Raw genomic sequence first — 144,179 nt, 5'->3', positions numbered from 1 at the left:
CCATTGGAACTGCTTATGTATGTAAGGTTATTCAGTTGTGTGTTTGTAGTACTAGTCCCCCAAAATTATGAGTAAGGTCAAGTGCAAAGATATGAATATATTCAAATAAATCCATTCTTTGCCGGGCAAAGCAAAAGATTCCCATACCAAAGCAAGGTACTATACCTTATGTGTTATTCTGCCTAAGTTCATTCTCATCATATGTTACTGCAGTTTCCATCATAACCAAACAAAAGCCAACAAACAGCCCATCTTCCCAAATGGCCACAAGCTGCACTATGACCCAAAGCTTGTGTATTTAGGTGTGACACCATAATATTCAAGGAACACCTTACAAAGTCCTTGCTGAAAATAAAGACAAAAAACAACCTGATCAGCAAACTAGCTGATTCAACCTGGGAGAGCCAATGTGCTGACCCTAAGAAGCTCTGGGCTTGCCTTGCATTATTCCATAGTAGAGTATTCCTCCCCAGTGTGACTTAGTTCCTCTCACAAAGAACTAGTGGAAACTCAGTTGAATGAAGCTATGTATAAAATAATTGGTAGCATGAGTCCAACCTACCTGGCCTGGCTGCCAGTACTGTCCCACATAGCCCCTTCTAACATCAGGCAACAAGTCATCTTGCAGAATCTGTTTCCTAAGGTGCAAGACATATAACATCTACCCCTCCTTAAAGAGTGTCTAATCCACCAATCTACCATTTTAGCTCAATGCTTCTATTTGGACAATTCCTTTAAAGAACTTCAATGTCCTCTTCAGATGGTGTACTAAGTGGCAAGAACAAACTTCAAACATAGAATCATAGAATCATAGAATATAAGGGTTGGAAGGGACCCCAGAAGGTCATCTAGTCCAACCCCCTGCTCGAAGCAGGACCAATTCCCAGTTAAATCATCCCAGCCAGGGCTTTGTCAAGCCTGACCTTAAAAACCTCTAAGGAAGGAGATTCTACCACCTCCCTAGGTAACGCATTCCAGTGTTTCACCACCCTCTTAGTGAAAAAGCTTTTCCTAATATCCAATCTAAACCTCCCCCACTGCAGCTTGAGACCATTACTCCTCGTTCTGTCATCTGATACCATTGAGAACAGTCTAGAGCCATCCTCTTTGGAACCCCCTTTCAGGTAGTTGAAAGCAGCTATCAAATCCCCCCTCATTCTTCTCTTCTGCAGGCTAAACAATCCCAGCTCCCTCAGCCTCTCCTCATAACTCATGTGTTCCAGACCCCTAATCATTTTTGTTGCCCTTCGCTGGACTCTCTCCAATTTATCCACATCCTTCTTGAAGTGTGGGGCCCAAAACTGGACACAGTACTCCAGATGAGGCCTCACCAATGTCGAATAGAGGGGGACAATCACGTCCCTCGATCTGCTCGCTATACCCCTACTTATACATCCCAAAATGCCATTGGCCTTCTTGGCAACAAGGGCACACTGCTGACTCATATCCAGCTTCTCGTCCACTGTCACCCCTAGGTCCTTTTCCGCAGAACTGCTGCCAAGCCATTCGGTCCCTAGTCTGTAGCTGTGCATTGGGTTCTTCCGTCCTAAGTGCAGGACCCTGCACTTATCCTTATTGAACCTCATCAGATTTCTTTTGGCCCAATCCTCCAATTTGTCTAGGTCCCTCTGTATCCTATCCCTGCCCTCCAACGTATCTACCACTCCTCCCAGTTTAGTATCATCCGCAAATTTGCTGAGAGTGCAATCCACACCATCCTCCAGATCATTTATGAAGATATTGAACAAAACCGGCCCCAGGACCGACCCTTGGGGCACTCCACTTGATACCGGCTGCCAACTAGACATGGAGCCATTGATAACTACCCGTTGAGCCCGACAATCTAGCCAGCTTTCTACCCACCTTGTAGTGCATTCATCCAGCCCATACTTCCTTAACTTGCTGACAAGAATACTGTGGGAGACCGTGTCAAAAGCTTTGCTAAAGTCAAGAAACAATACATCCACTGCTTTCCCTTCATCCACAGAACCAGTAATCTCATCATAGAAGGCGATTAGATTAGTCAGGCATGACCTTCCCTTGGTGAATCCATGCTGGCTGTTCCTGATCACTTTCCTCTCATGCAAGTGCTTCAGGATTGATTCTTTGAGGACCTGCTCCATGATTTTTCCAGGGACTGAAGTGAGGCTGACTGGCCTGTAGTTCCCAGGATCCTCCTTCTTCCCTTTTTTAAAGATTGGCACTACATTAGCCTTTTTCCAGTCATCCGGGACTTCCCCAGTTCGCCACGAGTTTTCAAAGATAATGGCCAATGGCTCTGCAATCACAGCCGCCAGTTCCTTCAGCACTCTCGGGTGCAACTCGTCCGGCCCCATGGACTTGTGCACGTCCAGCTTTTCTAAATAGTCCCTAACCACCTCTATCTCCACAGAGGGCTGTCCATCTCTTCCCCATTTTGTGATGCCCAGCGTAGCGTAGCCAATGCCTACCTTGCAACACATCCAACAGTCCAACAACCTTCCACACCATCCGTGGGCAAAGCTCAGTCACTTCAAATATACAATGATCAGATGTGCTGCAAATGACTATAGGTTGGGCCTTTGTAAATCTCCCCTTTGCTTCTGTGGCCAGCTAGAAGATGCATATCACATACTTACAGGATACATCCATCTGCAAGGGGTGCCTTGTTCTTCATGGGCTTGCACAATGCTGTTCAATTTGCCACTGAACTCCCTGGGGGAGAATTGAATGTCCCCTGTTCTGTTTTACCCACATTCTGCCATATATTTCATGTTATAGCTGTCTCAGATGATGACCCAGCACATGTTGTTCAGCTATTGAATGGTTAAGACATTGAGACTAACATGCTTGACTTGAATGTTTATGTAAATGCAATCACAATAATAAAAGTTTTCACTGGTTAGCTAATTAAAATAATGTTGTTTTATATGGATTTTCCATAGCTATGAACAGTTTGAAAACAGCAAATTACCAAATCCAGGTTTTATTTGCACCCATGCAACCATTCTGATATGAATGAGGCACAGTGGCTATAACTGAGAGTAGAATTTGGCTTCATCACCATAGCCTCTCTCCCCCATTCTCAAGCAGAGATGGACCCAAACCTGAGGCTGCTCTAAGTTAAATTGAGACCCAAGACAGACCCCAGCTGGCTGCAGAATTGGGGAGCTGTAGAGGTGGTTTAAAATTGCCTTCATCCTCCACAGCTGTAAAGCGCATTTCTCAGCTGAGGATCGAGAGAGTGAGCTCAGTTCAGTCTCTTTATATGCATCATTAGAATTGGTACTAAGTTCCAATCAGTTATACCTGTGCAAACCCATTGAAGGCAATGGAGTTGCACCAATATCACTGAGGTTATCTGAAGTCAGGGTTGCACAGGTGTAACTGTGGGCTGAATTTAGCCTACAGAACCTTTATTTATGGTGGTAATACAATAGAACCTCAGAGTTACGAACACCAGAGTTACAAACTGACCAGTCAACCAACCACCTCATTTGGAACCAGAAGTACGCAATCAGGCAGCAGCAGAGACCAAAAAATTATAATAATTGCAAATACAGTACAGTACTGTGACAGTGTTAAATGTAAACTACTTAAAAAAAAGGAAAAGCAGCATTTTTCTTCTGCATAGTAAAGTTTCAAAGCTGTACTAAGTCAATGTTCGGTTGTAAACTTTTGAAAGAACCACCATAATGTTTTGTTCAGAGTTATGAACATTTCAGTTACGAACAATCTCCATGCCCCAGGAGTTCTTAACTGTGAGGATCTACTGTATGCAAAACCGAATTTATCCATTTTACACTTGAATTGTTGGTTTAGTTTGCAGGACTGGTGGTAAATTTTGCTTCCAAACTGAGCAAATTTAATATGGAGTCATTGGACACGGAGTGGAAAAGTGAGGTTTAAAAACAGAATTATTTTCAGAAAAGTGACTGTGTACAAATGGCATCTACTAATTCAGTGGATCTGCAAAGTACATAGTTATATCTGCTTACTTTAGTGGTAAAAAGTTTGTTTTGACTTCTTTTGACTCCTTTCAGTATTGCAGGCCCAACATAGCTTTGGGAGAGCAGGTTATTCTGGCTCACTTATCATACACAGTGTGACTAAATTCCAATTGTGGGGTCAAATTCTGTCTTCCCTCAAACTCTTTGATCTGTGATGACAATGGAGTTGCAAGATGCACTGCTATTATTGAGGCCTGCAGAAACTTCACTAGCCAGTGATGCTGAATAAGGCTGAAGTAGACTAGCCTGACTCTCAGAGCCCACTGATCAGTTTACAGGACTGGTAAATAGAAAAAATATATCTGAGCAAATTTGATATGGAGTCATGATTAGACACAATAAGCAGGAAACCACATTCTAGCATTTTATGGTGACTTTTCAGAGTACAACTGTGCTTTCAATTTAACTGAATATCACATACAAATCCAGCTGAAATCAGGGAGGTTACACTGGTGCATGAGAGAGCAGAGATTGGCCCTATGTCTTTTAAGAAGTGATTGAGGCTGCTATGGTACTTTGTTAACCTTCATGAGCAAAAACACCACGAAGAGAGAAATAAACCTGGAGCTGTTTACATTTCATTACTGGGTCCATCCACCCTATTTTCAAGCGCAATTGACAAGTTCAAAAAATACAGACCAAAAGAAAAAGCTCTAGTTCTGTAAAGTATAAAATAGGCAAATTTTACAAAAACAATATCCTAAGGGAGAGAGAACATTTCACTGGCATTCTGTCAACTGTCAATCATACACTTATTATCCTTGTCTAGCCTCTATGATTTGCCCTCTGTGTGATTTATTAAAGAAACTTAACTCTCTTTACTTCCTTTTTTGGCTTGTGAAACAGGGAAATCTCATTACAAGCTCCATACAGCTGACTAGCTATATTTTACTGAAAGGTGCAACAACAGCAGCACATAATACAATGGCACAGAGGGAAACAACCCACAAAGTAAAATGACCAGCAACCCCATCTCAAACACAAATGTATTGTAAGCATTCATAAATATCTTGTGCTGCTTCTGTACTTAATTCCCTAGCAGCCCAATAACCCTCTTCCGTTCTGGAGAACACCTAATAGAAAGCAAGAAAGATACTTTAGAATGGCAACCTGTGATATCTCTGCTAATAGTGGCTTTCAAATTACACCTTCCAGTTGACCTAGTCTGTTGGATACTGGAAACTGTTGGATTTGAGATACTGTGAACCTTGGGTAGAATTTTCAGAAGTGTTTGGGGTATGTCTACACTGCAAAATATATTCCGCAATAGAGTCTCAGAGCCTGGGTCAACTGACTCAGGCTCACACAACAGGGCTAAAAATAGCAGAGTAGCTTTTCCTGCTGTGACAGGAGCCTAGGCTCTTAGACCCTCCCTCCTCTCCAGGTCTCAGAGGCCAGGCTGCAGCCAAGCCCAAATCTCTACACTGCTATTTTTAGCCCCATAGTAGGACTCACTGCTGCAGGTTTGGGGTGTTTTTTTTTTTTTTGTTCGGCTGGTGTATAGATATACCCAATTTTTTTTGGTGTCTAGATATACGCAAGTCCTATTTTCAGAAGTGACTTAGGCACTGAGGCACCTAAGTCTCATTGAAAGTCAGTGGGGTTTAAGCTCTGAAGAGACAGGATTTTAAAGGTGTTTGTTACCTAAAGATTCAGATAAGTGCCTTGTGCCAGGTGCTTTTAAAAATACCATTAGGTACCTATCTGCATCTTTAGGCACCTAAATATCTTTTAAAATCTGGACCTAAGTCCCTAGGTTGCATTTGAAATTGGGACTTAGGACCTTTGGAAAACTTTACCCAAGTTATTTTTGCCATTGTGGGAGGCAATTTTTTGCAACACATCAGCATCATTACATTTCAGCTTCATGACCAAACTCCAGCTCCAGCCATCTTCTTAGCTACTCTAAAAATGGTGGAAGAGCTTTGGTTGTCACTGTGTCAGGATGACTGCCCGTCTATCCCCTCCATGGTCCACTCCAAGAGTGCCTTCTCAGGTATCCAGTCATCACCTGTCTCTGGGCAGGGATCTTAGTCCCATTTCCTTCTGATCAAGGGTTTAAAGGCTGCATAGCCCCCTGCCTTACTACGATATTGCCAGAAAGCTAGTCTGCCCAATGGCCAGCACCTGTGTGTTGCTTTCTCTCTGAGGACTATGAACTATGCATTGCCAACAGTTACAAGTTACCACACAGCTCTTTTTAGCAAGCACATTTACTCTTAAGATAAAAGCATTGCAGTGAAAACATAAAAACAATAAAAGTTCCTATACACACACTAAAACTTTACCAATGATTCCTCATCAGTCTTATGGGGCCCTAGTAGGCCAAAGTCTTTCCAACCCTTCCGCTAGGGTTGGGGCCCCCTTGTACAGGAAGCCCTATGTGTTTGCTGGATCAGAAAGAAGGCCCTGAGTCAGTTTAAACCCAGACATTTTATATCAATTCTATATTCATTGTCTGTTGGTCTCAGAAAACTAGGTTTGAACCAGTATATTGAAGCCTTCCCAAGGGCTAGTACCTCTCTGGAGATGTTTACAACCTAAATAATTCAGCTCCTACTGTTTTTGGTTCCTGAAGGAGCTGTGATAACTCTCCCCACTGAAGTACATACAATCCCTGGCCCACAGTGATATACAAACTTAATACAATATAGTCCCCAAAGATATTGCACGTGGTTGCAATATCTGTCACAAATGGCTCCTCCACATTCACTCTTCTTGCATTTAACCACTTCTAAGCCTCAAAGGAACAAGTCATTCAAACAAAGAACAAGACTTGTCCATCCTCTTCACCAAGGGCTGAAATTTCCCCTCCATACATGTATTATACAATGTCACAGGGTCTACTCACCACAGTGGCATCTCCTGCTGGCCATCCTCAGGATTAGCTCTGCTAGTTGTGGTGCCTCTCCCATCATCCTCTTGACCTGTGAGCCTGCCTCACTCCAGGAACCTCAGCATCCTCTTCATATCTCATCCCTCCAGCCAGGTCACCATCTGTGTTTCCCCTTCTGGGGTTACCCAAATTATTTTTATGCCAACTGTTACAGGCAGTTTTCTCCTGTGCTGCCCTGATGGTGTCTCTTCCCCAGTGGCCAGTAGGGGAATCCAGGCCTGCCCTCTATTCTGGGTTCCAGTCCGGGGACTCTCAGCTCGGCAATTCTGGGCCTACCCTCTCAGCTCTCACTGCTTCTTCCCTGGACTGCTTCCTGCTCTTCCCTATCTCTTCCCTTCTCTGGAAGTACCTGTTCCAAACCAATTCCCTGCTCTCTCTTTTCTCTTCCCAGGGAGTAACTTCCCTTGTCCCCAGCAGCACTGTCTGTTCCTGGCCCTGCCTATTCCTGCCCAGCTGAGACTCCTTTAATCTACTTTCTACTCCCTGGCTACTCCTCCAGGTGCAATCTGGGCAGCTAATTGACCTACCTGGCCACCTTAATCCCCTCTAATCCTGTGTGGGGTGAACACCTCATCACACACACAAAAAAACTAAATTAAAAGATTATTATTAAGGATAACAGCCAAGAAGCAAACGTTAGGAAATGCCAGATTTACGTTGCCTGTGCAACCTTAATGGGGCCCCCTTGTGCATATGCATTATGACAATCTTTGCATGATCACATACTATGTTTTTCACAGGACCCCAGGATGGATGATGCTCAATTAATGAGCAGATATTCAAAATGTAACAATTTTATTAATGATCTGGAAAAAAATATAAAATCTCTATGGATAAAATTTACAGATAACACAAAGATTGGGGGAATAGTAAATAAAAAGAGGACAGATAACGGATAGAGAGAAATCTGGATCACTTGATAACCTGGGCACAAGCAAACAATATGTGTTTTAATATGACCAAAAATAAAGTCATACATCTAGGAACCAAGAATGTAGGCCACACTTACAAGACGGGGAACTCTATCCTTGAAAGCAGCTACTCTGAAGAGGATTCAGGGAACATAATGAATAATCAGCTGAAGATGAGCTCCAAATGAGACCAAAATATGATCCCTGGATGCATAAACGGGAATCTCAAGTAGGAGTAGTTAAGTTATATTCTCTCTTTATTTTGCACTGGTGCGACCACTTCTGGAATACTGTGTTCACTTCTGGTGTCCACAATTCAAGAAGGCTATTGATACATTGGAGAGAGTTCAGAAAAGAGCCACAAGAATGATTAAAGGATTGGAAAATGTGCAGTTTACCAAAGATAAGGTTAATGGGTTACTTGACCACAGTCTATAAATATCTGTATTTGAAGCTAGGGGAAAAATAAGGCACATGTGTTTAACAGTGAGGGTAATTAACTGTTGGAACAATTTACCAAGGCATGTGGTGGATTCTCCATCACTGGCAATTTTAAAATCAAGATTCAGTGTTTTTCTGAACGATATATTCTATTTTATTATTCTAGTTAAAACAGGAATTAATTCAGGGAAATCCTGTGCCCTGCGTTGTACAGGAAGTTAGATCTATATGATCACAATGGTCCTTTCTGACCTTAGAAGTTTTCTACTCATTGTGCAATGCGTGGCCCCATGCCTTATTTACTGCATGCTTTTCAAACCCTGCTTGAAGTCAGAAATATTAAGTTGTGTTAAGTGATAGAATTATATGCTATTGCATATCACAGGTTTTCCTTACTCCTGTTATGCAGGAAACTTCCATCCATTACTCCCCAAACTCTCTTCAGAAACTCATATGCTCATTCTTGACATATTCTATATTGCTTTCCCATTGCTTTACTGGTTGTCATTATGGCGCCATGTTTTGAGGCAAATTGTTTCCCACTGAATACTATCCTTTTAGTGGAGATCGATTCATATAATTTAATAGGGGTCTAAGCTTTTCTTGAACAGATTCTGAGGCCTGAATGGCTTTATTAATGGCTTTTAGGATGTTAGAACAGTGTTTGGAAATAAGTTCATTTTAAAAGATATTAAGAATATGCATGAATAAGTTCATAATTCCATTTGCTCATGTGGGCAGTGGTCTTGGACAATGCCAGCTACATTATATCTAGAAGCAAAATCTTGTTAAACCTGGAACTGTTTACCTGAGCTACATGGGTGATGGGTTGGAAATGAATAGTATGGTTTTGATAACCTTTTCAATGACTAGCCTAGCATTGCTGAATGTTTTCTATCCGTGGAGAGGGACACAGCATCATCTGAAGACAGCTTCGTGTCAAAGGTTTTGTGTATATTTAGAACATGCAAAATCAATGGATATGCACAATGAAAATCCTTCTGCAAAATAATTTGCACGCCAAAGTCATTTGTCAAGGTTTAAAATATAATTATTAAAGTTTTAATCATTTTTAATATGTCAAAAGTGATTAAACGCTGGATTGCTTTTTGGCAATTTTTTTTAAAATAGCCCAATTTTTGTGTTGGGGGCAGATCACCTCTAGAGACCTAAAATCCCATGTTTGAATACTGTTAGAAATGAATTCAATAGGCTATTCCTCATTTGTCTGCACTGCAAAATCATCACACAGACCAGAACAACATGAAATCTGTGTTTAAGAGAAGTACACAAGTGAAAGTTCAGAGGTGTTACTACATGTTACAATTGACAAGCCAGGTACATTGTCAGAATTACAGATGAGAGGTTGCAGAACATCTGCTCACACTTTGTATAGCTCAAGCCTGTGCTATTAGTCTTTCTTTTTAATGAGCCCTGAATTTACCCAGTAAAAAAGTGCAAAGAGTAGCAATTATACCTCAAGGGAACTGAAAACAGAATTGCTTTACTGGATTCCACAATGAATTCGGAAATATTATTCCCCACTTAACAATGAATCATCTCAAGTTCCTTCTTTTTAATGATCACTTCATCTCCACATTGCCCCCTACTACTGAGCCCTTCTGAGTATTCCAGTCTGTCAATGTCTGTGATTTCTTTGATGTTTTTTAGCTCTCCCCGTCCTCCCTTGGGAGTGGGCTAACGACCCTCTCCTGTAAAAAAAGCAAAGCCATAACAGAAACCTGTGCTATTGCTCAGCTTTGCAGCAAGATACTGCCAAAAGTGGAAGGCCGTGGTGAAGATTCTAGGTTCCACAGGGAATAGAGATGCATAAGTCAAGTAAGGCTATGTCTACACTACAGCTTATGTTGGCATAACTTATGTCACTCGGGGTGTGAATAAACCACTCCCTGAGTGACGCAAGTTACACCAACATAAGCGCTCATGTGCACAGCACTATGGCGGGAGAGCTTCTGCCATTTGCGAAGGTGGTTTTCTTATGCTGGTGGGAGAGGTCTCTGCTGTCTGCTCTGCATAGAGCGTCTTCACTAGATGTGCTGAAGCAGCACAGCTAAATTGGTACAGCTGTGTCACTGCAGCACTGTATGGGTAGACATGCCCTCAGTAAGTCAGCCTCACTGCTCTCTTCTATGCTTGCTGTAGTAGAATCCCTTCATTCCTCTCTCCTCCACCCTGCGCTTTTTTGACTCTTTTTTCCTCGGCAAATTCCATTCCTTCAGCCCTCATCTGCTGGGACTATTGGCTGTTTCCACATCTGTCTCTTCCACCTCTTCCCTTGAGCCACTGAGCACCTCTGGAGAAAATCCCACAACCTTTGTCCTCTACAAGTTTAGACTTTCCTCTCCTGTTCTGCTATATTCACTTCCTTCAAATGAAGCTGTATCCAGATCTTGTCACGGCTTCCTCTATAAGAAGATTTCTAAGATCTACCTTTTGATTTCTGTCCAGGCAGCTAAAACGCCCATCCAACCCCTCAGCATGTCCTGCCTTGATTACCGTAATCTTATTCTCTCAAGACTAGACCTGGGCAAAATTATTTGGCCAAAACTTTTTTTCCACCAAAAAGCAGGAACATTCAGGTCGATCAAAATATTTTGTGAATTCACAGCAGATGTGCCAAATTATTTAAGCAGAAAACAAACAAAACAACCTTTTCATTTAAACTTTTTGCTTTAATTTTATTTTTTTTTAAAAAGGTTAAAAAATTCCTTGAAAATTAAACAAAGCATTTTGTTTGACCAAAACCAAAACATTCAGTCTAACCTGAAATATGTATTATATTTTATTTACCTTTGCATTTCAGGTTGACTTGAAACTTCCTCCACCCCCTCCAGCCCCCATTGTTTTGGTTCAGGCACTGGTCTGTAAAACTGGTTATTCATACAGTTGTACACAAAACCTACGTAACCCTCTCCAGTCTATAGAAAACATAGCTGTTATATCACCTCCCTTGCTTATTGCTCTGACATCATCCACCTCTGTGAATCCCTTTCTTAGCAGCAAATTTAAACTTCTTATCTTCATCTTCAAGGCCTTCTATAACTGTGCCTCTATCTAATTAGCCACTTGTCTCTAATCATGTTAACCCCTCCAAATCCTCCAATCCGCCAAGGATACCATCCTACCACATCCATTTGTCAGCTGCTCATGCCATCACCTCTGTACCTTCCACTTGGCTTCTTACACATGAAGGGCTTGTCTTCACTGCAGGATAAATCAGTGGCACTGCAATCGATGCAATGACGTCGATTTAGCGGCTCTGTTGAAGATGTGATAAGTCAATAGGAGAGCACTCTCCCGTCGACTTCAATACTCCACCTCTGTGAGTGATGGTAGCTATGTCGGTGGGAGAGCGTCTCTTGTATGTCACTTATCTATATGACTGTAAGTCCTCGGTGCAGGGACTGACTCCTACCATATATCTGTATAGCATTCATCACTCTCTGGCCTCACTGGGACCTCCAGGAGCTGCTGCAACATAAATGTTAAATGATAACAATAGTTATAATAATAATAGCCAAATTACATTGCCCAGTTTACAGCATCATCATTTCCCCTGTGGAACAAATCAATGAAGCAATATCCCAAGGCCTGCCTCATCTTTATTCAAAGTGAAATTAATTCTGAAAGCTGCAAAAGTGGATTAAAATGAACGCAACCTTAAATTACATCTCTTCATAAGCACACGCTGCTCAGAACCAATATTAAGGCTGTAAGCACTTGCAGTATAATGGAATATCTCCTGCCAGATGTATGTGTTCTTTACCTCATCTAGCTTTCCACTTTTTTTCTTTTTACAAGCCATCCATATGGCAGGACCATTAAACATGTCATAAAAAGACTGCTCAAGTGGCAGTCTTGTTACCCTAATGAAATTACATGTTTTTTAAATCCTTGCCATTCCTACCACCATATGGTATGAAAACACAGGCCTACTGGGATGCCATTTCATGTAAAGTTTAAGTGTCCCACTAGTGAATACATTTAACTGTAATAGCTCTTTTGTTAACTTTTGTTACTTATGCAACCAAACCAAAGCTAGAATGCAAGTGTGAGGAATCTGGTAAGCAGGAAACTATTATTCCCATCAACACCCTCATTGCGGACCTATCACCCTCCAGAGTGGACACGTAGGCACATCCCTAGCCAATAGGGAGAGGGGGCAGAAACTCTATGTTGACACAGGAAATAATCTTTATCTGTAGGAAAGGCAGTGGCCAGGTGGCAAACTGGGAGCAAAGCAGGGAAGCTAACTACAGGTGGAGCTGCTGAGGGATCCAGTGAATTGGGCTGCAGCAGAGTATGTGTGGAGTAGGCCAGTGCCTCTGAAACTTTCTGGACTACTCTACCCCTTTCAGGAGGCTGCTTTGTCTTGCGTATCCCAAGTTTCACCTCACTTAAACTACTTGCTTACAAAATCCAGACATAAAAATGCAAGTGTCACAGCACACTAATACTGAAACATGGCTGACTTTCTCATTTTTACCGTATAATTATACAATAAGTAATTTGGAATATAAATATTGGACTTACATTTCCGTGTACAGTATATAGAGCCGTATAAACAAGTCATTCTCTGTATGAAAGTTCAGTTTGTACTGACTTTGCTAGTGCTTTTTACGTAGCTTGTTGTAAAACAAAGCAAATAGCTAGATGAGTTGGGGTACCTCTGGTTGAGAACCACTGGAGTAGACAGTAACTGGCATACATTGCAACCAGATTCAGGTCTGTGCAGTACTTGTGGGAAACAGATCTAATGTATGGGTATAGGCTCCAGTATGCAATTCTCCACATGTGCTTTCCCCAAACAAATGTTTCAACCATGTTCCTATTACAATAATATTAAGAAAACATTACCTAGGTAATCAGTAGTCACCTTTGAAAATCATAACCCAAACGCACTGGGGGTTTTATGGTCAGGGGAATTGCCAATGAACTTCATGTTCTCCAGGTCTGCACTGGGTCAACAGCTACTCGGAAAAAAAACACTTATTCTTTAGTGCCTCAATGATACCAGTATTAATGACATCAGTGGGTAATTTATGTGTTTATTTGACAGAACGCACCTCTGTATTCACAGCCTACACACTATTTTAATAATCTTTGTACAAAATATGCCTTGTAAGGCATCATTTGAAAACTAATAACTCACTGGTCAATAATATCTTGATGAAATGTATGTAACAATATTACAAGTAAAGTTATGAACATAAGCCAAAATCATGACTGAAGTGTGTTTACCAGACAAGTTTGGGAAGCGGGTAAACCTGTTTCTCAGAGACAAAGGACAAGTTGATGTCTGGCCAATGCCCTCAAAGTGAATAGGCCATCCCCTATGAAGTGGCCGTTCTTTGGCAAGGAAAGGGAATAGGAACAAACAGATCTGAATAAACAACTTAGCAAACTTCCCCCCACACCAGACTCCCTATCACCTTGCTCTCATTTGGAAAGAACTTTATCTAGGGGTCCCTCTCAGGGAGATTCATTTCAAAAAGTGACTGAACTATAAAAGTGAGGAGCAAAAACCGCTCAAGTTATATCTTTCCCTGTCCATCTCCCTCTTTGCACCTAAGATAAAAGATACAGCTGTTGGACTTTGGGGGAGGGGTCCTGACCAGAAAAGTTTAGAGGGATTGGGTAAGTACTTTACTTTGAATTAAGTATAGTTTGTTAAGTTAGGTACTAGGAAGCATTTTATCTTTATTTTTCTTGTAACTATTTCTAACTTTTATGCCTCATTACTTGTACTCACTTAAAATCTCTCTTTGTATTTAAATGTGTTTTATTCTTCAATTGAAACTAATACAGTACATTAAGTTAAACTGACTGGGTAACTCCATTTAAGGTGGCAAGTTATTGTGTATTATTCCCTTAAAGGGACAACAGACCTAATATCTCTGGACTGTCCAGGAGAGGGCTGGACAGAACAGAATTTTTTGAAGGGAAATCTGGGACTGGGAGTGTCTTGGGGTCACTCAGACACTCAGGGGCACCTGCATGCTGATGGCTGCTTGTGAGCGATCCATGTTGGGAGCTCAGTATGTCACAGCCCAGTATGTCATATATACACAATTTCTTTCCGTTTTTTTTCCAATGCCTGCAAGCTCCTTCTTGAAACTTCACGTTAAGTTGAATACTACTGACCACATGGCTCTTGATTCAGTCCATAAAAATGCATTGCAGTGAGCTCAATCTTCTTGCTGTTAGGCGTAAGGTTTGTTTTTATTAAGAGAGAGAGAGAGAGAGAGATTTTATTGATAAAAGTTGCTTTTCATGTCTGGTTAACATTTTTTGAAAAATATGAAAGGTTATATGTGAAATGTTTAACCTCCTAGCTCTTTCTCTAGTGATGGGGGGGAATCTTGATCTAAGTGATTTCAAGTCAAAATTGAAAAGATTTTTTATATCAATATTCAATGATGTTTCAAAGACTTAATTCAGTGGAGTTGTTGTAGCTGTGTTGGTCCCAGGATATTAGAGAGATACGGTGGGTGAGGTATTATCTTTTTTGGGTCAGTTTCTATTGGTGAGAAAGACAAGCTTTTAAGCGACGCAGAGCCGAGCAAGAGCTCTCAACAACAGAAGTTAGTCCAATAAAAGACATTACCTCACCCACCTTGTCTCCATAATTAAGTGGAGAAAGTTCTAGTATCAATAGAATTGAAGTAGAAGGAACAAATTTAGCTGGTCATTACTCCTCCGTAAATTAGGCCTTACACTGTGTGATCAACGCACATTTAAATGAACAGTTAATTCATTTTATTGATTCAAGCCCCAGTTGAGTAAACAAGAGTAGTCCTATTGACTACAATAGCCCTACTCATGTATTTAAATTTATGCACTGGCTTAATCACAGAATCATAGAAATGTAGGTCTGGAAGGGACCTCAAGATGTCATCTAGTCCATCCTGCCGCATTTAGGCAGGATTAAGAATACCTAGATCATCCCTTATCACTGTTGTCTAACCGGATCTTAAAAACCTCCAAGGATGGGGATTCCACAACCTCCCTAGGTAATCTTTTCCAGTGCTTAACTATCCTTGGAGTTAGAAACATTTCCCTACTATCCAACTTGAAGTCTTTGCTGAAAAATAACGTGATTCAGAGCCACAATGCATGAGACAATGAAAATGGCTGAAGTTGGTGCGAAACTTTTGGAGACTATTTTATTACATATAGTCTGATTCTGCAACGCTTATTAAAGCTCAGCACCTACCCAAGAACAAGCCAACTCAAGATCCAATGGCTGGAAGCTAAAGCTAGATTCTGACTAGAAATGAGACACACATTTCTTTTCACTGGGAGGGTAGTTAACCACTGGAACAACTAACCTGGGGATATGGTAGCTTCTACATCACTTGAAGACTTTAAATCAAGATTGTATGTCTTTATAAAAGATATGTTGTAGCTCATCCAAAAGCTATGTGCTTGATGCCGGAAACCACTTGGTGAAATTATATGGCCTGTGCTATATAGGAGGTCTCACTAGATAATCACAATGGTCTCTTCTGGCCTTGGAATCTATAAATACTGAACAGAGGCTATTATATTAATTGAACTATGATGTCGCTGCACACAATATTTATGAACCAACCAAAGTCACTTAAAAGGAGATTTTCAGTAGGACCTGTAGCTGGGAGGGGAGGGGACTTCCTTGTTTTGTCTATGCTTTGTAGAACTCCCCAATGCATCGCAAAATCTTGTCCCAAAGTTGTTGCAATCATATGAGTAACTTTATTTATGTGAGTGTACCTATCGAAGTCAATAGACCACTTGATTTAGGTGAGCAAGGTTACTTCCATGCACAAGTGTTTGCAGGGTCAGGCCTGAAAAACAAAGGCAAGACAAGGCATGGGATAACTGTTCAGGAAAATGAGGGTATAGGGAATATTAGTAAGGGGAGCAGCATTGCAAATATTCCTGGAAGAACAGGGTTTGAAGGAGGGATTTTTAGGAGAGCTGCTCTTGATTAGAGGTAAGAATAGGGAGCTAGTTACAAGCATACAGAAGCAGGGAGGGGATTAATTTAAGGTACAAACCTGAGAATGAGAGAGGGACATGAAAGGTTCAGTGAGTGGAGAGGATTAGGAAGAAAGTGGAGGCATGGGGAGAAGCGAAAGCAGAGGTGTAATTGAGGGCAATTTTAGGGAAAGGGCACATACTTTGTGATGGCACAAAAGAGGGAATCCAACTTATTAGATTCTTGACTAGAGCAGGACAAATAATTGAATTTTTTGTTTGGTTGTTAAACTGAAAAATTAGGGGGGGAAATACAGGTTGACCCAAAATTAAATTTTTTTGGTGTTTCTCACCGAAACAAAAAACTGGACAAAATTGAAAAATAAGGAGGTCATTAGAAGACCCCAACAGCCTTCAGGATATTCCTTTAAAAACTTAAATAAAAAGCATCTGTCCTCTCATTCAAGCTCTAGAGGTAGGTCTGCACAAAAATCCCAGAACCAAAGAAACCCTATATTATGAGATGTTTGAAATCTTTGGCATTTGAAACGTATCTGATTTTACATATGATTGCTGTGTTTATAGTGGTCAGAACCAAAACCATGGATCTAACCAAATCTAAAATTTGATATGTTTAAAACCCAAATCCTGCTATTAATTTTGTGGCATGAAACCATCTTTCACAAGGTTCCCAGCTTCTTTTTGCTTTACAAGTCACTGCAAATGAAGGGGCTGATCCTGCTCCCATGGAAACCAAGGATAAACCTCCCACTGAATTCAATGGGAATGGGATCAGTCTCTAAGACTGCTTTTGTCTTTACCTGTTTATAAACTGAAAGACAAGATTGTCATGAAGTCCAAGCTGCAATCACTACACTCTTCATTTATTTACATTTATTTTAGATTTTTCTAGCCCACTTTGCATACCCAGAAAATATGTGATAGTGAAGAATCCACATAATATCCTATTCAACAATAATAGTTAAAACTGTATGTGTCACTTCTCAAGTCACAGAAATATCTTACTGGTATATGACTAAACCATAGTCAATTGCCAGGCAGGATGTCAGAAGAAGGGAAAAGATAAGAAGATAAAGGAAAAAGGAGAAAGCTAACAAGGAAGGAAGGAAGCGGGAAGCAGGGTGGAGATGAAAGTTTCATTTTAAAGAAAAAGAGAAGACAATATTTTGAAGGAAATTAATGTGCTACAATTGTTCCTGAAAAATAGTGTCAAAATCTGTGCAGTGTCACATGCTGTGAGCCCAGTATACTGTGACTGCATCTTCACGATGTCATAGACATTCTTGCTCATTCTTGCCTTTGTTCTTTGATGGAAAAATGATTTACAGTAACCATAAGTGGATATAGACAAACTTACATCATATGGTACTGGGAAACATATGTTTAGTGCTGTGGTGCACTGGTTGCTAACTTCCACCCAAAAGGTGGATTAAGTGGTAAGGAGCAATGAAGTTTCAGTTATGGATAAAATGATTCCTTACGTATCTTTCAGTTTTGAGTCAAATTTATGTAAGTCTATAAAGGTCTCTGGGAATATTCTGAATGAAGATTATAAATGTAAGTTATAATAGGGATGTGTGACAAATTAATAATGAACTCAAAATCTAAGTTCAAGGTATTTTTTCATTTCATTGTAAACTCAAAGTGGACTTTGCTTTTTCTAGAAAATTTTGGTAAGGTACATGAATATTTCATGTAAAAATTAGCCGACTTTCCAGTGAAAATATGATGGCGTGTAGCCAAAAAAATGACTATTTCTGAGTAAACATTGGCCATTTTTAGAATGATTTTTTTCTCTTGAACTAAAGAACTCTGAACATTTCTAGTTTTGAAAAAAAAAATTGGGGGGGGGGGGAAGCTCTTTAGGAAGATAGGAATGGCCAGATGGATCAGACCCCAGGTCCACCTGTCTCTGACCGTGGCTAGCACTAGATGTTTCAGTGAAAGGTGTAAGAACCCACGCTAGGTAGATGTGGGCTAATCTGCCCCCCATATAGGTTTTATCCTGATCTCTGATAGTTCGAGATGGTGTAAGCCCTGAAACACAAGGTGGAATATCCCCTTCCACAATTTTTGTTGACATTAATTATAATTTTGGATGGTCTTCAAAATTATGGATGAAATTATGTAAAATTGTATCCTTTTGATATTATTATATAGGTACAGGGCCACCCTCACTTAGATTTAGGTGAAACAAAAGGAAAACATTATGTATATGTATATTTTTGTAATATTTAGACAGAGACCAAGGCTTATTATGCTGACCAGTGTTGTCTCATTGTTTCCTTGTATTCCCCCATCTGTCTGTCTGCATCCATTTGTTATCTCTTGTCTTATCATTACATTGTAAGCTCTGTGGGGCAGAGACTGTCTTTTTGATCTGTGTTTGTGCAGCACCTAGCACAATGGGGTCCTGGTCCGTAGCTAGGGAAATAATAATAAATAATTTACAATCAAATGTTGTTAAAAAGTATGACCTTTTCATGCAAAGTTCTGTGAAACTGTTTTTTTAAACTTCTTCTAACTCTAGTTATTACTTTCAAAGAATGCACAAAAAACCCGCAGATCAAGGAGAAGAAATATGGCACTCACAAAATAGTTATCTTTGCATATTATTCTCTCCACATTTAGCTTAAGTAACTTTTTAATTGATCAAAATCCTAACCCTTAGTTAAAAGAACTGCCTAGTTATATATATAATGTGTAACAAATTGCAGTTGCACATTTTGCAGCATGTACTCAGTATAAGACACAGTGATTAGAATCGTGAAAAGGAAAACAGTGTTACAGGGCCAACAGTTAAGCAATTAAAATAACACCTATGTTATGCAAATGGAAATATTTTACATATGAATGCTCTGATTGGGATAACAAGCTTCCTGAGTAAAGTTCTGTGGTACCCTATTGTATCTTAGATACAAAAAGCTGCTTGACGCAGCAGATAAATGGTACATTGCTGCCACTGAAATAGCAAACTGAACACAATCAATGAAATCAAATGAAGCATTAACCACTATGGCCTACCTGCAAGTGGCCTGATACTAATGTGATATGGCAGCTGAGAGCAGCTTCATACAACTTTCTCAGCCTCCCTAAGTAATTGGTAACCTCTGACCTCATCTCACATGAGTAGCTGGGGGAGAACTACTCCCAGTTCAGCAGACAGGTCAAGCCGAAGCCTGATTGTCTGAACTTTCAAACATGTGACCCTCTTCCTCAAAACTTTCTTTCTCACACCTAAAGATCATGTCACTGGCCCCTGGTACTGCCCTTTGATCACTGCTTGGAGTCCTTTGTTTACCTTATATATTAGCCCAGTCAAATGTGCCTGAACTGTACAATATCAGTTTTTCCCTGGTCCTTTAAGTTTGTGTAAAGAGAAACGAGCCTGATCTTAGCAAACTTCTATCTTGTTTAGCACTGGTCTTGGATATATGCAAAACTGACAGCGTTACTAATATAATCCTGATTTTGGCATGTGCAGCTTTAACACTTGGAGGATCTGAATGTAGTTTAACTGAAGTGATTCACTGAACTTTGGGTACCAGTGAAGAAAGGATTGCTCAGATTTGGGAAGCAGATTAGGTACAGTGATTTGCTTAGCATATTCAACCTCCAGATGGAATATGGCAGAATGTATCAATCATGTACTAGTTCTGTGAAAGCAGAATTGTAGTCTAACTGGCCAGTATTAGTAAAGCAGAATTGTAGTCTAACTGGCCAGTATTAGTTAGTACACATCATAAAAGCATGTTCCCACTGAAGTTTTGCAACTGACTTCAATGAAAGCAGGAGCAGGCCTTGGAATTCTAAAGGTGAGCACAAAGGGCACATCTACACTGCGTCTGGGAGCATGCCTCCCAGCAAAGGTAGACAGAAGTGCACTAGCTCTGCTCCAGTTAGCACTAAAAATAGCCGTGTGGCCACAGCAGCACTGACAGCTGCTCAGGTTAGCTGCCCAAGTACATACCCAGGGCTCAGATGGGTTAATACTCTGGTGGCTGGCCGGAGCTGCCGCCCATGCAGCTGCAGCCAGTGTGCTAACTCAAGTAGAACTAGCTAATATTTGTCTCCCTTGAATGGGAAGCAGGTTCCCAGTAGCAGTGTAGACTTATCCCAAGGTTTTGAAAGAAGCCAAGGAAAATTAGGTGCTCAACTACTATACAGTTCCAAAGGCTCTGGGTATCTTTAGCCTCCTTTGCAAATCCCATCCAAAATATCTAGAATTGATGCAAGAAAGTTTGGCATCTCCTCCTCCTTTACAACATCCCACCCTACTTGTGGATAAGTGCTACACTGGAATACTTTGTGTAGATATGATTTAGTCTCTGCTCATGTATCTGCATTTAAAATAAGCTTTAGCTCTGTGGTTTTCTAATGCACAAACCTTCTCGTCACACAGAATCCTCTTCTGTGGCTCATGTTAAATAACTAATTTTCTTTAATAATTGAGCAGACATTTTGAAAGTAATTATTTATATTTGCTTCAACCCATTAGGAGAAATATTTGTCTGCTCTGCCATAATTTATTTTTTCTTTTTTGTTTTTTCCTTTTTATAAATAGCTCTCAAAGCAGGCCAGTAATAAATAAACGAGGCTGTTTGCTATGTTGTTGTTAATCATTTCTGTTGTTACACAATGGTGAATTTCACATAGGCAATCAGTTGGTGGGATTTATCCTCCTATGTCACACACTGCTCCAGTTTAGCACAAATACTATCATCCTGATTTTACCAGTAAATATGAAACTCCAGGACTCCAAAAATGTAGTACTCACTTAAACTAGTCAAATCCTTTCATAGTTTAGAAAGCCAGCAGCCTTGCAGTGACCGTCAATTTTATTGTACGAATCAATTTGTCTCCACTGACAGAAAATAATTGCAAAGCAAACAAATTATCCATGGTACATTGAACTCCATTCACTCCAGGGACTCTGAGCTTCCAGCTTTAGAAGATTTTTCTCTGCATCTCTCAAAAAATGACCCCTCTCTTAAAAAAAAAATCAAGACTCTTACTTCTGGTAGAGATCTTCAAGATTTTTATCCCTGCGTAATTTTACAATATTTGGCCAGGCACAAAGATACCACCCAAAACAACTAATCTGGATACATTAAGTCCCAAATCTGCGACTTTGTGTGGTAGAAGTTTAGTAAAAGCAAAGAAAACTGTAGCTGGAAATGAAGAATACACATGGAGGGTGAATGTTTGAAAGGCCAAACTCAACCTTATGTATAAATACAATCCACAGGCTACATATAATAGTACCTAACCTTGACTGTTATAGGAGCACAAATATGGGTTTAGGTACCTAAATTTCTGGGCCTGGGTCTGAACATTTTGGCCTTATAACCTGTCTTTGATTGCTGAGAAGCACCACTGCAGGGTTCTCAGGGCACTCCAGTTTCCAGCATGAAGTCTTTAGCTCCACCACTCAGATTTCAATTGGTGGAGGTGAACTCATTCCTGGCTGCATGACCAGGTCACTTCCTGATATCAGCTGTGGGAGTCTATTTACATCTAACCAACACCAAATGGAGGGGTAGAGGGAAACATATGGCATGTAGGGTGCTCTCTGACATTAGTTAATTAGAAGAGAACGTTAAAGGGGCAGAGCCTTAAAATGTATTTCAGAAAAGAAAAAATGCAAACACTGTCTCATTTCCATTATTCGCAGTATTTCAGGCCCAGTTCTGCCATCCCTTTATAACAGCAGCAGTCTCTACTATCTACTGTGACACTTCTCCCATGTGTAAGGACTACTCAATTCAGAGTTATAGCAAAGCCTTCCCTTTGGTACTTAAAACTGAATTTTTGGGTGCAGCTTACTTTGACCATCAGCGCTTTTTTTAAAAAAGTGACTCTGTAAGCATCTTTAACCAGCTGTGTATTTAAAGTGACAAAGTACCAGTATTTGTTACTGTTTCCCCTTTTATTGGAGGAAATGTGATCTAGCGGTTAGAGCATGAGCTTGGGAGCCAGGACTTCTAGACAGACTTCTATGGGAATGGGAGCCAGGGCCTGGATTCTATTACAGACTCTGTCACTGACTCTTGGTGTGACCTTAGGCAATTCACTCTGGAAAATGGATACAATAATACCGGTATAATAATAATCATTAATACTTACCTACTTTGCTCTGTGTTGTCTTATTTAGGGCCAATTAATTAGGGACACATTTTGTTCTTGCATTCATCAATGTGAATTCAGTATAATTCCATTGAAATCAGTAGAGCTACTCTGGATTTAGACTTATGTAATTTACAAGAGAAACAAAGTAGGTGATAAGAAAAGGAGTACTTGTGGAACCTTAGAGACTAACAAATTTATTTGAGCATAAGCTTTCGTGAGCTACATCCGATGAAGTGAGCTGTAGCTCATGAAAGCTTATGCTCAAATAAATTTGTTAGTCTCTAAGGTGCCACAAGTACTCCTTTTCTTTTTGTGGATACAGAATAACACGGCTGCTACTCTAAAAGTAGATAATGTAATATCTTTTACTGGACCAACTTATAAAAGATATTACCTCACCTACCTTGTTTCTCTTATATCCTGGGACCAACATAGCTACAATAACACTGCAAATAAATTACAAGAGAACTTGGCTCTTAATGTTTATAAAGTTCTTTCAGCTACTGAATTGGAAAATCCTCTAGAAATACAAAATATTAATAAACATCCTATTTCCAATCATTCCCTAAATGACATGCAATATTGCTATAAACCTTTATAATATACACTTACATTATACAATATATTATATTATATACTATATACTATATACTTACTCCTTATTTACGTGATAACATTTAAGGTAATGGGAATTTATTAGAAATTGGTAACTGGCATACAAGAGCGGGTGGACAAATAGGTAGCCTGAAGTCATTCATTTTCTCTAGTCCATAATTCCAGGAGAGGCCATTCACTGGTTGTAAATTTATGGTTTGTAAATTGATAATACTAAATATAGATATATAGGTTTAAGGATATTTTAAAATGTACTGGAATTAATTCTGATCTGTTCTGGGCACTTCAAAGAATTAATGGTCATATATTAAATTATTAGGCATTTTTTATCCATCTTCCACCATTCAAATCAGCTGATAAACACAGAAACATGAATTGTGTGGTGGTCATCACAAGTACCCTGATTCATTATCTAAAGGAACCAAAAGGTGTCTGCTTCTAAAGTCAGATATGTATAAAGTGAATAAACCACAAACTGGCAGACGGTACATTAGGGACTGATTCTCCTCTATGTAATCATTTACTGCTTTAAACCTATGCTTTGCCAATGTCACTGGCTTAACTAAATCAGTTTAAAGTGGCACCTTCATTTAAACAGCTAAGACTCTGCATGGTGATTAGAAAAGGAGTACTTGTGGCACCTTAGAGACTAACCAATTTATTTGAGCATGAGCTTTCGTGAGCTACAGCTCACTTCATCAGATGTTTACCGTGGAAACTGCAGCAGACTTTATATACACACAGAGAATATGAAACAATACCTCCTCCCACCCCACTGTCCTGCTGGTAATAGCTTATCTAAAGTGATCAACAGGTGGGCCATTTCCAGCACAAATCCAGGTTTTCTCACCCTCCACCCCCCACACAAATTCACTCTCCTGCTGGTGCTAGCCCATCCAAAGTGACAACTCTTTACATAATCAAGTAGGGCTATTTCCTGCATAGATCAAGGTTTTCTCACATCCCCCCCACCCCCATACACACACAAACTCACTCTCCTGCTGGTAATAGCTCATCTAAACTGACCACTCTCCAAGTTTAAATCCAAGTTAAACTAGAACATCTGGGGGGGGGGGTAGGAAAAAACAAGAAGAAACAGGCTACCTTGCATAATGACTTAGCCACTCCCAGTCTCTATTTAAGCCTAAATTAATAGTATCCAATTTGCAAATGAATTCCAATTCAGCAGTTTCTCGCTGGAGTCTGGATTTGAAGTTTTTTTGTTTTAAGATAGCGACCTTCATGTCTGTGATTGCGTGACCAGAGAGATTGAAGTGTTCTCCGACTGGTTTATGAATGTTATAATTCTTGACATCTGATTTGTGTCCATTTATTCTTTTACGTAGAGACTGTCCAGTTTGACCAATGTACATGGCAGAGGGGCATTGCTGGCACATGATGGCATATATCACATTGGTGGATGTGCAGGTGAACGAGCCTCTGATAGTGTGGCTGATGTTATTAGGCCCTGTGATGGTGTCCCCTGAATAGATATGTGGGCACAATTGGCAACGGGCTTTGTTGCAAGGATAAGTTCCTGGGTTAGTGGTTCTGTTGTGTGGTATGTGGTTGTTGGTGAGTATTTGCTTCAGGTTGCGGGGCTGTCTGTAGGCAAGGACTGGCCTGTCTCCCAAGACTTGTGAGAGTGTTGGGTCATCCTTTAGGATAGGTTGTAGATCCTTAATAATGCGTTGGAGGGGTTTTAGTTGGGGGCTGAAGGTGACCGCTAGTGGCGTTCTGTTGTTTTCTTTGTTAGGCCTGTCCTGTAGTAGGTAACTTCTGGGAACTCTTCTGGCTCTATCAATCTGTTTCTTTACTTCTGCAGGTGGGTATTGTAGTTGTAAGAAAGCTTGACAGAGATCTTGTAGGTGTTTGTCTCTGTCTGAGGGGTTGGAGCAAATGCGGTTGTATCGCAGAGCTTGGCTGTAGACGATGGATCGTGTGGTGTGGTCAGGGTGAAAGCTGGAGGCATGCAGGTAGGAATAGCGGTCAGTAGGTTTCCGGTATAGGGTGGTGTTTATGTGGCCATTGTTTATTAGCACTGTAGTGTCCAGGAAGTGGATCTCTTGTGTGGACTGGACCAGGCTGAGGTTGGTGGTGGGATGGAAATTGTTGAAATCGTGGTGGAATTCCTCAAGGGCTTCTTTTCCATGGGTCCAGATGATGAAGATGTCATCAATATAGCGTAAGTAGAGTAGGGGCTTTAGGGGACGAGACGTTATCCCCGATAACGTCACGGCTAACCTGGTGGCTGAACTTTGTGACCTTGTCCTTACCCATAACTATTTCACATTTGGGGACAATGTATACCTTCAGATCAGCGGCACTGCTATGGGTACCCGCATGGCCCCACAGTATGCCAACATTTTTATGGCTGATTTAGAACAACGCTTCCTCAGCTCTCGTCCCCTAAAGCCCCTACTCTACTTGCGCTATATTGATGACATCTTCATCATCTGGACCCATGGAAAAGAAGCCCTTGAGGAATTCCACCACGATTTCAACAATTTCCATCCCACCACCAACCTCAGCCTGGTCCAGTCCACACAAGAGATCCACTTCCTGGACACTACAGTGCTAATAAACAATGGCCACATAAACACCACCCTATACCGGAAACCTACTGACCGCTATTCCTACCTGCATGCCTCCAGCTTTCACCCTGACCACACCACACGATCCATCGTCTACAGCCAAGCTCTGCGATACAACCGCATTTGCTCCAACCCCTCAGACAGAGACAAACACCTACAAGATCTCTGTCAAGCTTTCTTACAACTACAATACCCACCTGCAGAAGTAAAGAAACAGATTGATAGAGCCAGAAGAGTTCCCAGAAGTTACCTACTACAGGACAGGCCTAACAAAGAAAACAACAGAACGCCACTAGCGGTCACCTTCAGCCCCCAACTAAAACCCCTCCAACGCATTATTAAGGATCTACAACCTATCCTAAAGGATGACCCAACACTCTCACAAGTCTTGGGAGACAGGCCAGTCCTTGCCTACAGACAGCCCCGCAACCTGAAGCAAATACTCACCAACAACCACATACCACACAACAGAACCACTAACCCAGGAACTTATCCTTGCAACAAAGCCCGTTGCCAATTGTGCCCACATATCTATTCAGGGGACACCATCACAGGGCCTAATAACATCAGCCACACTATCAGAGGCTCGTTCACCTGCACATCCACCAATGTGATATATGCCATCATGTGCCAGCAATGCCCCTCTGCCATGTACATTGGTCAAACTGGACAGTCTCTACGTAAAAGAATAAATGGACACAAATCAGATGTCAAGAATTATAACATTCATAAACCAGTCGGAGAACACTTCAATCTCTCTGGTCACGCAATCACAGACATGAAGGTCGCTATCTTAAAACAAAAAAACTTCAAATCCAGACTCCAGCGAGAAACTGCTGAATTGGAATTCATTTGCAAATTGGATACTATTAATTTAGGCTTAAATAGAGACTGGGAGTGGATAAGTCATTATGCAAGGTAGCCTGTTTCTTCTTGTTTTTTCCTACCCCCCCCCCCCAGATGTTCCAGTTTAACTTGGATTTAAACTTGGAGAGTGGTCAGTTTAGATGAGCTATTACCAGCAGGAGAGTGAGTTTGTGTGTGTATGGGGGTGGGGGGGGATGTGAGAAAACCTTGATCTATGCAGGAAATAGCCCTACTTGATTATGTAAAGAGTTGTCACTTTGGATGGGCTAGCACCAGCAGGAGAGTGAATTTGTGTGGGGGGTGGAGGGTGAGAAAACCTGGATTTGTGCTGGAAATGGCCCACCTGTTGATCACTTTAGATAAGCTATTACCAGCAGGACAGTGGGGTGGGAGGAGGTATTGTTTCATATTCTCTGTGTGTATATAAAGTCTGCTGCAGTTTCCACGGTAAACATCTGATGAAGTGAGCTGTAGCTCACGAAAGCTCATGCTCAAATAAATTGGTTAGTCTCTAAGGTGCCACAAGTACTCCTTTTCTTTTTGCGAATACAGACTAACACGGCTGTTCCTCTGAAACCTGCATGGTGATTGTCCTGCTTATCAGTCTATCCTAAAAATATTCTGGGCCTGATTATCGACGGATTTACAGCAGTTTAACATCAGCATAGCTCTATTAACTGTAGTGTATTGTAGTTACTCCTGATTTACACCTACAAGAGTGAATGGATAATGAAGACCATTGTGCTCATTTCAAATTCATATTTATTTTATGGAGTTTTAAAAAAATCATTTCAGGGAAAACACTTTACTAAGGTAATTTTGACTCATTTATGAGCATAAAATGAACAAGAGGCCAAACAATTACAAAGTTAGTGATAGAAAACACCAATTAATGGCTCTTTAACTATTGTGAATAGACTATAGACAACTCCAGGAATGAAATTTAAACAGACTTTTCCATTGTTTAGAGTCATTGGTTTCCCTCACATCGGTTTTTTCCCCTGGCACTCATCATAATTAATTGGGTGTGCCATTTATCATGGAGTAATTAAGTGGCTTCTACTGTATTTGTCATTGCGAGCAAAGGAAAAGAGCTCATTTCAGCTTAAATTTTTATCATGGGCAAGCAATTTAAAACAAATAGCTTCACAATTTCCAGAAAAAAGACATGTTAACTCCCAGCAACAAGCCCTGCCCATAGAAGAGTGGTGACAGCTCATTCCGATGGTCTGCATCTGAGTTATTTGCATTGCAAACTCATTTTTACAGTGTCACAACTTTCTGCAGCAGCAGGATTCACTCTGATGGTGCTGCTGTGGGAATTTTTCCCTGAATGCTCTGGTGTCTCGTTGTGGCAAAGTTACAGGAGGAGATAATAATCACTACAAGAGAAATCTGTACAGGTGGCCCAGACCCAGGCCTTGCAGCCATATCGCTTAAAGTCGTGGCAGGCTAGTGGTAACTGCTGTTACTTCTGATACTCCTTTTGTAGTCATGACAAGGCAGTGTTGTTTCTAAGGGCTTGTCTACACTAGAAAGTTTTACCCACAAAAGTTCTGCCGGCATATTGCTGTCAACATGGCTATTTCACATTTGGCTGCCTTTGACTGTGCAGTGTGTACGTTCTCATAGCATCAGGTTGGATCAGCAAAAGATGTTTGACACTGTGAGTAGGCATCCCAGTGTCCCCGCTACACCATCCGGTGCACTACCTTTTGGGAAATTTTTGCGGTGTATTGTGGGATAGTGTCACTTCTCTCAGGAAACTGCGGTAGACTGGAGTCAAAATTCCCACAATTCTCTCTGCTTGCACTGTTTTTAAAAAATTCCCACAATTCCTTCCCATAATCCACTCTTTTTTTTTTCTATTTTCTGCCAAAGCTAGGGATGCTGCCCAGATTAGAGGAGCTCTCTTGTCTATTTTAAGGCTCCGCCAAATGATTTTTCTTTTCAGAACCACAGCACCTACGACAGCAGCCATTCAGGCAGCTGGACTACTGAGGAGGAGTGGATGATAAAGACAGTGAATGAAACTGACCGGCTGCGGATGGTGGAACAATGGTTTTGGGCCCATGAAACAAGCACTGAGTGGTAGGGCTGGATCGTGATGGAAACCTGGGGTGACCAGTAGTAGCTGCAGAATTTTCGGATGGGGGAGACTATATTCTTAGAGACGTTTGCTGAGCTCTGCAGAGCAGAGACACCAAAAGGAAAGCTGCTCTGACAGTGGAGAAATGGGTAGCAAGCGCTCTTTGGAAGCTTGCAATACTGGAATGGGCAATCAGTTTGCTATTGGAAAATCTATGGTGGGGCTGTTGTCATCCAGTTGTGCAAGGCCATGAAGCATCTGCTGCACAGGATTTTGACTGTGGGCAACATGCAGGAAATACAATATGGTTTCAATGCAAAGGGCTTCCCTAATTGTGCACCCTTCCATAACTTGCCTCTGAGTACATATGTTGAAAGGTTTCAGAGTGGTAGCCGTGTTACTCTAGCAGCAAAAACAATAAGGAGTTCTTGTGGCACCTTAGAGATTAACAAATTTATTTGGGTATAAGCTTTCGTGGGCTAAAACCCACTTCATCAGATGCATGGAGTGGAAAATACAGTAGGCAGGTATAAATACACAGCACATGGAAAGATGGGAGTTGCCTTACCAAGTGGGGGGTCAGTGTTAATGAGCCAATTCAAACTAAGTTACACTACTTCAGTTACATAAGTTAGGTAACAGACGTTGACATAACTTAGGTCGACTTACAGCAGTGTCTACACTGTGTTTCCACCTCTCGGGGAGGTGGAATATAGACGTCAACCAGAGAGTGCCCTGCCATCTACTTTAGTGGGTCACCAGACCCACTAAATAGACACCTCTGCATCGATCGCAGCAGTGCCGATTTAGCAGGAAGTGTAGACAAGTCCTCAGTATAAAGATGACCTATACTGGAATGCTAGTCCTCTTCCGGAATGAGAATAGCTATACTGGTATAAAATGCCTTTGCACTGATAGAACTGCCTCCAAACAAGGGGGCGTGTATGGCTTTAATTATACTGGTATAGTTAAAGTGGCAAAAAATTCTAGTATAGACAAGGCCTCAGTCACAGTATCTTCAGTTCTCCTGTACGGTACAATTTATTTAGGGCTAGATTGGGTATCCTTTACGCACCTTGGACTACTTGAGAGTGTAAGTGTTCTCCATGGTGAGTAATGGCTGCATGATCTAGTCCTTTAATAATTAACTCATGATTTTAAAAAGACTTTTTTTCCTCCATTACATTCATATACTATATGTGCCACCTGCGTTTCCTTCTTTGTGTGTGTTCAGTTCTATTTATTAGCAATTTACTCCTGCAATAGATTGAAGGTTTCACCTTTACAGTCAGATTTTATGGATTTTTCGTCAACTGGGTTTTGAATGTGTGAGGCAAGAGGTGATTGAACCAACCAGAATGTGACTTAAGAACATTCATTTGAATACAGGACACTTTAAAATCAAATAAACATTTTGCTGTAATATCTTTGCAGCTACCTTCTATCAGCATAACATAGTGCCTGGTCTTTGTTTTAGCTGGTGGTACTTGAGGTTTGCTATTTACTGTGCAAATTTGATTGTGATTTTTGTCTATGCAGTTTTATCTTCTGCTGACAAAAGTTATCTTTATTTTCAGTTAAAGATGAATAAAGCAAACAGAGAGTACTGAAGTCATTTTTTATTACTCTAACTTATGTAGATATTATCAGTCATGTCCTCATTAACCATATATTATTGGTGTCATCTGCAGTCACTGTTATATGTTTAGTTGGAATATAAATCATCATTTTTATATGGCCTTAAATGTAATTAGTATTATTGGACGTAAATTTAATATTGTTTAGAACATTTGGGCAACAGCCAGCAGTAAGAATTGATTGCACCTGGCTAATTACATCTTTTCTCTATGAAGCAGAATGGAGATAAGCAGAAGGGTAACTATGGGGCTGTGTTAGCTAACGAATCAGTTATCAGTTGGTTACTGATTAGACATTGAAGCAATGATCCTCCTGCACCAACTTCACTGCGCTGGGCATTGTGTGTGGATGCCAGACTCTTGCCTACCAAACAAGTCCTCTACTCTGAGCTCACCCATGGTCAGAGATCCCGTGGTGGTCAGAGGCCACAAAGTGCCTTCCCCTCAAAGCTGAAAAGAGAGGAGGAAGGAAAAAGAAATAATTTTCTCCCAACAAGCCGCTGGTCTGCCACAAAATGTCTGTACCTACTGCAGGCAGATTTGCGGTTCCAGGATCGGGCTCCTGAGTCATCTCAGGACCCATATGTAAATCCATGGTAGAGGTCATCCTCGAATCGAGGGATCAACAATCACTGATTAGACAAAATCATTGATGGACATAAGTAATGGATGAAATCCTGGGTGTTTCGCCATTTACTTCAATGGGGGCAAGGATTTTATCCAGTAAGTTAGAATAGAAACTCAGACTTCATATAGTGGACTGAGCATGGTAATAGAATCCAGAAGCTCCCAAATTCTAATCTGGGCTCTAACACTTACTTCCTATATATGGCTTCAAACAAGTCATCTAAACTTGTCATTGGACAATTCATTGGAAGGATTTCCGCAAATCAGTGGGAGTAGTTTCAGTGTGTGACACTGGCAGGCCAGCTGCCATCTCAGTATTGAGGTCCCCATGTCTCAAATGAACACTGACAACTACATAGCTGGAATTAATCTAGCTCACTTGTGTGTTCATAGTGTTAAATAGATATTAGAATTAGAAGAATGTGTTTACTGTTTAAACTCTACTGAATGTTTGTGAGTATCTGCATGCATTAATCCCACTTACATAACACCTATATCCCTTATTGCAAGATAATATATGAGCGGTTGTATAGTTAACCTCTCTGACTGTGTAAATCACGAGACAGGAGAGAGACATAGAATCATAGACTATAAGGTCAGAGGGGATCATTATGATCGTTTAGTCTGACCTCCTGCACAACACAGGCCACAGAATCTCACCCACCAACTCCAGTAACAAACCCTTAACTTAGGTCTGAGCTATGAAGATATTAGTGTGAAGGGCCAATTTTTAACAGAAAGTTTTATGCCTTTCCGAAAAGGAAATGTCCTTCAATACCAGCTGGACTACTGTGGGAATGTTACAACTGGAATATCCTAAATACTGTCAACAGGAGGACAAAAGCGTTTTTTTATTTTGCCCTCCTTCCTGTGAAGGTGAGTCATGCATGTGGACTCTTCCTATCACCTGAGCTTGCAGCTCAGAGCACATGGCAGGAGCGGAATAAAACCCCTAACAAGAAGGAACTGATTATCTCTGCTGATTGGACTTGAGGGCAAAATGTTTCTAGGCATAAGAAAGAGATCCCCAGCTGCTTAACCTGGGTTAGTCCCCTAAAGGACATATAGAGCTTGCTTATTATACAAGATTCTGTTACCTTTTGAAACATAAAACTGTAAATCATGTGTGTGTGTGTAACCTGCTTTAATCTTATAAATAACTAACTTTTTTTTTAGTGTTGTCTTTGGTATAGAATCTAAGGTGCAAATTGACCTGGGGTAAGTGACTGATCCTTTGGGACTGGTAGTAACCTGAATATTGCTGTGTCTCTTGGTGTAATGGACCACCTATCACAAACGTGCACTCACCTGCGTGGTTCGGTAGAGCAGAGTACCCACGGGGACTGTCTGTGACTCCATGTTGAGACTGTTATAATGCCTGAGGCATTTCCACTTGGTAATTCATTTGGTGAACTCTAAGTATAGAACTCACAACCAATTTGGGATTTGTGCCCTGGTTCCTAGCAGTCTGCCTTGAGGCAGGTATTCATGGTTTTGAGTCACTGGAGGTAGTACTGCACACGGCCTTAACCTCTCTGAGTTAAATACATATATCAAATACATATATGTTGATTAAGACTTCCCTTCTTTTGAAGTTAAAGCCCATATACATAATTACAATTGCCTTTCAAATATATACTATAGTTATGTTACATCTCCATCAATAATTCATCTTTTCAGTCACATACTGCAGTGATGAGTATCCATGAGTAATATCAATAATGTACCAAATTTTCTTTATTTCAAAATGTTGTTTCCCTGTTCAAATACTTTGGCATACATTTCTAATAACTGGCCTTTTGTACTACTAAAAGTTAAAGAAAAAGTTAGAATTGGAGGGGAAAGTGGTGATGTTCTCCCAAGCTCTGCCCACAAACCAATTTGGCTCACTCAGGACATCAAAATGTGACACCAATTCATGGTATACTGTGCAGATCTTAATAATATGATCATCCTTCTTCTTTCATGCATGCAACAGTGAAAGAGTTAATGGTGACATTTAGAGCATCACAAGCTTCTGGGGTTAACCCACTGAGATGAATAAGGAGAATGCCCACCTCTCAGAGATATTATTTCAGTCTGTTGCAGCCACCATTGGATCAGTTTACGTTCTGTTCATATTGTGAAGGCTGTCATCACTGCCCTTTAAAGCAATTGTTTAAAAAAAATTAAACTAAGATCCTAGCAAACGTTTGCTTCTAGGAAAAGGGACTGGCTTGCTGAGCTGCTAAAAACCTGTCCACTTCAACAGCTACTTCATAGGACTTTATCAGCATGCAAATGGAGATGTCATTTGAAAGCAGCCTAGTTCACCTGTGTGATGGAAGCATAGTATATAGGTGTGAAAATCAGGAGAGTTATGCAAATATAAACATTATATATTATATTCAAAGAGAAATGGTCAATCAAAAGTGACTAATGATTTTGGGTGCCTCCATTTTTGGATGCCCAGCTTGAGAAATCTTCTCCTCCTTCCCTCTTTGGAAAAGCAAGAGAATTCTTCAGGGGACTGCAGGGATCATAACTCTGGCCACCTCCTGCACAGGGGGGACAAAAGAAGGCATTTCTGCCTGCCTTCCCCCATCACATTGGTGCAAGGGACAAATATAATCTGACTCGGAGTTTCTTTAGAATAATAGGAGTTTTCACAATTCTTGTGAAGTGTAAATTAATTTTCCTTTTCCCTTGGCATTTTTGCTTATTCTAAATTATCTCTACTGTATAATTAAAAGAGCAACTTCAAATATAACATTAGCAAACACTTCTCCCTGTTCTTCACCTTCTTAAAGGCTATTAATTACATCTGTATACTGTGAATCCATTGAGGAGTTTCTGCACTGGCATATTAATGATGAAGCTCTCTGAAGAGTGTTCCCTAGACCTTTAGCAGTTCCAAATGCCTGTTAATGAAAAAAGCTTTGTGGATGGCATCCTGCTTGAATGAACAAAGGTAACAATGGAGACTGGGAAATTAATTATTAAGGCGGATGCTACAAAAACATAGGTCAATAATGTTCAATATGTGGTTGGAAGGGAATTGAAAAAAACATAGGCTTTGACTTAGAAGGAGAGGGAGTCTCACTAGCATGTGCTGTAATTCACATATAAGATAAGCTATTTTTGGGTGTGGAGTTTAGACTGATATTATAGTCCCTCTGGGGGACATGTCACACTGCAAAGTAGTTCTGACATTCTGAAAAAGAGACTAGCCAAGTCGAAATGGAGGCTGTCAGGTAACTTTCATTGCTCTTAATTTCTTTTCTGTGTTCCTAAACCTTAGTGCTGCATGAGGCCCCAATTCATGAAAGCGCTTAAACAGCTGTGTAAATCCACTCCTCTTCAGAAAAGCAGATAAGCATGTATTTAACTTTAATTCCCATTCCACTGGGAATTTAGCATGCGCTTAAAGTTAAACACACATATAAGGGCTTTCCTGAATCAGGTCATGAGGTTGTTTTTCATAGTGTCCATTCTCATGCATTTATTATAGTAGTGCCTAGAGATGCCCCAAATGCTGAGCACTACATACACATAGGCCAGGTCTACACTACAAGCTAGGGATGTGATTCCCCTTCTCGTGTACACATACTTGACTAGCTCTCATCAAGCTAGCATGAGTATAAATAGCAGCATAGCCACAGTAGCTCGGGTTGTGGCAGCAGAAACATGGCTGAGGTGTGCCAAATACAAACCCACCTGAAAATTGGTGGATATGTATTCAGGAATCATACCCCTAGCTCACAGTGTAGACACAGTCATAATAAGAGACACTCCCTGCCCCACAGAGTTTACACGCTAAATAGATAAGACAGATACGGGTGGGAAATATCACTACTCCCACTTTAGAGATGAGATTAAGATCCCAGTTCTAGGGACTACAATCATTTAACATCTAACTGGTAATGCTCTGAACCAAGTCGTCGGCTTGCTCAATAAGTGAGTTTGATATCCCCTCATCACTACATTTAAGTCTACTACATACAATATGTCCACTTGTAACTGTCAGGAAAAAATAGCCCTTCACAGATTTTAGGTTTATTGAATATTCTCATTATTTGTGGTCCTAAAAGAAAATCCTTTTTTTGGTTGGTTTATTTAATGTGGAAGTTATTGCATTCTCAACAAGGCACGTCTATTCTTCTTGATTTTAAAAAATACTTAAAAAAAATTGAAAATTATTTTTTTCCCCATAAAATTGTTGCAACTGAAAAATGAACTGTGTATCTTCCGGAGAGTGAAATAACTCAGGAATTCAGGGAGGTTGAGGTTCCTTCTCCAAAGATTCTACCTGTTGTTTCCTACTGGTGTGCCATAACCCAACCCCTGTATCTGGATTACCATTCATGAAACCCAGCAGAACTTCAGTCCAACTTAAAACTCCTGATTGTGGCCTGGACAGACATAGCACAGGGAAGGTTATCCTCGCTCTATTTCACACCTAGTTCTAATTAGGAAACACTTGAAATCTCACTCACAAAAAAAGCTTCTTTTCAATATGCTGAATCCAGACGCTCTTCTACAATTAAGCCATTAATTACCCTGGTATGGCATATGTCACATTTTAACCTAGTTCCCTCATGAATTAGGCCATTTATTCTTCACCTCCTAGTACTTTTTAATAACAAATGTTTTCAGAAATACAAGCATACCTTTAGTATTAAAACTCTAGTAGGGTCAAATACTCTTACTCCCATGAATAGTACCATACTCTCCAAGTATTCCCATTTACTTCAGTTGTTTACTCCTGATGTAAGGCACTAAGCAACACATGGGAGGATATCACAATCTGGCCTTTATCACGTTTCCCTTTATTTTATAAAATTGTATGGGTCCCTTTCAAGCATTACCAGATGGAAACTGAATGAGAATTTCTCAAATAGAATTTGGGAAAATGTGACTTTGTTCAATATGTTTCTTAAAAAGAACTGACTCTTTCACTAGTAGCTCATCCTACTGTAAATGTTCCTAATTCAGAAACACAGATTTCTTCTTTCCACATTTCTCCTTTCTAGTGAGTCTTTTCTGAAAATTAATGCTGAGATCAAATGAAGGGTTTTTTTTCCTCTAAAATAATTTTAATCTATGCTGGAAGATTTAATGTACTAAACTTAATATGCAGAAATAATGTATAAAGAAGAAAAGGCTTTTCCAAATTTTCCTAAAGGTTGTTTTCAGTTTGCAATAATTAATGTGATAAGACATGTTTGAAAATGCATTAAAAGATCAGGAAGATTCCTCTGCAGGTACTTTAGAATCTAATAAATAATAAATCTGATGATTAACTGCATGGGCATAAGGAAAGCACATTACTAGGAAACTGAATAGAACCTGGCCTTTGAACAAATGTGTACTATTTTTTTAATATATAAAAGTACTTGAATATAGTCAATTCTGTGAAAAGAGGGAAAAAAAAGAATTACAGAAAGTGATATTGAGTTAACACTGTATTTCCAAATTAAAGAGATTTAAATATTGCCATTAGCAATCAGGGTATTAGGATTTTGATGGAACAGTGTCATAAGAAGGTGAGCAAAACAATTATCTGGCTTAACGCTGTTTGAGCAGCCACACTGGTTTATGCTGGCCTAGAGAGCTGAAGTAAGACCACCACCAAGGCTTCTCATTGTGCCGTGTAGGCTGCCCTCTTTCTTCTCTTGGTTCAGACTGTGCATGTTGGGCATGAGGATCAAAATATTCCAGTGGGTCGTATCGCTCATATATGTCTTCCACTGGCCCCCAGAGGAAATTTTTAGGCCTTGTATCTAGAGATCGAAGGGCAAAATCTACCCTCCCCGCTCTTTTCATCTTGGCAGGCAGAGTGACCCTTTTCATCACCTTGCTGTATCCGATAGCATGAGCACTGATTATGTATCTTCCCGGAGGTAGGAGTCTCCAGTAGTCTCCATCAGCAGCTAAAGAAAACAGGTATCTCAGTCCTTTGTTCAGTAGCATAAATGCGTACACACATCTATACACAGATAAGCATTGGACATTATAAGGGCAGATTTTGAAAAAGAGCTCAGCACACTGGGTGTTCCCCTCTTTTAAAAATCAGGTTGCAGGTGTCACAGTGGGAGCTGCTGAGAGTTGAGCACTTTTGAAAATCTGGCCCGTAGTAAATAATTATATTTCTGAACTTGTAAATTGTATTAATATCAGGATAGATGCAGTGTATGTATTACACAGAAGTACACCATGGCAAACAAAAATGGTGCCTGATTCTGTTTTTACTTGCAATGGTATGAATAAGAAGTAGCTCCAGTGAAGTCAATGGATTTATACCTTTCTGTAGCTGATGTAAGTGAAAGAAGAATCAACCCCAATATAGAGGTATATTGTATGTCCGAGGGCATAAGAAATTCCTATTTGTAATATATAATACACATGAGACATGGGGCCAGATCATCAGCTGGTGTAAATAGTTTGTCTCTGATGCTGAGGTGAAAATGTCCAATTAAATGACTACCTTGAAATCCTACATGTTGGTGGCTCATTGACTTCAGTGGAACTATAGCAGTTTCCTCCAGCTGAGGATCAGGCCTGTATTTTAACGCATATGCAGAAGGAGGCAGTGCAAACAATGAGCATTTATGCATAACTTTATGTTTGCTGGATTTTTAAAGTTTATCAGCACAGCAAACATTGTATTAATGCTATTTTTCATAGAATTTCAATGTCTATCTGTTGGGTTTTTTTTAAGATGAAAATAAAGGAAGAAGAGGGGAAAAAGAAAGGAAAAAATCAGAGGTATTCAGCTCCTGGCAATCATAATTTCCTTCATTCATAGGTCCTGGAACTAGAGGTGCTGGGGGTGCTGCAGAAGCTCCTGGCTTGATGTAGTTTCCATTATTTACAGAGTTATTATTGTCTGGTTCAATGGCTTTCAGCACCCACAATCTACAAATTGTTCCAGCACCCCTGCCATCATTTTGAATATTTTGGCTTTGCAACTGTTGGGCATAGTCTATCTTAGCTAAAGCCTGGTCACCATGAAATTTCTGAACTACAAACTCTTGTCCATTCTGAAATGAAACTTAACACTCCTTTTTCCTTCACAAGGGCACAATATTTTTGGTTAATTCTTTACGGGCCTTATTCATAGCCCATTGATGTTAATGGGAAGTCATTGTCTACAATGAGGTTTGGAACAGGCCCTAAATCAAGCCCCAATTTCAGCTTCAAAAATTTGCACCATCTCCCAGTTTTGTATCCACTCTAATTTTATAGGTTTCAGAGGAACAGCCGTGTTAGTCTCTAAGGTGCCACAAGTACTCCTTTTCTAATTTTATAGGTTTACTCAAAGTACTGTCGTGCAATATCCACTACATTTATAAGCCACTCTGGCTTTCCACACTAACATAACAGCCACTACGAGAGCAAAATTTTACCACACATGTGACATAATGTACTACTGGGGTCTAATCCTATTCCCATTGAAATCAATAGCAAAATTCCCATTGATTTCAGTGGGAGCAAGACTGAGCCCTAAATGCTCAGAGCTTTACAACTGCTGAAAATTAACAGTTATGTATGTTATTGATTGGTTAATGCAATGTACATAGTATGTAACTCAGTATTCCACTCTTTTTGCCTCTGATTGACTGTATGTAGATCATTCATATATATTTATAACATACTATTCACCTGTGCACAGAGACCAAAATATTGCTCTATCTGAAGAAAATTTCAGTTTACTTAGCCTAACAAGAAATTTAACATGAAATTAGAGAGAGTCTTCAAAAAATTCTGGGAAAAATTTTGCACTCAGTTACACTCATGCAATTTCACTGGCACTGATAATAGTGCGGGGGGGGGAAGCCGGTAAATTTTGACCTACGTTTTTTCACATAATTCTAGAAGTAAACTCACACAGCCAAATCCTGCAATTCTCTTCAGGCAAAATGTCCATTGAATGTAATAGGACTTTTGGCTTAGTGAGGACTACAGTTTTTCGCTCATAGTGCATACCATCATTATCATATGAGAAAGATCCAACCAAAATAACATTACCTGTGATAACATCATGTCGGATCCCTTTTACTGAAATTCGGGCATTTTTTATTGGGTTACCAAATTTATCAGACACAATTCCCTTTATCCCACGGTGTACCTAACAAAGAAAGGACACGTTACACCAAATGGTAATATTTTTGTGCCTGCTCATCTTTTCCTGCAAGAAAGCCTATAGGAAGAGGAAGTGTAAGAATCTGTAGAGGGTACTGAGTTGCTGCCACCTCAACACCAACACAAAGGCATAGGCTAGGCTCTTGCAGGAGGACCTTGTGAGGCTGGGCTTAGCAGGAAGCACCGCCCAGCAGGACCTGAGTGGCAGCTCCTCACAGCCCACTGATTGGTTGGCACCAGTACTTAAGCCAGGAAGCCATGACAGGAAGCTGTCTGAGCAACAATACAGACTGCCTGCCTGCCTGCCTCTGCTTCAGACCCTGTGTGCAAGAGACCCCAGATTCTGCCTTCTGATTCTGCCTGTCTCCTAGGTCTGACTCTTGGTTTGCCCTCTGGCCTGTCTTGGACTCTGGGCTTCTAGTACCTGACCTGGCCTGACTCCTGCTCTGACCATTAGGTCTGACTGCCCATGTTCTGGTTGTGACAAGAAGCAATCCTCATGAGATTCTCCTCAAAATGAGTCACCCATCCTTCTCATTGAGAAGGGTAGTTTGCCTTCTAGGGCAACAACTTAGAGGCCTGTGCACAATCTCAGATCATTCTCCACACTCATGAATCGCCAACCTACGAGCAACTCTCTCTGAGGTCTGGGGGCAAAGGGAGATGTGGAAGCAAATCATCCCCCTTTGATGATGGTGGAATGTGATCTATGCATGGAGGGTCCCACCTGTATATAGATCATGGGTGCATGACCATATAACCATTATATTCAACTAATATTTTAAAATGTATGACTTAAATTCAACACAGAAAATAAATTTAGAGTTAAAGTTTTGAAAAATGACCTGATACTCCCTATGTAAAGGAAAAACACACTTTCATAAACTATGGAGTAAATGAGGCCAATTTACACAAGGAACTGACCCTCTAATCTACTAACTGCATTTACTACAAGGAAAAATGCAGCATTAAAGGATATATAGAATAACTAAATAACTAACAGTCAAACAGCATGCTGACATCTTGACAGTGCAACCAATTAATGCAGCTCACTGCTATGAATAATATTTGCATAAGAAAATCAGAGGCATTAAAACTTGTTGAAATAATAATAAACAAACAAATATTTTTCAGTTATGTAGTACCTCATATTCAAGATCTCAAAGTGTAAACTGTAAACTGTGAGCTAATTAACTGAACCCATCAGCAATCTTATGAGGCAGGCATGCATTATTACTATGCGAAAATCTCTCCCTGTCAGAAAGAACAGTGATGGAAATACTAGAACAATGACAGACATTAATAAAAAAAGACCCCTGATGTGAATATTTGAGAGAGAAAAAGAGAGAGAGAGAGAGACACTAGAGCAGCAAACTTGGACTTCAGGGTTGTTATTGTGTTGCACAACATGGCCATTCAGAATGTCATGATAATAGTGAGTATAGGACTCTGAGAGCTTGTCTCCACTTACTGTTGATTGACACTGTGGCGACTGATCCATCGGGGGTCAATTTAGTGGGTCTAATGAAGACCCGCTAAATTGACCACAGATTGCTCTCCTGTCGACTCCGTTACTCCATCGGAACAAGAAGAGTAAGGGGAATCGATGGGAGAGCATCTCACGTCAACATAGCGTAGTGTGGACCCCACGATAAGTAGATCTAAGCTACATTGACTTGAGTTACGCTACTAACGTACTCAAATTGCGTAGCTTAGATAGACTTTCCCCCGTAGTGTAGCCCTGCCCTGCACAGGATCCTATTGCTTGAGCTAAAGGGAAATACCCTATCTGCTAGCAAGACAAAGCTGGTGACACACAGCAGACCAGTTTTAATTCCATGCACAAGATGCCAAACATGCCGATACAAAATTGCCAGTTCATAACAATCCGAGCTGGTGAAAAAGTGGGGAGAAAATCATTTTTTTAGAATTTTAGTCATTTTTTTCTTCAGGCTTCACAAATGGACAGGTATTTATTTATTCAAAATTTTTACAAATATTTATTAAAAAATTCAATTTCAAAATTCTTTTTCTGATTTTTTTTCATTTTTTTGGGTTTTCTGTTTTGTAGGTTTCCTCTTTTCTCCTCCTTTTTCTCCTCTTTTCCCTTTCCCCTTCATTGTTTCTTCTTTTCTCTTCTTTTTTCCCCTTTTTTTGCCCCAGGAAAACAGGAAAACAAATAAACAATGAAAAAAAGATTAAATTTTGTTTTCCAATGGAATTAAAAAAATGGAAATTTTAAAAAATTATTAACATATCCAATTTTTTTAAAAGGCCATTTTTTTGGATGAAAAGTTTTGTAATCTAAAAATGTTGACCTGTTCTAATTACAGCACACACTTATTAATGACCAGATTCTGCTGCTCCTACTCATGTTGAGCACTACCTTACTCTTTACATAGTTTAACTTATTTGAATGGGACTACTCAAGGTGTGAGGTACTACTGAACAGAAGGAACCAGAAAGGGACAGAATTATTATAGCAGGTTGGTGCAGTTTTCTTTCCAGTCATCCTGCAGCATGAAAGTATGGAAAATCTTAAATTAGCATGAGGTGTTAAAAATAGTGGGCCTTTCTCTCCACTAATTTGCACCCTCATCATTAACACTCTTGTAAAGTGAATGAAAAACACTTCCAAATCAGGACAGAATTTCACTTTCTGAAGAGCTGTAAATTCTCTATCCAGGGTACAAGGAAGAAGAGAATCTGTCCCATAATTCAGCAATTCTATTTCAACTTTGCTTTGCTGGATTTAGGTCAGAATCTGTTTTAAGTCCCATTTCTGACATCTTTTTCTGACATGACTTCAATAATTACTAGGCAGTGCAGGTAAGAGTGACAGAATTGGGCCCTTAATTACTTTATTGTTATTGGGTTTATTTTGCTGCCATGAATACAGCCCTGATCATGTATCCTTACAGTCAATGGGAGTTTTGTAACTGCTTTCAATAGGAGATGTATTAGCACATAGAAATCTATGTATAACTTTTGCTAGTTAAACTAAGTAGATTTATGCACACACGAAATAATCTGGTAAATATCAGAATGAGAAAAGTTTGAATTGGTTATGGCAGACTTAATCCTTATCAGGAGTAATTCAGTCAATCTTATCTAGAGAGTTTTCGCTTACTGTTCTGCATTTGCTCAAAAGGCTTTTCCAGCATAGACTTCTACAGTATCTCACACTATAAAAATCTTTACATCTTGAAGGCTTCAAGTGCAATATACATGGATTTAATCCAGTCCCATTTGGACTCACTAAAACTCATTTTCATCAGACAGCTGTAAAATGAAATGAGTTTGGTGGTCTGGATTGTAGTCTTTATCGAATGATGATACTTACCACAAGTAGCAAGAGGTTGCTTAAAAAGGCCATAAAAAAAAAGCTAACACACTCCTAACAACTTTAAATTACTACATAGTCTATCAATATAAGGCATGACAGAAAGCTGATCTGCTAATGGCTGAGAGAAAGATGTCTGCCTTGGGTCTCTGTGATCAGTTACCTATTATGAGCGGGGCAATTGTTATTGCCGAGTGAACCCACATAAATTTGGTTCGGTTGCTCCTCCACAAATTCAGGGGCCAGACTTTTATTCTAACAGCTTTTGTCCAGAAACTGAGCTGAAATATTACAGGAACAGGATTTCCAATGAATGTTTCAGTATTTCTTTGTTCCAGCTGGGGCAAAAACAAAACTTAAAAGGTCTCTGTTACAGAATAGTGGAACTTGAGACCAAAACCATGGAATTGGAGAAGAATGTAAAAGTGAAAAATTACCTAAACTTTATGGAAATTTAAACTAAGTTTGGTTTAGTTCTTTGAGAGAGAGGTTGAGTCTTATTTTTCTGAATGAGTTGGTCTGTCTCTAGTATTGGATTTTGAAGAGTTGATTCATAAACCCACCCAAACTATTTGCAGACATTCCTACGGTCCTATTTTGTGTTGTACTTAAGCTCATCTCAACCTTCAACCCAGCCACATGTGAGTTAGGGAAATAATATCCACATTCTTAGACAGCCAAACTGAGGGATAGAGACTGGTGTGGAAATATCTGAAGATCAAATGCTGTCATAAGCATCCTCAATGGGACAAAAAAAATAACAATGGAATCCCACAAAAGAATGGACATGAAAAGCCACAAGTACTAAAGGAATGTAAATAAAAGTAGGGCTCTACCATTTCCATAAAAGTCAGAAGGGCTTCTTTGTTTTCATGCCAGGCTGAATACAGTTCCTCCTCCAAAGGAAACTTGTCACATCCCAGCTCCAAGGTGATTTCAAAACAGTTTGTGTGAAGGTAATTAAAATCTGCCATACCTAAATTAATAGAAAGGGAAAAGGGAAGATTATGAACAATCCATGTCACATGTAATTAGAACTATGCTGCTGCAATTAGTTGATTAACAAATGCAGCCCTGTGGACAAGGATTTATATGTTGTGTAGAATGAATGCATCTACCATATGCAAAGGATTTGGGATCTTTGGAGCTTTACAAGCATTATTTTAAGCATCAGTTAACTAATTAATGCTCACAACACCTCTTTTAGATGGGTAAGTACTATTATTATTAAAACTCATTTACACTTGTGGGAGCTAAGGTAGAGGGATGGGGGTTGTGTATGATCAGCTTTATACCATAAGGTACTGCCCAAGGTCACAGGGAAATCAAGGTCGGAGCTGGGTTTAGAACTCTGGAATCGACTTCCAGGCCTGTGGTCAGAGAATGAGACTTGTTCTTGGACTGGGGAATAATGTCTTTGCTGTCTTATGGTTTCTTCTTCATTTTATTACACCGTCTAGCAAAGGTACCATACCCTGTCAGCAGGTCCTTTGGTGGCAGCAAACCTCTAAGAGAAGCTAACATCATGAGAACCTTGTGCCTCTACATTGAAGGTCGTGGCATTATTATGTACTAAAATGTTAATCATAGACAACAGGTACAATTTTCAAAAGCACCCCATTTTCAAAAGTTATTAATCACTTAGGAGTCTAAGTCACTTTTGAAAATTTTACCCAAATATCAAAAATTGAACAAACCTGAAAAACCAAATACGGCTAATGATAAAATAGCATTGGAAACTTGAACACCAATGAATTGGATGTCAGTTGTGACATTTTTGCTTATCACGACTACTAATAATAATCAATTGTAGTTCAGTCAATATGGATTAAAACACTAGCACACTTCAAATCCATAATGTAAAATATATAAAATTCTGCATTATGGATCTGAAGTCCAAATTCATACTGCTGTTGAGGCATTAACGTTTCATTCCTATCTGCTAGAAAATTTCAGATTTTAACACCAGAACAGCATTTCATAAATACACAATGCCAAATTCATCCCATGCATAACTCCATTGATTTCACCGGAGTTACGTCAGGGATGAATTTGGCCTGCTCTATTTGAATATAGACTTTGCCATTTAAATCCTCTAAAGACATTTTTGTGCACTGGGGGAAGGGTCTGATCCAAAGCCCACTGAACTTAATGAGTCTTTCCATTGAGTCCAGTTGGCCTTGGATCAGGCCCTTACTTGTCTCTCTTAAGGGTCTTACTCGGGTTTTGCTTCACATGACATAATGGCAAAGAGATTTACCTCCAGTAAAGCTGTACCACTGAGCACCATTTATAATTCCTCCTCGTTTTACGAAGTTTCCACCACAACGAGCTTCTGATTTGTCTGAGATGATTGGATGTGCACCTGCATATGCTTTAGCCAGCAATCTGAACATCTGAAATGAATGATTTTGAAATATATTTACTTCTTCTCTGAACTGTAAGCACGTCTTCCATTTATCTTCACATCACTGAGATCCACTCCAGCACTATCTGTGCCTGCTCGCCAGATGGTGTCCTCTAGACTTATGTGCACAGAGGGAACCTCTATACAAAGGTAACCCTCTTAGATAAAATTTACAAAAGTTCCTGAGTCACCTAGGAGTCTAACTTCTGAGACCTAGGCTCCTAAGTCACCTAGGTGCTTTAAAAAATCCATTATCTGCAATGCAATTACAAAGGATTCTAAATAGTGGAGCCACTTTTACCCTTGCATAATGACAGGTTTCAGAGTAACAGCCGTGTTAGTCTGTATTCGCAAAAAGAAAAGGAGTACTTGTGGCTGTAGCTCACGAAAGCTTATGCTCAAATAAATTGGTTAGTCTCTAAGGTGCCACAAGTACTCCTTTACTTTTACCCTAGTCTCTACTCACCTGTGATTTCAGGAATAAATAACAATAGTAACTTGTTTTCACTTTATCAAAGGTGCCAAGTGCTTTGGGGTCTAAACAGTTTTTTCATAATGCCTATAACTTGAGGTAACTAATGCAAGATACAGGCCTCATTATTTCTCCGGGCACAAACAAAAACTGTTTATAACACCTCTAGCTTAGTGTCATTAATACTAGGTTGCTTGTATGCCTCTAACAGAGAATGAAAAGTGTTACAGAGAGACACTTAGCAGTGCATGTGACCAGGTAGAAGATTCTGATGGTAAAGAGTCTGCCTGAGGGAACTCAGCCAATGCTATAGGCCCAGAAAGAGCATATGTGCCATCATGATTAAGAACAGGTTTCAGAGGAACAGCCGTGTTAGTCTGTATTCGCAAAAAGAAAAGGAGTACTTGTGGCACCTTAGAGACTAACCAATTTATTTGAGCATGAGCTTTCGTGAGCTACAGCTCACTTCATCAGATGAAGTGAGCTGTAGCTCACGAAAGCTCATGCTCAAATAAATTGGTTAGTCTCTAAGGTGCCACAAGTACTCCTTTTCTTTTCATGATTAAGAAGTGGAGACAGCAAGTCTAGGAGTACATGTGACTTCTGAGTCAAGAGCCAGTCTGCAGCTTGGAGGGAGACTGCAAGAAGAGGACAGGCTGCAGCAAGGAAAGAAGAGGTTAGCCTGCAGCTTACAGGGGACGTTTTCTGTGACCTTTCATGCTAAGTGAGGGGGAGTCGATTGGCCCTGTGGGTGAGAACTTGAGGCTTGATTCACAAAGGTACTTAGGTGCCTAACTGACTCTTTAGGTGCCTAAGTCTAACATTTAGGCACCACTGACATTTTCAAAATGAATTCTCAGGTACAGCCTAAATCTGAAGGTTCCTGCCAGTAGACATGTGCAAAGTCCTGCTGTCACCCCACAGCTAATGAGCTGCTGGGATCCCTAGCACAAGCTGCATTCCATTAGGAGTCTCAAGCTAGGGGTTCTTTTGCCTGCCTTGCCTGTGGGGATCAATCCATTAGGTGTCCTCTGACCACCTAATGCAAGTCTGAGAATTCCACTGGGTGGCAGAGTGCCTTGGAGTCAGGTGTTACAATGCTTAAAGTCCCTTTGTGAATATAGGGATCCTTGTCCTTAATTAAATGAACAATGGGGACAGCAGGCAAATCAGGGGAAATACAAGCTTCAGAAGCCTGTCCCTAGTCTCTGTTTGTCAGAGGCAGGAAATGGGCGACAGGGGATGGCTCACTTGATGATTACCTGTTCTGTACATTCTCTCTGAAGCACCTGGCATTGGCCACTGCTGGAAAATAGAATAGTGGGCTAGATGGACCTTTGGTCTGACCCAGTGTGACCATTCTTATGTTCTTATGTCCACTAAAACACTAAAAGGAATTGGGTTTCACAGTGACTAGGGCAGAAGAAAGTAATTGTCCTGGTTTAACATCTCAGAGGTCATTGCTTGGGACAAAAACCCAAGAACATTCCAATCACTGGCAAACAGAAAGCCAAGCAGGGGACTGAAGTGAGAGATCACCTCTGGAAAAATGTGGGACCTTAGAGGTCCAGACAAGGACTTTTAATGTATTCAGAATAATATCATTGTCCACAAGGGTCAGAGTGGGATTTTCAAAAGCTCTCAGCTGTCTTCACCCATTGAAAAGAGAGTTTTACCACTGCCTCCAATAGAAGCAGAGTCAAGTGAACACTGAACATTTCTGAAAATCTCACCCTCGATACCTCATTGGGGCCAAACTGAGTGAGCGAAGGGTTTTGGTTTGTTGTTTGTTAGTATTTCTGCTAACCGTGTATCAGTGTTGGCCAAGGGACAAGCTAGCTAATTGTTGAATGAAGACAAATGAGTATTCATGTAAAATTTGAAGTCCATCTCATTGTTTCTGAGTCAGAGGAGATGGAAAACTACCCCCATTTCAACATCTCAGACAAAATGTTTTTGAGTTTCCCTCAAGCTTAACTGTGATTTGTTGCCACTCTATGCACCTTCCCAGATAGTTAAATCTCCTTCATAGTTCAAGGCTCTGTTGGAATAAAATAGCCAATAATTAAATACATTTACAAACAATATTTGTGGATAGTTTGGGATCCAATCCTGATCCTACTAACTTCTACTAAGGGAGTTATGGGCTCAATCCTGCTCCTACTGATGTCAATGAGAGATTTGGGGTACATTTTTTAGAAGTGCCCAAGGGGTTGTTTACACTGCCTGGCTGGTGGCTGCCTTGTTGGTGGCTCCCACCCTGCGCCGGGCTCAGCTGCTAGTCCCGGCTGGACTGGGGAGGATGGGACTTCCTCTTCCCCTGCATGGCATCTGGGGCCAGGTCAGACCCACCTCCAGATTTTCCCCCCCAGTTGCAGGAAGCTCTGCAAACTTTCCCCCAATGCCCCGCTTCCTGCACCTGTCGCTCCTCAACTGCAGGGGGAGAGATCTATGTGCGGGGAGCTGGTCCCCCATCCACCCACCCCTGTCCATCCTGACCCCCTCATACCCAGACCCTCCCACCAAGTCTCAGCCCCCTCACACACTCCCAATGAGAACCCCCCAATGAGCCCCTCTCCCCCTGCAGCTGGACCACCCCGACAAGCCACCTGGATCCCCACCCCACCAGCCCCAACCAAATCCACTTGGATCCCCACCCAACTGAGCCCCACTCCCCCAGTATCTGGACCCCCCACTGAGCCCCTCACACCTAGACACCACTGCACTGAGTTCTATCCCCCCCACATCCAGACTCCCTCCTGCTGAGTCCCAACCACCTTCACCTGGACCCCCCTGCAGAGTTCCATTACCATTGCACCCAGAACCCCCCCAACAAGCCCCTGTGCCTCCAGATCTCCCCTGCACCCAGATTGCCCCACACAGAACCCTCTCAACCCACACCTGGATCCCCCCACGCTAAGCCCCTCCACACCTGGATCCTGCCTTGCTGAGCCTGCCTGCCCACACCCGCTGCACCTAGCATGGAGGGGCAGGCCCCTGGGGTGTTTCTGGGGGAGACCCGGTCCTTGCGCTGTGTCCGGGTTGAGTGCAGCCTCACTGCTGAGTCTGTGTCCCGGGGTGGGAGCTGCACAGTGATCTCCCCGCTCTGTGTAGCCAGTGGCCTGTGCTCCCCACTGCCATGCTGGAGCCTCCACATTTATTTGACAAATAAGATTTGAAGAATTTTGCAGAATTTTAAAATATTGGGCGCAGAATGCCCTCAGGAGTAAAGAGCTAATCTGGCCGCTAGGGATAAACCAGATACAGTAGTGTCCCACATCCCCAACACCAGTGGAACCAGGAAGGGGTAACATAGGGGCCAGAATGCCACCAGAGAAAATATATTGACATAGGTGGGAGTATCACTGGCTATTTAAGTCTGTTTTAAGTACACTTTGACACATCGACTCAGCCCAAAAACAACTCAGCAGGCTGGAGAACCTGAGCCTTCAAGGTTAGCTTCAGCAGTGCTGTGGTGCTTTACTTTTTGCTGCAACCAAGGATGCAAATTTGCCCTCTTCCTCCTTTCCCAGGTGAATTCCACTGGGTCAGCAGTCAGAACAGAGGTTACAGCTAACAGAACAGCAGCTAAAACAGAGCAACAATATTTCAGGCCGCAGGTCCCCAGACAACAGCAGCTGCAGATGAGATTAGTTAAATGCAGGTCACTTAACAGGTGTGGTTTTATAACTCTAACATTTACAGGGATACTGCTAACATTGCTAGACCCACCATTGCTACAAGCACTGGAAAAGTTATAAGGTTAAAAGAGGGGGGCGGGGAGGAGAGTACACGTTGATCTCCCTCCAATTAAAATAATTTTTTAAAGTCAGTTTGAGAGGAAACACTGCTTTGGTGCCCCAGATTTAAATGAGGCTCCAGGTGCACAGTCCCTCACAGAGAAAGGGCACAATGATTACTGTAAGATTCAGGGGGCCTGATTCTCCTCTCCACCATCCAAGTGTGAGTCAGGAATATCTCCAGAGCAGTCTGTGGAGTCCCATAGCTGGAGAGCTGGTATGTGAGGAGAAGGAAGCTCACAAACATAAAGTCACAGGCAACTGTTTATTTTTTTTTTGGAGGGGGTGGGGTTTGAAATATTTCACTACATCAAGTATTGGTCAATAGGGACCTGATGCTGCTCCTCTGCACAGCAAGGAAAAACCCCTCTGCCATGTACATTGGTCAAACTGGACAATCTCTACGTAAAAGAGTAAATGGACACAAATCAGATGTCAAGAATTATAACATTCATAAACCAGTCGGAGAACACTTCAATCTCTCTGGTCACGCGATTACTGACATGAAAGTTGCGATATTACAACAAAAAAACTTCAAATCCAGACTCCAGCGAGAGACTGCTGAATTGGAATTCATTTGCAAATTGGATTCAATTAACTTAGGCTTGAATAGAGACTGGGAGTGGCTAAGTCATTATGCAAGGTAACCTATTTCCTCTTGTTTTTTCCTACCCCCCCCCACCCCCTCAGACGTTCTTGTTAAACCCTGGATTTGTGCTGGAAATGGCCCACCTTGATTATCATACACATTGTAAGGAGAGTGGTCACTTTAGATAAGCTATTACCAACAGGAGAGTGGGTTTGTGTGTGGGGGGGGGGGGGGGGGAGAAAACCTGGATTTGTGCTGGAAATGGCCCAACTTGATTATCATACACATTGTAAGGAGAGTGATCACTTTAGGTAAGCTATTACCAGCAGGAGAGTGGGGTGGGGGGAGGTATTTTTTCATGCTTTGTGTGTATAAAAAGATCTTCTACACTTTCCACAGTATGCATCCGATGAAGTGAGCTGTAGCTCACGAAAGCTTATGCTCAAATAAATTGGTTAGTCTCTAAGGTGCCACAAGTACTCCTTTTCTTTTTGCAAATACAGACTAACACGGCTGTTACTCTGAAGCTCGAGCCCAGACATCTACACAGCAGTGAAACAGCCCCCCAGCCCGAGCCTGAGTCGGCTGGCACAGACCAGCCATAGGTGTCTAGCTGCTGTGTAGACATACAGTATCCTCAGAGGCCCATGATGTCACTGGAAGTTGAAAAAAACAGTTCCAATGCAGAAGGCATTCAGCACCTGAGCATTGTTAAAGAGCTGTGACATCATTGTTCACGTGTAATGGTACCTTACTCCACAGAGCAGTCCCTCACTGACAAAGAAAACAAGGCAGAGCACTAAACATCTGAGTGGTGATTTTACAATTCCAGTCACTAAAACCTCAGCTCTTTTCTGTTCTCCAGTGACTTTTCTGAGGCTAACTGTGCTCACCCTTGATTGAAAGCAATTCACAGAACATGCAGCTGTGTGCTAAGTTAGGAACCTTTATCACAGATCAGTGATTTAACATAGGGGATTTTTTTGGCTTTTTCTCTAAGTTCACTAGCTGTAAACCATCTGCTCCTTACCAGATAAAGAATGGATTTCCCCCTCTTCTTCATAACGTACTGTAGTTTGCATTACCATTCAGTAAATCTATTTGTGACATGCTATGTGCTTCTCACTGTTCAGCGTCCCTACTTTGTGTGGCTTCCCCTGCTAAGTATGACAGGTTTCAGACAGTAACAGTCTGTATTCGCAAAAAGAAAAGGAGTACTTGTGGCACCTTAGAGACTAACCAATTTATTTGAGCAAGTGAGCTGTAGCTCACGAAAGCTCATGCTCAAATAAATTGGTTAGTCTCTAAGGTGCCACAAGTACTCCTTTTTTTTCCTGCTAAGTATATCACTGAGTATCCAAACAGCAGACTTTATGCAGCTCACAACAAGACACTTAATACCAGTTTCCTAACTGCAGATCTCTGGTGCCCAGCCTGCATAAGGAATCAACCCAGTTCTGCACTCCTCAACACAAGGGTTTGTACATCACACACTAAGAAAAGTGATTTATTTATTTCTCTGCAGCATTTGTTTGCTAAAGAAAGTGGTGTTTTTTAAGACCGCCAGGGATTTCTGACATGTCACAAAAGCTCAAACTTCTCATTACTTGTGTCAAGGACTAGTTTTAGGAAATCAAAAAGAAGTAGAGAAGAGGGCTGAAAATTGTGCAGCATATTGAAAGTTCCCAAAATGAAGAATACTCCAAATCAGAGCCCGGAAAGACAAATATTCACTATTTCGTCTTAACCTGGAATAACTATTACAATATTGCCCCCTTCTGGCATCATTTATTTTCTTCGGTTTAAATGAAGATAAGAACTGTATGTTCAGAACCTGTTCCTTGTGAAGCCAGTGGGAGTTAGATTGGACCCTTAACTCCTTAAATATTAAGGGGCAGATTCTCTGTTCCCCTACACCTGGTGGAGTTATTTACACTAATGCAAAGCGGGTGCAAAATGCTACCAAATCAGAACTGTATATATGTAAATGACTCTAGAAGGTGCCGGAAAGTGGACAGTCAGGCCCTCATGTGTTGTCACTGAAATGTTACATTTATTGGTTTGGCTACAGGAAATAAACTTTCCTATGAGTAGATTTGTCAATAGTTTAACTTTCCAAGTCTTATTCTTTACTCCCTCTGAGTCTGACAATAGGATTGGTCCTGCTTTGAGCAGGGGGTTGGACTAGATGACCTCCTGAGGTCCCTTCCAACCCTGATATTCTAAGTGACCAGCACTCAGCATCAGCACAACGCTGGTCCCTTAGAAGCCAATGTTCAAACTCGCACTGATTTCACCGGGGCCATGTTTACACTATGGCTCCTACAGCTACAGCGGCAGCTCTGGTGCTGTAGCGCCATAATGTAGACACTTCCTATATTGATGGAAGGGGTTTTTCCTTCAGTGTAGGTAATCCACCTCCCCAAGCAGCAGTAGCTAGGTCAATGGAAGAATTCTTCCATCAGTCAAACGACATCTAGACCAGGTGTTAGGTCGCCTTCACTCTGGCACTCAGGGGAATGAATTTTTCATACCTGGGCAATGTGAATAGGTTTACCTAAATTTGAAGTGTAACCAGGCCTGAGAGTGACGTTAGACAAGCCCCAAGCGCTTTTGCAATTCCCACCCCTAGAGTGTAATGACTGCAGAATTACATTCACCCTTTCATGTCATATTTAGAGATATTGTTGCAAGTCTGGCATTCAAAAAATCCACATCAGCTCCGAGTTAAAAGGATTGGTTCCAAGTAGTTCCATATCTGGAGTTGTACTCATTTATGTAGCCATCTGACAGAAGTATTACCTTCTCATCAGGTGTAGGGGAGAACATTTTCTCTTCTAGTGGATGCCTTGAGAAGTCATAGGGATAGGTAACAACTAATTCACCTCCATGGAGACTGGCAGACAATACAAATGGGATAGCCCTCATCCACTTCATAACTGCTTTTGTCTCCGGTGCTACCTGAAGAGTAGAAAGAAAAATCACTTGAATTAACATTCTGTTTAGAATGGATTCACTTAAAATAATTTGGGGCCAGCATGACCCTTCTCATAGAAACACCTGCAGATAGGAGTGTGGTGGGGAAGAAAACTGTGTGTGATTCCCCAGATGTCCCATTAGGGGACGGGGTGGTGGTTGTTTGTCCCATGTAACAAGCATGGAGTTTGGACCCCAAAATCCAGGACCAGAAAAATTGTTATAACAAAATGGAAAGTCAGACTCACAATTCCTAGCCACCCAGACCCCAGAGGCAATTGCCATTTTTGGAAAAAGCATCACAACATGGAGAAAAGACTGCTATGGCCTATATTTTTGTTCTGTGTTTATACAGTAACTAGCACAAGGGAGGACTGGGGTTCCTAGGCGCTATACTAATACAAATAAATAATAATAAGATGTGATTTGAACTAAAATTCAGATTGAAACAAGATTAAGAGCCATAATAGTGGTCACATTTTAATGAAAATGTAACATGTTGCTTTCAAAATTTTCCCTGGACAAGCTGGAACTCAACTGCAAAATCCTAGTGTTCACCACTTGTTGAAAGACAAAGTAGAAAACAACTTTACATTGACTCTTGTAAGATAATTAAGGATGTGATTTAGTCACTGAAGTCACAGATTCCATGACTTTTCCGGACATCTGTTACTTCTTTGGTTTTATCTGTCAGTGGCTGTCGCCAGGACTGGAGCCGGGGCTGGAACCGGGGCTGTGCGCCCCTGCCCTTCGGCTTCAGCAGAGGCTGGTTCTGTTCGCCCATGCCCTGTGGCTTGGGCTGGTGCTGTATCTCCCCTTCCCCCATGGCAGTGAGGCTTGGGCTGTCAGTCCCCGCTCCCTGGGGCTCCAGCTGTAATTCCTTCCCTGCCAGCCCTCCGTCCTGGTTATTTTTAGGAAAAGTCACAGACAGGTCACGGATTCCTGTGAATTTTTGTTTATTGCCCGTGACTTGTCCGTGACTTTTCCTAAAAATAACCGTGACAAAATCTTAACCTTAAAGATCCTCTGATCTGTACATCTGACAATAGACGGAGAAGCGTCTCCATATCCATGTTATGCACTGGTATAGCCAGGCGTTGCTTGCAAAAGAGTTCAGTGTGTTGAATCTAAGCCATAGGATTCTTCATGTTGCCATTTCATGCTATGAAGTAAACAGTTTCTCTTGAGGGACTTATCTGGCCTCAGTAGTTACTGAGGAATAATTTCATTCAGGGCTACATTATAATTAGCTACTCCTTAAATGCAACAGTGACACCTGGTGGCCAGTTAGGGTAAGCCTCGAAATACAGCTGTCAGAGAGTTGTTAGTTTTAGGGAGGGATTCTCCTTCCATTTGCACCCTTGTGGGGTCATTGACAGCTGTGCAATGTTAGTGCAAAGTGGCTGTAAAATGCTACCAAATGAGAACAGCAGTGTGTTTGCACAAATGTCAAAGACTACACGAGGTATAAAGCAAAGGAGGGTCTTACTTTGGGCCCAGCCGTGCATGGATCTATGCAGGGCTGCTAAAGCCCTCTGTCACCTCATGCTTAAATACCATCAGCTATCAGAAAATAGTGAAGGTTAGAGGATGACCATCCCTTGGTCAGCTGGTCACTTGCATGAGTGACTTCCCGAGTGCCCCCCTGTAAATATTGCAGGAAATGCGTTGGCAGTTCAGTAAAAGCAAGTGGCATTCTTATCCAGGTGGCGTAGACACCACTGTGGAATACTGTTACTCCACTTAATGTGTAGTAAGTGCTGGGTAACTGAGGAAGGCAGCTGAAGCAGCATTAGGCTTTATATCCATTGTAGACTAGCCATTGGTATGGGTGCTTATAACATATTTGTTTAGCAGGGCTGCCATTTCATTTACAAGAGGGCAGTATGCATACACACACTAACCAGTGCAGAACAACCTGAAAACACCTTTTCTGGTGATAAAGCCAGGGCAACCGTTTCACAGGATCCATATGAATGGTCCTTTATATTGATGCCAGTTTTTGATTAGGGCTCTTCCGCAGAGCATGTAGCCATTGGCAGAAAGTGGGGCTTCATTTATTTTGTGTCAGTAGTTTGCCAGGTTGCACTTGCGGTATGTCAAGATGCCAGGCTCAGATGAAAATACTGGATGAATTGTCATCAGTTAGATCCCTCCAACATCTGGCTGTCAGCTGGCTTGAAAACACTAAGAAAAGTCACTAAAGCCAAAATCGAAAAAGATATTTAGGGGTTGGGATGCTCAGTGTTGCAACACCTAAGTGATTTAGTAGCTGTTTTCAAGAGTGATTTAAGCACCTTGGTGCCTAAATCCCATCAACTTCCAATGGGATTTTGGTTCCTAACAGCATAAATCCCGTTTGAAAATGAAATTTAAGCTCCTAAATCTGCACTGCAATGCTGAGTGCCGCAACACCTGAATACCTTTAAAAATCTGGGTCTAAGGGTAACAAAAGCTACAGTGCTGGCTCTAGGCAGCTGCAGTGAGAAGTCTGTCTGAATGCTCACATTGTAGTGCACATGTATCAAAACAGTCAGGGTGTATTTTTTGTAAGGCACGGTGTAAAAATTTATTAGTGAAGATTTTATAGGCCCTGGACACTGTGGGACAGGTGGCTATGTGGTAAGAATTGGGGGAGGGATATTGGTGGTCAGAATAACAACACTCCAAGAATCACACATTATTTTTACTTCATTGTTGTTAGCATTTAGCTGGTAGAAGTATTTGTGGGGCTGGCAATTAAGTAAAAAACTAAAAGAAAAAAATTAAGTTGGTTCCTGTCTGATCTATGGTTTGGAAATGGGTGTTACAGTGATGGAAGAAAAGAAGATACAGCTAATAGAAAGGAGAATGGCAGGCGAGTATAGGACAGACAGAGTGCTCATGGAAGATATAAAGGGGAAGATGAACTTGGAACTCTTAATGATAGAGAGGCTGGAGAGCACACTTTTGAGGTTGGATGGACATGTGATCAGAATGACCAGCAAAGAAAGCCTGGGAGGAAGAGGACAGCAAGAAAGGGCGTGGAAGACTGATGATATGATGGGAAGACACTGTCAAGAGAAGTTTGAAGAGAAAAGGACTGGAACTCCAAGACCTATGAATCTGTGTTAAGGACCAGAAGGAGTAGTGAAGAATTGTGGGCACCTCCAACCCTGTGTAAACAGGAAAAGGAGTAGGGAAGTGAAGTATTGTTAGCATTTAGGAACATGAGTTACAGGACCTGGCATGGCAAATTCTTCTGTGGTTTATCATCATTTGAGATAACTGAAGTTCTACATCCTGGTTATTAGCTATGCTCCAGTTTCCAATACACAAAAAGCCATTAGTACCTTTGCATACATTTGCATGCCAGTATCACTAAAAACTATAGTATTACAGGTGAGCCCAGAGAGAAAGACATGCTAGGAGTGGGAGACAGGATGGAAAATATCATCCCCTTCCTTCCCCCACAATTGACTCAGGGTTTTAAAGTGAACCCAATGCTACTGATTCCCATGAAAAAGGAAGCAAAGAGGTCCTTTATCAGGAAGTTATCATTATAATAATTCATTTGTAGCATTGCTGTAGCACAAAGGATCCCCAGTAATGGACTAAGATAAAATTGTGTTAGGCAAAAAGATGATCCCTGCCCCAAAGAATTTACAATAAGACAAGAGATAACAGGTGGAGACAGTCAGACTGGGGAATACAAAGGAACAATGAGACAATATTTGTCAGCATGTCAGGCACACTGGCTGCCTAACCATTGTCAAGTTTGTTAATACGGCAATTCCCCCATATGTTCAAGAGCATGAGAGTATTTTACTTACGGCTCAGAAGAAGGGAGACCATTTGAAAAGCCCTGGGGAGTTGAGCCCCATGGGTAAAGGACACTAGAGAAGTCTTTCAGGCACACACAGGTACACACATACCAAAGGTGGGGGAGAGAAAATTGCCTCAGGAAGTTTTGTGAGAATGAACTCGGGGAGTCTCAGAGGAAGGCTCCCTTATGGGTTTGCAGTGAGAGTGGGCTTTCCACAGGGAATCTGAGACCTGACTCCATGGATGCCATGGAATTAGTAAGAAAAATCAGACCCTTCTGGGCTGATTCCTGGGCCTCCTTCCCAAGCCTTGGCTCCCTTTAACTCCATCCCTTCTCAGAAGCAGAAACTGCAGACAATTTAATACAGCCTGGAGAAGCACTGATGCTGTCATGGGTTTCCTCTTGGGATCAGCTGGATGGCCAATGGACCATGCTGTGGCAATTCCTATGCTTCTCCATTCTGTCAGTGCCCACACAAGAGCTCTGCTGAAGGCTGTTGAGTAACAGGGAAGCCTGCTGCAGAGGGGGCTCAATTCCTCTTCTCTGGTTTCAGCACACAAAACTGTCTGCTCCTTTGCTCCTCTCTGCAGCAGTGAATAGGCACCAACACAGACCCTGTCCTATTCCTGAGGAAATAGGTACTCTCAGATTTCAGTAAAAGTCTTTTATTTAACTGTTAATCAATATTTTCTGGGACAAGCCCAGAATGTCCTATTCAGAGAACTTCCAAACTCAATCTCTTTCCATGTCTCTCTCTCTCGCCTACTTCCTTGTTAGATACCTACATACTCCGCAAGACAGTGAGCCTGTTTGTGATGCTGGCAGACCAGATGCCAGCCCATGCCACGGTCCCCATGTCTTAACCGAATATGAACAAATACCTAGCTGGAATCAGTCTGGCTCACCTCTGTGTTAATATTATTAAAATAGGTATTAAAATTACAAGATTGTGTTTAGTATTAAGACTTTCTTGATTGCTGGTGTGTTGCTGTGTGCATTAATCTCACTTACAGCACCTGTATCCTATATTGTAAGGTAATATTTAAGCATTTGGAATGTAAACTTCTGTGACATTCTAAATCACTAGACAGGAGAGAGACATTAACTAGTGTGAAGTGCTGACCTCCAAAGCTGTTACATCCTGGTCAACAAGGAAGGCCCATCAACACCACAACGACTACTGTGGGACACTGAAGAGAACAAAAGACTTTGTTTCTCCGCTTTCTCGCTCCATGCCCACGAAGAAGAGTTATGCAAGTTGATTCCACCCATCATCTGAGTTCACAGCTTAGAGCACATGGGGGAAAGAGAATAAAAAAACCCTAACAAGAAGGAACTGTACCTCTATGTCTCCTGGACTCTGCGGGCGTACAGCTTCTAAGCATAAGCAAGGGATCCCCAGCTGCTTAGCATGGGTTAGCCCTATAGGACATATACAGCTTGTTTATTATAGAAACCTCTATTACCTTTTCAAATGTAAAACTGTGACTCGTGTGTGTGTTTTCCTGCTTTCATCTTATAAAGAACTCTATTTCCTTTTCCCTGTTAATAAATCTTTAGATAGTTTATTATAGGATTGGCTACAAGCATTGTCTTTGTTGTGAGATCTAAAGAGCAACTGACCTGGGGTAAGTGACTGGGCCTTTGGGACAGACAGTAACCTGAATACTGCTGTGATCCTTGGTGTAAGGGACCATTTATCACAAAGGTAGGCTCGCCTGTGTGGCAAGACAGATTGGAGTATCCAAGGGTACTGTCTGTGACTCCATGGTTAGGCTGTTACAGTGCTTCATAACTTTCCACTTGATAATTGGTTTAGTGAAATCTAAGTACAAAAAGCACACCTATTTTGGGGTTTGTGCCCCGTTGCCTGCCCTGAGGTTGGTATTCAACCTCTTGGGTTACTGCAGGACAACTTTACACCATTATTATTTTATTGCTGCAAATTTTGTGGAAAACAATTAGGTTTTGCAACCCATATAGCAATTTAGCTTTAAAGAAACTATATTTTTAAACCTACATCCTTCTGGTTCAGCTCCATCAATAGTATCAGACTCTACCCTTTGACTATTCATAGATTATTTCTTTAATGTGGTTTATTAACTCACCAAAAGTCCTTTGCCTTTCAGTCACAGACAATCATTCTTAAATTATCCATTTTGCAAGCGCAATTTAAGATACAATTAGAAGGGAACTAGATAATTTGGCTATAAATAGTGAATGGCCATTACCCTTTTTAAACCTGATTCCCATTTCTGTCAGTTATATCGTATTTAACCACTGTCTCCATGGTCTGTAAAGATTATTTCTTTTTTTTCTTTTAGAAACAACTGGACTAGATTTCCTACAGTTTCTGCCAGCCTCCACTATAAGCCTCCAAATCCTGTATGAATCAAGGCAATTTAATTTATTTAATCTCTGATAATGTTTCTCAATTTAAACTCTGACCATTTATTACAATAATTGGTAATAACAGAGAACAAAGCTTGTTGTGAGGGCAAGGATTATGGGAAGGTAAGGGGTTTTTCTGAGTTTATGTGACTGGCAAAGAGCTTGCTTTCAATTTTCCGGTCTCCATGTGGTGCTTTGGAATACCTGCATAATTACTTTAATAAGCTGGATAATAAATACTATTAAGTAAATGACAGTTGAAAGGCTGGCTTTGAAGCAGACATACTAATGCTTTTACATGCACAAAGCTGAGTTCCATAATAGCGTCCCCTCACGAAGGTAAATGGTTCATATCCCTAGCAAAATTGATGCTCATTACATCAACAACTCATATGGCTCTTAGAATCATAGAATCATAGAATATCAGGGTTGGAAGGGACCTCAGGAGGTCATCTAGTCCAACCCCCTGCTCAAAGCAGGACCAATCCCCAATTAAATCATCCCAGCCAGGGCTTTGTCAAGCCTGACCTTAAAAACTTTTAAGGAAGGAGATTCTACCACCTCCCTAGGTAACGCATTCCAGTGTTACACTACCCTCCTAGTGAAAAAGTTTTTCCTAATATCCAACCTAAACCTCCCCCACTACAACTTGAGACCATTACTCCTTGTCCTGTCCTCTTCTACCACTGAGAATAGTCTAGAACCATCCTCTCTGGAACCACCTCTCAGGTAGTTGAAAGCAGCTATCAAATCCCCCCTCATTCTTCTCTTCTGCAGACTAAACAATCCCAGTTCCCTCAGCCTCTCCTCATAACTCATGTGTTCCAGACCCCTAATCATTTTTGTTGCCCTTCGCTGGACTCTCTCCAATTTATCCACATCCTTCTTGTAGTGTGGGGCCCAAAACTGGACACAGTACTCCAGATGAGGCCTCACCAATGTCGAATAGAGGGGGACGATCACGTCCCTCGATCTGCTCGCTATACCCCTACTTATACATCCCAAAATGCCATTGGCCTTCTTGGCAACAAGGGCACACTGCTGACTCATATCCAGCTTCTCGTCCACTGTCACCCCTAGGTCCTTTTCCGCAGAACTGCTGCCAAGCCATTCGGTCCCTAGTCTGTAGCTGTGCATTGGGTTCTTCCGTCCTAAGTGCAGGACCCTGCACTTATCCTTATTGAACCTCATCAGATTTCTTTTGGCCCAATCCTCCAATTTGTCTAGGTCCCTCTGTATCCTATCCCTGCCCTCCAGCGTATCTACCACTCCTCCCAGTTTAGTATCATCCGCAAATTTGCTGAGAGTGCAATCCACACCATCCTCCAGATCATTTATGAAGATATTGAACAAAACCGGCCCCAGGACCAACCCCTGGGGCACTCCACTTGACACCGGCTGCCAACTAGACATGGAGCCATTGATCACTACCCGTTGAGCCTGACAATCTAGCCAACTTGCTACCCACCTTATAGTGCATTCATCCAGCCCATACTTCTTTAACTTGCTGACAAGAATACTGTGGGAGACCGTGTCAAAAGCTTTGCTAAAGTCAAGAAACAATACATCCACTGCTTTCCCTTCATCCACAGAACCAGTAATCTCATCATAGAAGGCGATTGAATTAGTCAGGCATGACCTTCCCTTGGTGAATCCATGCTGACTGTTCCTGATCACTTTCCTCTGCTGTAGGAGTAGGTTAACTCTGGACAGAGAGAAGATTCATGCAGTTTCGTCTCTTAGCTAAATGAAACTGTAGTTGTCAGGGAAGTTTTTGGTGTGTCTTCAAGGTCACAGGATAACAGGTTCTCTCATTCTCTCTCTACACAATACACATCGGAAGGTACTTTGTATGTTGTTGAGCTGCTTGTTACGGAGGGAACAAGTTCTCTGTGTGTTTGTGGTGTGTTAAATAGTCACTTCCTTCATGGCTAATTCCCCTGTAAAATGCAGTGAAAGGCCTGCAGTAGAATGGTTGTAGCCTCTGGTATGTTGAAACCCCGCTGTAATTTTGTGTGTTTTGTTTCTGTTAAGGGCAGGTTGAGACAACAGAGGGGTTAAAATGCCAGTGGCTGCTTATGCCTTTTCTGCACTGGAGCGCTCACATTCTCTGTCACTAGGGGAGCAGAACTTGTGGTAGCAACAGTGGGAAATTTGGTACAAAAATCCTAGGGACAAATTCTGTCACCCACCCAGGCTTCTGTAGGCTACTGTGATGGCATATGGGGCTGTAAAGGCACAACAGGAGTCCGGGGGAGAATCTGACGAGTGCAGGGCACTCTGTAAGTGGCCCTACACTACTCCCCACCATAAAGTCATGTTTAAGGAGCATGCCACACACATGGCAGAGGGCAACTGGGAAAAGACTAGGGGCAAGAATGTAAACATTATGCAGTGAATAGTGTTAGAGGAATTCTGGGCTGGGCCTCAGTCCATAGGCAGCCTGGGCTGGGCTAAGTCAGAGTGGCCAGGAGCTGCTGCAGCTTATGCTGTTGGCTGCATCAGTCTTCGGAGCAGCGCAGAATATGAGCATAAATCTCTCTTTGTCCCCTCTCTTCCTGGGCTGAGACTTCAGTTCTGCAGCTCCTGGAAGTGTAGACAAGGCAGGAAAGATGTCCTGGTCCCTGCCTTGGAAGGCTTCCAATCTAATGTTAATGCAGAGGCATGCAGCCCAGTACAATAGTACAGCAGCGGAAAATCTTCCAAATAGGCCTGGGCAAAACTGGTGACAATTCTTCCCTGCCTTTCCCCAAGTGTGTTTGACACACGTATGACCTATTATACAGCACACAGCTCTGGAGGCGACAGAGTCCAATGCAGAGTTCCCTAGCCAAATGGCACCAGCAGTTAGCTCACCAAGGCTTTGATCCTGCCAAGGGCTCTGTATAGGCAGACCCCCTCTGCACCTGCTTGGAGCCCCATTCAAAATAACAAGGCTCTGTGCTGGATGCAGGGTCTGCCCACATGGAGTTATTTGCATGGTCAGGGCCAAAGACCACTTCCCAGGCCCTTCTCAGTCCTTCAGAGACATTACTCAATGCAATAACAATGCACGATTTTAAATGTAAATAATGTCAATGACTGTGCACTATTGGGATTAACAGAAAAAAAGGGTGCCCTGCTCTCAGGGCAGCAGAGTTCTGCTTTGTTTGGAATCTCTCTCTCTCTCTTTCTCTCCCCCTCGTATATTATCTCTTGGGACCTCTCCTATTTGTCTCTTGGAACCTCTTTACTAGGCCTCCAACTCTGCTTCAAATGCTCTAATGCTGGAGCTGAGCGAATAATTGATTGTTTTGGTTCAGTTACAAATCTCTGAGGGAAAAAAGTAATTTCGGGTCACCCCAAAACACCAGTTTTTCAGTTTCTCACCAAAACACAAAGATGCAAATTTAATTTCAAGTTGAATGAAATGGTCTGTTTTATTTTTGGGTGTTTTTCTGCCTTTTTGGTTTTTAGAGATTTATTGTTAGTTGTTATTATTTTTTTATTTTATTTTATTATTTTAAGTTAAATCTAGCTACATTTCTAAACAAAACATCAGTTCTAAATGAAAACTCAGACATTTCACTATTTGCCATGTTTGACCCTAATTCATGAACAGTTTCAGTCTATCTGAAATTGCCTTTTGTTTGGGAGGAGGATGGTAATAAACTATTCATCAAAGAAATTTTATCTAGTTCTATGAAGGCCATTTCTTCTCTTCTGAGGCTCCCTCAGTCTGTGCTCTGAGGCTTGCAGTGTGCTGTGTTTCACAAGCCCCCTATTTGCCATCCACCATCTCTCTTTATTAGTTCATTTGAAAGCTGAAAATCATCAAGGCCCTGATCCTACCAGCTGCTCCACACAGAGGGCTTCTATGCCTATGCAGAGCATCGAGAGAAGTCAGCTGGGCTCAGGGCTCCATCTACATGGCATACCTTGCAGGATCAGCACATAGCCAGCACATTTCTCTCAGCTGTCACTGAAGGTGTGGGTTTCTATGGCCCCCATTATGGTAGTATCTGAGCAACACACACTCTGTAATGTATTGATTCTCACAACACCCCTGTGAGGTAGGGCAGTGCTATTATCCGCATTGTACAGATGGGGAAGTGAGGCTCAAAGAGACTAAATGACTTGCCCATGGTGAAGGTTTGTGGAGAAGCAGGGACTCCCCAGAGTCCCCTGCCAGCATCGTAATTTCTGAATCATCCATCCTTTCTAGGACTTTGAACATTTGGGATTGCATGCTGGCAAACAACTGAACCAATTTCACTGAAAACCCACCCAAACAAAAACCAGGGTTGCATGGGGAATTGAAGAGAGAGCAGGAGCTCTCAAACTCAGGGCTAGTGTTTTGCCTCACACTTACAGTAGGTGATGGATTCTGTGTTTCCTCTGTTTGTAGGGAGATGAATTGCAACTGCAGCCACTGGAGCTGAGGGAAACCGCTCCCTGCCCCATGACAGGGGTATAGCCTTTGGTACACCTGTCCTGTGACTGGGGCTAGGAGCTAAAACACTCCTGAATATCACACTATTGCTATGCAAGCACATGACTTACTTAAGTTGCTGATGATTAACTTCAGGCCCAGTGTTCCTTTTGCTGCTCCCAGTACCGGGGAGGAGAGGTAACAGCTGCTTTCTCCCACCCACCTTCCAGTACTGCTGGGGGGTGGGGGGGCGGGAAATGAGTAGGCATTGAGATAACAGCTTCAGTTACTTGAGCTGTTTGTTAAAATGTCAACTTGGTCATTTTCAAGAAATGCTGAGGATACGTAACTCCCAATGAAGTCACTGTGAGCTCCATGGGGCAGGGACCAGCTTGGTGTTCTGTCTGTTCAGCACCGAGCGATGACTGGGGCTGATAGACCCTACCGCAATACAAATAATACATTTAATAATAATAATTAATTAATAATCAAGTCAATATGAGTTGTGGGTGCTCAGCCCTTCTAAAAATCAAATTGTTTCTGTTGTACAATAGCGTATAGTTTAATTAAATACAGAAACCTGTTATTTGTGACATTTTTGTTTGCTAGTCATTTGAGACTTTTGCCTTTTCTTCCAAGACCAGCCCATGACTTATCATACAAATCCTATGCACATCCAACTAGTCCTCCTTATAAGAATAATAATATTAAGCTCAAACAAGCATCAAGGATAACTTCGTACTGATTTTTTAAAATATTCATAATTATCTGAGCCTTTATACAAAATATTTGATAAAAGGTCTGTAATTCATACCTTACCCTCCCAATAGGACTGTGGAATGGGGATGTGGTCTAGGCGTGCCCATCGGAGCCCGGCTCTGTTGTAAACTTCAGATGTCAAGTCAGGGAAATTTCTGTTAAGATCAAGGTTCTGAGCAGTTTGACGTCCATTAATCCATCCATTGTAACCAGCTCCCTAATAAAGAAAGAAGCCAATTAAATAGATCCAATCCTGCCTGTCTCATAATGTTTGGGGTTTTAAAAATGTTATTTGCTAATGACCAACTGGAAGTTTGAAATGCCAAAAAGGCACCGGAGATTTGTTAAAAGTGTCCAGAGAGTGGAAATAATATATTTATTTATAGAACACCCTTTATCCCAAAGGACCTCAAAAGCACGTGTGAGCACCACGGATGTGACTCAGAGGTCGAACACAACAACTGTTAAACAGGTTTAAATCAGGGCTCAGCAAACATAATAAATATTAATATTTAATTACATTTGATCTTCTAGCTGAGGAAGAAAATATATTAAACAAAAAGTTTGTATAAAATAAAAGGAGCAATTTCAAATGTCATAATTGGCTCTTGGGCATTTTGCCCAAATATTGATAGGGCAGGCTGCTGAATGTCCAAACAGACTTTCATCTGTATCAAACCTCCAGTATGCAAGCAGGAACAATGCAAAATCTGGTCCAAATTACCTGTTAGTTTTGTTAATCTGGGCACTATAGAGCAGCCACCCATCAAATCAGATGGGAATAAAATCTGTTAGTCAACTATTGTCAAAACCTAAATCCCGCAAACCCCAGATTTTCTTTTCTCTTTTGCAGGGTAATTTTACAACATATTCACTTCATTGCAAAAAGTCTTTTACCTCTTCTGCAGCAAGTTCATACCCATCTGGGTTCAGTGAAGGCAGAAGGTGAATTCTAGTGTTGTTTATCAAAGTCTGGATCCTGGGGTTCCCAAGGAGATATTCAGAGCACAAGTATTGTGCAAGGTATATTAACAATTCTTTTCCAACAACTTCATTTCCATGCATGTTTCCAATATACTTAAATTCTGGCTTCACTGTGAAAAGATGGAGTAATGAGATGATTTGTTGTAATTCTGAGAACATTTGGATGCCTTCCCAAAGCCTTCCAACGCAGATAGCTGACAGATGAGTCAGTGAGTTTTATTTACAGTAATTTAACATGCATTTTCCTGTAAACATCATGTCAATTCCAGATCCATTTGCACCAACTTCAAGTCAGTTAACAAATTAAATATATTTTCTTTATACAATAAAGTGAACTATTTGTTAAGAATTCACAAATGTTATGAGGCAATCACTGCGGTTAATGATGAGAACAGCTAAAACTAACTGTAAATCAGAGTATTTTCAGAGGACTGCAAACAAAAACATCTAGGAAAAGAATAATTGGCTCAGACATCAGCTAGACTACACTGCGATGGGATCTATCAGGCCTTCTCTACGCTCTGCTGGAGGCATGAGAGTCCTGACACTCCGTGCCCAAGGAAAATCCATCTACACCAGGTGACCAACAAGGCAGTCCTCCAGAGACGTAGAAGGGCCAGAAGGAAATATTGACCTATCAAGAGTCAGCAGGCCAATTAGGACGTTTGGCCAGCTTTTCCTTGAGGGCAGAGCTGAGTGAGACTGGGACACAGGACCTAAGTGCTAACCGAGAGCCCAGGCCAGGACCTGACTCTAAGTCCAGCAAGTAAGCACTTGCATTCTGAAGGATTTTTTCTTCTTTGTTTAAAGTGGCAGACAGCCGAATCCTGAGCTGCTATTTTTCTTTGGAAACTGATGCCCAGCTTACTGCACAGGTTACCCTACCTCAAGCAGGTGGCCAAACTTTGCAGACCAAGATGGGGAGTGGATGTAATACAATGTGTGGCGCTGAAGGAGGCGCTACAGAGCCACCTTGCCTGCCACATGCACACATCACCATAGATTCTGAAACCAAGTATACAACAACAGCATGTATATAGTATTATGGCCTTGATTCTCTGTTAGACCATCCCTGTGTTTGGAGCAGGAATCAGGTGAGGGTGCAAATGTAGCTTTAAATTCTATTCTGGGGCCTATGACGCCACTGGTGTAAGTTAGAGTAGCCTCAGGACGCCCCTATATTATGCTCTGCATCTCATGGTTCCCTATGGGTCATGGAAACTAGAGCATAGCTGTAGTGCAGTGCATTCTAGCCACACCCCTTCCCTTTTCCCAGTCTGCATCCTCATCTTTCTCTCTAACCATAACAAACTCTGTATGCCTGAAGCAGGGAGGAGGGATGGAGTCGAGCCTTCATACCAGCTTTACATAGGTCATGAAGGTCTCCTGCTCTGGGAGTTATTTTTGCCCTCTTAAAAGCCCCGTTATGCTGTTCAGAATGGTGTAATTGCCTGCTAATGTATCATTTTTACGATAAAACATGTTAAATTATGGTTTTATTTTAAAACATGTTTATTTACTGGTTTGTAGGCCTCCTAACCATTCAACTGGCCAATGGAACATTATAGTATTAAGGACAGTGCTCCTACTGTTCCTTTAATTGGAGGTGAAAGATGGCCTAGTGCTTAGGCTTCTAACATGGGACTTGGGAGATTCAGATCCCTACTCTGCTACAGACTTCCTGTGTGACCTTTGATAACACAGGGCTCTTCAATCTATCAGAGAAAGGTATAACAAGGTTAAATGGCTGGAAGTTGAAGCTAGACAAATTCAAACTAGAAATGGGGTAAAATATTGAAGGGGGGGTAATTAACCATTGAATAAACTTACCAAGAGTGGTGATGTATTCTCCATCACTGGAAATTTTAAAATCAGAATTGGATGTTTTTTCTAAAAGATATGTTCTATTTCAGTGACAGCTATTGGACTTGAAGCCGGAATTAATCTAGGGAAGTCCTATGCAGAAGCTCAGACTAAATGATCACAATGGTTCTTCTGGCCTTAAAATCTATTAATCTATAGGGAACATGATAGAAGTTCACCATATCTCACCCTAAGAGGCTAGCTGTCAGAGTTATGTCCACACTGCAGCTGGGAGCATTATTACTCACTCAGGTCATGGTGTCCAGGATTGGTTGAAAACTCAATCACAAAAAGGTCTTTCCCTTCAAAGCTACGGCCAATGCTGTAAGTTCTTGCAATGTGGGAGCACCTAGAAGCAGTCTTCTTCAAAATGCTCACCATTTTGTAATACGAATGATGGGTGAACTGAATTAAAGTTGTAGGCACATCCACAAGTAAATCTTCCTCAGCTAATTCTGGCTCCCCTGCAGAGAAAAATTATAACTGCAACTAAGTGAGGTCAAAAAGTTTGTGCCGGAGTGGGGTTATCAAGATACAGTGAACAAACACCTGCCCCTCTGTTCATAAAGCATACATTTCCAATAATAAAAGTATGGAAATTAGAAATGACCTGAATCAAGACATTAGATCTGAACAAGAACCTCCTCCATTTGCTCTTCCGTGTGAGGTAGAATCATAGCATCATAGAATCATAGAATATCAGGGTTGGAAGGGACCTCAGGAGGTCATCTAGTCCAACCCCCTGCTCAAAGCAGGACCAATCCCCAACTATGTTAGTCCAAGTCTCCAAAACCAGCTACTGCACTTGCACGGTGACAGATGTTTTAAGATGTGCAGCCATATTTGCTGTGAGCTTCACCAGCTAAAAACCAGCCTGTAGTACACAGGTAAACTTCAGCCTTCAGCATAGAGACTGGTCCTTTAAATCTATTGGATCAAAGTCATCCTTGGTGTAACTCAACTGACTTCAGTCACCTGCACTATATACCGCTAAACAAAAAAATAACATTCACAAAGGCAATTTACCTTCCATGAGCTAGTTAGTATTGTGCATTTCCTGTTGTTCTAAAATTTCAGGTAAGATTTTAAGATATAATACAAAATTTGTCGATATATTGTAGCGATCATGGATAGTTTCTTATGATGTGCCTGTATAGCTTCAGTTCTTACCTCGTAGCTTTGCCAGTGGATCAAAACAACCTTCTTCTTCACCAGCAAAGAAGCGATCACAGTCTAAGAAGTAGGGCCAAGCCATGTCTATTGTGTCAAATGCAGGAAGGCAATTTTTTCTCAGGTTTTCACAGACGTGTCTGCAGGGCTTTATCATTTTGTCTTTTTCACACTGTGGGGCCAGTATTGAGCAGCTCAAGAGTCTCAGATCAGGATTACATTCTCCCTGAAGCAAGTTGTGTAGCACACTCATGAGAATATATTCAGAGCTGAATTCAACCACTTCTCTGGACTTCTGATCCAGCAAATTAGGATACATTGTTTTGGTGTAGGGAACGTCACCACAAGAGCCTAAGGTGATGTCCACGCATTTTGCTACAAGAAATGATAAGATGAACATGTGAAAAATACCTTGCTAATTAATCACACTGAATCCAATACAGCTGCTCAAATAATATGTATTGAATAACAGGCTCAGTTAAGTTAATCTATTTGCTGTTCACAGATTGTATGGCAATTGATCACAATATTCTCAGATATATTTATTGTTTGAAACTATTTGCGAAATGATTCTTAGTCAGTGGCTTGTTTGTGAGTAGTTCATTGCAAGGAGCCAGTATTCAAAATTTCAATTAGATTTTCAATTTTTGTTGGTCACGTGGTCATATTTCTGTTCTCTGATTGGCTGAGTCTAACTTTTAAAATCAGATTTCTGGTGTATTTACAAATTCAAAATTTGAAATAGTTAAATGGACAGATTCTGGCCACCACAGTGGGTGCTTTGAGAGTTTGGATGCCTGCGGACTCCCCTGTCATGTGGAATCCCCCTGGGGCCAGAATAGGTAGCATGGCCACAGAAAACAGTTGAGATGGACAACTGGTGTAAGTTAGAGTAACCCCAAGACTGCTCTATATCACACCAGGGACAAGAGCTTGAGCATATCAACCCCAGCATGGTGGAGCTGAAAAGGTGGCTGACATCTGCCTTCTACCATACATTTGTACTGTGGGATATGGGATAAAGCAGATTCATTTTAAAAATTCTAGCAAGTAGAAATGTTTTTGCAACATTTAACCAATTAAAAAAACAAAAGGATAAACTGGTATTTATCACGTATGGTAGAGTTATTGGATACTACGACACTGGGCAACTTGGATGTCCAAGTCTGAGTCTTACACTCTGTGCTGAGGTCCCAGGCCGGTACGAGATGATATCACAGTAGTGGAAGCAAACTCTTGCCCTGGGAGAGAGAGAGAACATCTCCCATTGCTCTCTAGTACCTGACTAGGGCCAATGCATGGAGCAGTATTGCCGTGGTCCAGGATCAGCTGCATCCAGCTGAAGGAAAGAATAACAAGGAAATAACTAGGAAATACTCAGGGTGCTGAGAGCCCTGGGAGGGGCAGGTGGGGAGAGAAAGAGAAGCTATGCCATACCTTTTCCTCCTGTTTGGCATTGTCCTGCAAATAAAGAGAAAATAAATAGGGATTAGCATCATGAACAGGAGAGAAGGGCTGCTGCAATACCTGTCTAGTACTGTAGTTCTTGCTGCATCTCAAATGTTTGAACTCAGAGTTAAACATGTCTAGTTAAGAGACTTTTTACAGACGCAAAGGTATGTGGTAATCAGTTAATGGCCTTGAATACCAAAGGGAAACACAATGCAATATTACTGTGGCTTGTGCGGAAGGAAAGGAAAAGTTCAGTGTGATGTCAAAACCTCCGCTCACCTGTGTCCCGCTGACATTCCAGACAGGAAGAATATGACCATTATTGTCAGCAATATCAATCTAATCCAGTGGTTCTCAAACTGGGTCGGGACCCCAAAGTGGGTCATGACCCCATTAATGGGGGTTGCCAGGGCTGGCTTAGACTTGCTGTGGCTCGGGGCCCAAGCCAAAGCCTGAGGGATTCAGCCCTGGGAGGCAGGGCTCAGGTTATAGGCCCCCTGGCTGGGGCTGAAGCCCTTGGGCTTCAGCTTTGACCCCTTCCCCACCTGGGGCAGTGGGGCTCAGGCTTTGGCTTTGCCCTCCCCCCCCGAGTGGTTGGACTCAGGTGGGCTCATGTTTCAGTCCCCCCTCCTGCGGTCATATAATAATTTTTGTTGTCAGAAGGGGGTTGTGGTGCAATCAAATTTGAAAACCCCTGATCTAATCTAATGTAATCTAAAGCATTTATATCATGCTCAACACTGTAGTAACTGAGCTCCTAACAAATCTATCAACACCACAATATATAGGCCCGCACATGATCTATGTCCCTTTCTCTCTAAAGCAATTAGACATTTTTTATTTTAAATCTTCCACCACCTCTTCTACCTTTTTAACTTTTCTAACTTTGGCAACTAAGGCAAAATGATGCTACTAAAATAAGACTCAAACTGTTGGGTTTTTTTCAGTGCCCCATTGGAAGTAACAATTATGTGCAAGCCTCATAAACATCAAAGAATATGTTTTCACTGGTGTATATTGGGGATCTAGCCATGTAGCTGTAGTCAGTGGGAGACTGGCAGCTAGCTCGTCATGTTTGTTCTTATAAAACCAAATGCATTATGTCCACTAAGAAAAGCGTGAATTACTACTCTCACCATATTTAACAGTTATTATCTGAATTCACTCTGTTAATCACTCTCTGGAAACCAACTAATTTTTCACTCTCTGGAAACCAAAGCAAAATCATTAACATGAAAACAAAATTAGTCCTGGAATTTGATCTTGACAATGGGTAATTTAATGGGAAATGAGTCTGGTTATGTATCCTGAATTATCATCAACTAACATTACTCTGTAAAGCATTTCTGCGGCTCTGCGCTATTATAAATATTTAATTTTTGACACCAGCAATTAGTGGTGACCAATAATCTTGTGGTAACTTTTTGAATATATACTATTCATATAGGCTTTTTGTCCTGGCTTGGTAGATAATGGTAATAACAATAAACAATAATTAGTGCATCTATATCAGAGGTGGGCAAATTACAGCCCGCGGGCCACATCTGGCCCGCGGGACCCTCCTGCCCGGCCCCTGAGCTCCTGGCCTGGGAGGCTAGCCCCCGGCCCCTCCCCGGCTGTTCCCCTTCCCCTGCAGCCTCAGCTCACTCTGCCGCTGGTGCAATGCTCTGGGAGGCGGAGCGGCGAGCTCCTGGGGCAGTGCAGCTGCACAGCCCGGCCTGACCCGGTGCTCTGTGCTGCGCGGTGGCGTGGCTGGCTCCAGCCGGGGGCGGGGCTGTAGCAACACCAGCCACCGGTGCTCCAGGCAGCGCGGTAAGGGGGCAGGGAGCGGAGGGGTTGGATAGAGGGCAGGAGTGTTGTGGGGGTGGTCAGGGGGCGGGGGTGTGGATAAGGGTCGGGGCAGTTAGAGGGTGGGGATCAGGGGGGTTGAATGGGGGCAGGGGTCCCGGGAGGGCAGTGAGGAAGGAGAGCGGGGGTTAGATGGGGCGGCGGGGGGTAGTCAGGGGACAGGGAGAAGTGGGATTTGGATGGGGCAGAGGTCCTGGGGGGGGCAGTCAGGAATGAGAGGAGGGGTTGGATGGGGTGGTGGGGGACAGTCAGGGATGAGGGTTCCGGGGGCGGTCAGGGGACAGTGAGCGAGGGGGGAGGGTGGATGGGGCAGGGGTCCCGGGGGGGGGGCAACAGGGAACAGGGGAGGTTGGATGGAGGAGGAGTCCCGGGGCGGGGGCCGTCAGAGGGCTAGAAGCAGGGGGGGATAGGGGGCGGGTGCTGGGCCATGCCTGGCTGTTTGGGGTGGCACAGCCTCCCCTAACCGGCCCTCCATATAATTTCCAAAACCCGATGCAGCCCTCAGGCCAAAAAGTTTATCCGCCCCTGATCTATATAGTGTCTTCTATCAGAGGATTTAAGTGTGCTTTCATTAACTCAGCCTCACAATCTCCCTGTGAGGTTGTTATTATTAACTATAGTTACAGTTAAAGAAGCTAAGGGACAGAGAGACCAATTTCCTAATTTTTGTATTGAGACCCTCAAACCTGCCTCTTGCATCCACAATGTTATGACTGGAGGTAACTGTGGGTGCATTTTGTAGCATATAGGATGCAAAGGAAAATCAGGTGTTCAGATATTTCATACTGGGAAATGCACCAGGAATTATTTCTGCCTATATAATCAGAGGACATTTTTCAAAATCAAGCCTCAAGAGCCTCTTCTCTGCACTCACAGAATGGACCCATTTCCCACAGTGATTATTAGCAATAGTTCCTTTGTTTCATGGGTTACCTGTTAGGATGGATGAGACAAAAATCATTTCCAGAAAACGATTGTTCCCTGTCCACGCTAGCAGGTCAACCAGGTTCAGCATCAGTGCAGGGGGAACTGCCACTGACAACCATTGGTGAGTGTAAGTAGGGCTTGTGTGACTTGCCCAAGTTCATGTTCTTCATTGGTCTTGGTCCATAATCACAAATCCCCTGTAATAGGGTATATATGGCCCTTCGTGACCCTCTGCTGGAGGCCGGGGCTGGCCTGAGACCAAATGGCACCCCAGGCGAGGAACATCTTCAGCACTCTCCTCCCCCTATTTGTTAAATTTTTGAATGCCTTATTTTTATTGCACCTGTAGCCCATTTCATGACTTGGATGCATGATTTGCATGCAGATTTATCCGTGGCATATAAGAAGATAAATTTGCACACTACAATCTGTAAATCTGTATTTATTCAAGTCATAGATAAGCAAATAAAAATTTGTTTCTTCTAAGCTTACAGAAACTTTTAAATTTTAAGAATAACTGAAATGTACTTGAAACTGTGATGAAATGTACAAGAAATTGAACTGTGCACCAACATTGGGAGGACCAGTATTAAATAGCGTTACAGTAAGTGTTACAGTAGATGATAGCCTTAAAATATTAACCCTACTCCTTTAGTTCAAAAGGAAAGCAGACTTCGACTCCCTCAGGGAACGGATGGCCAGGATCCCCTGGGGGACTAACTTGAAGGGGAAAGGAGTCCAGGAGAGCTGGCTGTATTTCAAGGAATCCCTGTTGAGGTTACAGGGACAAACCATCCCGATGAGTCGAAAGAATAGTAAATATGGCAGGCGACCAGCTTGGCTTAATGGTGAAATCTTAGCGGATCTTAAACATAAAAAAGAAGCTTACAAGAAGTGGAAGGTTGGACATATGACCAGGGAAGAGTATAAAAATATTGCTCGGGCATGTAGGAATGTTATCAGGAGGGCCAAATCGCACCTGGAGCTGCAGCTAGCCAGAGATGTCAAGAGTAACAAGAAGGGTTTCTTCAGATATGTTGGCAACAAGAAGAAAGCCAAGGAATGTGTGGGCCCCTTACTGAATGAGGGAGGCAAACTAGTGACAGAGGATGTGGAAAAAACTAATGTACTCAATGCTTTTTTTGCCTCTGTTTTCACTAACAAGGTCAGCTCCCAGACTGCTACGCTGGGCATCACAAAATGGGGAAGAGATGGACAGCCCTCTGTGGAGATAGAGGTGGTTAGGGACTATTTAGAAAAGCTGGACGTGCACAAGTCCATGGGGCCGGACGAGTTGCATCCGAGAGTGCTGAAGGAACTGGCGGCTGTGATTGCAGAGCCATTGGCCATTATCTTTGAAAACTCGTGACGAACCGGGGAAGTCCCGGATGACTGGAAAAAGGCTAATGTAGTGCCAATCTTTAAAAAAGGGAAGAAGGAGGATCCTGGGAACTACAGGCCAGTCAGCCTCACTTCAGTCCCTGGAAAAATCATGGAGCAGGTCCTCAAAGAATCAATCCTGAAGCACTTGCATGAGAGGAAAGTGATCAGGAACAGCCAGCATGGATTCACCAAGGGAAGGTCATGCCTGACTAATCTAATCGCCTTCTATGATGAGATTACTGGTTCTGTGGATGAAGGGAAAGCAGTGGATGTATTGTTTCTTGACTTTAGCAAAGCTTTTGACACGGTCTCCCACAGTATTCTTGTCAGCAAGTTAAGGAAGTATGGGCTGGATGAATGCACTACAAGGTGGGTAGAAAGCTGGCTAGATTGTCGGGCTCAACGGGTAGTTATCAATGGCTCCATGTCTAGTTGGCAGCCGGTATCAAGTGGAGTGCCCCAAGGGTCGGTCCTGGGGCCGGTTTTGTTCAATATCTTCATAAATGATCTGGAGGATGGTGTGGATTGCACTCTCAGCAAATTTGCGGATGATACTAAACTGGGAGGAGTGGTAGATACGCTGGAGGGGAGGGATAGGATACAGAAGGACCTAGACAAATTGGAGGATTGGGCCAAAAGAAATCTGATGAGGTTCAATAAGGATAAGTGCAGGGTCCTGCACTTAGGACGGAAGAACCCAATGCACAGCTACAGACTAGGGACCGAATGGCTAGGCAGCAGTTCTGCGGAAAAGGACCTAGGGGTGACAGTGGACGAGAAGCTGGATATGAGTCAGCAGTGTGCCCTTGTTGCCAAGAAGGCCAATGGCATTTTGGGATGTATAAGTAGGGGCATAGCGAGCAGATCGAGGGACATGATCGTTCCCCTCTATTCGACATTAGTGAGGCCTCATCTGGAGTACTGTGTCCAGTTTTGGGCCCCACACTTCAAGAAGGATGTGGATAAATTGGAGAGAGTCCAGCGAAGGGCAACAAAAATGATTAGGGGTCTGGAACACATGAGTTATGAGGAGAGGCTGAGGGAGCTGGGATTGTTTAGCCTGCAGAACAGAAGAATGAGGGGGGATTTGATAGCTGCTTTCAACTACCTGAAAGGGGGTTCCAAAGAGGATGGCTCTAGACTGTTCTCAATGGTAGCAGATGACAGAACGAGGAGTAATGGTCTCAAGCTGCAGTGGGGGAGGTTTAGATTGGATATTAGGAAAAACTTTTTCACTAAGAGGGTGGTGAAACACTGGAATGCGTTACCTAGGGAGGTGGTAGAATCTCCTTCCTTAGAGGTTTTTAAGGTCAGGCTTGACAAAGCCCTGGCTGGGATGATTTAACTGGGAATTGGTCCTGCTTCGAGCAGGGGGTTGGACTAGATGACCTTCTGGGGTCTCTTCCAACCCTTATATTCTATGATTCTATGATTCTATGATTCTCACCTTTACCCTCACAAACTGAAGCACAGCATCAGAGAGATCCAAAGACTGGCCAATGGCATTTTCAAGCAATAAAATAGCAAGTGATGTCAGTCTCTGGTCATCCATCATTGATCAAAGATATGTTTTAATGAGCCTGAGCTTTGAAAAGCTGTGCTCACCACTCACAAATGTGACCCGCAGCATGAGCAGAATCCTCAAAGCTTTCCACACATTAGGAAAAGTGTCCTTCAGCTCTGCATCATGAATGAATTGTAGAACTTGGACTGGAGAGTGCTTCTCGTGTGGCAAAGCATGATGGATGTTGTCCAATTCGACATAGAGGTTTTATCGTTGACATCCGAACATTCCCCATGTGTCAGCATCTGGTGAAACTCCATACGATTGTTCAAGAGTATTTTCCAGTCCACCAGCGGCTTGTTAAGGTCATACAAAAAAAAAACCTGGTCTTTTTGTGGTGCTTCATTTGTCCAAACCTGTCTTTGACGGACACTCGAGCAGTGTCAATACGCAAGCAAAAAAACTCCCTCTTGGATTTTTTCATCAACCCATCTCTGCTCTTGTAACCAAACTGTCTGTTCTTCCGATGAATACGCATTTCCTTGCAGATAGGCTCAACTCCTAAGTTTGCCACCATTTCTTTGGCAGCAGTGATGACATCTTTTAATCCGTTATTTCTGTAGGCCACAATGAAATCAAGGCAGCTTCTCATCAAAGTAGTAGCAGTCGCGATGTCCATTGACTGATTTTGTAATGTCTTGCCAACAACATTTACTTGGAACAAGATATCAAGATATCGTGCCAACCCACAATTGAGACCAGAAATTTAAAGTCAGCTATATAGTTTGCCAGGCTTTGCACCTTGTCTCAGATTCCAGCCTTGGCTTTACTCAACTGCGGCAGTTACATTAGGGCATTGTAAACCTCAGTCACTTGGTACCTCACTGGCCTTAAGCTGCCAATGCGGCTCTCCCAGCAAGTGTCATTTAGCAGCTGCATGGTCAGATTTGTAACATTGTCTATGAGACTCCGCAAGCTCAGATAAAAGGTGCAGGGCCTTAGCAGGTCAGTTCCTGACTGGGACCAAAAGGGTGAGGAAAGGTGCTCTACTCTGACCACAGGAGCTCATCTGGCTACATTTACTATTATTGGGGGAGTAGTAATTACCGGATATAAAGGGACCAGGTGGGAAGAGGCCCAGGGAATGCAGTACCAACTAATCAAAGGAAGCAATACATACATGCCTGCTGTTCATAGGGTCCCTCTGTTGGGATCCAGAGTAGTGGGCAGGCCTGGATTTCCCCACTGGCCACTGGGAAAATGGCCTATGCCCCATGAAAGAGAACATAAGAACGGCCATACTAGCTCAGTATCCTGTCTTCCAACAGTGACCAATGGACCAAAGGTCCATCTAGCTCAGTATCCTGTCTTCCAACAGTGACCAATGCTAGGTGCCCTGAAGGGAATGAACAGAAGAGGTAATCATCAAGTGCTCCATTCCTTGTTGCCAATTCCCAGCTTCTGGCAAATAGAGGCTAGGAACACCATCCCTGCCCACCCTGGCTAATAGCCATTGATGGACTTATCCTCCATGAATTTATCGAGTTCTTTTTTGACCCATTATAGTCTTGGCCTTCACAACATCCTCTGGCAAGGAGTTCCACAGGTTGACTGTGTGTTGTGTGAAAAAATACTTCCTTTTGTTTGTTTTAAACCTGCTGCCTATTAATTTCATTTGGTGACCCCTAGTTCTTGTGTTATGAGGAGTAAATAACACTTCCTTATTTACTTTCTCCACACCATTTGTGATTTTATAGACCTCTATCATATCCCCCTTAGTCGTCTCTTTTCCAAGATGAAAAGTCCCAGTCTTATTAATCTCTCCTCATATGGCAGTCGTTCCATACCCTGAATCATTTTTGTTGGCCTTTTCGGAACCTTTTCCAATTCCAATATATCTTTTTTGAGCTGGGGCGACCACATCTGCACATAGTATTCAAGATGTGGGCGTACCATGGATTTATATAGAGGCAATATGATATTTTCCATTTTATTATCTATCTCTTTCTTAATGATTCCCAGCATTCTGTTAGCATTTTTGACTGCCACTGCACATTAAGTGGATGTTTTCAGAGAACTAGCCACAATGACTCCAAGATCTCTTTCTTGAGTGGTAACAGCTAATTTAGACCCCATCATTTTATATGTATAGTTGGGATTATGTTTTCCAGTGTGCATTACTTTGTATTTATCAGCATTGAATTTCATCTGCCATTTTGTTGCCCAGTCACCCAGTTTTGAGAGATCCTTCTATGTGTCTGACAATTTTGTTCCTTACTATAGTTTCAACCATTTTCCCGGTATTGAAGTCAAGTTTACTGGCCTGTAACTGCCCAGGTCACCTCTGGAGCCCTTTTTAAAAATTGGCATTACATTAGCTATCCTCCAGTCATTTGGTACAGAAGCTGATTTAAATGATAGGTTACAAACGGCAGTTAGTAGTCCTGCAATTTCACATTTGAGTTCCTTCAGAACTCTTGGGTGAATACCATCTGGTCCTGGTGACTTATTATTGTTTAGTTTATCAGTTTGTTCCAAAACCTCCTCTAACGATACCTCAATCTTGGACAGTTCCTCAGATTTGTCACCTAAAAAGAATGACTCAGGTTTGGGAATCTCCCTCCTATCATCAACCTTGAAGACCGATGCAAAGAATTCATTTAGTTTCTCCGCAGTGGCCTTATAGTCTTTGAGTGCTCCTTTAGCACCTCAATCATCCAGTGGCCCCACTGGTTGTTTAGCCGGCGTCTTGCTTCTGATGTATTTAAACATTTTTTTGCTATTACTTTTTGAGTCTTTGGCTAGCTATTCTTCAAATTCTTTTTCGGTCTTCTGAATAATTTTTTATACTTCATTTGCCAGAGCTTATGCTCCTTTCTATTTTCCTCACTAGGATTTAACTCCCTCTTTTTAAAAGGATGCCTTTTTGCCTCTCACTGCTTCTCTTACTTTGTTGTTTAGCCTCAGTGGCTCTTTTTTTGTTCTCTTACTATGTTTTTTTTTTTTTAAATTGGGGTATACATTTAAGTTGAGCCTCTATTATGGTGTCTTTAAAAAGTTTCCACACAGCTTGCAGGGATTTTACTTTTGGTGCTATGACCTTTAATTTCTGTTTAACTAACCTCCTCATTTTTGTGTAGTTTCCCTTTCTGAAATTAAATGCTACAGTGTTGGGCTGCTGTGGTTTTTCCCATGCCACAGTGATGTTAAATTTAATTATATTATGGTCACTGTTACCAAATGGTCTAGCTATATTCACCTCTTGGACCTGATCCTGTGTTCCGTTTAAAATGAAATCAAAAACTGCCTCTCTTCTTGTGGGTTCCAGGACTAGCTGCTCCAAGAAGCAGTCATTTAAGGTGTCAAGAAACTTTATCTCTGCATCCCGTCCTGAGTTGATATGTACCCAGTCAATACAGGGATAGCTGAAATCCCCCATTATTATTGAGTTTTTTATTTCAGTAGCCTCTCTAATCTCCCTGAACATTTCACAGTCACTGTCACCATCCTGATCAGGTGGTCGGTAATATATCCTTATTGCTATATTCTTATCATTCGAGCATGGAATTACTATCCATAGAGATTCTATATTCAATATTCTATGGATAAAGAGACAAGGCTTGTTTAGAAGCCCAAGTGAAGGATGGGATTTAAAAGGCCCAGAGACTGGGTTTAAGACCCAGGTGAGGGCTGACAGTTAGTTGAACTCTTTACTATGCCGGAAGGGGTTCATTCCTTTTTGACTGTATGACTTGGCTGGAGGGCTGAGCCACCAAAGACCCACCTAATGAGGTTGGCAACCTACAGGGGGGGAAAAAATTGCAGCACCACACCGATCCCATAAGGGGCACTCAGGAGATGTGAGTGTCTCTGTCATATTCCCCTTGTGTTTTTCTTTCTAACAGACCTTGATCATTAAATGAAACAGTTGGGCATGCACACTTTGTCAAACTCTATTCCATCGCTGACCAGGAACGTTGTACCCATCAGTCAGTGTGATATGTGGCTTAAAACTAGTATCAGTGGAAACTCACTATTCTTCCCATTCACCTGCAGTAAAAGGTATTCTAGCAGCAACTGGGGACAAGAGGAGAAACCCAAAGAGAAAAACATAGCAAGCTGAAACTGCTATAATACTGCTGGTTCCTTCCTTCCTGGCCATCCAAGAAGCAGCAGACTTGCTAAATTTAGCAGCTACCTAGTCCCTGCTCAGCTGGCCATAAGGAAAGCTGCCATGATGGCAATTGAAGGAAGAGATGGAAACACTCACCAAGTCATATACAGTGGCTGGATTCACACAAGGGCCAGATAATTTTGGGAGCAGTAATATATGTAAATATATATTTTATGAGCGGGGTAAACTAGTCTCATGCTTCAGAGCATAAACTGATTATCTACAGAAGTCAGGAGGGCTTCCCTCCCCCATTATATACAACACTGAATATTTGCTAGATGCCTTATGGATTGTTCTTGGACTTCTTTTCTTCACCTGAAACTTCACATACTGACTAGAGTTTGTCAGAAAACAAATTCTCTGGCCCATCAACAATGTTGAGATTTGGGGGGTTGAGGGGAATCATCACATCTCGGGATGAAAAGCCAAAATTTTGAAATTTTTCATGGAACAAAATTCTATTTTTTTTCCTCAGGTCAATCAAAAATTTGTTTTGATAAATTTGAACTGTTTCATTTCAATTTCAAACTTTTTAATTTTTAATATAAAATAAAGTAAACAAACCTTTTTGTTCTGAAAATATTGAGAGAGAACATTTTAACATTTTCACAATGCTTTTCCCATTTTCTTATAACAATTTCATCAAATCAATACAATTTCTCACAAAGAATAGGTTTTGTTAAAAAAGCATTTTCTGATGGAAAACCGTTTTGATGAAATTTTTCCAACTAGCTCTAATGTTGACCACTGTTCGGTAGGTTTCAGAGACTTGATGATTCAGAAATATGATCTCCTACAACAAACTCTGTGGCATATTCCCATGAAAAATTAGCTAATTAGGTAGTTAAGGTTAGATTAAGTTACTTCTCATGCTGTTGGTTGGGCAGTATGGAGGACAGCAATTGCATTATGTGTCTCCATCATTTTCTGTCCTGATCCAGATAGAGCACATTATGGGATAGAATGCCAACTGTTGACATCATTCTGCCATTGTGTTTTAAGTCTTCCAGGAGTCTTTTTCCATCCTGCTTTCATTGGGTCAAAGTTAAAGGTGATTCTCACAGGGAAGTTGGAAGGCATTCTGAGCAAATGACCAAAACACCTTAGAGAGCGTTGGGTCACCATTTGAGAGAACAGGACTTCATTAATTAGAAAATGGATCTCTTCCTTCTACTGGAATCCATACCATTTGATGCTTCATCTGTGTCCAACTTCTTTTCAGTGAGAGGCCTTTTTTCAGTCCCATCGGTCAGAATACTGACCATCAAAACATTATATATCCTCAGCTTCATCTCTGTACGTATCAGGGTGTTCGGTTTGCAAAAGACATTTCTGATGAGGCACCCCATTACTGATGACACTCTGCAGTGTGGGCTTCAAGTTTTTTCTCAGTGCCACCCATGTTATTAACAGTAGAGTGGAGGTAGGTGATATCACCAACAATCTTGACTGGGTGGTCACCCACGAAGGGGCTAGTGCCTTCAGTGTGTTCAAAATACCTATCAGGAAGAATTTTGGTTTGATTACAATTAATTTTGAGGATGACTTTTGTCACTGACCTTCCTAGGGCTTTAATTGCTGCAACTAGCCCATCCATTGATTCAACAACTAGCACTATATTGACAGCAAAATCAGTGTCAGTGAGGTTCCTCATCAAGGGGAATGCCTAATCTGCATTTCCTTAGTGTGTGGTCTAGCATGTAATCGATGACGGCATTGAAGAGATCTAGGGCAGCAAGGCATCCTTGTCAAGCACCTGACCTAATTCAGAAGATGGCAGTTCTTTTTCCACTTACAAGAATGCAGCTTGAGGAGTTAGCAGTAGTTAGAAGACAGAATATTCCACAAAGCTTGCCAGGGAGGCTTACAAATTTCAAGCTCAGCCAAAGCGATACAGAGTCAATCACAGCCTTGATATCCAGAAATGCAATGTGAATGGGTCCTTGAATTCTCATGCCTTCTCGATAAGCTAGTGCACTGGGAAGATTTGCTTTGTCATGGAATGGCCAGGAGTGAAGCCAGCTTGTTGTGGTCTTCTCTTAACTCCTTAAGATACCATCAGCTGAGACCAACAACAGAGAAGAAAAAACTTTCCCTGAGATGCATAGAAGAGTAATGCCTGAATAGTTATAAAAGTCTCATTTGCTGCCTTTACGTTTGCAAAGTGGTAAAATATTATATTATTTTGATAATGAACAGTGTCTGCAGCCACAAAAGAATAGTTGGTCCTGCACTTTTTAATAATGCCACAGGAATTTCACAGGTTCCTGCTGCCTTATTTCACTTCAGCAGCTTTACAGCACTGTGATTTCAGTGATAGTGAATTCACCAGGATAGTTTTGTGCTAAATGGGTCAACTTGGCAGCAGCCTTAATGTCAGGGTCCAAACTAAGGTGCATTTAGCAGCTGTCAGAAATGTTCCCTTCAGCCTGCCATGAACTCCACTTTTTCATTGATTAGCTGACAAAAACTGGAGTAGACTACACCAAATGAATGACTTTTCTTGTGAGTGAGGTTGCACAAGTGTTTATAGAAGGGAGGCTACATTGTTCCTGGCAGAAGTTTCCTCGAGTGAGATGGCTTTGGCTTCCAGAAAAACTTTTCAGTTAGTGCACATTGATTTATTATGAGAGTCATTTAGCTTATGACATATGATCGTATCACCTCTCATATGTGATTCTGTTCAATGATGATTAAAATATTAACAGAGATCCAGTGCTTCCTGGCTTTTTGGGATGGAGTAATAAGAGTCATGTCTGCATCAATTATCTGAGATCTAAAGTCTGTTCAGGTGGATTCAGCATCAATATATTCTGATAGCCTCTCCAACGTGTTCAGGATTTTAACTCCATAGTGGTTATGAATGCTATTGATTTCTAGATTAGATAATTCGAATTTTGGTAACCCAACAGTTGCTTTACCTATGCTCTTTTGTCTGAAACGGAAATTGGTGAAGACTAATTTGTGGTCGGCGTTAGTGAGTGCGGCAGACCAATAAGTACTGCAGTTTCTGATGGATGATTTCATGCAACAAAAGATTATAATGCAATCAATCATCTTCCTTGTTCATTCCATCATTCAGCCAAGTAAATTGGAGATTTTGCTTCCTATAAAACCAGGGGTTCTTAATGACAAGCTCATGAGAAATGCACAACTGTACAAGGCATTTGCTGTCATCCAGGATCCAGGTATCCAAGACAACAGGTCCAGTTTTTTTTCCCATGCTCCACTCAAATTACCAACAGTAGCATTAATGTTACCAAGCAGAATGCTGATTAGATAGATCTATTAATAAACAAATAAAGTTGACACAAAAAGATATTCTAATTTTTAGATAATGAGCAGAAATCTGCTGTCAGTAACACGGATGCAATGCCCAAGTCAAGTTAAGTTACTTATGTCATCATTCAATTGGCTCCATAGATAGCTCTACAAAGGAGATCGTTAGAGATTTGCTACTTAGTTTGCTGTGTTTCTGATAAAGAGATTAGTATTTCATGTACATAAAAACAGAGAACAGAAATGTTGCAAAGCCCATCCCAAATGTGCATTTCTGATTAAATAGTTCTTTGGAAACTATCATGATCCCAAATTCCAATGCTTGCACATAATCAAGAAGTTATGATTCGGCATGGGACAAAAATAATTGTCCAGGGCCCATACTTAAAAATAATCAGGGATGCACTTACCTGGGCCAAACCCTCCCTGCCCGTGAAACAGTCAGTACAAAACTCCATGAGGGCAGTTCCCTGAAGTTGCTGCTGTGCATTCTCCTCCCAGGGGAAGGGTCTGTGGCCCTTGATCCCCACAAAGCCCAAGGATCTGTAGGGAAATAACACAGGTCCTGGGGCTCTGCACAGAGATGACATACTTTGCAGTGCTCCACCTGTTGTGTTCTGTCTCAGTGAGGCTCCTGCACAAGCCGTGCCACTGACCATACCAGATCAGCCCCTCCACACACACTCCATTTTAGAGGCCCATGAAATTGGAGCGGATGCACAGAGCATTGATATCTGCCAGCTCCTGTGGTTAACCCGGAGCCCTGCTCCCAGTGATCCCGTCCTTTACGGGTGTTGAGCAGGGACTTGCATAGGGTGAATGCTGCAGAGACATTGCTCCCTTTCATGTCATTGTTTCCCCAATTTTAGACCCTTCCTCAAACAGAACTGATGGGTACAAAGAACCGATTGTCTTCCAGATCCAGTGGACCCTGTATGTGTTGTGTTTATTGTTATCCCTGGTTGCTCTGCAGGAGGTGCAATAAAGTTTGGGAGAGTACGTCTTGTATTTAAAAATATGGATAAAATCCCACTTTTGAAGAGCTGGTTGGAGCTGCCTGAGTGCTTTCTATAATATACTCTTCTGCTTTCAATTTGTAAAGGCAAACTTGAAAATCTAGAATGCAGCCATTCTAGTGCCAAGCTTACATTTCTCCCCCTCTCAGATGATTCAGTGGTGAAAGACACAGGCAGCCAGGATTAACCCTCACCCAGCCAATGTGACTCTATAGATATTTCCAGTATCATGGTTTACTTTATAGTGGATTTTAATGCAGTCAGTAGTAAAGCCAAGGGGGATCTTGTGTGAAGTCGGATTGCAGGTTCAGTCCCAGAATTGTTAATGAATCTAGACCCACAGAAGTACCTCAATGTGACAATGCAATGATGTCTTTATGGTTTATTGAATGAGCCAGATTAGATCATTTGTGTTATCATGACTGACGCATCCACTTCTTGGTTCACTTTGTTTCTTTGTGAGTATGAGTTTAAAATCCTGGGATCTTTTGTTGGAAATATTCATTCCTTTTCTAGAAGGGTTTATAGACAAAACATCTGCTTTTCAGAATATACACAAAGCATTTCAAATTCCATGGATATTAGCTTTGTTTTGGGGTTTTTTTGCCAGACTATCTGATTAACCAACTCAGTTTTCACAATTAATGTTTTACTTGAAACATTATCTAGACAAAAGCTGCTATTAAGCAATAAAATGCAAAAGAACAAATACCATTGGGTAATTCTGCTTTGCAAAGGAAAGCACAGAACAGCAGCTGAAAACAATAAGTGGAAGCCTGCCTAGCTGCTCTACATGGCCACTGATAATAATATGGGGAACTGAAGAGAAAGAAGCCACTTTCAGGGACCAGAACTACCAGTGAGAATGGAGGTGACAAATGCCAAAGGGAGAGGAATTTCCAAGAGACAAGGGAATGAGGCAGCTGGGCAGTATGTCCAGGGAGAAAAGGACTAGGTGGCCAAGCAGTGTGTCAGGGCAGAAGGGAACCAAATGGCAAGACAGCATGTGCAGGGATGAAGGAGGAGAAAAACCCCAGGAAGCAGATAAATGTTTCCTGGAAAATAGGATGAGAGAGGCACAGAGTGGAGCGGGTGTCACAGGGAAGTGATGTGATTGCAAATAAGAAGGGGTAGGCAAGATCATGAATGGCAGGCATGCAATCCATGAGATAATGTCCTCTCAAGACCTGGTCCACAGTATGAAGAAATTTGAGAACCTGAGATATAGATTAATGCCTAATCTCCCTTTGCTTTGAAAAATAATTCATAGCAGTATGAGAAGAAGAAGTAATTATCTCTCTCTAAACCATACACCAGGGATCGGCAACCTTTGGCATGCGGTCCGCCAGGGTAAGTCCCCTGGTGGGCCAGGCCAGTTTGTTTACCTGCCGCGTCTGCAGGTTCGGCTGATCGCGGCTCCCACTGGCCGTGGTTCGCCACTCCAGGCCAATGGGGGCTGCAGGAAGCAGTGTGGGCCAAAGGATGTGCTGGCCGCCCTTCCCGCAGCCCCCATTGGCCTGGAGCGGCGAACCACGGCCCGTGGGAGCCGCGATCGGCCAAACCTGTGCATGCAGCAGGTAAACAAACCAGCCCGGCCCGCCAGGGGGCTTACCTTGGCGGGCCGCATGCCAAACATTGCCAATCCCTGCCATACACATTTGGAGGTTTTCCCCACACACATCCTTTGCTTAACAGTGTTGCAGTTACTCTTTCCCCCAAACCACAAGAGGCATTTGTCTCGCTCCTCTGCAGTTTGAATGCCTTCAGAAACAGGTCCTCAGGTGCTATCCTCCATGTCTGACTGGTTCTTAAAGTCACTCTACAAGGAGTTCTTCCAGCTGAATATTTAAACAGGAAACGACGGCGAAATAAATGCATTTTGGCCTCAGGTAAGGTGCTTTTGAAATCTGTGCTTGGGCAACTACCAGTTAAAAAACAGGGACTGCCAGATTGGCTGGAGCTTTTGACAATGACGCATGTGGCCGGGCTGCTTTTTAACATGCATTTTCCATGAATAATGCTAACTTAGAGGCCTGCAGGTCCTTTCTTTTAATGCTTCTTTCATAAGGGAAAGTTAAATCAGCTCAGCTGCAGGTGAAACAGATTAAAATAACAGGTGAGATGCGGCCAGGGAGCATTCAAAACCCCAACAATTTAGATAGGGATCTAAGTAACATGCTGTTACTGAAGAGGAGGGACAGTCCTGTGGCTCAGGTGTCAGACTAGGACTCAAGTGGTGTGAACTGAGTCCTTGGCTCTGCCACTGTCTTCCTGTGTGACCTTGGGCAAGTCATTTAACCTCTTTGTGCCTTATTTCCCACTCTTCAGCTTGTGTTCCTTTCTCTGAGCCTTCAGGCACAGGCACTGTACAGACAGCCCCTGCTCTGAAAAACTAAGCTTTTCAGGGCAGGGGCTGTCTGTTCAGTGACTGGCACAATGGGACTCTGGTGTTGGTTGTGTCTTCCAGATGTTACTGTAACACAAAAAAATAATAGAAATAAACATGGTCTAGCTATATTAAAATATTTCCCCTTTTCACTAGTTTAGGGAAATCAGAAAGACAGTAATGTAGCACACCAGGTATTGCGGGGACCACAGAAATCTGCAAGAAATATCAGTCAAATCTGATAATCTATTTATATTTTAATAGCTAGGATCTCAGCTGAGGCCCTGGATCCAAATAGCCTGAAACTCTGGTGGTGATGATTAGAGAAAATCCAAATCTGGATCTGGTTCTGAATTATGCATTTCTTCCCCAGGCCTGATTCTCCCTCTCACACTCATGTAAATGAGAAGTACTCTCATTTAAATCAGTGGAGCTACGCCAGTCTACAAATGCTCTAAGAATAAGATCCCAATCTCTATGATGGGCAAAATTATTATAAATCCCCAAATTCCAATTATCTAGAATTCTGTGAAGGGAAAGATGGTTTCTAAACTCTTGATCCAGATAAAAATTGAATATGCTTGAGCCAGTAAGCCCATAGCTAATACGCCACTTGAAACTTATGGTAAAGGTGTATTTCTTCTATACCTGCTTGTAAACTGGTGCCCTCTCTTCCCAGCCCAGATAAGTAGTCAAGTCAGTCATGGTCCCTTCTCCTCAGGGACCCTTTTGTAGGAACTTATAGAAAACCCAAAACAAAACAAAAACAGTAGTAGCAAAGGCAGCAGCTACCTTCAACTGCCCTGTCCCCACCGAGTTCTCCATACCTGTGGGCAGGGCTTCAGCTCACACCCAGCTGTTTTTCCCCCTTGCCACCTTCCAGGCAGCCCTTTATATTTTCCCCGCTTCCTCTAATAGGTCAGGGTTAATTGACTGCTGCCTTAACCCCTTAGGGTCTGGGCTAAGAAATGCCCTTGTACCCTGTTACTCTCTCTCTCTCTCTCACACACACACACACACATACCCCAAGAGTGTGGCAGAGAGCAGACCGTCCTTCGTGCAGAAAAATACCTGTGGTCCCTGGGCTGTCCCAGGCCTAAGGTTCACCACAGAAGAAAATGGCTGCAGGGCCAGATGCCAATGTGTAAGTCTGGCATTGTAATCGTTCATAGCCTGTAACCATTTGAGGGGCACATGGTCCATGATCAGGATGAAGGACGCTCCCGGAGGCAGTATCACAACAACTCCATCGGCCACTTAACAGCAAAGCTTTTTCTAACCCTGAATACTTCTTCTCCTGAGGGAGAAGCTTTCTACTGAGATATACGATGGGGTGTTCTCCATCTTCCACCACCTGCATGGAACCACCTTAAGGAGGCATGTGTTTGTAGTATGAATTCTTTGGTAAAATCCAGGCTCAGCAGCACTGGTTTGCTGCAGAAGATGTGCCTGAGTGTGCCAAATGCACCTATGTAGCCTGAAGCCAACTTATCCTTCAGGAGGTCCATGGGGGCGGTGAGGAGTGGGAAACCCAGGGACAGACCACATATAGTATCTTGTTAACCCCCAAAACGAGTTGACCTGCCTTTTGGTGGTTGGGAATTGGGCACTCTAACAGGGCTGTTCCCTTGCTGGCTAAGGGTCAGATTCGTCCATTCCCCAGGGCGCATGCTAAGTATTTTGTTTCGGCACAACCCACCTTTCACTTTGCAGAGCTAGCGTTAGGCCTGCCTCCCTTTGAGACTGCAGGACAGTGGCGATCCACTTGAGGTGATGTTCCCTAGTGCTACAATAGACAACAATGTAATTGAGATAGGTCTCTGAGCACCGCCGGTGGGGCTGCAGTACCCTATCCATTAACCACTGGAAAGTGGCGGGAGCCCCCACAGCGTCCAGATGGGAGAGTTCAAAACTGAGAGAGGCTAAAAAGGGTGGCAAAGGCTGTCTCATCTTTAGACTCTGGTGCCAGTAGCCTTTTATAAGATATAGTATGGTTATTAAGCAGGCCCTACCCAGCCTTTCCAGCATCTCATATATTCTGGGCATGGGATATGTTCTGAACCTCTACACGACATTAACCTCTCTAAGATCAATACAAAAGGGAACACACTTGTCAGGTTTGGCTACTAAATCAATCAATGGGGCCACCCCATTCACTTGGTGACTCCTTGACTATCCCTACATCCGGAATTTTCCTTTCTGTACTTAACATCTGGGATAATTTGTGTGTGGTGCTCAGTGAGGTGCGTCCTCCCAGGCTTGATGGTGATGATGTCGTAAAGGCTCTGGATTAGCTTGCGGGCTTGATCTCTGGATGGTGAGGTTGTCTCCCAGAGTTACAGCAGGACAGACCCCACCTCTGGTATTTGAGGGCCTTAGTCTAGTTCCTGTGGGACTGGGTGGATAAACATGGCCTTTCAGCCATTCCAGGGCTTCAGTAAGTTCACATGGTCCATCTGGATGCCCTGTCTCTTTCCAGCTAGCCAAATCTCATAATCTTTCCCCACCCAGCACTATCTCAAAGGGGCCCTGCCATTTAGCCAGCAATTTGCTCTTGGCGCTAGGTAGCAATACCAGGGCTGGGTCCCAAGGCTGATAAACCCTCTGCCTCGCAATGCTCTTGTAATACTGCTTCTGTGTGGGCGTCACAGCCTGTATATTTCTGCTTGGCAAAGGCCCTCGTTAACTACAGTCTCAGAAGATTCAGGACATATTGGACGGCATTCTCAGCCTTAGTCCCCTTGATCTTGCCAGGCTCCCTACACAAGGAACAGAACTCCATGGGGCGGCCTTCCATATAGCCACTTGAAAGGAAAGAACCCCGTAGAAGACTGGGGCACCTCCCTGACAGCAAACATGAGCTGTGGCAGTACTCTGTCCCCATTGTGGGATTTGGCTGTGATGAATTTGCACAGTATTCCCTTTAGGGGCCGGTTACAACACTCCACCAACCCTTCTGTTTGGAGCCGGCAGACTGAGGTTCTTATGGACTTTGTTAAGTAGGGAGCAAACTTCATGCAGTAGCCTTAACATGAAGGTGGTGCCTTAATCAGTCAGCATCACCCTGGGGATGCCTACCTGAGAAAACGCCTTTAGCAACTCATCTGCAACCATTTGGGCTGACACTGACTGCAGGGGAATGGCTTTAGGGTACCAGCTGGTGTCGTCCAAGATAAACAAATAATATATAGCAGCACGCCCTGGCCATAGGCTGAAGGGGCCAGATTAAATCTACCCCAGTGCAGTCAAATGATATATCTACCAGGGAAGGAGGAACCAAGGGGGCCCTTTGAATAGATTGGGGACTCACCAGCTGGCATTCAGGACAAGAGGTGCACTAGTCATGGAATCATAGAATCAAGAGTCCTTAACCTCTTGACATATCTCTAGCCAAAAGAAATGAGCCCATACCCATTTCTGGTTTGGTTTGGTTTTTCACGCCTAAGTGACCAGACCAAGGTATTTTGTGGGCCAGCCTGAGGAGCTGGGAACCAGCAGTTGTGACTGGCATATCCCAGTTTGGACTCTTTGACCACCTGAATCAGAACATCTCCCTCAAGTTCAAAGTGTGGGTACTGTGCATCCTATACCTCATGCACCAGGGTCCTGTTCACCCTGGCCAGATGCCCAGACAAACAGCTAAACACTCCATCATTTTGGTGTTCTTGAACAAAGTCACTGGAGTTGGTGAGAGACTAATTTTCCATCAACAGGATCACCAAAAGTAGTAACCCTTGTGTGGATCTATCAGGGTGTCCAAATTACTCTGTGTCACTGTGCTCTTCTATATTTGTTGCACTGGCTCTGGATCAGGATCTGTAGGGCCCCTGGGACCCTGAGTTGCCCTAGCCTGTTGTATCTGGAAGTCTGACCTCTGCAGGGTTACCTACAGGGGATTTGAACCACAGTGGGTGGCAGTGGATTTATGGGCCCACCTCCTCAGATCTTATGTGGTAGTACAGTTTGCTTCTGGGCAAGATGGCGCTCCTTATGTGTTTTCTGCATTGGGGTAGTCAGGATCAGCAAAGTCAGCAAAGTCAGGATCAGCAAAGAGGAAGCTCTTCCTAAGCAGTATATCAGCCTCCTCCTATGCGCTGGGATCCAGGCAGGGTCCTGTAGCAGGCCCATTACCGGTCCCCAGACCCGACCCAGCACCACTGGATATGGCAATTCTTTTGACCCAGCCACCACCAACTTTGCAGCTCTCCTGTTTATGGGCAGCTTAAGTTGGATAGTGGGAAATGGTTGGAAATACCCATAAATACAACCTATCAGCAATACCCTCCCGTCCAATCCTTGGGAAATTGGGTCCCAATAGCTGCTCATGGAAAAATGTCTGGCTAGAGCTGGAGTCAACCAACCCCATTGACTGTATTGGGGATAACTAGAGCACTGAGCTCCCTGAGGAATGATGAGGTCTTGGAGGAGCAGGCTATGACATAGTCACATTCCATAAGGGTGCAGAAGCTGTAGCCATGGCCATCCTGCCCACAGCTGAAGCAGATTTGAGCTCCTTCCTGTCCCTCAGGTTGTACCAGTACCCCTCTGGTCAGTATTGGTCATCAGCAAGGAAGCAGATTCTGCAGCTCCTGTCTGCTCCCCTTCTCTCACCGGCCCCTTTAATCCCCACCTAATTTACCCTTTGGGGACCATTGCCCCCAAAGGAGGAGTAGTCTCCAGTGGGCGGGGGGGGTGGCTGTCCCAACCCACAGAACAGCCTTCCCATGACCCTCTCAAATCCCTGCATTGTCTCCTCTTTCATGACACCAACACCTTGCAGGGGGAAGCCAATGGACCCACTTCTCCTGATTCAGGTCAGACAGGTGACCCCCAGTCTAGTTCAGCCTCCAAAAAGTTCTCAACCAAACGCACTGCGGTCTCCAGTTTGGCTGCCCCATGCCAGTAAATCCACTCCTGGGGTCCTAGTAAGCACAACATGACAGAACTACTTGAGTACCACCAGTTCGATGATTTCCCTGGGGAACTCAAATTCTGGCCTTAGCCACCAGCAGCCAAAGTCTAGGAGGCATTGTGCAGCAGCCCAGGGGCGAGAGCCCAGGGTGAAGGCTTCAGCCTGGAACCGTGGGTAGTACCTCTCCACAATGAGACCCAGCTGGTCCAAAATAGCAGCCTAAGGGCTCTATAATCCCTGACCATAGTGCAGTCTTAGGCCCTGAGCCTCCTGTCAGATAGGGGGCCAACTGGAGGGACAATTGCCCCTGGGGCCACTGGTGTGCCAGGGCCAGCCACTAAAATATCTCCAAGTACCCTTCCCAATCATCTTCCGGCCCCATCTTGGTCAGGGCCCCTTCCCCTCTCACGTCTCTACGGACTATGCATCTACCTCTACTCCTTGGACTCCAAGGGATCCCTGGTTCACAAGACAGAGAATGATCTGCTGCAGTTGGTCCATAAATCGCTGGAACTGGAGTTGCTGCTTCTGCTTCACATGCCATTGGAGATGGGATTCCTTTTCCATTTTAGCAGCACTGGTATTCAGTTTCAAGCCAGATCAGCTGCCCACATTCTCTACCATATGTGATCTGGTGTCATGTTTTCCCAGCCCAAATAAACAGTCAGATGGCCAGTCAATCAGTCCTGGTCCCTTCTCCTCAGCGACCCATTTATGGGAACTCATAAAAAGTTCAAATCAACACAACAGTAGTAAACCAAGACAACAGCCACACTCAACGTTCAGCAGTCCCTCCAGCTCTAAAAACCTGTGGGCACGGGTGCAGCTCACACCCAGCTATTTTCCCCGCTTGCTGTCTCCAAGGCAGCCCTTTATATTTCATATGCTTCCTCTAATAGGTCAGGGTTAACTGGCTGCTGCCCAAAACCTATAGGATCTGGGCTAACAAGTGCCCTTGTACCGGGTCACAATGCATAATTCAAAAATGCATGACCCAACGTTGTATAAACATTCAGAGGAAAACGTTGTCACCGGGCTGAAGTCATGCTTGAAAAATTTCATCAGAAAAGGATCTGTTCAGAAATTAAGATTTCACCATAAGGGAACTTCCCCATATAGTTCGTAGTTTCTAGTCCTACTTTCTTGTGAAATATAAACCAGAATATATTACTATTTATATTATTGAATCTATACCATACATTATATGGGATGTTGTCATAAATATAAAGGGAAGGGTAAACCCCTTTGAAATCCCTCCTGGCCAGGGGAAAGCTCCTCTCACCTGTAAAGGGTTAAGAAGCTAAAGGTAACCTCGCTGGCACCTGACCAAAATGACCAATGAGGAGACAAGATACTTTCAAAAGCTGGGAGGAGGGAGAGAAACAGAGGGTCTGTGTCTATCTGTATGCTGCTCTTGCCAGAGACAGACCAGGAATGGAGTCTTAGAACTTTTAGTAAGTAATCTAGCTAGGTATGTGTTAGATTATGATTTCTTTAAATGGCTGAGAAAAGCATTGTGCTGAATAGAATAACTATTTCTGTCTGTGTATCTTTTTTGTAACTTAAGCTTTTGCCTAGAGGGGTTCTCTATGTTTTTGAATCTAATTACCCTGTAAGATATCTACCATCCTGATTTTACAGGGGGGATTTCTTTATTTCTATTTACTTCTATTTTTTATTAAAAGTCTTCTTGTAAAAACTGAATGCTTTTTCATTGTTCCTAGATCCAAGGGTTTGGGTCTATGGTCACCTATGCAAATTGGTGAGGCTTTTTATCCAACATTTCCCAGGAAAGGGGGGGTGCAAGTGTTGGGAGGATTGTTCATTGTTCTTAAGATCCAAGGGTCTGGGTCTGTAGTCACCTAGGCAAATTGGTGAGGCTTTTTACCAAACCTTGTCCAGGAAGTGGGGTGCAAGGTTTTGGGAAGTATTTTGGGGGGACAGACGCGTCCAAACAGCTCTTCCCCAGTAACCAGTAATTGTTTGGTGGTGGTAGCGGCCATTCCAAGGATAACGGGTGTAATATTTTGTACCTTGGGGAAGTTTTGACCTAAGCTGGTAAAGATAAGCTTAGGAGGTTTTTCATGCAGGTCCCCACATCTGTACCCTAGAGTTCAGAGTGGGGGAGGAACCTTGACATGGTGGCACAGTGGTGGGATTAACCTGAAATCATTTGAGATCCAGTTGAGATTTTTTGAACTAGAAATACAGATTTTAAAAAGGAAATTTTTTTTTTCTTTGGAAAGAAAGTCCAGAAAGCAGCTTTGAAACTGAAAGCAGCTTGGTTTCTCTCTGCTTTGTGGCCAAGCAGAGACAAAAGGGGATTATCTTGTGAATTGCAGGTTTTCTTTGCCTGGAGGCAGGGTACTTAACTCCTGCAGGGAAATCTTCCAATCCAGAGGTTTTTTTTTCTTTTCTTCCTAAAAGTAAATAGGGGGTGTGTGTTCTACCCATTTGCTTTTTCTTTGGGCTGGGTAAGCAGGTTTCCAAGTAGTTGGAGGTTTTTTGCTTTAATTTGGGCCCAGAGCAGAGACAAGAGAATTGTCTTTTTCTGTAGGCTGACAATCACTATCAGAGAATAGGTATTCTATTGCAGCACAGCAAAATTTTACAGCCAAGTTTTGTTTGTTTATTTCTAAACCTCGGGTGTAAAGTTAGTTAAAAACAGAGAGGTTAGAATGACCAAATCCTCAGCTCGACTACAGCTGGAATTAGCCAAATTTCAGGCTGAGGAAAGACAAAGGGAACATGAAAGACAGTTAGAACTCATGCGGCTGAAGAAGGAACAAGAAAGGGAGGCAGCGAGAGAAGCAGAACAACACCAAGCGGCTGCTCACAGGAGAGCTATGGAAGCAAGGGACAAAGAACTGGAGGAGAAGGAAAAAGAGAGGAAGTATGTGGAGGAGATGGAGAAGATAAAGGCTCAGCAGAATATCCCAACAAACCCTAGTAATCCTTCTCCAAGTACCACTTCCCATCCCAGAAAGTTCCCCACCTACAAGGCAGGCGATGATACTGAGGCCTTCCTAGAAAACTTCGAAAGGGCCTGCCTTGGGTACAACATCTCTACTGACCAATACATGGTAGAGCTGAGGCCGCAGCTCAGTGGACCCTTAGCTGAGGTGGCAGCTGAAATGCCTAAAGAACACATGAACAAGTATGAACTGTTTAAATCCAAGGCGAGAGTCAGAATGGGGATAACACCCAAGCAGTCTCGTCGGAGGTTCAGAGCCCTAAGGTGGAAACCAGACATGTCATTTACCCGACATGCCTACCACATTGGGAAACATTGGGATGCCTGGATATCAGGAGCAAGTGTTGAATCTCCAGTAAATTTGCCCTTCCTAATGCAAATGGAACAATTCTTAGAGGGTGTTCCTGAGGAAATAGAAAGATACATCCTAGATGGGAAACCCAAAACTGTAATTGAGGCAGGAGAGATTGGAGCCAGATGGGTGGAGGTGGCAGAGAAGAAGAAAACTGGTCGCAGTTGGAGCGGAGACCAGAAGGGACCACCCCAGACCACACCTTATTACCGGGGGCCGCCCAAAGCCCCACCTACCTCCCAAAGAACCCTCCAGACCCCTTATCGTCCCACCACCCCGTTCTCCAGCAACCCTCCTCGCCCCAGTGACCCGTCAGCTGGACGATGTTTTAAGTGTAACGAGCTGGGGCATGTAAAGGCCAACTGCCCCAAGAACCCCAACAGATTACAGTTCATTGCACCGGAATCACACCAGAGGTCCACAGGCCCAGATACCTCCCAGATACCCTTGGAGCGGAGGGAAACTGTGAGTGTGGGCGGGAAGAAGGTCACCGCGTGGAGGGACACCAGAGCACAAGTGTCAGCTATCCATGCTTCCTTAGTGGACCCCAATTTAATCAACCCAGAGATCCAAGTGACGATTCAACCCTTCAAGTCCAACTCTTTCAATTTGCCTACAGCCAAGTTACCTGTCCAGTACAAGGGCTGGTCAGGAATGTGGACTTTTGCAGTCTATGATGATTATCCCATCCCCATGCTGTTGGGGGAGGACTTGGCCAATCATGTGAAGCAGGCCAAGAGGGTGGGAATGGTCACCCGCAGCCAGGCTAAACAAGCCGTGAGGCCTAGCTCTGTTCCGGAAACTTCTATCAGGACCCAGTCAGAGGTGATGGACCCGGACCCCAGGCCAATGTCTGCAACAGCAGTAGTGGATCCAGTCCCAGAGACCCAGACGGAACCAGTCCTAGAACCGGAACCAGCCGAACAACCAACACCAGACCCCGTGTCAGCACTGAATCCAGTACTTGCAACCTCAACACCAGAAGGCCCCACCGAACCTGAACTGGCAGCAGCCGATAACCCTACACAAGAGGCTCAGCCGGAGCCTGAATCCCAACACAGTGCACCAGCGGAGAGCGGTTCACAGTCAACAGAAACAGCTCCATCCCCTATATCGCTTCCAGAGGGACCAAGCCTAGGTCCACAATCCCATGAGGAACTGATGTCCCCAGCATCAAGGGAACAGTTCCAGACCGAACAGGAAACAGATGAAAGCCTCCAGAGAGCTTGGACGGCGGCACGGAGCAACCCACCGCCTCTCAGCTCTTCTAATCGATCCAGGTTTGTTGTAGAAAGAGGACTTTTATACAAGGAAACTCTTTCTGGTGGACACCAGGAAGACTGGCATCCTCAGAGACAGTTGGTAGTTCCAACTAAATACCGGGCCAAGCTCTTGAGCTTAGCCCATGATCACCCTAGTGGCCATGCTGGGGTGAACAGGACCAAAGACCGTTTGGGGGGGTCATTCCACTGGGAGGGAATGGGCAAGGATGTTTCTACCTATGTCCAGTCTTGTGAGGTGTGCCAAAGAGTGGGAAAACCCCAAGACCAGGTCAAAGCCCCTCTCCAGCCACTCCCCATCATTGAAGTTCCATTTCAGCGAGTAGCTGTGGATATTCTGGGTCCTTTTCCGAAAAAGACACCCAGAGGAAAGCAGTACATACTGACTTTCATGGATTTTGCCACCCGATGGCCGGAAGCAGTAGCTCTGAGCAACACCAGGGCTATAAGTGTGTGCCAGGCACTAGCAGACATTTTTGCCAGGGTAGGTTGGCCCTCCGACATCCTCACAGATGCAGGGACTAATTTCCTGGCAGGAACTATGAAAAACCTTTGGGAAGCTCATGGGGTAAATCACTTGGTTGCCACTCCTTACCACCATCAAACAAATGGCATGGTGGAGAAGTTTAATGGAACTTTGGGGGCCATGATACGTAAATTTGTAAATGAGCACTCCAATGATTGGGACCTAGTGTTGCAGCAGTTGCTCTTTGCCTACAGAGCTGTACCACATCCCAGTTTAGGGTTTTCCCCATTTGAACTTGTATATGGCCGTGAGGTTAAGGGGCCATTGCAGTTGGTGAAGCAGCAATGGGAGGGATTTACACCTTCTCCAGGAACTAACATTCTGGACTTTGTAACCAACCTACAAAACAGCCTCCGAACCTCTTTAGCCCTTGCTAGAGAAAACTTACAGGATGCTCAAAAAGAGCAAAAAGCCTGGTATGATAAACATGCCAGAGAGCGTTCCTTCAAAGTAGGAGACCAGGTCATGGTCTTAAGGGCGCTCCAGGCCCATAAAATGGAAGCATCGTGGGAAGGGCCATTCACGGTCCAGGAGCGCCTGGGAGCTGTTAATTATCTCATAGCATTCCCCACCTCCAACCGGAAGCCTAAGGTGTACCATATTAATTCTCTAAAGCCCTTTTATTCCAGAGAATTAAAGGTTTGTCAGTTTACAGCCCAGGGAGGAGACGACGCTGAGTGGCCTGAAGGTGTTTACTACGAAGGGAAATGTGCTGGTGGTGTGGAAGAGGTGAACCTCTCCATGACCCTTGAGCGTATGCAGCGACAGCAGATCCAGGAGCTGTGCACTAGCTACGCGCCAACGTTCTCAGCCACCCCAGGACTGACTGAACGGGCATACCACTCCATTGACACAGGTAATGCTCACCCAATTAGGGTCCAACCTTACCGGGTGTCTCCTCAAGCTAAAACTGCTATAGAACGGGAGATCCAGGATATGTTACAGATGGGTGTAATCCGCCCCTCTGAAAGTGCATGGGCATCTCCAGTGGTTCTAGTTCCCAAACCAGATGGGGAAATACGTTTTTGCGTGGACTACCGTAAGCTAAATGCTGTAACTCGCCCAGACAACTATCCAATGCCACGCACAGATGAACTATTAGAGAAACTGGGACGGGCCCAGTTCATCTCTACCTTGGACTTAACCAAGGGGTACTGGCAGGTACCGCTAGATGAATCTGCCAAGGAAAGGTCAGCCTTCATCACACATCTCGGGCTGTATGAATTTAATGTACTCCCTTTTGGGCTGCGAAATGCACCCGCCACTTTCCAAAGACTTGTAGATGGTCTCCTAGCGGGATTAGGAGAATATGCAGTCGCCTACCTTGACGACGTGGCCATATTTTCGGATTCCTGGGCAGACCACCTGGAACATCTACAAAAAGTCCTTGAGCGCATAAGGGAGGCAGGACTAACTGTTAAGGCTAAGAAGTGTCAAATAGGCCTAAACAGAGTGACTTACCTTGGACACCAGGTGGGTCAAGGAACTATCAGCCCCCTACAGGCCAAAGTGGATGCTAGCCAAAAGTGGCCTGTCCCAAAGTCAAAGAAACAGGTTCAATCCTTCTTAGGCTTGGCCGGTTATTACAGACGATTTGTACCGCACTACAGCCAAATCGCTGCCCCACTAACAGACCTAACCAAAAAGAAACAGCCAAATGCTGTTCAGTGGACCGGAAAGTGTCAGAAGGCCTTTAACAAGCTTAAAGCGACACTCATGTCTGACCCTGTACTAAGGGCCCCAGACTTTGACAAACCGTTCCTAGTAACCACGGATGCGTCCGAACGTGGTGTGGGAGCAGTTTTAATGCAGAAAGGACCTGATCAAGAATTCCACCCTGTAGTGTTTCTCAGCAAAAAACTGTCTGAGAGGGAAAGCAACTGGTCAGTCACTGAAAAAGAATGTTACGCCATTGTCTACGCTCTGGAAAAGCTACGCCCATATGTTTGGGGACGGCGTTTCCACCTGCAAACCGACCATGCTGCACTGAAGTGGCTTCACACCGTCAAGGAAACTAACAAAAAACTTCTTCGGTGGAGTTTAGCTCTCCAAGATTTTGATTTCGACATCCAACACATCTCAGGAGCTTCGAACAAAGTGGCTGATGCACTCTCCCGTGAAAGTTTCCCAGAATCAACTGGTTAAAATCGTCCTTGAGATGTGGAAAATATTGTTAGTCTTTATGTACTTGGTAGTATATTTAGAGATGCATGTGTCTTATTAACTCTGTTTTTCCTAGAGCTCCAGGAAGAAATCCCAGCCAGTGTTCCACCCTAGCTGAGATTTGGGGGGCGTGTCATAAATATAAAGGGAAGGGTAAACCCCTTTGAAATCCCTCCTGGCCAGGGGAAAGCTCCTCTCACCTGTAAAGGGTTAAGAAGCTAAAGGTAACCTCGCTGGCACCTGACCAAAATGACCAATGAGGAGACAAGATACTTTCAAAAGCTGGGAGGAGGGAGAGAAACAGAGGGTCTGTGTCTATCTGTATGCTGCTCTTGCCAGAGACAGACCAGGAATGGAGTCTTAGAACTTTTAGTAAGTAATCTAGCTAGGTATGTGTTAGATTATGATTTCTTTAAATGGCTGAGAAAAGCATTGTGCTGAATAGAATAACTATTTCTGTCTGTGTATCTTTTTTGTAACTTAAGCTTTTGCCTAGAGGGGTTCTCTATGTTTTTGAATCTAATTACCCTGTAAGATATCTACCATCCTGATTTTACAGGGGGGATTTCTTTATTTCTATTTACTTCTATTTTTTATTAAAAGTCTTCTTGTAAAAAACTGACTGCTTTTTCATTGTTCCTAGACCCAAACCCTTGGATCTAGGAACAATGGTCACCTATGCAAATTGGTGAGGCTTTTTATCCAACATTTCCCAGGAAAGGGGGGGTGCAAGTGTTGGGAGGATTGTTCATTGTTCTTAAGATCCAAGGGTCTGGGTCTGTAGTCACCTAGGCAAATTGGTGAGGCTTTTTACCAAACCTTGTCCAGGAAGTGGGGTACAAGGTTTTGGGAAGTATTTTGGGGGGACAGACGCGTCCAAACAGCTCTTCCCCAGTAACCAGTAATTGTTTGGTGGTGGTAGCGGCCATTCCAAGGATAACGGGTGTAATATTTTGTACCTTGGGGAAGTTTTGACCTAAGCTGGTAAAGATAAGCTTAGGAGGTTTTTCATGCAGGTCCCCACATCTGTACCCTAGAGTTCAGAGTGGGGGAGGAACCTTGACAGATGTCTACTGTGGCTAGGTTAATACTGATGGGGAACTATTGGGCCAAATTCTCCTCCTAGTTATAGTGGTATAAATCCAGCATAACTCAAATGAATCAATGAAAAACCTCCAAATTTGAACATGTGTAACCAAGACCAGAATTTGGCCCATTAACTTAGGTATGTCTAAGTTCATAACTTTAGTGTTAGTTTTGCATTAGCGTTTGTTTTGGCATGATTTCATCTGAGTGTGTGTGTGTGTGTAGATATAGACATCAAGGGAAAAGTAGTTTTAGAAATATCTAAGGCAGATAAATCACTATTCACGTGTACTATAGTACATTCAGTCACACACAGAGATAGGGCCTTTTCCAAAGCCTATGGAAGGCAATGATTTTCATGGGCTTTTGATTAGGTCCATAGAGAAATACATGTTTTGAAAACATTTTTATAGAGATAAAATATTATTCCAAAAACATTTGGTTTTACCGGCCTTCTCTGGCCTGCAAAGGGTCATCGGGTGTGGGTGAGAGTGTTTTTGATCTCAGGGGCAAAGTCAAATTGGCCATGGCTGTCCAAGTTTATTATTTAACTATAAGCTTTCTGGAGTGTGACGGGCACAGGCAATCACGCTATGCTTAGCCCAGCTGGACAAGGTTATCTGTAGGATGTGTCTGGCATATTGTTAATAGGGAGATACCTGAATATGGATTTGTGGGGGAGGTTTTCACTGAAAGTTAGTGGGATCTGGATGCCTAAATGTCCTTTATACCTTTGGAAATCTCCTGCTTAGGGGCCTAACAACTTTAGGTATTTTATATCACAAATTGTGGTAACAATATCTAACACAATTCTGCCCTTTAACCACTAGGTGGCACTAGAGACAGCTGCGAAGATAGCAGTTACATTTTCTTCAAATAGAAAAGGAGGACTTGTGGCACCTTAGAGACTAACCAGTTTATCTGAGCATAAGCTTTTGTGAGCTACACCGATGAAGTGAGCTGTAGCTCACGAAAGCTTATGCTCAGATAAATTGGTTAGTCTCTAAGGTGCCACAAGTACTCCCTTTCTTTTTGCGAATATAGACTAACACGGCTGTTACTCTGAAACCTTTCTTCAAATAGACATACACAAAGACTCCTTCCTATCCACCTAAATATTGTATATATTCTCAGCACTAGCCCTAGGTATTTGGATGAGCAAAGTGATTTGCTATAGGCAAATTGCAAAATGTATGCCCCTCACAGCTCACCTGCACTCATAAATAAACATTTAGGATGGGATTTTCAGAAGTGTTCAGCATTGCCCTAACTCTGTTCCCATGGAAGGAGCTGTTAAAGCTCCCATTTACTTCATTGGGAGCAGAGTTAGGACAATGCTGAGAACTTTTGAGTACCCCATTCTTAGTAAACCTATTATCTTCATTAATTTGCTCCCTAAAGCTTTATTGCTTACAGTGTCTCAATAGCAGAGCTGGTCCAATCTAAGAGGAAATCGTCCACTTTTAGTATTTTCAGCCATGTGATTGCAGACTGCCTCTGTTTCGTTTTTATTTTTCCTGACACTAATGACAAAGTGATGTATTCCAGTTCCCAGTGAAATATACCATTTCACTGGCATTAGGGCATTATCCATGACCCTCTGGGAAACAGGCTGTGTGCCAGAATGGAATCCCATCCTCTCAACTCCCTGTCTTGTTCTTGGTCCGGATTATAATAATAATACTCTTATATAGATCTGTATCATTATCCCCAATTTACAGATGGGGAAATGGAGGCACAGGGAGGCAAAGTGACTTGCCCAAAGTCACACATAAGACCAAAGGCAGAGCCAGGGATGGAACCCAGATCTCTGGAATTCCAGGATAATGCTCCTCTCCTTTGCCAGTGGCAGATGCAACTCCCTCACACTCACTTCCATGGGGAACTGAAACCATCTTACTTTGGACCCACTGGCCAGTTCCTTTTCTGTTTCTAACACCCATCTGCATTGCCCTACTCAGGGCTGGTGTATAGCCTAGGTCTCCACATGCAGGGTGTGCACTATCTGTGAGCCTGACTACAACTACCTTTCCTTTCTACTCAGAAAGGTGGCAGTTCTGTTGCAGTGAAGGCATTTTGCAAGCCTGTGCTGCCAGTTGAATTTTATCTTTATGTATTGTGCTTGCCCATGGTGAAGTCAATGGCAAAACTCCAAGTGACTTTGTAGGATCTGATTATGCTCCAATTAAAGAAACTGTGTACTGTACCCTATATAGTCTCTTCCCATAACTAGCTCTGAATATTCTGTGGTACTTATCTTTGAGCAACATGATACAAAAATAAACCCCTTCAGTCTATGGTAGACCTCACGTTGAGGTTTGTGAAAGCTGCACTGACAGATTGTATGCACCATTGCCCAAGAATTGTAGTCTGCCATTTCAGCCTCAAAATAGAGTCTATGGGTTATATTTAAAAACTGAAATTATAGCTGAACTTCTGTGGGTAACATTTAGGTCAATTTCAGGTTAACTTCCTTCCTCCCCTGACAAATTCCCAGTTATAAAACAAAATATAATGTCTTTTATAAACCATTTTAAATTGGAATCTACTGGACATAATTTCCTCTCCCTTACCTTTGGCTTTTCTTTGGTGTAACTCTTGGTTCCACTAGAATTACCCTGTATTTATGCCCATGTACATAAAATCAGAATTAAGCTAATTTAAAAAAACAAAACAAAAAATGCTGTATACATTTTTTTAAAGGCTACTAAAGTTTTTCAGCAATGGTTAGTTTTAAGTGTAACTTTAGTTACTGAAATAAAAGATTTCAATTCATTTTAACCAAGTGCTCCTATATAAATCTAGCCTTTATTCCAGTGTGTGTAAAAGTGTCTATCAAATCAATCTATCCAAACTTTGTATGGGTTATAACATGCTAAAATCTACAGCTATCCAGCACACTAAGCTCCTAATGAAATTCATTTGGACTAAATAAAAGTTCCTTTGGACTTAATAAGTAACCAAAAAGTAAATGTGAGAAGAAGATTTTCATAAGCACAAAAACACACACCAGGTCAAAAGTTCATCTTCAGCAATCTGAGGCTCATTTTCTGAGAAAGAAAGGCCAGAAAGAGGGAGAATCTTCTGTGTTCCCCAAAGCAGGAGTTAGAGGATCCTATGTAGGGTGGCCAGACGTCCTGATATTATCAGGACTATCCCAATATTGGGAGCTTTATCTTATATAAGCAACTGTACCCCCCTCCTGAAAAAAAAAGGGATCCCAATTTTTCACATTTGCTATCTGGTCAGCCTAGTCCCATAGACTGTAACTTTGTAAGTACTTCAACAAAGAGACACAGCCACACATGCTCTACAAAATGCTGATGGGGAAACATTTTACATCCACCACCATCAGAGATTTGTTCCTCTACCACAAAGCAACACAGTTGGCTTCCTTCTCATTCAGGCTTAGACCATAAACACGTTACTAGCATTGCAAGTTTGTGTGTCCTTCCGAAGAGCAATCCGATCCCCACATCTGGAGGGGGGGCCGAGAATATTGTTCATTTCTCCCTCCCTCAGCCTGAAGTTTGCTCCCTTTCTGTTTTCCTCCAGAAGCAGAGCTGGGGGAAAGGAATGAAGGGGTGCTTGTTAGTTTTTAGCCTTACCTAAGGTTTCCTGGCCTGGTTCACAGCGTGGGGCAGGCTCAGTGACCCTCACCAGGGCACCAAGAAACAGCAGGAGCCTCAGAAGCATGCTGGAGCGCCTCTGTGTGCGGTCAGAATAGTGATGTGGCACTGGCTGCTGGAGGAGTTTCTCCACTTTGAGCCTCCGCGCCGCGCGCTCTCCCTCTCTCGCCAAGCTGCAATGGAAATTAGTGCAATGCAAGTGCATGCCCACCTCTTACAGGATATACGGTCCAGGAATCATATTACAGTTGGCCTTAGTGTTTTGAAAGTGAAGGGTTTTAAGACCGAAGGTGGGAGAAGCCCCTCTCCCCTGGTAGGCTGGCGTTGGATTTTGTTAAAAGCTTCAGGGGGGTCCCCACAAGAATCCAGCCGCCTGCTCCTGGAGTCCCTGGCCCCTCCCGCGTGTTTGCTCTTTGTACAGCAGAGACCCCCCAGGGAACTGAAAACTTCCTTCAAGTGTGTGTGACATTAGAACTTGCTGAAACTGACTGACTGTAACTGCCTGGGAAGGCACCAGTTAAAACAGAGAGGAAACACAGTCGGCTCCTGTCCTGTAACTATCTCCCCACAAATGATACTTCACGTGCTAGACTCATGACACATTTAAAGCAGAATGCACATTAAACAATGCAGAGCCTTGATGTGGTTACCTATAAGAACGGCCAAAGTGGATCAGACCAATGGTCCATCTAGCCCAATATCTAGGGTGACCATATTTCCCCAAAAGGAAAAGAGGACACCACCTGGGGCTAGCCCAAGGGCCCCCTTCGCCCCAGTGCGGAACTAGCCTGAACCCTGCATCACCCCTGCACAGGGCTGGCAACAGTCCCTGGCCTGAGCACCCCTGCCCCCATGCAGGGCTGGCCTGAGATGCCCCCCCACACACACACACACGTGGGGCTGGCATCGCCCCCCGCCTACCACTCAAGTTCCTCTGCACCCTGCTGGGGTGCTTTTTTGGCAAAACTGGGCATTTGTGCTGTTTGCTCTTGCCAGTTGATGATCAGTTAGCAAGAGCAAATGGGACAAATGCCCGGCTTCGCCAAAGCTGTTGAGACGGCCCGGACAGGGCTTTGAAAAAGGACTGTCCTGGCCAAAATAGGACCCATGGTCACCCTACCAGTATCCTGTCTTCCAACAGCGGCTAGTGCCAGATGCTTCAGAGACAATGAACAGAACAGGGCAATTATAAAGTGATCCATCCCCTGTGACTTAGTCCTAGGTGCTGGAAATCAGAAGTTTAGGGACACCCAGAGCAGACAGTTGTGTCTGTGGCTACCTTGCCTAATAGGCTTTGATAGACCTATCCTCAATGAATTTATCTAATTCTTTTTTGAGCCCACCTATAATTTTGGCCTTCACAACATCCCCTGACAATGAGTTCCACATGTTGACTGTGTGTTGTCTGAAGAAGTGCTTCTTTATATTTGTTTTAAACCCGATCCTTATTAATTTCATTGAGTGACCCCTGGTTCTTGTGTTATACAAAGGGGTAAAAAACACTTTCTTGTTCACTTTCTCCATGCCATTTCTGCAATGCAGCTAGCATGCAAAGCTATAAAATAGTGACCTACTTCCCTCTACTCACATCCCTCATGCATATACTGTTTTGCTTAATATATAGGCCACTTTACATTTTTTTAAAAGGTCAATGGATGTTTAATAGGAATATTTCATGTCTATTTTTTCCAGAAGCTAAAATATACCTTATGTATTTACACTGACCATGAATAAACATAAGCTGGGAACTAGAAGAAGGTTTCTAACCATCAGTGGAGTGAGGTTATGGCACAGCCTTCCCATAGCAGGAGTGGAGGAGTGGAATTTGATAAATTTATGAACAGGATTCTATGATGGGGTTGCCTATGATAGCAAGGGACTGGACTCAATGACCCAGGAAGGCCCTTCCTGGCCTATGTCCCTATGTTCCCATCTTAAAAAGTTTACATTAGAAAAATACATAGGGCCATATTCTCAGCTAGTGAAAAGTAGTGTAATGTCATTAAAGTGGAATGGACCACTTCCAATTTATAACAGCCAATAGCTCAAATGTAAGTTATGGGTTTGATGGAGAAAGTATTGGATGAAGGTCTGTCCAGTTAAGTTAGATAGGCTATATGGGCTAAAGGGTTAACATAACAAAGTCACTGTTCAACGTTAAACAGTGTTAAACAAGGTCCTGGGTCTGGTATACAGAGACCTCATGTTTAATTCCATGGCAAATACACCATTAAAAATCCTTTTAACCTTTTATCAAAGATGCAAAAAAGAAAGAAAAACAATGAAAGGGTTTGAAGTATAAAGTGTTCAGTAAGGCTTTCATTTTAACAACATTTCCTGTTCCCTTTCCCTTAGCTGGAGAGAGTTTTAGCAGGAACAATCTGCTCTCAGAGATGGTTTTACAGATGGTAATAACTGTCCTTTTGGGTAAAAGAGAAGAAATGAGTTGAGATGGGCTGGAGTTGTTGTTGCTGCTGTTTTTCAAGTACGACCCTATTTCATCCCAGGTGTGTTTAGGATTTAGCCAGAGCCAGTAGGGGTGGCCATGTTGTCTGGGGCCCTCTCTCTGGCCCAGTCTGGTCAGGATATCCCTCAGGCTTAGGACAAAGAAATTCCAGAGTCCCAGGAGCCAGTGGGGGTGGCCATGTTGTCTGGGGCCCTCTCTCTGGCCCAGTCTGGTCAGGATATCCCTCAGGCTTAGGACAAAGAAATTCCAGAGTCCCAGGAGCCAGTGGGGGTGGCCATGTTGTCTGGGGCCCTCTCTCTGGCCCAGTCTGGTCAGGATATCCCTCAGGCTTAGGACAAAGAAATTCCAGAGTCCCAGGAGCCAGTGGGGGTGGCCATGTTGTCTGGGGCCCTCTCTCTGGCCCAGTCTGGTCAGGATATCCCTCAGGCTTAGGACAAAGAAATTCCAGAGTCCCAGGAGCCAGTGGGGGTGGCCATGTTGTCTGGGGCCCTCTCTCTGGCCCAGTCTGGTCAGGATATCCCTCAGGCTTAGGACAAAGAAATTCCAGAGTCCCAGGAGCCAGTGGGGGTGGCATTCATGATGGTGACGCTCGTTCTGGTAGCCTTTGTCTGTTCTTCCAATTGTTCTCAAAGTCTCTTTCCTTAAGGACCCACCAGGAGATTGGTGGGTGGAATAGCCCATTCCCTGGTTATTTAGCCCACCATTTAGGTCTAACATTCAACACACCAATTTTGGTTCATTAATTTCCAGTTCCACATCTTCTGTTTTTACCAAGCATGATTGTAACACAGTCCTTTAGTTATATCAGCAGGCCTTTTTGTTTAGACTAATTCACTTTTTCTGTCTGCTTTACATACCTTTTCCCATTAACATTTATTATTCTATGTTATTGTGACATTTTATGAACTTTTACATACTTTTTACAGTTGATCTTACAGTTAGGGTTAATTTGTCAGCCCAATTATCAAAACAGTTCTATGGCCTGTTTTCTGCAGGAGATCAGCCTAGCTGATCATAATGGTCCCTTCTGGCCTTAGAAGCTAATAATGTATAACTTCTAAAACAGTGGTTCTCAACCAGGAGTATGCATACCCCTAGGGGTACACAGAGGTCTTCCAGTGGGTACATCAACTCATTTAGATATTTGCCTAGTTTTACAACAGGCTACATAAAAAGCACTAGCAAAGTCAGTACAAACTAAAATTTCATACAATGACTTGTTTATACTGCTCTCTATATTATACACTGAAATATAAGTACAATATTTATATTCCAATTGATTTATTTTATAATTATATAGTAAAAATGAGAAAGTCAGCAATTTTTCAGTTAGAGTGTGCTGTGACACTTTTGCATTTTTATGTCTGACTTTGTAAGCAAGTGGATTTTAAGTGGGGGTACGCAAGACAAATCAGCCTCCTGAAAGGGGGTCCAGTAGCCTGGAAAGATTGAGAGCACTGTTCTAAAATAACTTCCCCGATGCTGTAATAAAAGGAAGACAAGCTAATCATCTGCTCAAAATTAAATGATACATTCATCTGCATCTTTCTGAGTGAACCCTTGGACATTTAGTTGGGGATTGGTCCTGCTTTGAGCAGGGGGTTGGACTAGATGACCTCTTGAGGTCCCTTCCAACCCTGATATTCTATGATTCTATGATTTGAGGCAGTATAAAAATGGTTAGTTACAGTCAGTTATATGATATGGATAGTTACAGTCAGTTATATGACTGACTAATTAATTATGGGTAGGTAGTTGCAGTTAGAACGTATTTCCAACCTTAAAATAAAAGAAACTAAAACAACATTGGACTAATGATTTTGTGAGCACCCTGATCATGTTGTTCACATGTGGCATCCTATTCCCTCCCTTTTTTTCTTTCAGCTTGTAACGTCTATGGGGCAAGGACTGTAACTTCCTAAATGTCTCTACAGTGACTGAGATGCCGTGTAGCTGTAGTTGCATTGGAGCCAGGATATTAGAGAGAAAAGGTAGATGAAGTGATATCTGACCTATCAGTCCTCATCCTCAAAGGGAACCTGCACAACACTTTCAAAAGATGAGCCTAGGCACTTCAATCCATAACTTTGCTAGACACTAAAAATCATAGAATGAACAGAGATACTGGATTTATGGCTTATTACAGCGATCTGTAACCCATTCACCCCCTCTTTTTGTCCTATGACTGCAGAGAGGTTAATGGATAAACATTATGGGGCAGATTCTCTCTCCTGCTCTGGACCCTCTGTGCCACGCTGGTGATGCAAGAGCCTTGAAGAGGCCATATCTAGCCAGGTGAGAATTCCCCAGGTGTATGGGAGATCTCTGGTGATGTAAAGCTTCTTCCCCTCTCCTTGCCCAGTGTAGGAGATGGTGGGGGAGGGAGGGGTTTTGTAATAACTGGGGCCTCGTAGGGCTACCCCAAATGTGAGCTCAACTGTCGGAAAGTGGAGAAAAGTTTATAAAATGTTCCAGTCATCTATAAAAAAAAAGTTGATGGGAAAAGGGAGGCAAAAGGTTGTGTTAATCCAAACAAAAAGTCTTGTGATATAACTTAAGGACTGTACTAAGGTCATGTCTGGTAAACAAGAGGCGTGGGACTCGACCCCATGCTCTGAGTGTCCCTAGCCTCTGCTTGCCAGAAGCTGGGAATGGGTGACAGAGGATGGATCACTTGACGATTACCTGTTCTGTTCATTCCCTCTGGGGCACCTGGCATTGGCCACGGTTGGCAGACAGGATACTGAGCTAGATGGACCATTGGTCTGACCCAGTATGGCCGTTCTTATGTTCTTAAATCAATGGACAAAAATTGGTGTGTCAGAAATTAAACCTATTTGCTCAGCAAAATGAGACCATGGGCTATTCCAACCATCACTCCCTTTTGAGATCCTAAAAAAAACTTCGGAGGAGGCGAACCAAATTAACTGGCTGGTTGGTGGAGACAGATGGTCTGGGAAGGAGCAAGCATTACCATAATGGCTGCTATTCCCACCATCTTCTGGGTCCCAGAGATCCACCTTGGCATCATTGGGCCTTTGTTGACCTGATCCTGACCGGACTGGGCCAGAGAAAAGGACCAGACAACATCATCATCTCCATTGGTTTCTGCTAAATCCCAAATGCCATGTGGCTGTCACACACCCCTGTATATGGCCTTTTCCTTCCCCACTTTATTTCTTCCCTCTTTTTTCCCTCTCCTTTTGCCTTCTGTCTAATAAGAGCCTGTCTTAGCCAGCCAGGTCTGTATATTTTGCTACACTGCTGTGAGCCTGTGACAAATAAGGCAATTAAAAGCAATGCCCTAAACAGCCTTACGCAAGTATGACTTCTCCAGGTTTCAAAGTGGCTAAGACCATATGCTATGTCAATGTTTTTCCAGCAGTGAGGTTGCAAGTGAGAGTCAGCACTGGAGATGGAATCTTGTGTTTCTCTCTTTGTTATTCTTCTCTTTTTTCCTGTTGTGTGTGTTTGTCTTGTTTTGTCTTATTAAAAGTGGACTGGACTTCAACAACAGCAATAACAACAGCTCCAGTCCATCTCAGCTTACTTTTCCTCTTTTCCCCCCCAAACAATGGTGTTTTCCTTATAGAAACTCTTTACAGCTAAAGGGAAAGGGAAACAAAATTGTATTGTTAAAACAAAAGCCTTTACTTAATACTTCATATTTCGAGTACTTTAACTGTTTTTCCTTCTTTTTTGTATCTTTAATAAAAGGTTTAAATGATGTTTAATTATGTGTTTGCCATGGCACTAAGCAGGACAAGGTCTCTGTACTTGAAACCCTGAGTCATGTTTAACTGTTTAGTGTTGTATAGTGACAGGGTTACATTAACACTTTTGAATCTTGAATTTTGATCATAGAAATGATCACAACAGGGGCATGGGAGGGGTGTGGCCAGAGCATGCTGCACACCAGCTATTGCTCTAACATATGGTCCGTTGGGGACAATAACCTGCCTGCAGAGTTTAGAATAGCTCTGCAGTGCTGAGTGGATCCTGGCCTAACAGAGAATCAAACCCTCTAATCATAGTAGACTGACTCACGCTGATGACTATCAAATATAATTGTAAGTAAAATATTGCACTGTACGGTAATGTAATCAAAGGGTAACTACCCCCTCCCACAGAGAAGCCCACAGGACAGGAAAATATCAATAGCATCTGCAGAAGCATTTGATTCCTCTTGGAATTTGGAATGGGTGAGGCAACCACGTGGCTTCTGGGGATCAGCAGAATAGGAACCTCTTTTGCTCCCCAGATGCGCAGAGGCAGGAGACATTTGCATGAGCACCTCCTGCCTCCATGCTGCTCCACTACTTCCTTCTAGATCTGAAGAATGCAAGATCCATGCTGGGTTCCAAGATGCTATGGTGAAGTGCACCATAGACATGTGTGATAATTACAACAAAGGTCATAAGCAATTTATTAAAAAAAAATTCTAGGGAGACGCATTCCATTTGTATGGCTCTTTTCTGATCATATCTGTGCGTGTGTATTAACAAAAAGAACTCCTCTCTAGTCCCATTGGTGGTAACCTCCTTGAAACTGATGGGGTTGCTCAGATTTTATTTGATGGTTGAATTTGGCCCAAATTATCTCTAGAACTATTGATTTTTTCCATGAAATCTCTTAATTTCCACCAGTTAAAAGGGCAAAATCTACAACCTTATTCACCTCGAGTGGCACTTGATCACATGATTAGAAGGGTTCATTTCTATGCTATTCAAGGGTGAGGAAGGGTTGCAGAACTGATCCCTAAATGTTTGGCTCCTAAAAGCTTTCCCATGTCCCACTGCTTTTTCCTACAGTGCCCTCTGATGTCCTTCCCATTGTCTCCCATTCCTATGCCTGGACGACATTTCTTCCCTGGATTCCTTTTTCCTCTCCACTATACAATTTTTCAGGTTCTCTACACTTATTTACATACCACAGATCCTGTAATTTACATTTTCGGCAGCTAAGTAGATCAGCAAACAGAAGCTCAGTTTATTAGGTTCTGCCAAATCATTCTGTAAACCACAGTATCCAGCTTTCAACAGCTGCATTAGCTCAGCAATTTGTTTTTATAACAACTTGACCCTAATGTCAAATACTAATAAAATAAAGTAACGATTGCCTGTCATTCTGGGAATACTTATTCAGATTATTTTAGAAATAACCACAGCTATCAATTATTTCTCTGAAGGAAGTATTCTGGGGAGCCATAACATTAGATCAGCTTTCTTTCTGAAAAAGATTTTATGCATTTAGAATTGTATTGTATGTTGTATACAATTCATTTGCCTGTCCCAACAGACAAGCTGTCATGTGCAGTGAATGAGATCCTATTTAGCAGTATCAAACAGAAGACAATAAAGGGCCAACTCCTCAGCTGACTTCAGCAGAGCTCTCCCAGTTTACACCAGCTGAGGATCTGGGCCCCAGTGTCTTAAGAGAAATGCTGTACCTGGTTTGACTGTCTTTGCCTTGTGAGGATCTGACACTCAGAAAGTTAAAGAGCCAGCATTCTGTATTACAGCAGCACTTAGAGACCGCAACTGAGACCATGTTGCCATCATACTAAGCACTATACTACACATGTACCCCTCTGGTCTGGTCTGCCCTTGAAGGTACAGGTAAGTAGAAAACAGTATAACCCAAGCATTGCACTCCCCACAGTGTGGGTGAGTCCTAAGGTATAAGGAGGGGATTCAGTTGTCAGAATTAAACTCTAAAAATCTCTAAATAAATAAATACAATAAATACCCACTTTTCCCCAAAGAGACTGGATTATAGGAATGTACATTTAAGACTGAGAGAGTCAATTGAAGATACTCCCAGGAACAGTTATATTAATGTCTGTTGGATTTTGTCAGTTTGCAGGAAGCTCCTACAGTTGTATTGCTATTTCCTCAGCATTGAAAAGTTGGCAAGAAAACAAATTAGCCCAAGCAAAACTCTGTTATCCTCTCCGCCCCCCACCTCCACCATAAATACAGGTGTCTCCCTTCCTCAAGTCCAGGAACCCCTCACCTACTGCACAGCTCTGAATGGACTCTCTATCTCTCTGTGTCTCTCACACCACCTGTGTCACTCTCATTCATTACACATGCACATACACATTCTGGATTTTCTTATGTGTGGATGCATGCTCGCACCTCAACTATCACACACAAACATACATACTCCCCACATCACAAAAGCACACTTCCCATAAGTTTCTCACACACTCTCCAGCCCCACACTACACCACCTCACCTTTCACTCACTGCCTTGACTCACTCTGATTTACCCCATTCATTCCCGCACATTAGTCAGAGGTACACAAGAATGATCACACTGGATCAGACCAAAGGTCCATCTAGTCCATATCCTGTCTCAAACAGTAGCCAGTGCTGGATACTTCAGAGGAAGATGCAAGAAACCCACAATAGGCAGAAATGGGATAATCGGCTCCCATGGAGATCTCATCTTAATCCATAATACTGAGAGACTGTCTTAAACCCTGGTGCATGAGATTTAATATCCCTTCCAAATTTTTCATAGCACTAACCAGTATAACTTGGACTATTCTTGTTACCTTACAAATGACCAGTCCCTCTGTGAATCTTGCTAAATTCTTGGCCTCAACAACCACCTGTGGCAATGAGTTCCCCAGTCTATGCAGTCATAACCATACAGCTAAGGGTAACCTAGAATTCCTCCTTACCTGTAAGGGGTTAAGAAGCTCAAATAAACTGGTTGGCACCTGACCAAAAGCCTTCTCCCACCACCACCCAAGATTTGAAAATATCTTCTTTCCCCATTGAAGATATTTTCAAATCTTGGGTGGTGGTGGGAGAAGGCTTTGTTGTGTGTGTTCTCTTGGGAAGCAGAGAAGCATCAGGTCAAAAAACTCCTTCTCCTATAAACCATCCTAAAAGTCTTTCATATTAAAAAAATTGTAAGTAAAAGGCAGGCAAGGCATGTTAGATTATCTTTTGTTTTGCTTGTGAATTTATCCTTTGCTGGAGGGAGGTTTATTCCTGTTTTTTGTAACTTTGAAACTAAGCCTAGGGGAAGTTCTGCTGTATTTTTGAATCTTCTGTTACCCTGTAAAGTTATTTTCCATCCTGATTTTACAGAGGTGATTTTTACCTTTTTTTTTAAATAAAATCCTTCTTTTAAGAACCTGACTGATTTCTCTATAGTCCTAAGACCCAGGGGTTTGGGTCTGTGATCACTTTGTAACCAATTGGTTAGGATATTATTCTCAAGCCTCCCCAAGAAAGGGGGTATAAGGGCTTGGGGGGATATTTTGGAGGAATAGGAACTCCAAGTGGTCCTTTCCCTGATTCTTTGTTAAATCACTTGGTGGTGGCAGCGTACCCTCCAAGGGCAAAGAATTTGTGCCTTGGGGAAGTTTTAACCTAAGCTGGTAGAAGTAAGCTTAGGGGGTATTTTATGTGGGTCTCCACATCTGTACCCTAGAGTTCAGAGTGAGGAGGGAATCCTGACATATGCATTGTGTAGAAGTATTTCCTTATATCAATTTTTAATTTGCCACCTTTTACCTTGTTCTTTTTTTGGGAGACATGGAGAGCACAAGCTCCCAATGTCCCTTCTCTAGGCCATTCATTATTTTATATACTTTTATCAGGATGCCTCTTATTTGTCTCCTTTCTAAGGTAAACAATCCTAGTCTTTACATCTGAGTCCCAATATCTTTCTATAGGATTGTTTTTTTCATTCCCCTACCATTCTTGTTGGGTCCTGCTCCATATCTAGGGCTCCTATGTGCAACAGAAATGGAAATTGTCATCCTCATCATCTGAGATGGGTGGCCTGGAATCATTACCAGTCTAGTCACTTACTCCTCCAATCATCCAGTATTTATCCTAATCTAATAAGCCATTCTTTATTATCCATATGTGACACTGTATGATTGAAAAATGACCAGTTATGTCATTAATATTGCCATTGTTATACAATCGCAACAAATCTTGTACAAAGTATGTCATGTCATGTAAGGTATCAATGGAAAAGTTCCCTCTTTCCTGCTCTGATTTCTGGACTATGGACTTACACTAACAGGAACATTACAACCAATGGACTGAGGACCTTCCAATCTTTTAGAAGTTATCAGAGACTTTACAAGCCAGGAGTCTGTAACATCATTGCTACAAACTTGCTCCAAGAACTTTGCAATGATTATATGTATGTGATTTCTTTGACTGTTTCAAAATCTCTCCTTATTCTTTTCTCTTACAAGTAAACCTTTAGATATTAGATATTAAAGGATTGGCATCAGCATGATTATTGGCTAAGATCTGGGTTATATATTGACCTGAGTGTATGGCTAATCTTTTGAGATCTGAAGAACCCTTTGTTTGATTAAATTGATTTTAAGTAGCCACCGATCATAAAGTCTAGTGTCTGGGTGGTGAAACAAGGGCTGGGAAGCCTAAGGAGACTGACGTTTGGACTTCTTGTTAACCAGTGTGGTCAGACAGAAGTTTACTTTTGTTTCTGGCTTGGTATATCTAATAATAGAATAACCACCAGTTTGGGGTGAGTCTGCCCTATTTCTCAGCGGTTTGTCCCAAATCTGGTATCCTCAGCTGTGACCCACTGAAGCATGGTGACATTTGGTGTAGTTGGCAGGATCCATAGAACCAAATCAATTAAGCTTTGGGTCAGAACCCCATGCTAATCAGACACTCGCAATTTGATATTGAGAGATTTGGTGATTGAAGAGGACTGACAATGAGTGAATCACAATCATATGTGGATTGTGACTCAAAGAAGTTTAAATAATTATGTAAAGAACGAAAAATAACCCTTAAAGGAGATAGCTCAGATCAGGTAATGAGAGATTTGCTTATGGACAATGACCAGGGAGCAGGGGTTCTGCCCTCACCTGCCCCAGTTGCAGCTGCTGAAGCAGAAGCAGTGAGAATGCTATTAGTGAAAAACAAGCTATAGTTTGAACATGAACAAAAAGTGGCAGATCTTTGATTGTAGGAAAAGCAAAAGATAGCTGATATGGACAAAGAAGCAAGCCCTGATTTAGGGGGTGACCCTAAACTGAACCTCACTTGCTAACCAGAGGGTAAGGATGCCAAATCCCAGTGAAGGGGATAGTTGTTGGGGGCGAGGGGGAGAGGTGTTCTTATCTGGTAGCACAGACTTTGCCCAAGGACTCCTTGATGCTATTTGATTGGCATCTTTCCAGAAGTTAACAATAGAGCTGATTGGACTCAGTTGAAAGTCCACATTTCTGGTTGGTGATTCCCAGAGATGACATCACTGCTGAGCCTTAGGCCTTGTTCGGGGACAGTGAAAGACAGCATAGAGACTGTACTAGCCGTGAGGTTCCCCACAACTTGCTGAAATCACTGAGAGCTGGGTTAAATGGTAGAACCTCAGAAAGTGCTGTTGTGGGCGGAGCAAGCAGCAGTGGCTAGTGGCAGCAGAGGGACAGTGGCCAGCAGTGGCAGGGAAGCAATGGCAGCAGTAGTCAGCAGCTGCAGAGGGACAGCAGCCAGTGAGCCAGTTGCAGAGGCAGCAACAGAGGCCTGGCTTGATCCCAGGAGAGGGAGGTGAACCCCCATGAGCTCTCTTCCTGACCTCTGGGTCTTCACTAACCAAGGACCACCAACTGTGAGTGGGGTGCTGCAAGAGAGAGGGGAGTGATGTCTTAAAGGAGCATTCATTCGTTGGACTGAGGCAAAGGACAATGCCCAGTACAGGCTGGGGTTGGGTTTGCTTATGGTCACATGCTTTGGTAAGTGGTTGTGGTGTTTTCCCAAATTAATGCCAGGTTCCCTTTCCCTCCTAATAAAAGTTCTCTTTTGTTATACACAGACTCAGTGCTTGAGCGAGGGGACATATTGCCTTCTAGACACACCCAGAGGTGGTGTTAAGTTTTCCCCCATTATTAGCTGGTGGATCCAGCCAGTTCTGTTTTGTATTGTTAAGAGGAACTCTGGCCATTGAACCCAGCCATGTTGCTGCCGACTCCACCCGGCAGAAGGATTACACATGCACACAAGCGTTTGCAGGTTTGGGATCTAAAAGTGTTTGCACTCAAAGCAATGGTGTCCATTCGCCCCTCTGGCTACTGTTAAACCTTCCAGGCAGGGGAATTCATTGATACCTGGCTCTGGCTTCAGTTTAATTGTGTTACCAACGCATTTCCCAGCAGTAGACAAGAGAATTGTAAATAAAAAGATTGGATTGGCTCTGGTTGGATGCAGCAGAATAACTTGCAGCAAGGGCTGACTTGAGCAGAGCCACTTGCAGGTTATTGCAGACATGCCAGGAGACAGTGTTACTAATGCTTATTACTGACCTATGTCACCTATGCCAAATCCATTCCTTTCCCTCTGACCAGAGCCAATGCGCTATGACCATAATTAAACACCAACTGAAAACCACATTAGGATTCCTCTGCTGCTCCACACTTCACAACACTGCAGCCACAAAAGGGCTTGATTCGTATTTACCCGAAGGCAGTCTCCTTAATTCTAATTTAGTCTCACTTTAAGGCCTCTTTAGACTGCCAGAAAGACATTGTATAAATACTCAGCTAGAGTACTCTGTCCCATTCTGGGAGCCACACTGTATGAAAGATGTGGAGCAACTGGAGAGAGTCCAGAGGAGAGCAACAAAAATGATAAAAGGTTTAGAAAACCTGACCTATGAGGAAAGGTTAAAAAGACTGGGCAGATTTAGTCTTGAGAAAAGAAGACTTGATATCAGTCTTCAACTATGTTAAGGTCTGTTATAAAGACAACTGTGATCCATTGTTCTCCATGTCCACTGAAGGTTGGACAAGAAGTAATGGGTTTAATCTCATCAAGGAAGATTTAGGTTATGTATCAGGAAACACTTTCTAACTAGAAGGGTAGTTAAGCACTACAATAGGCTTCCAAGGGAAGTTGTGGAATCCCCATGACTGGAGGATTTTACGAACAGGTTGAAGAAATACCTGTCAGATTTACTTGGTTCTGCCTCAGCATTTGGGACTGGATTAGATGGCCTCTCAAGGTCCCTTCTAGCCCTACATTTCTGTGATTCTACAAGAATCAGGCCCAGAATATTTTCCCCTATATGACTGTCTGCAAAACCTGTATAGGCCACTTGTGCTCAAAAAATCACACTTGTGAACATTAAGGGAGCCAAAGCCAAAGCCAAAGCCAAAGCAGCCTAGATTAGTGTTTCCTCAATTGTGGTTTATGGACTACAAGTGGTCTGAGCAGGACTGGCTAGACACGTGGCCCTGGCTCCCCTCTCTGCTTCCAGCTGCTAAATTGTGTTAAAAGCAGCTAACAACCCATGAAAGACTTGCCCATTTAATTAGTATTTCAATTTATTATTTAACATGATTAAGGACACAAGAATCTGGATCTGATTAATCTACAGCACCAAAACAAGCAGAAGATATTAGAATTTAGACCGGCCAAAGGACTAGAGAAAAATCCTGCACTTGCCAAGAGAGAGGCAGTGGGTGTTTTGATCAGTTCCCCTCCGTCCTCACACATCTCTGCCTTTTATGACAATTTTCACAATATTTAGCAAGGTTGGAATTTTTCTGCAAATATGGCCCTGAGCAACGTTTATCTCAACATTCTGTTTATCCTCCTTTATGATCCATGCCACTGTATCAGTCTTAGCAGTTAATGCATACGAGTATCTGTAGCAGAGGAAGAAATTGAAATTTAATTTATGGATTAAAATAGGACGGTATTAGAAAAAGAGGGTGGAAGAATATGCTTTTCCTAAATTGCACCCTAGGATTTTTACCTCTAATGGATCATGGGCAAAATCATCTACTCATCTCAATTATGACTCTGAATCTCTGTCAACTAGTAATTATTTTTATCATTATCGACCTGAGCCCATATTTGAATCAGTTCACTAATGGCAAAAGGATAAGTGTACTGTCAGAAATTCTCAGAGCAATTTAAAAATTAGATTTTCTGCAGTGAGTTTAAAATATGGCTTTAACCATTTAATTATTTTACTGGTTTTTTCCCCTATTTCTCTTCCCCTGAATTTTCTCATATATTAGAAAGGAAACCAAAATAAAATAATAATGATGGGCACAGTTTATGCTAGGATCAGAAAACTTTTGACTCTTTCTGGATAAATGTAATAACAAAAAATAAATTTACCAAAATAAATAAAATAAAATAAGCACTTAAGAGAACTCCAACTCATTTAAATTCAATAAAAACACCTACAGTGATAATTATATTTTATTTTGCATTCTCTTCCCAGCTGGTCACAGGTTAACAAAATCAATGACCCTCAAAATAAGGTCCTTATACCCATTCCAGGTGGTCCACAGAGCTGATTCTGTTATAGTGCTGAAGCATGCTATTAAAACTGAAAACTGTCTTATCATCTTAGAAAGATTCAACTGTGCATATGTCAGTCTACTGGTATGCAGTACCATGGGTGCCAGCCACAGTTCCCTTGTACTTTCTGCTTATTTTGGCTGATGCATAAGAAGTGAAGTCTCTTAAAAGGTCTTTTTCTTTGTCGGGTGCAAGTTCTCTGTGATGAAAATTCAACTGCAATCAAATTTATGGATGACACCAAAACTGGAAAAGGAACAAACACAAGAGGATAGAACCATGCTGCAAAGTGATTCAGGATGGGCTTTAAATGACAGTGAAGAGATATTAGGTATTAATAAATATAAAGCTGTTAAGGTTCCTTCCCCACTCTGAACTCTAGGGTACAGATGTGGGGACCTGCATGGAAGACCCCCTAAGCTTATTCATACCAGCTTAGGTTAAAAACTTCCTCAAGGTACAAACTTTGCCTTCTCCTTGAACAGTATGCTGCCACCACCGAGCGTTTTAAACAAAGAACGGGGAAAGAGCTCACTTGGAGACGTCTTCCCCCAAAATATCCCCTCAAGCCCTACACCCCCTTTTCCTGGGGAAGGGTTGATAAAAATCCTCACCAATTGGTACAGGTGAACACAGACCCAAACTCTTGGATCTTAAGAACAATGAAAAATCAATCAGGTTCTTAAAAGAAGAATTTTAATTAAAAAAAAGGTAAAAGAATCACCTCTGTAAAATCAGGATGGTAAATACCTTACACGGTAATCCGATTCAAAACATAGAGAATCCCTCTAGGCAAAACCTTAAGTTACAAAAAGACACAAAAACAGCACATTCCCTCCAGCACAGCTTATTTTACCAGCCATTAAACAAAAGAAAATCTAAAGCATTTTCTAGCTAGATTACTTACTAACTTAACAGGAGTTGGAAGGCTTGCAGCCTTGATCTGTTCCTGGAAAAAGCATCACACAGACAGACAGACCCATTTGTTCCCCCCCACCTCCAGATTTGAAAGTATCTTGTCCCCTCATTGGTCATTTTGGGTCAGGTGCCAGAAAGGTTACCTTCGCTTCTTAACCCTTTACAGATGAAAGGGTTTTGCCTCTGGCCAGGAGGGATTTTATAGCACCGTATACAGAAAGGTGGTTACCCTTCCCTTTATATTTATGACAAAAGCCTTATGCCCAGAGAGACGAAATAAGCAGCAGAGATACAAAATGGGAGGACATCAGTGTGACCTTAAGAGCAGCCCAATGCCAGTTGGCACACTGATGTCATAATATACACCGAAAAGGTGATATTGGAAAACTAATAACCTACTGATCATTCATATTCTTGCATGATGTCTGTACAGTAACCCCACAGAGGACTTGATAGACATGTGCTGGAAACGTGTTCTTAAAATATATTTGCCAAGCAGTGCCTAAGCCACATTGTTGCAGACCAAGGAATGTGGTTCTTCTTTCTTGAATGTGTCTCCAATGTAAATTAGGCAAGGTGTGACAAAAGACAAAGAAAAGCACATTTATATGCAAGGTGAACAAAGCCATCAGGAAAGTAATTAGGAAGGATGACTACTCAACAATCTGTATGGGGGATGGAGACTGCACTGCCCCAGTAGGCATTCCTGCCCCTTGGAACAGGGTCAGTGGTCTTTGGGAGGATATAAGGAGAGAGAAATTGGCATTTTTACATCCATCACTTGAGGGAGTAAAGAGGCCAGAGCTCTTGAAATTACAGAACATTGGCTCTTCCAAACAAAGGAGCTGAAGTCTCTGGGAACTGAGTTTAGATGAGAAATCTTCTTAGGCTGAAATTAAGTTTTAGTTTTAGAAATGTATTTTTACTCTTTCTATCTTAATTCCTTATGCATGATATCACTTAAATCAATGCCTTTTTGATTAATACTTGCTTTACTTTTAATACAACTTTTAACGTAAATCAACACAGTTCTGTGATTGAAAGAAGAGGTGTTAGTCAAACCCCACTTAAATTAATGAGATGCAGTTTACTGTCTCTTTAAAGGTGCAGCAAACTGAATAACTTCTGTGAGTGTTGCAGGAGAAGGCGGGACACCATACCACTGACAGTTTGGGGGAAATTTGGGATTGGGGAGAGTGTTGGAGTCATGCTGCAAAAAGTTACTGGGTAATGGAGCTTCATGCGTGTTCACTGGCTTTGGTACTCAGGCTATGAGAGACAGTAGCATAGTATTTAAGGCATCCATAGGTAAGGCATCCATAGGCATCCATTTAAGGCACGGCAGGTGGTGATACAACCCCTTACTGGTCTGGGTTTCGAGCAGCTGAGCAATATGTGTTATGTGCATTATAGTAATACTTTGAGGCTGCAACTCAGGGCAGGGCCCCATTCTGCTAGGCATTGTACCCATAGCATGAAACAGTCCCTGCCCTGGGCAGCTTACAATTTAATGGGGAGGGGGGAGATGAAGGGTGGGAGAAAGAAATCAATATTATTTACTGATGGGGAACTGAGGTCCAGTGAGAGAGAGAGAGTGATTTGCACAAGGTCACATTAAAAGTCTGTGGCAGAGCTGGAAATTCAACCCAGAACTTCCAAGTCCCAGTCCAGCATTTCAACTGCAAAGCCAAGCTGCCTCTCAAAGGCACCAAAGGGCATTTATTTTTACCTAGTCCCCTTAATGTTGCTGCATTGCTTTTTAAATGCCTAGTGGGCTTGCATGAACATTGTTAAGGGAAGTTGTGGACATCCAGTTTGGCTTGTTAGGAAAGATGAGGTCCATGAGTGACGAATCTCTAGCTCCCTTAAAATGTGACTGAAAATTTGAATATATCTGAGCACCACAGAACTAAACAAGGGGAAATAAGTATGCTGAAAAGATTTGTGCTGAGAATCAAAGGTCTTTCTCTTCTCCTGATCACAGATGGAATATTAAAAATTAATATAAGCTCTACCAGAAAAGAACTTAAAAGTCCTATTTTGAGGCTCAGTTCAATTACTCTCTTTCTCAGCTCAGAAAGCTTTATAGTCAAAAGGTGTAAGAATGTTCTCCAGGGCTAACTTGGGATAGTGCTGTGACACTGGCAAACCAGGTGCCAGCTTATGCCAGGGCCCTTAGTTTTCAGCTGAACACTGCCAATACCTAGCTGGAACCAGTCTGGCTCACCTGTGTGTTAGTACTGTTAAAATAAGTATTAGAATTATTTAAAAAAGAGCTCAGTGTTTAGACTTTATGGAATGCTTGTAAGTTGCTGCATGCATTAATCTCACTTATAATATCTAAATCCCATGTTATAAGGTAATATTTAAGTGTTTGCTCTATAATTGCAAATCACCAGTCAGGAAAGAAGCATTAACAAGTGTGAAATACTAGTTTGCCACAGGAAGTGTTATCTCCCGTCTAACAAAAGGAGGCCCATCAACACCAGACAAAGCATTGTGGAACATCAGAGGACAAAAAGACTTTTTTGATTGTTTCCCCTTCCATTCCGCCCCTGTGAAGAGGACACATGCAACTGAATTCCTCCCAAAAGCTGAAGTTGCAACTTGAAGCATAATGGGGAAGAAATAAAAGGCCATAACAAGAAGAAACTGTATCTTTTATGCTTCTTGGACTCTGAGGAGCAAGGATTACTAAGCATAAGCAAAAGATCCCCAGTACTTAGCCTCAGTAAAGGACACGCACAACTTGCTTATTATAGAAGTTTCTATTACCTTTTGAAACTTAAAACTGCAACTCATTTGTGTTTATATGTTTACCTGCTTTAACCTTGTAAATAACTCTCATTTCTTTTTCCTAGTTAATAAATCTTTTGATAGTTTATTATAGGATTGGCTACCAGCATTGTCTTTGGTGTCAGAGCTAATGTGCAATTGACCTGGGGTAAGTGACCGGTCCTTTGGGATTGGATACTGAATACTGCTGTGATGTTTGGTGTAGGGGACCATCAATCACAAAGGTAGGCTTACCTATCCTAATCAGTGAGAGCTTTTTGATTGGCCTCAATAGGCATTAGGCCAAACCTATATAGCAGCTCTTCCCTCCAAAGAAATCATGTGTACAATGAGCTCTAGATGCAGTGATTTTGGTCTGAGTATTAGCAGGAAGCTCATTAGGTCCTGCACCTGAAAAGAGAAAAAACATATTGGTTGTAACACTATCCAGTGGACTCAATGGCTCCTGTTATGCAGTTCAGCCTAGAAAACAAAGTTCAGACTTATCAGCACCACTGTGCATCCCTCCCTTATTCCCATCTTGCCACTAAAACATTGAAAGCACAGGTATTTCAGTACCAGAAATGTCAACAAATTGAAAGGAATTTGTAGAGGAGCAACAAAAATTGTGAAAGGGCTTGAAGGACTGATTCATCAGGAAGTAGTATATGAACGTCAGTAAATATGTTTTCCTTGGCCAAATGATGATTAAGGGCAGATGCAAGAACCATTTACAAGTATTGGATGTATGTACAAAATGGAGGAAGTAATGAATTGTTAAGGGTGGCCCAAGTGAGTGTTAGTGGGACCCGGATTAAAATGAATGAAAAGAAAATGAAACTGAATAGCAGGATACTTTTCAGAGGAAAATAGGATCTGCAATATCAGCACTGACCTTCGGCTAAAGCTTCCTCTTAGTTACATGTGTACATCTCCCACAGGCCAATCAAGCCAATTCTCCTGCTTCTGGCAGTGGTCAGTATTTTGAGCCCAATCTTCAGCAGGTGTAAGTCATTTACATCAATGAAGCTACACCAGTTTGTACCATCTGAGGATCTGGCCCTTGCTGATAGTGTTTGGAAGAAGATGAGCTATTACAAATAATGTCCTTACACAACTCAATTTGATAGGAGCTTTTCCTAATTAAAGATTGCAGAAAAAGGACCATAATGGGCACAACTACAACTGTCATCAGTAATCTTAGCATGATCCAGCCCTTTTTAATATCTAGCCATACTATTTAACTCCAGGACCTACCATGCCAACAGCTTCTGCAGGATGACGGTACGCTGTTGCTTGTTCTAAATTTCCCAGCCATTAGTTTCCGTGGTTTATCCATTGTTGTTCTTTCCATAGGGGAAGGGGAAGAAAGAGGAAGACTTATTCATCTAAATGCCTCACTGTGCCCTTCAGAATTCTAATGACTTCAGTCAGGTCCTACCAAGGAGCGGGACAAATCACTGCTTCCCAGCACACCTCTGGAGCACTGTTCACATCCTGAGAGGAGAGGACACCACAATGCCTCCTGGAGAATAGCTGCAGAGCTGCTCTGAGGCTGAGCCTCAAGGTGGTGACCCAGACTCCAGCGGCCCTGCTGCTATATATTGCTGCTGGGTCACAAGGGAGTAGTGATCCCTCCAGTGTACCTCTGTGGAGAGCAGAGTCTCCCGGCTGAGTAACTCCCGCTCTCAGTGTCGGACCCATATGCTACCTCTCGAGTGGTGGTGTCAGCCCAAGTCATTCCCTTCTATGGGGAGTCAAAATGTCTGCATGTCAAAAGGTTCTCCCTCCACCCCAATGTAATTTCCATCACCCCCATGGCATTCAGCTGAGAGTAGGGGAACCCAAGTACAAATCCCTGCTCTGCATCAGCAGAGGGGAGAGTTGACCACAGGTCTCCTGTATCTTGGGTGAGTTCCCAAACCACTGGACTAAAGGTTACAAGGGACTTCTCCTCCCTTGCCCATGTCATTTTGTGTGGAGTTGGGAGTACTCTGAGTACACCTACCAGATTGGTCCTGCAGGAGAGATAGGTTAGGCAATGGTTTGAGGATCCTCCTGGGGCTTAGGTGTGAGATAAGCGCCAGCCTCAGGACTGAGGCAGTAGCATGGGTGCCCAGAGGCAGAAATTTAGGCATCTCAAGGACTTTAACATCAAAAATTTATGTGCAAAGGGCTTCAGTACTTCCAGGGTTAGGCAGCAGCTGATCAGGGCGGTGAGGATCTCAGTGGCACTTAACTTTTGGAATTAGGCACCTAAAGTGAGAGTCAGGTGCTACGTCCTTTGGTGGATCTGGGCCCCAATCACTTTGGATCTGCTCCTGCTCCCCTTTAAGTCAATGTCAAAACTCCTATTGATTTGAATGACACAGGATGAGTCCTTCCAACTCAGTTTCCTATTGCTGTACCAGTTTTTAAGCCAGGTCAAGATTTTGCCTCTTACTTTTTAGTTATTTGTGATTAGGGTGTGGGGAAGGGTCTTTGTCAATGCAGCTAGACAGATGCCGCACAGGGTTTAAACATTGCAAGAAGAGGCTTTCAGGCTGTATTTAATAATACTTACCACGTATTCAAGTGCTCTTCATCTCTGGCTCTCCAGATGCTTTATAAAGGTGAGTAAACAATATTATGCCCATTTTACAGGTGAGGAAACTGAGGCACAGTGCAGATAAGTCAAAGAAATACAGTGTCAATGATGGATCCAGAAATAAGGCCCAGGTTTCATAAAGCCAAATCCAATGCCCGCTTCAGAGCATCAAACTTACTCCTGTAATGGTTTTTATATTTTAAAATAACATGCAGTATAATCCAAAATCACAGATTATACTTTCCCTTGCAGATCACAAAAATCACAATCAAACAATAAACACAATTCAAGATCCTGTTTACCAGTATTTACAGGCAAACTAGGTACCTTTCAGAGTGCACTAGCATAGTCTACATGGGCAGTTAGAGTGCAACACGTTAGCATGCTTTACAAATCACACCACTCAAACACATTTGCAAGCATCAAGGAGACAAGCCCTGACTCCTGCATCAAGCCTGTTACACAGCTCTGAAGGCAGGGGACCAGCATGTTCCATGTCTTGTTGGACTGAGGTCAGCTCAGTGCTTTATATCAGAGCCTGGTGGTTTGAATAATCAGATATAGCAGTCACGACTTATTTCCCAAACCAAATGTATTAAAAATAGATTAACATGTTTGTTATCACCAAGAAAAAAATGGCTTTACTGGTCCTCTTTAAGTTTTTCCTTTGCCAGTTGTACAGCAGCATTAACACACTGGAGGCCTTCAGTGCTTCAGCAATCCCTTGTCCAAATTTAGGGCACATCTCTCCCTCGTGATCCCTCTGATCAGTTGATTTTCCCCTCACTTGCTCGGCACAGCCTTCGTCAACAATGAATAAAGAGGCAGTGTTTGTTTAGCCTGCAGGCCAGATTCAAAGCTGAATTCCAATCTGAGCTGTGCAAATGCAAGGAGGGATATACGTTAGTTCCATTGCACAAAGGTCATGTCGAGCCAAATAGCATTTTCTACCAGTGAAGTACAAGTCTAATACGAAGGCAATAGTGTTAAAAAACAAAACAAAACAGTATTATTGTTGAAATACCTGGCCAATCAGCGAGGGTGCTGCTGCGTTCTCTGTGTAAGGCACAGGACAGTTATTTACTGTGTTTGAACAAAACAGTCTGAAAATGAGCTGCAGCATGTGGCTGCTGCAAAGAAAGAAAACAGGGTGATTGGGTGTATAAAGAGAGGAATTATAAAGTGAAGTGAAGGTGGTAATGAGGCTGCTGTATAAGGGCCTCGTCAGGCCTCATTTGGAATATTGTGGGAGTATTAAAGCTTGAGCTTAATACTTAAAAAAAAAGACATTTGAATGTTAGAATGTTGAATGTGTCTAGAGAAGGGAAGCAAAGCTAACTTAGCGTATGGGAAGACTGTCTTCTTAGTAAAGGTTTCAGAGTTGCAGCCGGGTTAGTCTGTATTCGCAAAAAAGAAAAGGAGTACTAGTGGCACCTTAGAGACTAACAAATTTATTTGAGCATAAGCTTTCATGAGCTAGAGCTCACTTCATCAGATGAGCTGTAGCTCACGAAAGCTTATGTTCAAATAAATTTGTTCGTCTCTAAGGTGCCACTTGTACTCCTTTTCTTAGTAAAGGTTTCAAGAATTGAACACATTTATCCTAGAAAGAGAAAGGAAGTTTAGTTGCGTACCTAATTAAGGTTTACAAACACCTGACATGATGCCACAAAGGCTTGAATAAGAATCTGTTCACGTGATGTGAAAAGGGCAAGATTCAGAATGTAACCCATATTAACCCCAAAAAACCCAGGCAACAAAGGGAATGGACACAGGATGCAGAAAGAAAAGTTTAGGTTGGATATCAAAAATGACATTTTCATCCAGAGGGTCTTTAACATATACAATAGGACTCCTAGCAACCTAACGGGAGCCGTTAGTGCTAATGGACTGAAATCTAGGATGAGGACTTTTTCAGTAATCAATAACATTTCTAAGCACACCTGCTTAAAAAGGAGATGGCAGGAGTGGACTAAAATGATTGATGGTTCTCTCTGTTCAAACATGGTTTTGTTCCCATTTATACACACCAAAAATCCCAAGTATTTTATTTACAATGAATGAACACGATTCTAGTTAAGAGCCACTGAAGTTTTATTGCATACTCATAAAAGTCACCAGAAATGATTCAGCCACGACTCTGCACCCACTATCATGCTGACCTCCCTGCATGTCTGGGGGAAAAGGGAATACCGATGGTGAGAGGAGGACTGGGAAAGATGGGAGTGGGACAAATCATAGCATTCTCCACTGCTGCTATCTGGCTTGTGTTACTGCCCTAGGTAGTGGGGAGAGCTGCTGTAATTTAGAGCATCCCCTGGGCTGCATAAATTATGTCAGTTGCCATTTTGCCAACACTGGCAGGACATAAAGGTGGTTTAAATCCTTGCCTCGGCCTTCTGTGCTTTGTCAATGTACAGCACAGAATCTGACCCACAGACTGGAGAGATTTACTTGGACCTGCTTTTCAAAAAATCAGATGCACAACTGTGCACCTAACCTGCTCGTGTAGTTACCATGACAAGATACACACACTGGCTAGCCACATTAATTACAAACATACCAGGACACTTGCAGATACAAATACGTGAATCATGCTAAGTGTCCATGAAATTGTACACATAATTGCACAGGCATTTCTGTATGCACAACTGCACATGTAGCTTTTATGAAAAAGAACGTGCTCATCGTGTCATCTAGTCCCCATCTCCCTGCTAGTATAGGCTTCTTTCTCTACAGTATCTTTTCAAGGGCTTTGTCTAGCTGAGTATTAAGTATCTCACAAAATGATGAACTGAATTTCTAAGGGTAATTTTAACACATTAAGATTCAAAGCTGCTATTTTTTCAAGCAACCTTAAGTTTAACCCCCACTCACTGAACTTAAGATTGCTTTCTAAATGCACTGTAACACGTGGGGTACAAACGATGCTTAAAGAATTCTGATTCCACTGTATTTTCATATAGAAAGCCTGAAACAGAAGAATGCTGCATATGTCTGTCACAGTGAAGTTAAAAATCTCTCTGTGTTAGTCAGACTAGGGTGGCATAATTCCATATTCAGTAATCATTCTGTGATGATGATTATTCACAAAGGTACATCAAGTGCTAATTTATACATCTGAATTATCTGCTCTTAGGGCTCCATCCTGAAAGGTGCTTAGCAACTTCTGGAATTGAAGTTCATGGGACCTGAAGGCACTAAGCACCTCCGGTAGGTACTCAGCATCTTGCTGCATTGAGCTTCTGTTCTAAAATACATGCATGACACTCTGTCCTCAGCTGGTATGAATCAGCACGGTTCACTTGACTTCAGAAGAGGTGTATCAGGCTTCACCGGGTTCTGGCTCTTGATTTTTAAAAGAGTGCTGTCCTGATTTCAGATATTGTCACAATATCTTATGTTTCTCCTCTCATATTCATTTAACACTAGAAAATGTAAACACAAATAATATTTTTATTCATTTCCATATTGTTTTGGAGGTCACATTTTGCAATACATTCAGCTAAGTATTAAATGTAATATTCAAAGGGAGCAGCATTTTCTTTAAAAAACTATAGCCCAGCTAAACATTGCAGCTATCATTAAACTCACCAAAGTTTACAGATCAATGTCGTAGTGACAGATGTCAGAGCACATCGAAACTTTTTGGCACAAAAATGCTTGACTCTAAAACAAATTAACATTCCTCCAGGAGAGATGTCTAATTATTACACTTCTGATGCCGTTGCTATAAAAGATTTAAACACCAGGTTTCATTATTATAGGGAGTAGAGGGAGGGGAGGAGAAGGAAGAAAAGAAACTGAACATGTCATACACAAATACTCTTTCTGAAATATTGTATTTACACAAAGTTAGAGAGAGTACAAATACTTTACTAAGTAGACAAAAACATGATAGCACATTCAGCTTTAATACTAGCCAGCTATAGATGCAGAACATGGAGGCCTAATTTACTTGCATGGCAACAGAGCATTAGAAAGGCCTCAACTTTTGAAAGCAGAGGATAACATAATGACATTCTATTTGTTATGCAGTATGAGCCTTTTCATTGGCCTCAATGAAATTTCAATACGGCCCTTTAATCCTCTGCAGATTGCAGTCCTTCAAGCTGCTGAACACCTGACCCTGGTCCTGCAAAGTGCTTAAACATATGCTTAACTTTAATCATGTGCATAGTCCCATTGACTTCAATAGGATTTATGTAAGTGCTTAAAGTAAATCACATGCTTAAGTGCTTTGCTGAATCAAGACCAGAATTCTCAGCCTTTTGCAGGATCAAAGCCAATATTCTATCCCTAATTTTTAATGCTACTATAACCTAAAAAACAAAGACAAACTTTATACGTTGTCTTATAGGTATGCTTCTTCTTAAAAATACATTTTAAAATTGCTTTTGTTTGGCTACAAAGCATTAGTTTATTGAGCTCCACAAAACACTGCTCATTCATATCCATTATAACATATAATTGATGGACTACTGTTCATAATTTGTTCCAGTATTTTCCAAAAGACTTTTCAGATGAATAATAATAATTATTATAATAAGTAATAAGTAATTAAATAGGTAAATCAAAGGGAAAAGCTCATACCATATTGCAGCTATTCACCAAATTTACCTGATGTATGAAAGATTTTTTCCCCATTATACTTTCTTTAAAAATAATTACTCTATTTTATCCTGGTATATGTTATCGGATAGCTCTTGAACAAAAAATATCTTAAATATAGTGTCACTTCTACAGTCTAATTGACCTGATTTCCTCCTAATGAAAGGTGTATTGAGTGGACCTGGCTCAGTGACATAAATTACAATGCTAGTTAACTAAACTCTGATTATGTTTTTGTTGCTGTCACTGCGATTATTGTAATTATGTAGTATCACAAAAGTGCTAAATATTAGTAAATCAGATACATGGCCTTTGGTTATGCTTGATAAAATACTGGCACATTGAATACACATATCACTTTTAAAGTCTATGTTACAATCATGTTGCCTTATAATAAACAATAGTAATCTCGTTTTCAAAGTGCCCAGCCATAATACTCATTCTAGGCATCAATACAACAAGTCATCAATTGAAATACTCTTTTAAAATGTTCTAAAATTAAGACAAATCCAGGATTACAGATGCAAATATACTGTACAAGTGGTGCTCCAACTATCTGTTCATGCCCTAGGCTCCAATGGTCCCATAATCTTTGCTTTAAGAGAGTAGGTTGCTGGATCCTCAGTAAAATACCAGGACATGGCATCTGGAATGTTATAGGCTTTACAAGTTAAACCCCAAACCTTGAACTTATTCCACTTACCAAGAAGCAGTCAGTGCAGAAGGCAAAGCAGTGGTTAGACAGAATCACCTCTGCCCATCCCTGACAGTGACTATGCAGCTACATTCTGTACTAAATGCAGACAATGGAAGAGCCTGTTTTGAAAGCCCATAATCAAATGCATTGCAGGAATCCAGCTTTCATATCCAAAAGGTATGTGTCACCATTGTCCAGTCAACATGTGATAGATCAGGTGATATCCTTATGGTGGCAAAAGTCAGGCCTAACTTGAAGACTAATGACTGTCATGAAGTTAGCATGTTCTGTGTAAGCAATAATCATTTTCAGTGTCTAGAGAGCTGTTGTAGCCAGATGAAGGATACAGATCCCTTTTAAGTATCCTATTGACAATATTGATCATGACTTTCTTGTACTGTTGACGTAAAAGAGAATAAACAAATGGATCTGATGCAGCCTTACTGTAGGTGAGGCACTTGCTTACAATTCCCCAGTAGTAGTTTATGGTAACAAAAGGAAGAAGTTCTATCAACCTGTTAAACATTAACAAAGAGGAAAAGCTGAATGTTACATCCACACTAGCAAACCGTTCAACTCACATTTTCAGGAATAATAGCATCTTAAGAATTAATTTTTATACTGTGCAGCATCTGAGGGATGATCCTGCAGTCATTGCACAGGTAAATTTATGGGAGATTTTCCTGAGTAAGGACAGCCATGAGGAGGAAAAAGTGCTTTAACTATATATTTAAGCACTGAGGCCTTGTATACAAAGAAGTGTAGCAACTTATTGCAAAACTTCTGCTTAATTCTACTTGGTGAGCTGTCCTAGTATTTGGCAATATATTCAAGTTCTCAGTGCTGTCTGACAAGGTTTTGCCTTCCTGACTCCTCCTGTCTCCCTAGACAAGCTGTAGAAAGGCATGTAAGATGTACTATAGTATATGGAGCTATATATTAATATATCCTTACTTAATGATATTGTGAAATGTAATGTATGAAGAGAGAATACATGATGCATTGGTGTGATATAAAGCACCTCAAGATAATACACATTGTCTCATGGACATTTGCTCTCCTTCTCGATCATTCAGACTACTTCCCCTCTCTTTTACAATCACAAGATATCCATGTGCAAACTACTGCAATTGCTTACTTGGAAAAGTGAAATTAGGAAAGTATTTATGCATTTTAACTGTCTGTTAATGTTATTTAGCAGATGGAAACAACCAAGAGATGTTATTGCTATGTGACCAGCTACCTGCCTTTAGACCACCAACATGTGCTCTGTGAATAACCAGTAGTCACTGACCCCAGTTTTAGAATCTTGGGCATAAAGGCTTATATCAGCATGACTTTGATATGGGTGCATTAATCATGAATAAGGCTGCGAGTCTATCATGGATGTCATGGAAGTCATGGATTCCGTGACTTTCCGGGATCTGCATGACTTCTGTAGTGGCTGGTGCGGCTGACCAAGGGGCTGCCTGAGCAACTCGGCTGGCCCCCGAGCCAGCTGCTCTGACTACTGCTGGAGCAGTCTCAGACCATGGCACCCCTCCCCCACAGCAGCAGCAGGAGTTTGGGTGTGTTAGGGGGCTCAGGGCTGAGGCAGAGGGTTGGGCTTGGGGTGCGGGAGGGGGTGAGGGCTCTTCCAGGAAGAAGCAACATGTCCCTCTCTTGGCTCCTAGGCGGAGGTGTGGCCTGGCAGCTCCGCATGCTGCCTCCACCTGCAGGCACCGCCCCCGGAGCTCCTATTGGCCGTGGGTCCCTGCCAACTCTCCCCTCATCCCCAGCAGCAGTGGGGGTCCCAGGACGCTCCCCCAGAGCACGTGCAGTGTCCTCAAAAGCACCCGCAGAACGTCTGGGACAACCCCTGCCCCAGAGCACCCAAGTTTTAGTCAGGGGTATATAGTACAGTCATGAACAGGTCACAGGCTGTGAATTTTTGTTTACTACCTGTCCACAACTTTTACTAAAAATACCCGTGACTAAAACATAGCCTTAATCATGAGTGGTGAAACTATAACTGCGTTAAGAAGGTCATCTCAAATGAGCGACAATAAACTGCGTACAGTACACCGTACTATAACATCATGTATTCTGCGTATGTCACATCTGCTACTGAAAAACTCTTTGAATAGAGTGGAGAGGTTTCTTTACAAAATTATTTGTACAATTTTTCATATCTATTCACCCACAAAGCCTTAATTACCATGGGGCCAACTGCACAGAGCTCAGAAGACACCATAAATACCTTTGAGAATGACCTAACCTAGCTTTTCTATACATTAAAATGTAATGACTTCAAAGTGTGATATCCCAGACATTCCCAGAGCTAGGAATGAGCTCTTGGTCTCTTTGGGAAGCTTGGGATTTCCCTTTTCTTGTAGTTCAAAACTCCCATTTTTTAGGGCTGAAGAATATTGGATTTTAAAGTTATATTCCTATAAAACCTGGCACACATCCAGGACTGAATCTTGCCCATCCTGAGCCTCAGATAGGTGAAATACTGCAGCAAATTCCACAGCTGTGTGTGTGCATAGGGTGTGGAGGGAAGAACACTTCTCTGGCAAGTGAATTTTAAGAAGGTAGATGCTCCAGTGCTTGGAATGTTAGAACAAGCCTCAGGGAGATGGATTAATGACAGAAAGCAAGCAAGGAAGTCAAAAAGTGCATTATAAATAAGAGTATCATGTGGATCTGCAATTTATCACATGGTACCTCAGTTTATCCTATCTTAGATATCACCTCCACATATGGCATATATGCTTGATCTGTACAAAATGAATATTTTTGTAGAACACTGTCAAACAGAAGATCTGTATATATAGATATACTTGAGTGTGTATGTGTATTATATGGTAGATTGTGGTCCCAATCCTAATCTAAAGTAAATGGAAAAACTCCCTTTGACCTCATTGAGATAAAGGGTAGTATCCCATTAATAGTAATGCTGTTATATCAAGGATGAACTTCATCCATTGGGTTTAGTCCCAACAGACAGAATTTATTGTTATTTCCAAAATCTCATTAACATTTCTTCAGATAGGGGCAAATCCTGATCTCAGAGCATAGCCTGAGTAGCCAGGCCATGTGCTGGGGAATCCTCTATCCCAGAGCATCCATGAAGACTCTTCTAACTAAAAGGATGGCGTGGTCTCTGTGGACCCGACACAGCCCATCAAGTAGGGAAAGAACAGAAGGCCTGCGTGGCAACAAATACTCCAGACCTACCCCAACTTTACCCCCTGGCCTAACCCTGTAAGGAGCCCTCATAGATGCCTACATAGCCCTCCCCAAATCCTTTCCATTCTGCTGCCCTCTGAGGCCATGGGAGCAGGGACAGAATTCACCCCTTGATAAGTTTATTTTAACTTTCTCTCTACTGACATATGCAGTGTCACTTAATGCATTAAGAAAATGCATTAGCTGACATTTACAAAACACCTTGTCTGAGGAATGCAGTGGCTTTTTGTTTCAATTGTTTATGGGAAATATTTCAGAATTAAAAAGTGTCTGGAGGCCAGAATTTGCTGAACAGGGTATAATACAGCCTGAATGAAGATGGCAGAATTCATCCTTTGCTTGGTATAAAGTTATAGCTTGATGGTCACAATAATGAACAGAAAATGACTCATAAGATACTGAACATTAATCAATTAACCTTTTAACTTTCTGGTGTCAAGTTAATATTTGTAACAATTCTTCCAAAAGAAGAGGAAATGCAGCTGTCTAGCCAATCAGGCAAGAACCTTTCAACTAATAAAAAAGTGAAATACTAAAAAGTGTCATCTCAAAAGTTAAAACATAGCTTTCCTTGGTCCAGCTGTACCACTGAAGGCAAGTGTGGTAGGAACAGGGTGAGGAAAGATGATAGAATATGTCCCTAATTATGCAAAACCAGCATATCAAACTCAAGATTTTCAAAAGTTAGTAGTATTTTGGGTGCCGCAGTGTTTGGGTCTCCTATCTGATGTGTCTTCAGAGGGCCTGATTGTAAGAATATAGATGCTCAACACCTTCTGAAAATCAGGCCCCTTCAAGGTATCATAAATTGGTCACCCCAAAAATTCAGATTCCCACAAAAACTAGTCACTTTTGAAAATCATGACTCAGGTTCAGCCATGGTAAAAATAATGGGCTTACATCAGTTGGTGTACATCAGTTTAGCTCCATTGGCTTCTACCCTGCAGATTTACACCAACTGAAGATCTGGTCTGCTGACATTTTAACTAACCTCTGATTTAAACTGGATATTTCTTAGTGTTCAGGAGCTGACACTTCCTGGAAAACTATCCTGCACCACTGAAGTTAGTGGGAGTTTTGCCACTGACTTCCATGGGCACAGGATCAAACTCTAGATTATTTCATCAATGATATTTCCAGGCATAGAAACTATGGGCCAGATCATCAGCTGGTGCAAATCTTTGTGGCTCCATTTAAGTCAATGAGCTTCAACCTTTGGACTATAATAAGGGACGTGCTGATGATAAGCCAAACTGCTAAAAAAAACCCAATGACATGTAATGAACTCCTGGTTCCAGTCCTAAAAGCCCACTCTTTCTGGAAGAGGCATCTATACCTTGTTGTAAAAAACAAACAAAAAGATCTTATAAGACTGCAAAGTCTCATATTACTTTATCAGTTTACCAATAAATCTATTTTAGGATGATTTGGCTCCCTGTGTTTATATGTTATATATGCCTATACAAATCCATGGTATGCCCACATCTTGAATACTGCATGCAGATGTGGTCACCACAAAAAAGATATATTGGAATTGGAAAAGGTTCAGAAAAGGGCAACAAAAATGATTAGGGTATAGAACAGCTTCTGTATGAGGAGATATTAATAAGACTGGGACTTTTCAGCTCGGAAAAGAGGTGAATAAGGGGGGATATGATAGAGGTCTATAAAATCATGAGTGGTAAATGAGACAGTAAATAAGGAAATGTTATTTACTCCATCTCATAATACAAAAACGAGGGGCCACCAAATGAAATTAATAGGTAGCAGGTTTAAAACAAACACAAGAAAGTATTTTTTCATGCAACACACTGTCAATTTCTGGAACTCCTTGCCAGAGTGTGTTGTGAAGGCCAATACTATAACAGGGTTCAAAAGGGAGCTAGATAGATTCATGGAAGGTAGGTCCAACAATGGCTATTGCTAGGATGGGCAGGAATGGTGTACCTAGCCTCTGTTTGCCAGAAGCTGGGATTGGGTGACAGGGCATGGATCACTTGATGATAACTGACTGTTCATTCCCCTTGGGGCATCTGCCATTGGCACCTGTCAGAGGACAGGATACTGGGCTTGATGGACCTTTGGTCTGACCTAGTATGGTTGTTCTTATGTTCATATTTCCTCAAATTTATCACCCTTGGTCCAACCCAGTATCCCTAATGACTTTTAAGGAAGGTCTGTTTGTTTATTGCTATCATCTCAATGTCTTTTTGCTGTCCCAGGAATCTTGGGGTAGCTTATTCTTGATGACATATTGCCCCCTAAGGCTCTCGGAAGAGGCAGGGAGTACTAACCTGGTGATAATGTAAGGAGCAAAGCAGATCACGAAAGACCCTATAAAAATACTGATTTTCTTAGTAGCCCGCTGCCGCCTCCTTTTCTGCTCATTAAGACAACGCTGTTTCACGCTGAAAAGGGAAAATAACAATCACTGCGTTAAGACAAGAAGCGAGGAGACTCTTGAGCCAAGAGTAAAGTCAGCCATGGAGACTCGGTCTCAGGTGCGGGAACTTGGCAAATGAAGGGTATGAGACCGAACAAAAGCCCAGAACCCACCAACCCTCTGGATACTGTTAGCGACATAAACCCTGCATGCGTATCAGCTACATGAGGGACTCAGCCGTTCAGTGTCCTGGCTTTTCTGGGAACCTTCGCTTCCCGTTTAAACAAAGCTGCCTATCAATATAGAGCCACAGGCTCTGACACTGAATGAACAGCTGAATTCATTAAACAGCTTTTGAAGTTTGAAAAGAAACGCTGTACCAGAAGGGGTCATCATATCTGCAGGACATGAAATAAGACGTCAAAAGGTGCTCAGAAAAGCAAGACATGGGTTTGGGTCCTTAAGGAAGGGGGTGATTTAAAACACAGTGAACACATCGAATTAACACACACACACACACACACACACACACACACACATTACCTGGGATGGATATCTACCAGCAAAACCAGCGTTTGCATTGTAATAATGTCTATCCTTTTGCAGTGGAACCTGGCCACTTTCAACACCTTTAAGTAGGTGAAACACAGTATCACCAGGGAGAGCATGAAACTGGTGGCGTGAAACACGATGGTGAACACGGTAAACCTCCTCCTCTCCGTCTCTTCTCTCAGGTGCAAGGTGCAAGAGGCGTACACGTTGCTGTAATCTACCCAAGAGAAAAACAGCGAGACCAAAGGGAAGGTCAAGGAATGAATCCAGGAATAGCTCATCAGAATCACGGCGTCTTTGTACCGCATCTTGCTGGTGTAACTCAAGGGGAACACCACGGCAATCCACTTGTCTATGCTGAGGGCTGCCATGCTCAGCATGGTGTTGGAGGTGAGGAAAGTTTCCAGGAAGCCCACCGCTTTGCAGATGCAGTCACCGACGGGCGGCTGGTTTCTCAGGATCCCCAGCAAAGTGAAGGGCATGTTTAAGACCGTCAGGAGCAGGTTGCAGAAGGACAAGTTCACCAGGAAGACCCCGGGGACTTGCTTGCGGAGCTCGGTACTGTAGATGAAGCATAGCAGCACCAGCAGGTTGGACAGCAGAGAAATCACCAGCACTAGCACCAGGAAGAAAGCCAAGAGAACTCCTGCCAAGTCCATTTCTTACCAGGTAGCCATGCGCCCCTTGGTGAGCAGAAGGCAGGCTTCAGAGACGGAGCGGCAAGGGGACATGGCAGGTGCCTCTCGGGGGGACTTCCGGAGATCCCCCGGCATGTTGGTGGAGACTCCGGGAGGGTCTGAAGCTCCGGCTGCCAGAAAGCACAAGCGACCGGCCCGCCGGCGCTGTCCAGGGTCCTGAAACGAGCCCACCCTCTGCCCAGGTCCCACCCGACCTGCCCGCTTCAAACCGCAGGCAGAAGTTCCTCCCTTCCCCTTCCCCGACCGACCGACCCGACCCCGGCCCCAGGGGGGAGGCGCCTGCTCAGCTCCCAGCGAGCCCCTCCGGCGTCTCCTCGGCCGCTCGGCAACTCCGGTGCTCAGCCCCTGAAATAGTCAAACCGCCCCAGCCTCCCGGGGTGACTCATGCGCAGACGAGGAGCGCGGAGCAGCCTTGCCTCCCTTCTTCGCTCGGCCCAGAGCAGCGGGGAGAGCCGCCGGCCGCCAAGGGCGAGACAAACTTCCCGCTGGCGCGCGGCAGGGGCGGGATCCGTGCAGCCAGCTGCCAACCGGTTATTAGTCCTTCAGCGATTGACGGCGCGCATTCATCACTGGCAAGCTGCCTGGTGCTTTGCAAGCCACGCCAGTATACTAGGAGTTATGATGCCCGTGAGGGTGAGGGGGTTACTTTATTTAGTCTTATTTGGGGGGGTGGGGGGGGGTGGCTGTAGCAAACCTGGCCCCCGTGTCCCCTAGCAGGTTCCCCCTGCTCATTTGGAGTGATGTATTCTCTGGCACCGTTTCCCCTACCGCCTCAAAGAGCCCACAGGTGCAGTCAGCATTCAGGGACGGGGATCATCTCCCATGGCGCATCACCAGAGCAAAGAAATCCACCAGTGGGCAGTATTAATGTACCGCACAGCCTGCTAGCCCTGGACTAACCCTTCTGTTAAACCTGCAGACCCTGCTGGCTAAAGAAGGGATGGGCCCAAGGCTGTGATAGCACTTTCAGTAGACACCTAAGGTCTCTCTGAAACCACTTTCAAATCAAATTGTTAACATAAGAACATAAGAATAACCCTACTGGGTCAGACCAAAGGTCCATCAAGCCCAGTATCCCTGTCTACCGACAGTGCCCAATGCCAGCTGCCCCAGAGGGAGTGAACCTAACAGGTAATGATCTTGTGATCTCTCTCCTGCCATCCATCTCCACCTTCTGACAAACAGAGGCTGGGGACACCATTCCTTACCCATCCTGGCTAATAGCCATTAATGGACTTAACCTCCATGAATTTATCTGGTTCTCTTTTAAACCCTGTTATTGTCCTAGCCTTCACAACCTCCTCAGGCAAGGAGTTCCACAGGTTGACTGTGCTGAGTGAAGAAGAACTTCCTTTTATTTGTTCTAAACCTGCTACCCATTAATTTCATTTGGTGGCCCCTAGTTCTTATGGGAACAAATAAATAACTTTTCCTTATTCACTTTCTCCACACCACTCATGATTTTATATACCTCTATCAGATCCCCCCTAAGTCTCCTCTTTTCCAAGCTGAAAAGTCTAGCCTCTTTAATCTCTCCTCATATGGGACCCGTTCCAAACCCCTAATCATTTTAGTTGCCCTTTTCTAAATCTTTTCTAATGCCAGTATATCTTTTTTGAGATGAGGGGACCACACCTGTACGCAGTATTCAAGATGTGGGCGTACCATGGATTTATATATGGGCAATAAGATATTCTCCATCTTATTCTCTATCCCATTTTTAATGATTCCTAACATCCCGTTTGCTTTTTTGACTGCTGCTGCACACTGCGTGGATGTCTTTAGAGAACTATCCACGATGACACCAAGATCTTTCTCCTGATTAGTTTTAGCTAAATTAGCCCCCATCATACTGTATGTATAGTTGGCATTATTTTTTCCAATGTGCATTACTTTACATTTATCCACATTAAATTTAGTTTGCCATTTTGTTACCTAATCACTTAGTTTTGTGAGATCTTTTTGAAGTTCTTCACAGACTGCTTTGGTTCTTAACTATCTTGAGCAGTTTAGCATCATCTGCAAACTTTGCCACCTCTCTGTTTACCCTTTTCTCCAGATCATTTATGAATAGGTTGAATAGGACTGGTCCTAGGACTGACCATTGGGGAACACCACTAGTTACCCCTCTCCATTCTGAAAATTTAGCATTTATTCCTACCCTTTGTTCCCTGTCTTTTAACCAGTTCTCAATCCATGAAAGGATCTTCCCTCTTATCCCATGACTACTTAATTTACGTAAGAGCCTTTGATGAGGGACCTTGTCAAAGGCTTTCTGGAAATCTAAGTACACTATGTCCACTGGATCCCCCTTGTCCACATGTTTGTTGACCCCCCTCAAAGAACTCTAATAGATTAGTAAGTCATGATCTGCCTTTACAGAAACCATGCTGACTTTTGCGCAACAATTTATGTTCTTCTATGTGTCTGACAATTTTATTCTTTACTATTGTTTCAACTAATTTGCCCGGTACTCCCTTAGCATTTCATCGTCACTATCACTGTCCTGGTCAGGTGGTCGATAATAGATCCCTACTGTTATATTCTTATTAGAGCATGGAATTACTATCCATAGAGATTCTATGGAACATATGGATTCATTTAAGATTTTTATTTCATTTGATTCTACATTTTCTTTCACATATAGTGCCCCCCCCACCCACCCCACCCCACCCCACCCGCACGACCTGTTCTGTCCTACCGATATCTTTTTTACCCTGGAATGATTGTGTCCCATTGATTGTCCTCACTCCATCAGCTTTCTGTGATGCCTATTATATCAATATCCTCCTTTAACATGAGGCACTCTAGTTCACCCATCTTATTATTTAGACTTCTAGCATTTGTGTACAAGCACTGTAAAAACTTGTCACTGTTTATTTGTCTGCCCTTTTCTGATGTGTCAGATTCTTTATGTGAATGTTTCTAATCTGATCTGGCCCATGCTTTATCCTCTTTCATCCTCTCCTCCTGACTAAAACCTAGAGACTCTCTATCAATAGACTCTCCTCTAAGAGAAGTCTCTGTCCGATCCACGTGCACCTCTGCAGTCATCGGCTTTCCCCATCTCTTAGTTTAAAAACTGCTCTGCAACCTTTTTAATGTTAAGTTCCTGCAGCCTGGATCCACTCTGGTATAGGTGGAGCCCACCCTTCCTGTATAGGCTCCCCCATCCCAAACGTTTCCCCAGTTCCTAATAAATCTAAACCCCTCCTCTCTACACCATCATCTCATTCATCCATTGGGACTCTGATACTCTGCCTGCCTACCTGGCCCTGAGGGTGGAACTGGAAGCATTTCTGAGAATGCCACCATAGAGGTCCTGGATTTCATTCTCTTTCCTAGCAGCCTAAATTTGGCCTCCAGGACGTCTCTCCTACCCTTCCCTATGTCATTGGTACCTACATGTACCATGACCACCAGCTCCTTCCCAGCACTACACATAAGTCTATCTAGATGCCTCGAGAGATCCACAACCTTCACACCAGGCAGGCAAGTCACCACATGGTTCTCCTGGTCATCACAAGCACAGCTATCTATGTTTCTAACGATCGAATCTCCCATTACTAACACCTGCCTTTTCCTAATGACTGAAGTTCCCTGCCCCGGAAAGGTAACCTCAGTGCGAGAGGATACCTCATCGTCATCTGGAAGGAGGGTCCCAACTATGGGAAGGTTTCACTCTATTCCCATTGACTGCTCTCCTTCTCTGGGCCTTTCATCCTGCTTAATGGCGCAGGGGCTGTCTGACTGGAAGTGGGACAAATCTACAGTGTCCCAGAAAGCCTCATCAACATACCTCTCTGCCTCCCTTAGCTCCTCCAGTTCCATCACCCTGGTCTCCAAAGCCCGTGCACAGTCTGAGGGCCAGGAGCTACTTGTACCGAATGCAAAAATACGTCACCCACCCACAGGGCAGGTAATCATACATGCTACACTGAGTGCAATAAACAGGATAGCCCCTTCTTTGCAGCTGGGCTTCTGCCTGCATTTTCTCCTACAGTTACCTAGGTTAAGGATACGGTTTTTGTTTAAATCAAGAAGTTCTGATTATAGTTTAGTGTAAAGGTTTTAAAGAATGGCAAGTGTACCTTGCCCCCTTCCCACTTCCCTTCCAAACTCCCTCTCAAAACTCCCTGTTAGTGGCCCCTGGTTGCAAAGCTCCCTGGTCACTTGCTCACTGCTTTATAAAGCCCTGGCCTCCTTGATAGCCCTGCCCCATGACTAAGGGTATGTCTACACTACGGAATAAGGTCGAATTTATGGAAGTCGTTTTTTTAGAAATCGGTTTTATGCATTCGAGTGTGTGTGTCCCCACAGAAAATGCTCTAAGTGCATTAACTCGGAGGAGTGCTTCCACAGTACCGAGGCTAGAGTCGACTTCCGGAGCGTTGAACTGTGGATAGCTATCCCACAGTTCCCGCAGTCTCCGCTGCCCATTGGAATTCTGGGTTGAGATCCCAATGCCTGATGGGGCTAAAACATTGTCGCGGGTGGTTCTGGGTACATATCGTCAGGCCCCCCTTCCCTCCCTCCCTCCGTGAAAGCAAGGGCAGACAATCGTTTTGTGCCTTTTTTCCTGAGTTGCCTGTGCAGACGCCATATCACAGCAAGCATGGAGCCCGCTCAGGTAACCGTCACCGTATGTCTCCTGGGTGCTGGCAGACGTGGTACTGCATTGCTACACAGCAGCAGCAACCCATTGCCTTGTGGCAGCAGATGGTGCAGTACGACTGGTAGCCATCCTCGTCGTGTCTGAGGTGCTCCTGGCCACGTCGGCTGGGAGAGCCTGGGCAGACATGGGCGCAGGGACTAAATTTGGAGTGACTTGATCAGGTCATTCTCTTTAGTCCTGCAGTCAGTCCTATTGAACCGTCTTATGGTGAGCAGGCAGGCGATACGGATTGCTAGCAGTCATACTGTACCATCTTCTGCCGGGCAGGCAAGAGATGAGGATGGCATGCAGTCCTTCTGCACCGTCTGCTGCCAGCCAAAGATGTAAAAGATAGATGGAGTGGATCAAAACAAGAAATAGACCAGATTTGTTTTGTACTCATTTGCCTCCTCCCCCATCTAGGGGACTCATTCCTCTAGGTCACACTGCAGTCACTCACAGAGAAGGTGCAGCGAGGTAAATCTAGCCATGTATCAATCAGAGGCCAGGCTAACCTCCTTGTTCCAATAAGAACAATAACTTAGGTGCACCATTTCTTATTGGAACCCTCCGTGAAGTCCTGCCTGAAATACTCCTTGATGTAAAGACACCCCCTTTGTTGATTTTAGCTCCCTGAAGCCAACCCTGTAAGCCGTGTCATCAGTCGCCCCTCCCTCCATCAGAGCAACAGCAGACAATCGTTCCGCGCCTTTTTTCTGTGCGGACACCATACCAAGGCAAGCATGGAGGCCGCTGAGCTCACTTTGGCAATTAGGAGCACATTAAACACCACACACATTATCCAGCAGTATATGCAGCACCAGAACCTGGCAAAGCGATACCGGGGAGAGGAGGCGACGTCAGCGCGGTCACGTGAGTGATCAGGACATGGACACAGATTTCTCTGAAAGCATGGGCCCTGCCAATGCATGCATCATGGTGCTAATAGGGCAGGTTCATGCTGTGGAATGCCAATTCTGGGCTCGGGAAACAAGCACAGACTGGTGGGGCCGCATAGTGTTGCAGGTCTGGGACGATTCCCAGTGGCTGCGAAACTTTCACATGCGTAAGGGCACTTTCATGGAACTTTGTGACTTGCTTTCCCCTGTCCTGAAGCACATGAATACCAAGATGAGAGCAGCCCTCACAGTTGAGAAGCGAGTGGCGATAGCCCTGTGGAAGCTTGCAATGCCAGACAGCTACCGGTCAGGTGGGAATCAATTTGGAGTGGGCAAATTTACTGTGGGGGCTGCTGTGATGCAAGTAGCCCACGCAATCAAAGATCTGCTGATATCAAGGGTAGTGACCCTGGGAAATGTGCAGGTCATAGTGGATGGCTTTGCTGCAATGGGATTCCCTAACTGTGGTGGGGCCATAGACGGAACCCATATCCCTATCTTGGCACCGGAGCACCAAGCCACCGAGTACATAAACCGCAAGGGGTACTTTTCAATAGTGCTGCAAGCTCTGGTGGATCACAAGGGACGTTTCACCAACATCAACGTGGGATGGCCGGGAAAGGTACATGACGCTCGCATCTTCAGGAACTCTGGTCTGTTTCAAAAGCTGCAAGAAGGGACTTTATTCCCAGACCAGAAAATAACTGTTGGGGATGTTGAAATGCCTATATGTATCCTTGGGGACACAGCCTACCCCTTAATGCCATGGCTCCTGAAGCCATACACAGGCAGCCTGGACAGTAGTCAGGAGCTGTTCAACTACAGGCTGAGCAAGTGCAGAATGGTGGTAGAATGTGCATTTGGACGTTTAAAGGCGCGCTGGCGCAGTTTACTGACTCGCTTAGACCTCAGCAAAACCAATATTCCCACTGTTATTACTGCTTGCTGTGTGCTCCACAATATCTGTGAGAGTAAGGGGGAGATGTTTATGGCGGAGTGGGAGGTTGAGGCAAATCGTCTGGCTGCTGGTTACGTGCAGCCAGACACCAGGGCGGTTAGAAGAGCACAGGAGGGCATGGTACGCATCAGAGAAGCTTTGAAAACCAGTTTCATGACTGGCCAGGCTACGGTGTGAAAGTTCTGTTTGTTTCTCCTTGATGAAATCCCCCGCCCCTTGGTTCACTCTACTTCCCTGTAAGCTAACCACCCTCCCCTCCTCCCTTCAATCACCACTTGCAGAGGCAATAAAGTCATTGTTGCTTCACATTCATGCATTCTTTATTCATTCATCACACAAATAGGGGGATGACTACCAAGGTAGCCCAGGAGGGGTGGTGGAGGAGGGAAGGAAAATGCCACACAGCACTTTAAAAGTTTACAACTTTAAAATTTATTGAATGCCAGCCTTCTTTTTTTTGGGCAATCCTCTGTGGCGGAGTGGCTGGTTGGCCAGTGGCCCCCCCACCGCGTTCTTGGGCATCTGGGTGTGGAGGCTCTGGAACTTGGGGAGGAGGGCGGTTGGTTACACAGGGGCTGTAGTGGCAGTCTGTGCTCCAGCTGCCTTTGCTGCAGCTCAACCATACACTGGAGCATACTGGTTTGGTCCTCCAGCAGCCTCAGCATTGAATCCTGCCTCCTCTCATCACGCTGCCACCACATTTGAGCTTCAGCCCTGTCTTCAGCCCGCCACTTACTTACTCTCTTCAGCCCGCTACTTACTCTCTTCAGCCCGCCACCTCTCCTCCCGGTCATGTTGTGCTTTCCTGCACTCTGACATTAGTTGCCTCCACGCATTCGTCTGTGCTCTGTCAGTGTGGGAGGACAGCATGAGCTCGGAGAACATTTCATCTCGATTGCGTTTTTTTTTTCTTTCTAATCTTCACTAGCCTCTGGGAAGGAGAAGATCCTGTGATCATTGAAACACATGCAGCTGGTGGAGAAAAAAAAAGGGACAGCAGTATTTAAAAAGACACATTTTATAAAACAGTGGCTACACTCTTTCAGGGTAAACCTTGCTGTTAACATTACATACATAGCACATGTGCTTTCGTTACAAGGTCGCATTTTGCCTCCCCCCACCGCGTGGCTACCCCCTCAACCTTTCCCCCTCCCTGTGGCTAACAGCAGGGAACAAGTCTGTTTAGCCACAGGCAAACAGCCCAGCAGGAATGGGCTCCTCTGAGTGTCCCCTGAAGAAAAGCACTCTATTTCAACCAGGTGACCATGAATTATATCTCACTCTCCTGAGGATAACACAGAGAGATAAAGAACCGATGTTGTTTGAACGCCAGCTGTCAAGGTTCCTCCCCCACTCTGAACTCTAGGGTACAGATGTGGGGACCTGCATGAAAAACCTCCTAAGCTTATCTTTACCAGCTTAGGTCAAAACTTCCCCAAGGTACAAAATATTACACCCGTTATCCTTGGAATGGCCGCTACCACCACCAAACTAATACTGGTTACTGGGGAAGAGCTGTTTGGACGCGTCTTTCCCCCCAAAATACTTCCCAAAACCTTGCACCCCACTTCCTGGACAAGGTTTGGTAAAAAGCCTCACCAATTTGCCTAGGTGACTACAGACCCAGACCCTTGGATCTTAA

At 42.8% G+C, this 144,179-nt stretch overlaps 3 protein-coding genes across 5 annotated transcripts; 1 reads left to right on the top strand and 2 right to left on the bottom strand.

Annotated features, from left to right (window-relative positions):
• Window positions 1-36,130: 36,130 nt before the first annotated feature.
• CPZ (carboxypeptidase Z) lies at window positions 36,131-102,971 on the bottom strand. Its single transcript, XM_048848995.2, has 11 exons — window positions 102,761-102,971; window positions 69,328-69,351; window positions 67,891-68,265; window positions 66,969-67,184; window positions 64,771-64,967; window positions 63,929-64,090; window positions 52,334-52,492; window positions 44,524-44,659; window positions 43,100-43,239; window positions 38,807-38,906; window positions 36,131-36,708 (listed from the first exon to the last, which is right to left on the bottom strand). The coding sequence occupies exons 1-11, from the start codon at window positions 102,846-102,848 to the stop codon at window positions 36,344-36,346; spliced, it is 1,962 nt and encodes a 653-aa protein (XP_048704952.1). The 5' UTR covers window positions 102,849-102,971; the 3' UTR covers window positions 36,131-36,343.
• LOC125636210 (uncharacterized) lies at window positions 92,836-111,975 on the top strand. Of its 2 annotated transcripts, none has more exons than XM_075128056.1 (4): window positions 92,836-98,438; window positions 107,133-107,239; window positions 107,440-107,543; window positions 110,547-111,975. In XM_075128056.1, exon 1 carries the CDS (start codon window positions 93,450-93,452, stop codon window positions 98,046-98,048), a length of 4,599 nt encoding a protein of 1,532 aa, XP_074984157.1. In that variant the 5' UTR covers window positions 92,836-93,449; the 3' UTR covers window positions 98,049-98,438; window positions 107,133-107,239; window positions 107,440-107,543; window positions 110,547-111,975. The 2 variants fall into 2 exon arrangements, with proteins under 2 accessions (XP_074984157.1, XP_074984158.1); XM_075128057.1 differs by lacking the exon at window positions 110,547-111,975 and adding an exon at window positions 110,060-110,373.
• An 11,565-nt stretch (window positions 111,976-123,540) lies between these two features.
• On the bottom strand, window positions 123,541-136,491 carry GPR78 (G protein-coupled receptor 78). 2 transcript variants are annotated; one of them, XM_048848993.2, is made up of 4 exons: window positions 135,320-136,491; window positions 134,688-134,801; window positions 124,879-124,984; window positions 123,541-124,730 (listed from the first exon to the last, which is right to left on the bottom strand). In XM_048848993.2, the coding sequence occupies exons 1-4, from the start codon at window positions 135,985-135,987 to the stop codon at window positions 124,638-124,640; spliced, it is 981 nt and encodes a 326-aa protein (XP_048704950.2). In that variant the 5' UTR covers window positions 135,988-136,491; the 3' UTR covers window positions 123,541-124,637. The 2 variants fall into 2 exon arrangements, with proteins under 2 accessions (XP_048704950.2, XP_048704949.1); XM_048848992.2 differs by lacking the exons at window positions 123,541-124,730; window positions 124,879-124,984 and adding an exon at window positions 127,293-129,677 and having other exon boundaries at window positions 135,320-136,264.
• Between the last annotated feature and the right edge of the window lie 7,688 nt (window positions 136,492-144,179).

Source organism: Caretta caretta, chromosome 4 (assembly GCF_965140235.1).
Source record: "Caretta caretta isolate rCarCar2 chromosome 4, rCarCar1.hap1, whole genome shotgun sequence".
In the NCBI taxonomy this organism is placed as follows: Eukaryota; Metazoa; Chordata; order Testudines; family Cheloniidae; genus Caretta; species Caretta caretta.
Note: the sequence above shows the minus strand (reverse complement) of the source record. Positions and strands in the feature narration are given on the sequence as shown.

Bases quoted from the DNA above. Each gene is read 5' to 3' on its own strand.
- LOC125636210 (XM_075128056.1), top strand. From the start codon at position 93,450: ATGACCAAATCCTCAGCTCGACTACAGCTGGAATTAGCCAAATTTCAG.
- CPZ (XM_048848995.2), bottom strand. From the start codon at position 102,848: ATGCTTCTGAGGCTCCTGCTGTTTCTTGGTGCCCTGGTGAGGGTCACT. The intron at 67,185-67,890 runs GTAAGAACTGAA...TTTTCTCTGCAG, and splicing joins TCCACTGGCAAAGCTACGAG to GGGAGCCAGAATTAGCTGAG. The intron at 64,968-66,968 runs GTGAGTAATAAT...ATCTTTTCACAG, and splicing joins TCCTGGACACCATGACCTGA to TGAAGCCAGAATTTAAGTAT.
- GPR78 (XM_048848992.2), bottom strand. From the start codon at position 135,987: ATGGACTTGGCAGGAGTTCTCTTGGCTTTCTTCCTGGTGCTAGTGCTG. The intron at 134,802-135,319 runs GTAATGTGTGTG...TTCCCTTTTCAG, and splicing joins CTGGTAGATATCCATCCCAG to CGTGAAACAGCGTTGTCTTA. The intron at 129,678-134,687 runs GTTAGTACTCCC...AATGTTTAACAG, and splicing joins GCTCCTTACATTATCACCAG to GTTGATAGAACTTCTTCCTT.